Source organism: Myotis yumanensis, unplaced genomic scaffold (assembly GCF_028538775.1).
Source record: "Myotis yumanensis isolate MYYU_CA2020_CCGP unplaced genomic scaffold, mMyoYum1.0.hap1 SCAF_2, whole genome shotgun sequence".
In the NCBI taxonomy this organism is placed as follows: domain Eukaryota; kingdom Metazoa; phylum Chordata; class Mammalia; order Chiroptera; family Vespertilionidae; genus Myotis; species Myotis yumanensis.
The window spans coordinates 20,093,713-20,232,384 of NW_027223753.1; the positions used below are offsets into that span (position 1 = coordinate 20,093,713).

The 138,672-nt window shown below is 56.1% G+C and overlaps 3 protein-coding genes across 15 annotated transcripts; all 3 read right to left on the bottom strand.

Moving 5' to 3' along the window:
* Positions 1–1,137: 1,137 nt before the first annotated feature.
* PEF1 (penta-EF-hand domain containing 1) lies at positions 1,138–24,402 on the bottom strand. 3 transcript variants are annotated; one of them, XM_070404594.1, is made up of 6 exons: positions 17,705–18,774; positions 11,738–12,172; positions 7,856–8,132; positions 4,463–4,618; positions 3,851–3,994; positions 1,138–2,108 (listed from the first exon to the last, which is right to left on the bottom strand). In XM_070404594.1, exons 2-6 carry the CDS (start codon positions 12,119–12,121, stop codon positions 1,879–1,881), a joined length of 1,191 nt encoding a protein of 396 aa, XP_070260695.1. In that variant the 5' UTR covers positions 12,122–12,172; positions 17,705–18,774; the 3' UTR covers positions 1,138–1,878. The 3 variants fall into 3 exon arrangements, with proteins under 3 accessions (XP_070260695.1, XP_070260696.1, XP_070260694.1); XM_070404595.1 differs by lacking the exons at positions 11,738–12,172; positions 17,705–18,774 and adding an exon at positions 24,362–24,402; XM_070404593.1 differs by lacking the exon at positions 17,705–18,774 and having other exon boundaries at positions 11,738–13,003.
* Positions 24,403–32,322: 7,920 nt separating this feature from the next.
* COL16A1 (collagen type XVI alpha 1 chain) lies at positions 32,323–80,755 on the bottom strand. 6 transcript variants are annotated; one of them, XM_070404597.1, is made up of 72 exons: positions 80,452–80,755; positions 78,751–78,857; positions 77,342–77,416; positions 77,133–77,250; positions 76,100–76,223; positions 75,585–75,851; positions 74,875–74,955; positions 74,576–74,701; positions 73,761–73,814; positions 73,439–73,465; positions 72,860–72,895; positions 71,835–71,861; positions 70,714–70,776; positions 70,389–70,430; positions 70,221–70,265; positions 70,092–70,127; positions 69,660–69,722; positions 69,315–69,359; positions 69,136–69,231; positions 68,952–68,990; positions 67,844–67,888; positions 67,667–67,702; positions 67,091–67,201; positions 66,658–66,693; positions 66,409–66,444; positions 66,223–66,333; positions 65,808–65,852; positions 65,061–65,096; positions 64,839–64,883; positions 64,423–64,554; positions 63,390–63,425; positions 63,078–63,185; positions 62,664–62,786; positions 62,523–62,576; positions 62,303–62,344; positions 61,941–61,976; positions 61,808–61,861; positions 61,571–61,639; positions 59,659–59,712; positions 59,544–59,570; positions 58,730–58,789; positions 58,521–58,568; positions 58,337–58,390; positions 55,080–55,133; positions 54,828–54,860; positions 52,626–52,742; positions 52,501–52,542; positions 52,318–52,404; positions 51,420–51,464; positions 50,465–50,509; positions 48,736–48,789; positions 48,159–48,212; positions 47,614–47,667; positions 46,093–46,137; positions 45,914–45,967; positions 45,553–45,588; positions 45,149–45,211; positions 42,536–42,607; positions 42,331–42,384; positions 41,480–41,524; positions 41,282–41,326; positions 40,981–41,034; positions 40,504–40,557; positions 38,204–38,254; positions 37,797–37,886; positions 36,592–36,627; positions 35,962–36,006; positions 34,903–35,091; positions 34,490–34,556; positions 33,629–33,805; positions 33,375–33,452; positions 32,323–32,676 (listed from the first exon to the last, which is right to left on the bottom strand). In XM_070404597.1, the coding sequence occupies exons 2-72, from the start codon at positions 78,821–78,823 to the stop codon at positions 32,474–32,476; spliced, it is 4,878 nt and encodes a 1,625-aa protein (XP_070260698.1). In that variant the 5' UTR covers positions 78,824–78,857; positions 80,452–80,755; the 3' UTR covers positions 32,323–32,473. The 6 variants fall into 6 exon arrangements, with proteins under 6 accessions (XP_070260698.1, XP_070260697.1, XP_070260699.1 ...); XM_070404596.1 differs by having other exon boundaries at positions 80,431–80,755; XM_070404598.1 differs by lacking the exon at positions 73,439–73,465 and having other exon boundaries at positions 80,431–80,755.
* Positions 80,756–102,232: 21,477 nt separating this feature from the next.
* Positions 102,233–138,103, bottom strand: ADGRB2 (adhesion G protein-coupled receptor B2). 6 transcript variants are annotated; one of them, XM_070404603.1, is made up of 31 exons: positions 137,974–138,103; positions 130,506–131,316; positions 119,459–119,542; positions 119,040–119,204; positions 117,718–117,882; positions 116,937–117,101; positions 116,685–116,852; positions 116,509–116,610; positions 116,251–116,357; positions 115,181–115,375; positions 114,937–115,005; positions 114,751–114,859; positions 114,085–114,415; positions 113,624–113,729; positions 113,392–113,435; positions 113,067–113,193; positions 112,515–112,618; positions 112,314–112,416; positions 111,433–111,583; positions 111,186–111,255; positions 110,688–110,754; positions 110,454–110,539; positions 110,055–110,153; positions 107,926–108,097; positions 107,498–107,593; positions 107,118–107,157; positions 105,880–106,499; positions 103,639–103,674; positions 103,252–103,347; positions 103,097–103,153; positions 102,233–102,727 (listed from the first exon to the last, which is right to left on the bottom strand). In XM_070404603.1, exons 2-31 carry the CDS (start codon positions 131,299–131,301, stop codon positions 102,542–102,544), a joined length of 4,716 nt encoding a protein of 1,571 aa, XP_070260704.1. In that variant the 5' UTR covers positions 131,302–131,316; positions 137,974–138,103; the 3' UTR covers positions 102,233–102,541. The 6 variants fall into 6 exon arrangements, with proteins under 6 accessions (XP_070260704.1, XP_070260703.1, XP_070260707.1 ...); XM_070404602.1 differs by having other exon boundaries at positions 103,252–103,350; XM_070404606.1 differs by lacking the exon at positions 117,718–117,882 and having other exon boundaries at positions 103,252–103,350.
* Between the last annotated feature and the right edge of the window lie 569 nt (positions 138,104–138,672).

Genomic DNA, 138,672 nt, shown 5'->3' on the forward strand with positions numbered 1-138,672 from the left:
GAAGTGCAGCGTGCAGAATGAGGTGTGAGGGCTGGCCCCACACTCAGAACCAACTGTGTCCACAAGGACCAAGCTGGGTCCTGGGCTCCTCAGGCCCAGCTGAGCACAAGGCAGATATGACTGGCATCGTTCTAAAGGTAGGTTTCAGTAGACACTTGGCTCAGTGGGAACAAAGAAACAACAGAAGCTTCCCCTACTCTCTGCTGGTTGAACCCAGTGCCATGTGAGCCTTATGATGAACTGGAGAAAATTCAGGGACATGACCAGGATGACAAGGCAAGAGATGCTCAGTGAAAAGCTGAGGAGCCCAGGACTTGGGGGGAATGTGTGGCAGGTTCCAGGCATCTAGAGGGTTGGCATGCACTGAACTGTCACTGGAGGTTGGCAAGCAGAGGCTGGACTCAAATGGGGGCCATGAGGGGCTCGAGCTCTGGATGGTGGCTGGCCTCTGGGAATGCATCTATTTCTACGACTCTAACCTACAGAGAATGGGACTGAACTGCCCAGGCCGACATACCTGCTGGGCCTCACTGAGCTGCCAAACAGCTGTATCTTTCCCCAACCATCCACTGCAGAGGAGAGCCCCGCCGAGGGCTTGGGAGTTCTTACCTTCACCCCCCAAAGCAAAAGGATTCTCACACCAACACCCATGATAAGGTCCCCCGGGCAAACCAGGTGTCTGGTGTTTGGGCTTTGGACTGAAATTCTGTCAGCTCACTATGGACATTCAGTGTAGACTGGTTATCGTGCTGATCGGAAGAGCCAGCAGACCAGTACAGCTGTCTGTGCTTAATAAACACGGGGGAAACATGACTTAATAAATGCAGTTTGTCTGGAGGATAAAACCAGGGCTTGAGATAATAAAAAGGCCAGGCTGTAAAGTTTGGAGTGGCTGTGTCCAGCCCAGAATGCCAGCCCTAAAACAGTTATAAAACACATAATTGGCCTCTTGAGCTGAGCCCAGCCCCCTATCCTTCAACTTCACCCTGGTAAGTGACAGCAGCCTCATGTAGACGATGCCCCCTCAGCTGCTGCTTTCTGCGTGGCGTGATACACAGTAGATACTTAAATCTTTGTTGAATGAAAGGATTAATGAGTGACAGAACAGATGAGCACATAAACCTGTAGCTGGGAAGGCATGGTGGCAAATGTGGAACAGAGTTCATCCTTTTATTGAAGCTTACAGTTTCACTGAACTTTTGGCTCTGAATGAAAAGGGCATTGGCAGAGGAAGGTGGCAACTGTCCCCTGGGGACTGAAGCCAGGCAGAGTGGTGGGCAAGGGAGGGGTCCGAGCTGAGGAGTGCAGCAGCCTGGCCCAACATGCCGAGAGCAGACTGCCCAAACTCCCCGAGCCGGGACAGCCCCAGGTGGCTAGGAGTTGACACACACGACTGTGGGCCTGGGGGAGGGGTGGGGGGGATGGGAGGGGGATGCAAGCCCCTGGTCCCTTGGGCACATCTTTTTCACGCTTGGTCAGATTCCACTTTGGAGAAACTGGCTTCATTTGATATGACTGAGCGGGTTCGGGGACACAGGTGCTCATGGTAAAACGCTGATGAACACTTATGTCGGGGCACAGAAGGGAAAGATAGAGGCTGGAGCTCAGCCGATCACAATGACTGGCATCTCCGGCTCCTGCTGCAAGGCTGTGCCACTTACATGCTCAGGGCTGAAAGGATATGTAACTTCCAGTCCTCTCCTACGTCAAGCCCAGGACCCCTCTCTTTGGTGGCTATGACACAGGGGTCCCGGCCCTCTCGGCGAACAGCGCTGTATCAGGAGGAGCAGGAAAAGGAGAGCAGCCCACATGCTTCTCCCACTCCAAAGAGCCAGGAGAGGTGCCCCAGTGCACGCCACTCTTTACGGATGGGCTGGGTCAGAGCATCCGAGAAGCGGTCATGGTGACGAAGTCCTCGAAGCTGAGCCGAACGTTGCCCTGCATAGCTGTGTCCTTCTCCCGGAAGGCCTCGGTCAGCACCTGCAGCTGGGTGCACACCTGGATGAAGCGGTCTAGCTGCATGGCGGGGTTGGCGGAGCGCGGGCAGTAGCGGGAGACCAGGAGCTGGCTGAACTGGGGGCTCAAGTTGTAGCCCATTTGGGACAGAGCTGGAGAGGAGGGGCACACAGAGCAGACACAAAAATCCATCGTGAGCACTGCCATCGGCCAGCTCCACAGAGCACAGCACTTCAGGGGACTTTGAGGGATCAAGCACAGAAGGAGGAAGAGGACAGAAGTCCCAAGGGTCTGTCCAGGATGGCAGCAGCACAGCAGGGGCTCTGCCTGGATGCTCCCTTAGCTGGAAGGCCTCGTCCCTTTCTCTAAATCTCCATTACGATCTGTCAGTCAGGGGCTCCTGGGGCCCCAGAATGACACCAGGCCACCCACGCTCAGCTCTGACTCGTCCGCATTACAGAAGGAAGTCTGAGCCCCTAGGACCACTTGGCCGGTGCGACCAGCAGAGGCAGCACAGCACAGGGGTCCCGAGGACCTGCTCGGGCGTCAAAACAGCCCCTTGGCAAGTTACTTAACCTTGCTAGTCCTCTGACTTGCCATCTCTAAATGGGAACAATACTTACCTGTCAGTTCCAGTAAGGATGAAAGGAGATCATGTAAAGCACCTGGCACAGTGCCCGACACATAACAGACGCTCAGTAAGTGTTGTGACAAATAATAAGAACATCATCATCCACCCAGGCAAGGCTGTGGGCAGTCCCAAGGTCACAGCCTATGTGCTGCTGCCCATGTCCCTCCGCCTGGGAGGCTTCCTTCCTTCCTTCCTCTCTGCATAACCTACTGCCCTAGGCTAGTCTCACCTCTCCTTTGGCTATGCGGCCCGAGTATGCTGCCTACACCATGCCTCAGTTTTCTCATCCATAAAAGGATAATCAAAAGGGACCCTTCATCTAAGGGGTGGTGGTGGGGGGTGGGGTGGGGAAGAGAGAGATAATAAACAGTACCTAGCACATGAGGAGAATGAATAATGTAACATGTTGAAAGTACATATTACAGTGCTTAGCCAATATTCATTCAATAACTACTAGTTTGGTTGTGATAACATCACCCTTACCAATATTTACTCTGCAAAAGAGTAGGTGATCAGTACAGGCCATCTCCTCTCCCTTCTGCCAGGGTGCAGATATGGTGAGCTCCTCCCCTCCCGGCCACAGAAGTCCTTAGTAGGACTGAAATCCACAGCCAGGGCAAGGGGCTGGGTTCTCTGAGGATCCCTTTCCCCATCTCAGGTGGCAAAGCTGCCTGTCAGATTCTCATCAGACCACTAACACCCTTCCTCTACAGCAGCGGTCGCCAACCTTTCAGACCTCACGGACCACCAGCTGGCGACCGCTGCTCTAGAGTCAGAACTGGAACCAGACCTGGAACTGTGGCGGCTGGTCATCTCACCCAACTGCAGCATTTAGAGTGGTCTGGGCCCGAGTGGGGAAGGTAACTGCCTTCTGGCAGAGCCAGCAACAGAAGCCAACTTTCTGAGGCCCCATACAGGGCTCTTCCCAATCTGCATACTAGAGACGAGAGCAGAGAGAGCCACACACACCACACATCCTGGTTTCACAGGACCCTGGGCTACTACATTTCCATCCCCAAGGCTCTGTAGGCTGGGCCTGTCTCACCTGGCACTGCCGGGAGTGCCATCATCAGGAGTCCAGCCCTGACCCCAGACCCAGCTGTTCCCTTGCCCTGGGTCTTGGCTCAAAGCCGCAGCCAGGCCACAGAAGGGGAGGAGTAAGTCTGCTGAGGGCTACATTTAGCAGGGCAGTGGACATTGGCAGTCAGAGGCTAGAGAAAAGGCCCTGCTCTGCTTAGGGAGTGAAGAGAACACGGCACTCACCTTGCTGCAGCTCTGTGTAGCTGATGGAGCCCGAGTGGTCTCGGTCGTACTGCTGGAAGAGGTTCTTCCAGTGCTGGATGAACTTCCACAGGGCTGAGAAGCCGTGGACGTCAATGCGGCCTGCCTTGGTCTTATCAAACATGTCTTGGGGAGACGGGGAAAGAGGGAAGGAAGGCTTCAGGGCTGAGGGCCAGGGGTCCTCAGGCAGCCCTTCTCCTCAGGCTGGATGGAGCAGGAGACTCCACAGAACCACAGGCCCAAGGCCCAGATGCCTCTACCCACGACTTACCTTCATCAGGTGCCACAGCAGCCCCCGCCCTGGCCACCCTTCCAGAACTGCATTCTCTCTGCAGGCAGATGACCCTTCCCTGCCATCTCCTACCAGGGCATGGATCCCATTCTGAAGAATGGGAAATGGAGTGAGCCTGTGACTCAGCAGGGCCTAGGACTCGAGAAAAGATCTCAGGGGAAGAGCTCTCAGTCTAGGAGATCGCTCCTTGAACCCAGTTTCCTGTCTGAAATCCCCCCTGGCTAAACGATTTTTCTGAGAATGGTCGGACATCGGGTGGCTCTGCCCCGAGCCTGAGCCCACAGGGAAGGGCTGGTACTCACTTATCATCATGAGGCATGTCTCGTCATTGAACGTGGACCAGTTGGAGTTGACCAGGGCCTGCTTCAGCTCCTTGACAGAGATGTAGCCACTGTGATCGGAGTCCACTGACTGGAACCAGGAGTAGGCCTCAGGATCCACATTGGGAGGGGCGCCACCTGCAGGAAGGGGTGCAATCCAGGGAGTCAAACGAAGGTCTCGAGGCCAATCCGCAGAAATGCGGGTGAGAGCCAGTCTAAGTGCCTCCCTGTCTAGGGGTTCTCTTATCCACAAAGATCTAAGGGGACCTACTGCTTCTCTTTTATGGCCCTGCTCACTCCACTGTGCACATGTTTTTAAACCACCTTCCTGGTTAGACTTGGAGCAACCTCTGGGCAGGAGCCTAACTCATCTGAATCCCCAGGGGCTAGCACAGAGGCAGGCACAGAAAGGTGAAGTGCTCAATTCATGCCGAGTTGGCCTCAGTGTAACAGCACTCCAGACCCAAAGGCCCTTCCAACCTCCTCACCTGAATTGCTTCTTCCTTCCGTCAACCCAAGACCCCTCAGAGTCTCAGCCCCCAGCCCCCATTTTATAGCCCCTGGTTATTTAAATTCTCTGTGTAGCAGTTTTCTTATCTGTAAAATGAGGCCACAATAGCATTTACTTCATAAATTATGAAGATATGATTATATGAAAACCCTTAAATCAGCGCCTGCTACAAGCTAAGCACTATGTGACTGCAGCTTATTAGTGTGGCTGTGTCTGCTGGGAGTATGTACCGTAAGCAGCTTGGTGTGTCTGTCAGTAGATGGAGGAAAGGCTCACTCACTTGAAGAGACATGTGGAGTGAGCTGGAGAGTAGGGGAAAGGATGACAGATGAAAGTGGAGAAGCACAGAAGACTATCTTAGGAAAGGCCAGAGTGACACAGTACTGCTAAACCTAATGACTTAACTGGCCACAAAAAGGGCCCCTTCGCACAGGCGGTATCAGAGACAGCCACGGGCCCCACTGGAGCACAGAAACCACCACCCAGTCCCAAAGATGAGGCCAGGAGGTTTGCCTGACGGAGGGACTATCTAGCTTCCTTGAATGGGAAACTAGGCAGCCTCACCATCCTTCCTAAAACAGCAGCTTTGCCGTGGGGAGTGAGGGCCACAGCCCCCAGAGGGACAGTCTCTGTAACAGGTGGTCCCTGCAGTTTGCATAGACGAGCCCGGGCTCTGAAAGCGAAGAGCTCTGACCCTTTTTTTTTTTTACTAGTGTGTGCGACTTCAGGCTAATTGTTTCCTTTTTTCAGACCTACTTCCCGAGGTGGCTGTGATGATAAAACCAGATAACAGCAACAGAAAGTTGTAGCAAAAGGCCTGGAATGTGTGCAGTCCCATTTCCACGGAGGAAGGAATACTCAGTAAACTGGATCTGAAAGGATGACAGAGCTGAAAAGACACAGAGGCACAGAGCACGTTCAGAGTACTCCGAGGGGTCCTGGGTTGATGGGAGGGAGAAGCAATTCAGGTGAGGAGGCTGGAAAGGCCCTTTGGGTTTGGAGTGGCATCCGGGTATTTCCAGTGGGCGGTGGGGCACCTTTACTGGCCAACCCTGTCTTACAGAGCAGTGGTGCTCCAACCTTAGATCCCGGACTCAGTGGGGCTGAGGTGGGGCTTTCGGTGGAGTCCCATTCTTTTTGCAGGTGATATATGGATCACACTTTAGAGCACTGCTCCAGGAGCCACCAGCCGCACTGCAGAGGAGGCAATGGTGGGTGGCCAGATGGGTGAAGAGTTGCAGAGAGAGCAGCTAAGAGCCTAAGGCACATCTTTCCTTTCTTCTGCAGCCCCAGAGATTATCTCTGGTCTCAGGCCCTGGAGGGATAAGCCTCCAATATAAGGGTTCCCTACAATGACCTCATGTAGGCTCAGAGACAAGATTTTGAAAGGATGAGGAAATCCACCATGAAGCTGCTGAGCTAAAAGCAAATGGCCAGAAGCTCTGGGCTCTGCCAAGATAAACGCCACAGCTCAGTGTTTAGAACCCCATGGTTTGAACATCGCCCTCAGAGGCTCCTGCCTGGGTACATCTGCTAAGATGCTGCAGCTTCCCCGCAATGCCATTCCCAGGAGGCCCTTCAGGTGCACTAGACGGGTTCCATGCTGCCCTGCTGCTGGCTTGGTCTCCTGGGAACAGCATATGGTGAAGAGGCTATGAGTGTGGGAGGAAACCAGGGACCGGGAATTCACCTCCCCTGGCCCCTGAGACCACTCAGAAACCTTCACTGAGCCTGAAACCCTCACCCAAGATTCTCTGCCTCCACTGAATAGCCAAGGCCCCTTTCCCTCCCCATGTTGTCCAGTACCTCAAGGCCCCTTTCCCTCCCCATGTTGTCCAGTACCTCACCTTTAGTATCTCTGCTCTTTATCCTTCCCCTAACTCATCCCACCATCTGCCTGCCTCAGCATCTGTTAGTGGTAAGGCCCTTGCCATATCTGCTATCACACTAAATGCTGACACCTCTTTGCTAAGAATGTCTCCGTACAAGTTCTCTCAGAGAATATTGCTTATTAAGCCCTTCCCATATGTCAGACACTGTGCTCATGTTTACCTGCACATTCTTATTTTATCCTTATTAACAATGTTGTGAGGGACACTTGCCCATTTTACAGATGTCAACACTAACACTTAAAGAGGTAAAATAATCTGGTCAGGTCAGTAGGTTGTCTGATCTCAAAAGCCCAAGCGTTCAACAGCTACACTCCTTGCCTTTCTACATACAGCAGTCAGTCTCCCACAGAAATGGGGCTTCTCCCCATGATAGGCTGTATTATCTCCAATTATTTGCTCACCTATGCCCTGCCCCCACCGCCTCCCCTGTAAGAGCGTTGTCCATCCTCGCCACTGCCTGGTGGCTTGCAGAGCCCCTCCATAAGGAGTATCCACTCCCATCTTATTGGTAAGAGGCTGGAACAGGAGGTGTGGTTTGGCCAAGAGAACAGGAGTGGGAGATATAAAGTACTTGAAAGCAGAGACTTTAAGAGGTATTACGCATTCCTGCTGACTCTCCTGCTCTTTTTTATCTGCAACAAGAACAAATCTCAAATAACGGCTGTTCCTCCAGCCTGGAGCCTGGAAAGAAAAGACACGTGGGGCAGAATCTCAGCAGCCAAACCCATAGCTGCTGACATGTAAGCAAGAGTAAATGAGTGTGAGCAAGCAACAGAAAGCAATGTTTGATGTTGTAGCCAGAGAGTTGTTGTTCCACAGCAAAGCTGACTAAAACACTTCTATTCCGCTGATGCATGCTGAAGCTAGAAGCAAGATGCTGGGCTGCCTGCACATCCACAGGAAGGACAAGGATGGGCCCTGGGTAACTGAGAACAAGGTCAGAGGCATCTAGAGCCCCAAATCCCTACTTACCTGGAGGAGGTCCCTGTCCATAAGGCGCAGGAGGCGGGGCACCGTAGGGATTTGGAGGTGGCTGACCATAGGGGGTCCCTGAGGCTGCACCACCATAGGGTCCTCCTGGAGCTCCAGAGGGGAGGCCCCCAGGGTTGGGGTATCCATAAGGCCCTCCAGGGGCAGGAGCTCCTCCATAACCACCACCAGGGGGTACCCCGCTGCCATATTGCCCTCCACCAGGGTAGCAGCTACTTGGAAGGGCTCCAGGCGCTTGTTCTCCAGTTTCTGAGGAGGCCTGTAAGAAGAGCAAGGTACCAGTCTGAAAACCATTAACATAAGAAAAAAAAGTTCTAACAACAGTGTTGGGCATAAAGAAAATGATCAATAAATCATTATTAAATTATTATCATCATCAGAAAAGCCCTGTGCAGTAAACTCAGGCGGAGATATAAAGGAGAGTGACAAGTTCTGAAGGAGCTCACAGTTAACAGGAGAGGCATTGAAATCCTCTCCGTAACACCTAACAACCTAATGAACCCGCATAAGGAAATAGGTGTTTAAAATGGACGCATAAGTCATGTGCCATGGATCACAAATGAGATGGTGAAATCAAGGAGGGTTTCCCTAAGAAAGCAGCATTTGAGCTGAGACTTCAAAATGAAAATGATTCCCAAGAGAGTTGGAGAGGCATGGTCACCCAATTTACTAGTAACCTCTTCACCCAAAACTGGGGAAGGGACTTGTTCATATCACACTACTAGGGGCCCGGTGCACGAAATTGTGCACAGGTAGGTTCCCTAGGCCTGGCCGGTGATCAGGGCCAATCTGTAGGGCAACCAGCAGGGCGATGGGGGGGGGAGGCCCGTTGGCACTGACCTTGGCCAGTCTGGCGCCACCTGCTCACCAGCCCCACCCCCCACCGCTGCCACAGGTCGCCTTCCTCTGCAGGATTACCAGCGGGGTGATGGGGGGGGGGGGGGCGCCACTGGCACCTGCCTTAGCTGGCCTGGGGCCTGCGGGCTGGGCAGCTCCTTCGTCGAGCGTCTGTCCCCTGGTGGTCAGCACGCATCATAGCAACTGATAGCTCCACCATTCAGTCGATTTGCATATTAGGCTTTTATTATATACGATGAGTTGAAGGTAGAGGCGGAGCTAGATCACTCCCCACCCACACCCAAACCCAAAGACTCCCACTGCTCCTGCTACAGCATTCTTTCCTTAAGCAATAGGGAACAAGATTCCAGGGTACGATAGAAAAGGGGGTGGGGACTGTGCAAAGTCTAGGCACACCCAAAGAACAGGCTGGACACCAAGCCAGGAAGTAGCTGCTCCACAATAAGCCCTGTGAACAAAGCCATAAACTGCATCTGGCATAGGGCACCTTCAGAAATGCCCTGAGGCCAACAAAGCAGGGGCTGCCAGACAGGTCTTCTGGCCTTCCCTATCACATTCTGGCAGCAACTGAACCCTTTCCTTCCCGCCCTGCATTAAAGCCCTCACGTGTACAGTTTTCAAAGCACTTTCACATACACACAAATGCTACTGGCAGAATCCTGTCAACAATCCTTGCCACAGTCTGCACTGCGCGTTCAGGAGGGACTGCAGGAGGGCCAATGCACAATGAAGACACTATTCAAGAAATAAGTTTTAAGCATGGGGGCCAGGTGGAACTTCTTTTGGGAGAGGAACGACGAGTCCTAGTCTTGCCTGTTTTTATTCAGCTTGGTCATACAACTGCTTTTAGTAAAGCATGTAGGCAGAGCACATAGTAAGCAGATAGTATCGAAGGTCGGTAGAGGCCAGTAAACATTTACTCAAAGATTATCAGGTCAGGGAATGCTTCCAGACCCCGCAATCTCAGCAAGAGCAATCTGTGCTGGCATCAGCCCTGCTGATGCCCAAGGTTCATGGGCTTCCAAGTTCCTTGTTGCACTTTCATGCCAGTGCTGCTATGCGGTCGTCTCTAGCATCTCCCTTTGTTTTCTTAATAAACCTTGAAAAGTGTATGCCGTCTGTAGGGCTTAAGTCTTTTTGAGACTTTTCATTCACATTTGCAGCCTAAAAATAAACACAAAAACCCAAGAATAAGAAAGACAATAGTGGTTATGCTAAAAGGTACATGTAGGGAGATCCAATGAAAAGGATTGTATTTTTCCATGTCCATTTTAAATTGTTGCCAGGCATCTAAGAAACTAGTTTGTAAGTTTGCCGGGGATAATTGTGCAATTTGTTGTTGTAATTCTAAAATATCAAGGGTTGTGTTAGCTTTACCCTAAGTACCAAGAAGGTGATTTTTTACTGATTCCCAAGGGTGTAAGGTGCTGTTATAAGGAACGGGGATCACACAAATCTGGGAAAAATTATGATGATACTATAGGGACATTCTTTGCTCTTAGCTGTGGATTTTATCACTCATTCATAGAACTGTAGATTTTAGTGCTGATAATTCTATTTCAAATTGACTGTCAATTCTTTTTTGTATGGACATGGTCTTGGTTACATTTTTCTTAACTTGTTGTACGAACTGAAAAGTTTGAACAGTTTGTACCATGGATGAAGCAGCAATTCCCACAGAAGTAAGTAAGTAATACTAGAGCAAAGAGTCCTGCAATTAACCTGCCAAGGAATTTTTTTTGTCATTTTAAGATTTTTACTAGGTCATGTAACCGTTGGTAGGTTTGATGAGATTCCCAAGGCTCGGTTAGGTTAGTAGGAACCCAAGTGAAAGCAAGTTGTCTTAATATCATGAGGGAATCCTTTTGATAGGTGGAATTAACACAATGGGATAGTGTGCAGCCTGTGCATGATACCTTTTACCAGTGGTCGGCAAACTGCGGCTCGGCAAACCACAGCTCGCGAGCCACATGTGGCTCTTTGGCCCCTTCAGTGTGGCTCTTCCACAAAATACTGACTTGGTGCATGGGCCACAAAGTTTCAATCGCACTGTACATGCGCACCTGCACGTGGTATTTTGTGGAAGAGCCACACTGAAGGGGCCAAAGAGCCGCATGTGGCTCGCGAGCCACGGTTTGCCGACCACGGCCTTATGCAATTAACTTGCATTAAGGCACACCTGGATGGGGCCCGAGAGGAGTACAAGATCAGATACACAGGTGATGGCAAATACTGTCTTATTTGGAGTTCCCCATAAGATGTAAGTATGAGTAGAGTTATTTAAGCTAGAGTGATAACTGTACCATTCTATAGGTGCAAGTGCAGCAGCTAATTTCCATTACGTGTTTTGTAGGGGCCAATGATCATGTTGTAATTGAGATCCAACAAATCCTCCTCCATGCCACGAGGTGGAGTGATTAGATTCAACATACAGGCAGGACACAGTCCCTTTCCATTTTAAGGTGTGATTGCTACTATATGCAGACCCATGGGGACACCAATTCACAAAGGAAAAACTATTATTAAGATTGCTGTTGGTGGGGTAGGCACTATAACAGTCCTGCCAATTAATTTCTTCCCCTGTGGGGTATCATTTATAAAAATTTTTACATAATGGCTTAGCGGGGGGGATATCTTAATAATGTTACATCTTCTGTACCTCTTCTGGGGCAACCAGGGATAGTAGATGTATGTGGGCTTTTGCCCCCCCTCCCCCACTTCCTTTGGTGTCTATGCTAACCAAAGACCTCTCTTTAATTCTACACACAAAGGTGCAGTAGTTTGATTCTTTGTCATACAAAAGGGAAGCTGTGTGGTGACACCCGTATAATTATAGTTTGCCCAGATACTTCCTTGTCCTATCTGTGGTCCCCTGGGATGAACAAGGTGCTTGATATTATTGGTGACTATACTAGGCGGGAGATCAGCCCAAGTAAGGGGTCTCATCCATGGAGGGTCAGGAACATAAGTCTAATACAATTCCCCATGTGCCCCTAGTAGTATTACCGCACAACTGATGACTGCTAGCGTGGCAAGGAAAACATTCTCAGGTGTTCTCGGGATTCTTGTATCCTCACAAACTTGCTCAGCTTTCTGAATTGTCTTCTTCACCATCCCCCATGTCATTTCCAAACTGTTTCTTGTCTGCTTCGTTCGCCTCGTATTCCTTAGCCTCTGCACGAGGCTTGGGGTTAGTACTACCTTGGGGTAGGGTGTTTGATTGTCTGCGGCCACAGGTACAGACTGAGGTGGTACAGATTGAGGTGGTGCAGGTTGAGGTGGTACAGGTTGAGGTGGTACAGGTTGAGGAGGTACAGGTTGAGGAGGTACAGGTTGAGGTTCCGAGTGCAAGGTCTTCAATATTTTGGTCAGTTCCTCCCGTGGATCCATGTTGAAGTTTGATGTTCCTTGCAGGAATCCACACAGGCTTGGAGGAGTTTCCTGGAAATACACAAGCATATTCTCGACCAAATGTTAACAAAGGGTCGGGACCCTTCCATAAATCAGACTCAGGATTCTTCCACCTGACCAAGCCTTTTTCCTTTGGCTCATCACACACCAGTGTAGCTTCATTGGAGTCTTACCATCAACATTACAAGTGAAAAAATTTAAGGTAATTAAGGTTTGGAGTAGTCTACCTACAGGAGATTTCTCTAGTATTTCCCCTATTTGTTTTTCAAGTTGGGATTTTAGCCACTGATGTTGGTGTTCTATAATTGCCTGTTCTTGGGAGTTGTATGGTATTTCTGTAATGCGTTGAATTTTTCATTTTGTATAAAATTGCAAGAAATGACAGCTTGTGTATGCAGGTCCATTGTCAGTTTTAATAATTTTTGGAATTCCCATGACAGCAAAAGAAGTTAGGCAATGATTAATTATTTGTTTTGCCATTTTCCCTGTAGATGTGGTGGCCCAAAGGACCTTTGAAAAGGTTTCTACAGAGACATGCAATGCCCCAAGACATCCAAAAGGAGTATAATGCATTACATTCATGTGCCAGATATGTTCCCTTTTCAATTCTTGAGGGTTAATTTCTGTATTGGGCCCTTGAGGCAGATGTAACATACAAGTGGGACATTCCTTGATAATTTGTTTATCCTGCGTCGAGTGATTGAGAATTATTTAGATAATATTTTGGCAGGCTGATGTAAAAGCTGATGAGATTCTGTGGCTTGCTGTAATGAAATGACTAACTGATTGGCATATGCATTTTCTTTTGTTAATTGACCAGGCAGGGTGATATGAGCCCTGATATAATGTTTAATAAGAGGGCAATATGCAAATTGACCCTACCGGCAGAACGACCGGTCACTGTGATGCGCACTGACCACCAGGGGGCAGATGCTCAACACAGGAGCTGCCCCCTGGTGGTCAGTGCACTCCCACAGGGGGAGTGCTGCTCAGGCAGAAGCCAGCTCATGACTGGCCAGCGCAGCATCTCCTGCCTCCTCGGCAGCCCTAAGGATGTCCAACTAACAGCTTAGGCCCGCTCCCTAAGCCGTTAGTCAGACATCCCCCAAGGGCTCCTGGGCTGCCAGAGGGATGTCTGACTGCCAGCTTAGGCCCAATCCCCCCAGGGAGCAGGTCTAAGCCAGCAGGTGGACATCCCCCGAAGGGTCGTGAACTGCAAGAGGGCGCAGGCCGGACTAAGGGACCCGCCCTCCCCCAAGTGCACGAATTTTCATGCACCAGGCCTCTAGTGAGTAATATAAAAGGGATATTGTCTTTGCTGTACAATTTGCTGTACTGTTTAAATAGTATAGACTTTAATCGAGTATTTTCAATTTTGTTTACTAGGCCAATAGCATAGGCAGAATTAGAAATATTGAGAGGCTTCTGGAAATTTTGCAATGCAGCCTTGATAGCCTTTAATTCAATTCTTTGTACAGAACTGTGACTAGTGTGGATGACTTGGTCTGACTTTTTTGTATGATAAGCAGCCTTACCATTAGAGGAACCATCAGTAAAAATAGTTAATGCTTCAGGAATAGGTTCCTGTCTAGTATTTTTTGGTATAATAATAGGGATGTAATATAAAAATTGTAGTAATTTGTCTTTTAGTAGATGACAACTAAGTTCCCCCAAATATTCACTTATTCCAATTTGCCAATTTAAATCAGTCTGAAATAAGGTTTCTAACTGCTTCCCGGTAAGGGGAGGATAAATGTACTGGGGCTTTTCTTCTTTAAGCTGCCTGCAGTGCTTTTTGAGTTGAGGTCTTAATTGAGCCATGAGTTCTATATATGTAACCACAGTTTTAGAGGTTTGATGCCCTAGGTCCGTGGTCGGCAAACCACGGCTCACGAGGCACATGCGGCTCTTTGGCCCTTTCAGTGTGGCTCTTCCAAAAAATACCACATACAGTGTGATTGAAACTTCGTGGCCCATGCGCAGAAGTCGGTATTTTGTGGAATAGCCATTAATTTGTGGAAGAGCCACACTGAAGGGGCCAAAGAGCCACATGTGGCTCGCGAGCCGCAGTTTGCTGAGCCGCAGTTTGCCGACCACTGCCCTAGGTGAATTTACTTAATAATAGCAGGAGAGTCTTTATTTTGGAAGCTGACCCAAGTGGGACTGTTTATAGTAGGATTAATCTGTCCTAACACAGGCAACTTAGGCTGTACCTGTGCTCCTTGGGCTGAGGATATTGCCTGTTTAATTTTTAGTAACTACTCCCTAGTTTTATCTGTCAACGTTTGGGGCGAGGAAAGATCACAGTCACCCCTAAGTATATTGAGTAAATTTGTCATTGTTTCTGTAGAGATTTTTAGATAAGGTCTTAACCAATTAATGTCCTTTAATAATTTCTGAAAGTCATTCAGGGTGTTAAGGCAATTTTTTTGTATTTCTACCTTTTGAGGCTTAACACATTGGTTTTTAATTATGGTTCCTAAGTATTTGAAGGGCGTTTCTCTTTGTACCTTTTCTGGAGCAACTTTTAAGCCCTATTTAGAGAGTCTTTTTCTTTAATTCAGTGGCTGCCAACCTTTCGGACCTCACGAACCACCGGTTGGTGACTGCTGCTTTAATTGGGTAAATGTTGCTAAAGTCTGCTTTTCCTGTGGGCTTGCCAAGAGCAAGTCGTCCATGTAATGGATAATGTAATGCTGGGGATATTTGCCTTTTAATGGTTGAATAGCTTGACCAACTATTTTTGACACAAGGTGGGGCTATTGGCCATGCCTTGAGACAAAACTTTCCATTGATATTTTTTCATAGGCTTTACATTGTTAATGCATGGTACTGAAAAGGCATATTTTTGTTTATCTTGAGGTGCCAAGGGAATGGTGAAAAAATAATTCTTGAGATTTACTACTATATAAGAGACCAATTTAGAGGTATTTGTGAAGGCGCTGGGAGTCCAGGCTGTAAAGCTCCTATGGAGTGTATAGTAGTGTTAACTGCTTTAAGAACATGGAACAACCACCACTTTCCCGTCGCCTTCTTAGATATTGTCACTATAGGAGTATTCCAAGGACTATTGGTTGGCTCTATGTGGCCAGCCTTCAGTTGTTCCTGTATTAATTCATGAACACACCCTGATTTTTTCTTGGTTATTGGCCATTGATCTATTCATATAGGTTTATTATCTTTTCATTGTATAGGATTAGCATGAGGGTGAGGAGATTGATTAATGGCCATTCCTAAAAAGGTTGATATTCTACTTCTTGTCTTCCTGGGTTCCCTTTGGCTTGAATAGGTTTTCTAATCCCCTGATTATTTTTCCCTAAACCTTGACCAGCTTGATATTCCATCTGAGTTATTAACTGCTATCCCTTGCCGGTAACAATACACGCTTATAAACCCTCCAAAACATCCGGCCCCATAAGTTGACTGAAATTCCAGAGACTACATAGGGCTGAAACCATTCTGTTTATCCTTTCTTATTTTGCCATTTTAACACTGCAGTACTACGTTGAGTATTATCAGGAACTATGACCCCTGTAATAGATCCCATAGTTTCTACTATAGACCAATTTGGAAGCCAGAATTCTTTACTAATAACACTGACATTAGCTTCAGGGTCTACTAAACCCTTAGTTTTCCCTTTATTTTTAAATTAATTATAGGATGGGTTTTACTAATTTCATGTATTTAATAGATATTTGAGCTTCCAAATTTTGTGTTCCACTTTTTCTATTTATAGCTTTACCTTGCTGAATATAAGGTATGAGTAGGAGCTGAGCAATTCTTTGTCCTGGGGTAACTTGCATAATCTGTTTGCATTCTAGTATTACCTTGATTTTTCCCTTATAATATGAATTTATGACTCCAGGCAAAACAGTCCTTTCAGTGTTTCCATTTCTTCCTAAGACTAGTCCTAACGTACCTGGTGGTAAAGGCCCCCAATTCCCATAGGAACAGCTTGCCGAGCTATGTCAGGGATCCGAGTGACTGCTACTGTGTGGGTGAGATTAAGGTCTGCATTCCCTGGAGTGGCTTGGATGAGGGAATTCACTGTGGGCCTTGCAGGGCGTAAGCCACCTGTTGTTGACGGGGCTGCAGAAAGCCCCTTTGGCCATTTCCCTGCGCTGGCCACGCCCTTTGCCTTGATTTAAGGGCTGCCCATTTCTATGAAAATCAGATCTACATTGATTAGCCCAGTGATTTTCTTTCTGACATTAGGACACAAGGAGGGTGTGGGAGGTGGAATGCTCACGCCTTTCCTCTGTTGTCTGCCACCCTGAGTCCTTTCTGGCTGCCTACGTTCCTTTTGGAAGAGTCCTGGCTTCCCACGATTAAAACATTTTTTACTCCCCACTGTTACAGCGGCAGCTAGTAAGTTTGCATGAAAAGTGCTTGATTCTACATCCTGACATGCTTGAATCATTTCTGTAATGGTACCACTTTTTCTTAGAGGTGTCAGACATTTTTTACAATCAGCACTGGCATTTTCACATGCTAACTGCTGAATCAAGATGTCTCTTGTTATTACATGCTGTATTTGCCATCTCACTACTCGAGTAAGGTGAGCCACAAAATCAGAAAATGATTCTGTAGGTCCCTGCATACACTTAATAAAAGCTCCCTCAGGATCCCCTTTAGCTGGTAAAGCCCACCAGGCCTTTCTTCCACAAAGTTTAATCTGCTCATTAGCTTGTTGCACATACCCTCGCTGATTTTGCAAGTCACTGTATTGTCCTGGTCCTGCTAACATTTCAGAAGTTATTTGGACATTCTGTCCTCAATTGGTATGAGCCTGCTCTTGACATCTCTCTAAAAATTCTCCCTTCCATAGCAAGTAGTCCCCTCCATCTTGGGCTGCATGAGCCAAAGCGTACCAATCGAAAGGAGGCAGGAATGCATCAGGAATGTTAGTCATGATTTCTCCAGTAAAGGGAGCTGTAGGACCATTTTGTACTATGCTTTCACGCAAAGCCTTTATCATTTTAAAGTCAAATTTGTCATGCTGTCTTAGTATTTAATTTGAATTATGTGGGTTAGCTCCCTCTATAACAGGTAAAGCAAGTCTCTCCTCCACTGTCTCTCCTCTCGGATAGCTTTTTGAACAGCTGATTCTATTAGCGGTGAATCAATATTTCAGGATCAGGACACAGACGTGGAGGAGGACATGAAAGCCATTCCTCCAATTTTTCTTTCTGCTCCTCTGTAGGAGCGGAGGGTGTAAGGGAAGAGGTCCAGCCTCCTTTGCCTCTCTAAAAGGCTCCAGCAAGTGCAATACCATGCTCCACAAGGAGAAACAATTTGGGGGCAAGTTTTCCCCCTGCTGATGAGCTCTCTTCAAGTTCTGTCCTACTCTTTGCCAACACTCTACATCTAACGTGCCCTCATCAGGAAACCGGGGATTATGTTCTATGATGATATGCAAAAACTAAGAGAGTACCTTCTGACACCTTAATTCCCTTTTCCTTGAGCATGCAAGCCAACAGTCTACAATAATGTTTTTCCCCTTTACTCGAATTTTGCCCCATAATGGCCTGGCTAATTTCAGAAAAGTCCCCGTTCACTTACGGTTGCGACTCCACAGCTGGCACAGGCTTGTGCGTTCAGTGAACTTCCACTTCACTTCGTTCCCCTCAGGCGAACCTTCTCAAGTACCTGTTCAGGCGCCACTTGCCATGACCTGCACAGTGGGTTTAGGAGGGACTGCAGGAGGGCCAATGCACAATGAAGACACTATTCAAGAAATAAGTTTTAAGCATGGGGGCCAGGTGGAACTTCTTTTGGGAGAGGAACGACGAGTCCTAGTCTTGCCTGTTTTTATTCAGCTTGGTCATACAATTGCTTTTAGTAAAGCATGTAGGCAGAGCACATAGTAAGCAGATAGAATCGAAAGTCGGTAGAGACCAGTAGACATTTACTCAAAGATTATCAGGTCAGGGAATGCTTCCAGACCCCGCAATCTCAGCAAGAGCAATCTGTGCTGGCATCAGCCCTGCTGACGCCCAAGGTTTATGGGCTTCCAAACTCCTTGTTGCACTTTCATGCCAGTGCTGCTATGCGGTGGTCTTCGGCAAATCCTCTAACAGAAAGAAGGAAGAAACTAGTAGGATCATTTTTAGATGAAGAAACTCAGGTGCACAACTGTTGAAAGACTTCATTTAGCAAGCATTTACAGGGTGATGACATTATGCTAGGCCTGGGGGCACAAAACTATATAGGGTCTGTCCTCAAGGAGCCCACAGATAATTATGATAGTCTGATCAATACCACCAGAAAAATCTACTTAAACGCTACCAAGGAGGCATGAGCTGAGGAATTCCGTTCTGTTTGTCAAATGATAAATGGGCAATCAGATGAAAAACTCATGAAGTGTGTCAAGGAAGGCTTCCTGGAGGAGGCAGGTGTATCATTGAAGCTGGCAGTGAAGGACGCATAGGCCTTCTCCAAAAGGAAGGCAGAAAAGGACATTCCAGACAGAAGGGAGAAGAGAGACAAAGGCGCAGGTACAGATCTAGGAGCAAGCATGGAGTGGTCAAGGAATAGGCTAAAAAGCAGGGGGCAGAGGCAAGAACTGAGCGGTAGGCTCTTTATACACCTCTCCTGCAGCACTTCAGTTAGCTGGTGAGTTATTGGTATCTTAAGAGTAGTTTCTGTTTCTGTCTCCATGCACCAGTGAGCTCCCCAGGGGCAGACAGTGGGACTCATTCATCACGGTACCTCAGGATCCAGCACAGTGCCTGGCACCTGCAAGTCTCCATAATAATCTAAACAAGTGACTACCACTCTGAAGAGTTTGGGCTTTATGCTGGAGGAAACAGAGCACCATAGAAGGGTTTCCAGTGGGAAGGAACAAGATCAGAGCCTGTTTAGAGAATTAACCAGCGGCGGTGTGGAGGATGAGCTAGTGGGGAGGGCAGTAGCTACGAGAGGGGGAGGCGGTAGGCTAAGCCCCAGGCTGGCAGGGCTTGAGCCAGATAGCAGGCTTGGAGACTGAGAGCACAGGATGAATTCTGAAGCTATTTCAGAGACAGACTAGACATGACTTGGCAACTAATTAGGTTAGGGAAGAGCTGGAGGGAGGAAAGGAAAATGCTTGGAATGACAGATTTCTAGCTGCACAAAAATATGAAGTGGAGCCACCGACTGAGGCAGAATCCAGGCTGGAAAAGAGGTTCCAGGGTCATCAAGTTGTCAGTAAAGGTCTGAACCAGAAATGAAAACCAGAATCCCGACTCCAGGTTCTTTTATACTACTCCATGCCGTCAACCTTTTTAAGAGTTTTCCCAAGAGCATTTCATGTTGATAAACACAAGATCGTGAAAGGGGCGGGGAGGGGGGTGACGACGACAGGAGACAGTTCAGTAACCATGGTTTCCAAAGCATCACAGAAATGGGTGGAAGAGGGGCAATTAACATTTTATTGAGGCTTTAGTCTGCTAAATGCTTCCAGTTCAATTGGCTCTCACTGATCCTCAGTCCTGTAAGAGTAGTTTTATTCCCTAAGAAAGCAGCATTATCTCCATTTTACAGATGAGAAAATTAAGGTGCAGAGAGTTTAATATTGTGCCTGTGATGATGCAGCTAAAACAGGTGAATTGGGATTCTAATCAGGATCTGCATGACTCCACTACACTACTCTCTTCAATAAATGTGTGGGCATCTACCATGTGCCGACGCCAGGGATTGTCCTAAATGCATCTGTCAAATATGATGGACTTCTACTGTAGAAGGGGTGTAGGGGGAAGGGTTGGATTAGTGCTCTTTCAGAGGTTTCAAGCGCAGGAATCAGGGAGATGCAGAAGAATCTTATTCTTTTTGCACCCCAGTTCCTAGACCTAATTTGAGAGCCACCGTATTGTAAGAAATCCCAAAGACCCTACAGTCCAACCTTTCAGTCAATCTTGGAATCTTGGAATCTGTCTGTATTCCTGCAAGTGATGGGAGCTCACACCCCAAATAACCCACTCAGAAAGTCCTCTATTTTCTTTTGGCTCTGAAGGCTCATGCTTCTACATCCAAGACTCTTGTGAAGCTTGGAAGGGTCAAAGGTTGACCCATGCTGAGTCCTGATGGGGAACCAGAGCTATCCTTCAAGTGCCTGCTGGAGGAGGCTAGAGCCTATTCTAAGGGGTTAAACCAAGTATGTCAAACTCAAAGGCTAATATGGACCAAATAAACAAGGCTTAAGTTTATGTGGGCCACAAAAAAAAGCTTCAATTTTCATAGAAACGTAGGTTTATTTCGATAGAGATATGCTGTATACAAAAGCCTAAAATAAGTGAGTAATCATTAACATAAAATAATAAAATATTTTAATAAAAATTAATATTTTTTCTTGAACATTAACTTACCAGACACTGAATAACTGCACAAATTAATAAGCAAATAAACCTATTTTTCTTGTTCTCCAAAAGCAAAATATTTCCTGTTGCACACACCAAACAACTCAGTACAAGACTAATGACATGTCAATCTTCTGCTAAAATATTCACTGCTAGTATCAGTGGAGAGAAATGGTGCGCCTGCGCGTAAGGGAAATGAATGCAATACAATTATAGTAATCTGTCATTAGCGAATGTTGTAATCCGTTATTAATAATTATGTATAACAGGATACTGTAAAAATTAAGTTACAAAACTTCTATTAAAATGTTTCTTACATACCATTATATTGGTATTGACATACCAATATTTGTTGTGGGCTGCATGCGGCCTGCAGGCAGAGAGTTTGACATGCTTGGGTAAAACAATCGTGAGACAGGAGTGGCTCGGACATTCACCAGCAGAACCTCCTAAAATATTTAAAGTCCAGAAATCTGCAGCCAATAAACAGTGAGCCAGGAAGTGTCCCAAGATTTCAATTACCATGTCTGAGCTGACACTCCAAAGGTTCCACCTTTCCCTCCAGCTTCATTTCACCTGAGCTGCAGACCCAGGTATCCAACACCCTCCTGGACCTTCCCCCCAAATCTATTCCTCTGTGTTCCCATCTCAGTGAGTGGGAGACCCTAGTGCCTTCCTGGGCACCTCCTCTTTCCTCCCCTCCGACACCAAGTTTCCTCAACTCTACCTTCCAAATGCTTCTCAAACCATTTTCACCAGGTCACTGTTTTCTCTGACCCAGATTAGTTCAACAGCTTTGAAACTGGTCTCCCTGCCTCCAGTCCCTCCTGCTTCAACCCATTCCCACAGTGCTCCATGGTAACAGCTCCAAAGCACAAATGGGAGAAAACGCGTCAGCAGTTCCCTCACTTCTCTTAGGACCAAGTCCACGCTCCTCAAAAGGTATCTGATCCTTGCTTACCTTTCTCATTTCATTTCTTACCCATTTCTCCCTCTTCACAGCACATGGACTAATCTCCTTAAATTCCTCCAAAATACTGGGCTCTCACTTGCTTCCTGGCCTTGGAGCATATATTCCCTCTACTGGAATACCATGCATTTCTTCACCTAGCTAACTCCTACTGGGGATTCAATGTGGGGCTTAAATGCCACCTCCTTTAGGAAATCATTCTTCCTGGAGACTGAGTTTAGGTATCCCAGCTGTGCTGTCCTAGCACATTACACTTACTCCCATTTAATACTTAGTACACTGTCTGTACCATTCATATATCTGTATCCCTTTTCCACGTGGAGTAATTACTATACCAAAACACCGTATCAGGCACTTTACATGGATTAGCTCATTGCAACCCCCTTTTAAAGAAGGGGAACCAAGCCTCAGACTTTTCCAAGAACTTTCTGCAAGCAACAGGCAGAGCAAGGATTTGAAGCCAAATCTCTCTGGCCTCAGAGACCAAGCTCTAAGCATTGAAACCCATCAGGCTGGCTCCTCCACAGGACCAAAGGGTACTTGAGTTTTACTACTCGAACACATAGCCATGCTTGAGGACCCTGGGCTAGAGGAAGTGGAAAATTAGTTTTGACTCCTAATAATAAGCTGGAATCCTCCAGGGCTATGTACCAGGTGGAAGGGAAGTGGCGCTATGCGTTTGGATGCTTTAAAATAACCCATTTCCTTTTCTGGGATACCATGGACCAGGAGCTGAAGAGGTAGACAAGGGTATGATGGGGAAACAAAAGCACTTCTTCTTCTATTCCAGACATGTTTCTCTGTACTCCTTTTCAATATTTCACTGAGCATAGGCCCAGGCAGCATGACATGATAACAACAATCGCAGCAGCAAGAACTATGCCACCATGCGCTGGCACACACTACGTGTTAGCAATGTGCCAAGCTTCCTGTAGGTTTTATCATACTTCATCCTCATTTCAGTCCTATGACGTATCAGTCCTCTTTTTACAAGTAGGAAACGGAGGCTCCAAGCCCTTAGATAAACTTGTCCAAGGGCATATAACTATTAAGTAGTAGAATTAGAATTCTAGCCTCGTTCCGTCCAACCTGGAAGTTCAGGCTCTTAAATTCTATGTCACTTCCTCTAGGACGCATACAAATTACCTCCAAAAGCTTATTAAAACGTAAGGCACTTCCTAGTTGCACAACAGGTCTATGGCGGAACCCCAAAGTGTGCTTTTTTTAACAAGCTCCCAGGTGATTCGGATGCAGACCATCCACTGAAAAACAATGCACGGTGACAATGTTTACCCAAACCAGGTTTCTCAGAATACTAGTATTAAAAAAAAAAAAGACTACACATTAAGAAAAGTGGTGGTGGGGGGGGGGGGGGGTCCCCATGGTTAAGTAAGCTTAAGAAATACTGAGATGCCCTGTGGTGAAACTGTTCAGCTCTATTTAACAGAGTATTCTGTGGACTTATTTAACCGCAGAATCTTCCTCCATTAGCAATACCTATTAACATTTCACAAGACTCAGAAAATAGAATGGAGAAACACTGCTAGGTTATAGTACTTCCTCCTAATTGCGGCCCATGCTGGCCTCTCTCTTTCCTACCTCGGCTAAGTATGCAATGAAAGGAGTTTAAGTTCTAGCCCTGGCCTCATCCCCTCGCTTGCTTGCTATGTATGACCTTGGACAAGCCACTTAACCTCTTTGGGCTGGTTCCTCAGCTATAAACTGGGGATGAGACTCCCTGCTAGTATGCCTCCCAGGTCGTCATGATTGAGAGAACGGAGATCCAAATAGCGTGTGCAAAAACTGCACGGGCTGCACTCCCTGCGGGGGTTCTTGGCCCATCTTTTGGCATGTTAACTGGACCCCACTGAGCACTCTGTAATACCCCGTATGACCTAGTTTCACCATTTTTTTCCTGCATGGGTTTTATCTCCTAAATGAGTGTGATCTTGGGTAACTCAGGAGCCCTCTCCGGGCTGTTTTCTCCTTTTAAATGAAGGGACTATTTTGAGGGCCCTCCCAGCACTGGCCTTCGAGGAGTCTAGTAAAAATTAAACACGAAAAGGTAACACCCGTTACACTCTTGGTGGTGCCAAACGGCTTACAAGCATCCCTTCGTTCCTCTTCGGAATGGCTCTACCAGTACCGGGTAGAGCCTGTTGCTTGGCCCTATTTTACCGAGTAGGAAGCTTCGGCTCCGGCAGGCACAACACCGCGCTCGGGGGAACCTTCCCGCCTCCCAACCGTACTTCCTCCCTCAGCCCTTCTCCCCGCCAACGAAGGGCTGCGGCCACAGCATCGCCTGGCTGGGTGCTCGTGGCTGGATCAAGAAGGGCTGGCAGGCGGAGAAGCAGCATTTGCTGACAGCTCCAGGGTCTGCTGCCTCACTGCCTGGCGACTTCGGGGAAGTGTGTGTCTTCTCTGCGTTTCATTTTTCCTGGGTCTGAAACGGAGGCGCTGGACCAGGTACCAAGCAGTCAAACAAGCTCACGTGTGGAGTCAACCAAAACCAAAGATTCTCCTGATTATTCGGATGCAATACGTCCGGGGTGTGCTTTTATCCGACGCCCCAAATGATACCGACGACGGACCAGTGCTCTAAACGCGGTGCTGGCGCCCACGACCCCGCCCGGCACCCTGCGGGAGCTCCGGGAACGCGCGCGGCCCGGGCCAAGCCCAGCCTGAGTCTGGGCGGGGGGGTCCCAGGTCCCCGGTCCCCAAAGCCTCGCGAGCGCGACGTGCAGTTCTGCGTAACGTGAGACCGGCGCAACCGACCATCGCTTTTCCCTTCTCATCCACGCGAGACCTCGCTGAAGTCAACCTCAGCATAGGAAGGGCACGGAGAAACAGGAGAGAAGGCACAGCTGGGGTTTGGGGCCCCTGCCTGGACTCGTCTGCCCCTCACAAACTCACCTGCCCGTAGGGATAGCCGGCCATGTCGATTCTGACGTAACCAGTCGGAGAAGGGTCGGACTTCCGGTGTCAAACCGCTCCCTGGGGACATACCCACACTTTTGATTGGATGGTGCGCCTGTCCATCCTGGGCGCAGAGGTCGACGGAAGTGACGCCATTGGGCGGTGGTCGGATGCCTCCCAGAGAGGCGGGAGGAGTGAAAGGTCGGATGGGGGTTTCCGGAACGTTGTTCGCTCGCTGTTGTGGCGTTGTTCCTCTCTCTCCTGCGGTAGAGTAGGCTCCAGGGTAGTCAGACCGGGGTATTTAGTGAGAAGCTTAAGTTAGGTGTTGCGGCGGTGGCCATGTTTTAACCTGGCAAACCGGAGACATCACAGTAACTAGTTCCTGTGTCACTCCAAGTTTCCGCCCGAGGTGTGGTTAGGCGGTTACCATGACAACAGGGAACAGAAGCCACTTGGGAAGAATAAAGGCAATGGCCGCAGTACTTCGCTCTAATGTCAAGACGCCACGAGTCAATTAGTAGCATTGGAGTGGGGCGTGTGGTCTTTGTGGAGAGGAAAATCCCCCAAAATGGGAGAGGAAAATTAGATGAATAGTCTCTTCTTTCATAAGTGGGGAAACAGGTCCGAAGAGGCAGTGAGTTAGGGGCAGAGTATGGCCTAGAACTGGGGTCAGTGTGTCAACAGATGACCATTGGCTCCAATTCAACACCAACAAGAATCTCAGTTTGGGGTGCAGTGAAGAAGGAAACTTTATTCAGTGCAAAACAGCTGAGCTGCAATACAGCATGGCTGTGAAAACTGTAGAGCTGTAGAGCTGTAGAACAGTCCTGGGGCTAGGCCCTCCTCTGGCTGGAAGGCTCTGTTCTGCTCCTTGACTCCAGTCACCCCAATCTACTCAGTTTAGTGGGTATTCTAGCTCAGCCAGGGAAACATTCACATTCTTCATTTCTGAGGGGAGAAACTGAGCTCCTAGAGCCAGAGGGGAGCCGGCTTGTATAGACAGAAGTCCCTGCCCCTGGTTCCTGATTGGTCCATCCTCATGCAAATGAGGGCTCCAAATTTTCACATTTGAATGGTCTAAAAGGCACTGTCCTGATTGATCAGAATAAAGTTACTCTGATTCAGGGCAGCCACACAGCTCTGGAAACCCTCAATGCTTTTGGTTGAAATAGGACTCTAGGAAACCTTTATGAGGGCTGGCTTTCTAACTGTATGACCTTGGGATGGCAGAAATGCAGTACAGGCAGGCAGCTCAGTGCAGGCCTCTCTCTGAAGTGCAGTTTGCATAAGAGGCCCCTGTGCAGAAATGGCTACTAGGCTCTGCTTTTTAAAATGAGTCCAGTTAGCCTCCGGGAGCCCTTATCTTAGTAGGTGTCTTTTTTTTTTTCTTTTTTTTAGCAGAGTTCACAAATGGATACCTAATTCTCAGCAGGGAAGTCTTGACTGGTCCCTAAAGCAGGTCAAATCCTGGTTACAAAGTGACTTTATAGTCCTATACTTACTTACCACTTGGTGGTTCAGGCTCTACACTTCTTAGCACACTTATCTGATTAATTTGTTAAATTCTTCCATGTGGGCACAGATTGTGTCTGGGTTTGCTTCTCATTATATCCCCAGTACCTAACACAGTACCTGACACTATATTTTTAAAACAATAAACAAGTGAATATATTATCAGATGTTATCCATTCCAGCCCATCTATCTAGCCAGGCACTTTCTAAAATCACAGTGCTGATTATGTTGCTTGCCCACTGGACAGTCTACAATGGCTCCTCTTCATCCCAGGGGTGGGGAACTTTTTTTTCTGCCAAGGGCCAGTTGGATACTAATATAATTTGTGGGCCATACAAAATTATCAACTTAAAAATTGGCCTGCTATATTTGGTCAAACACATAATTAACTCACCCCTAATGCCTTGGCAGGGCAATACCAAATGATTTCTCAGGCTTTATACAGCCCTTGGGCCAGACGTTCCCTACTGCTGATCTACACCAACATAAGCCATAACCTCTTCATTCTGGCACTCCAAGTCCTTCACAGTTTGGCCCAACCTCACCTTTCCTATCTTATGTTTTACAGCCCTCGTCTTTCTTTCATTCTTGTACTATGCTCAGTTTCACCATTTAGCACTCTTGCTTGGAGTGAGAATCTTGATTTTACCACTTTCTAACTGTATGACCATTGGGAAAGTTATTTAACCTCTCTGAATCTCAGTTTCCTCCACTGCCAGAAATAAATATGTAGAGATTTGAAAAATGAGTTATTGTACCTGCCTTTGTCCAGACTTGGGTTCAAACCATTCCTTTTGCCAGAACAACATTCCCCCCATTGCCAGCACTTCAGAGCTCACTCTCTCTCACATTCCCTCCAGCGTCAGTGTTAGCCTCTCTCTTGCCTGCCTCTCTTTGCAAGTGGTACTGTCACTGTGCTGTATTCCAGCCTGCCTTATAGGACTTCTCTCTGATATTTTTCTTAAAACCCATTCCTCTCCATCTAAGAAAATCCATCCCTTCTCTCAGGCCCAAAAACCTAGGAGCATTCTTGTGGGGCCTCTGTTTCTCCACATACTACCCCATCTCCATTTGCTTGAGTTCAAAAATAGACCCACATCTCCTCTTTTCTCCTTGTTTGCACTATCACTCTAACCCAAGATACCATCATCTGTGGCTGGATCATTACAATAGCCTCCTGACCAAAGTCCCTGCTTTCACTCTTTACTCCACACTCTATTCTTCATAGAGCAGCCCGAGTAATTGTCTTAAATGTAAATCAGATAATGTTATTCCTTGGATTAAACTCCCCCAGAGACTTCCTGTAACTCTTATGATAACATTTAAACACATCCTTATGACCTTCATGGCCTTCTATGACCAAGACCCTGCCTGTATCTCCAGCCTCACTTCCTGCCACTGCTGTCCTAGTTCACTCCAGCCGTGCCGTCCTGGTCTCCATTTCTGGAACATACTCACATCATCCCCACCTCCTGAGTTTCGGATTAGCTCTTCTCCCTGTCTGGAATGCTCTTCCCTTGGCTCTTCACTGGCTGGCTCCTTGCCATCCAGGTCTCAGTTCAGAGATCACCTCCTTGGGGGGACATTCCTTGACACCACATCTAAAGTAGCTTTGCCTGCCTCCCTCATTGTTATCATCTATCACAGCATCATATCTCACTTTTTCATAATACTTGTCACTATTTGAATTGTCCTCTTTAGAGTTTACATGTATATATATATATTTTTAAGTAAATTACAGAGGTAGAAGAAGTAATTCCTAGAAGAAAGGGGCTTAGGAAACACGTTATAGACATAAAGGAGGGGCCATTGGAGTTTGGGGATGAGGAAGCTAATGATAATGTGCCTGGAGAGTGAGGGGGGTTGGGGGGTGGGGAGGGCAGGAAGAGGGTGAGGGGAGGGAAAGGCAATGGGCGTGCTCCAGGGAGGGAGAGCACCGAGTTGTCCTTTTCTTATTCCTCCTCTATCCCATGAGAACTTCACGTCCCAGCTCCCTCTGCTCAGCAAAGGGCCTTAGGAGAACGGCCTGTTGGATGACTGCTATTTGGGGGCAAGGCATCCACGTCATCTCTCGAGCTGTCAGAAACCAGCCAAAGCCAAGCCCAGGGCTCTGCCTCTGGACCTGCAGCAGGCCCAGGTGTGTGTATCTTGGAGAGGGTTGGATAGAAGGCAGATCAGGACCTTCCAAAGACTGAAACACCATCACTCGGTTCCAGAACCTCAACTACCGGAAGCAGACGGAGGTGGGTGGGGAGGCTCCTGTGGTTGTTTCAGCTCCAGCCAAAGAAGAACACTTGGATTCCAGCCCTTTGAGAGCACAGGGCAGTTTCCCAAATTCACGGAAGCCCTGCGCTGACCTGTTAGAGGTGAGGCAGAGCTTGGCGCTGGAAGGCCCGTCCACTGGAAAATATGCCCCCCCCCCCCCCCCCCCCCCCCCGAGACATCCTTCCCCGCAGGCATCCTGGCTCAGCGCCAAGCTCCAGGATTGCTCATGAGGAGGCAGCCTGACACTCGCCTAATGATTATGGAATGAATTCTCTTTGATTCCAACGAGAGCCAGTTTGAAATTTAGATTCCAAGTGGATGCTGTGGATCAGAGGATGACTTGTAGCTTTCCACAGAACCAACAGAAACATGGGGACAGCAGACATGGCAGTTTGGCCACACTCCCCTTTCATTGTGGAACTCTATAATGGAATGTATCATTGCACACATTCCATTCCCGTAAACTATTCAGGACGACAACCGAAAGATCTAGTCAGGTAAGAGGCTCACAGGCCGAACGTGAAGAGTCTAAATAGACCAGTGATGGCAAACCTATGACACGCGTGTCAGAGGTGACACTCAAACTCATTTTTTTGGTTGATTTTTCTTTGTTAAAAGGCATTTAAATATATAAAATAAATATCAAAAATATAAGTCTTTGTTTTACTATGGTTGCAAATATCAAAAAATTTCTATATGTGACACGGCACCAGAGTTAAGTTAGGGTTTTTCAAAATGCTGACATGCTGAGCTCAAAAGGTTCGCCATCACTGAAATAGACTCTGTTGATGGGCAGATATGACCACAAGGGAGATTTCAATTCCAGAAGGCATCACGTTTGGGGATTTTCCTCTGCAGCGTAAACATGCAGCAGCCTTTCTTCATCTCACAAAGCAGAGGGTTTCTCAATCTGTCCTTCACACGGCCGTCAGTGAACCCCACATTAGGCAAATCTGACATGACACATGCGCACAGAAAACCCTTGCTTCCTACGGCCTCCCTGCTCACGGTCCGCACTCCACCCACACACTGCACTGCCTCTCACCACTCAGCGTCCTGTCCTCCATCATCTCTGGACCTCGGCACGTGCCGCTCCCTCTGCCTACATCCCTCTCTGTCCAGACACAGTTAGGTCCCTCGGCTCCGCCCTTCCCTCGTGCCTGGTGCTGCCCCAGCATCCCACTCCATTGTAATTGCTTGTTTAACTGTCTGCTCTCCCCATAGACATTGCGGGGGCAGGGACCATATCCGCCGCTGAATCCCCAGACAGTTCCTGGCACGAAGTAGAAAGAGGAAATGGACTCATCAAGTCAGACTTTGCCAATCTGAAGGATCTGTGTGTTGCCTTAAAAGCCCGGAATACCCTAATTTAGGGCCTAAGACATGAAGACTGCAGACGAGGGTGGGGCGGGGGGGGGGGGGGGCGGCGGGGGGGGGGGGCCGGGTTGAGAAAGCTGCCTCTGAGGCTGGGAAGGCCTGTGCCCCTCCTTCCTTTCTCTTCAGCTGACCCGGTTCCTGGACTTACGAGCAAAATCCACGGACTGTTTTTTTGCTGACCACAGTAACAGAAGACGCTATAAATTCCACCTTCCATCTGGTTCTTCATGGTCCAAGAAAATACAGCCATTTCAAACTCCAGGGAGATGAGCACTCAGATCACGAAAGCGTAAACCTAACCGTCATGGAATTTGACTCAAGAACCAAAGTGAAGAAAGCATCACTTATTCTGTCAGGATCGATGCCCGGGTGGCCCTCCAAGGGGCTGAGCTGGATGTTTTCCCACGGCGACGTCCCCCTCCGGTCTTCAAAGCCGTCCTGCCCGATGCAACAGCTGGTCCTTGCTTCTTTTTCTTTCTTTCTAGTGGTGCCAACGTGCTCCTTGTCATCAGCACTTCTCTGTGTGGGCTGAGGGGGAAGCTGGCCTTCCAATGGGAGCACTTTCACATCTGTCCTCATCCGCTGTCCAAAACTGGCTGCTACTTCAAGGCAAGGGTGATGCATTTGCTTTTTCATGGCTTATGTTAGAACCGGGGTTGACTGAGACTTGCTGGTGAGAGATAAAATAAGACTGGACTCCTCCTAAACCTAAAAATGTCAGGCACGCTCAGGAGTCGGCCAGATTTCATTCCCCCGGTCATGGCACTCCTCTGCTCCTGGCAGGAAAAGAATGGGGCAACGGTTCTGAAAAGCCACCCCTAAGCTGGTCTCCTGGTATTTGGAGTCCAACCAGAGAAGGGAATTTTCAGAACTGCTGGCAACACCAGCTCTGGAGAGATTTGACAGCCAGTTTGAAGGCTTCAGCCAATTTGGACCAGCATCTGGACCCTCAGTACGTTTCTGAATCTGCTCTGAGATCCTTTTGAAGTTTACCCAACTTGGATAAACCTGGGAAGCTGGGGCCAGCAGCAAGACTTCTTTGGAAGTCCCTCTGGATGTGCCTTGTTGCTTTCTCACAGGGCCGCCCACCCAGGACGAGAGGTCTGAACAGTAGAGAATGAGAAGCTTGAGATGGAATCCTATATAATAAAAGTCTAATATGCTAAGTGTCCAGTTGTCCAGTGACAGGTCATCCTTTCAACCAATCAAAGCGTGATATACTAATGATATGCTAAGGCCGCTCAACCGCTTGCTATGATGTGCACTGACCACCAGGGGGCAGACGCTCTGACTGGTAGGTTAGGGGGACTGAGCAAGATAGGCCAGACACTCGCTGGAGCCCTCCTGTGGTCCCTCCCTGGCCCTGATCATACACTGGTGGGGTCCCTCGGCCTGGCCTGTACCCTCTCTCAGTCTGGGACCCCTGGAGGGATGTTGGAGAGCTGGTTTCAGCCTGATCCCACAGGCCACTCCCCTCAGGAGGGCACCAGATGCAGGGCTCACAGCTGGCAAGCACTGCTGTGGCGTGAGCCTCTTCTGAACAGGATTGATTTTGGGTGCGAGCCTGTGGCAGGCACAGTGGGGCCGGGATGAGTGGGAGGGGAAGGTAGGAGCTGCAGGTGGTGTTGGACTGCGGGTTTCGGCTGATCCCCGCAGGCCACCCAGAGGGACCCCATTAGTGCACAAATTCATGCACCAGGCCTCTAGTGTTTCTACAATATTCAACTTGCTATCTTTCTTTTTCTCTCTAGCCTTTTTACATATGGAGGAGACAGGAGATAGATCACCAGACTCCCAGCAGACTTTGAGGACCATAAGCTTAGATATGATCGTGGCCTGCCCATGACCACTTTATACTGATGCAGCCTGTTTCTGAAGGCCTAGGCTAAGCTGCCTGGGAAAGCATCACGTTAGGTTAACCAAGGATGCCGTTTGCAGTCCAGGAGAGCTGGTGACAGGGCCATACATCAGTACAGGCAGGAGGTTTCACCTCATTTCCCAGAGAAGCATTCCCTGGTTGCCTAGGCCAGGGGCTGGAGCCAATCTTCCCTCCTGTTTCACAGGCTTTCAAATCACAGAATTACTGGAGCAGCAAGAAGAAACTGTACTTGGAGGTGCTGCCAGGCAGACGAACAGCCTTCAGCATTGGGTGGCATTTCCCAAGGTGCAACCTGCCTTAGCTTTGGGTCACACTCAAGAAATGAAAAGGGCCCTAACCGGTTTGGCTCAGTGGATAGAGCGTCGGCCTGCGGACTCAAGGGTCCCAGGTTCGATTCCGGTCAAGGGCATGTACCTTGGCTGCGGGCACATCCCTGGTGGGGAGTGTGCAGGAGGCAGCTGATCGATGTTTCTCGCTCATCGATGTTTCTCTCTATCCCTCTCCCTTCCTCTCTGTAGAAAGTCAATAAAATATATTTAAAAAAAAAAAAAGAAATGAAAAGGGTAGGTGAGGTACCAAACACTGTTTTCTTTAGAAAACAACTAGGGAGGGGCCTTTCTGAGCTGGGGTCGGGGTCTTCAATCCTGCTTTTGGCTCACTAGTAGGGAGAGGCCGAGTGATGCCCCTTTTCTGACTCTGAGAAGTGTGCTGTGAGGGACAGGACACAAGTCCAGAGGACCAACGGGCGGTTCACAAGCAGCTGGAGAGGAGAGCTGAGCTGGGGCTCCGTGGACAGCAGCATCTCACAGCTCCACTGGGTTGGCCACAGACGATGAGGGAAATGCCCTTTTTGACTCTGGAACCAAATGACCGAGGAGGATGACGGGGAGACCAGCTGCAGCACCAGAGAAACCCCACTGAAAGTTAGACTACAAATCGTTTTTATTTTTTATTTATTGATAAAAAAATATCAATAGCAATTAAAAACTCAGAACATTCACAACCCATCACAGAGTCTTATAAGTTTTAGCCATTTGTTCCCCATGGAGTCCTTCATCTAACGGAGGCGGTGATGTCAGCCAAAAGGCCCCTTCATGCTTTTCATGGGTGGGTACTGCTGCTCCATGGGCATGGCCCCGAAGCAGTCCGAGGGGTTACAGTGGCCAGTCTTGCCCGGCTGGCCCATGGGGCCTGGCGGGCCAGGGATGCCGGGAATGCCTTGCTGGCCCATCGGTCCAGTTGCACCCATCTTGCCATACCCTGGAGGACCTTGAGGACCTAGAGAGGGAAGTCAGGAAAGGAAAATCAGGAAGTCCAGACTACAGGAGAGAAGAATGGCTGTGCTCAAAAACACCTTACATTTGAAGAATACTTCTCAGGTTATAACACGTTCTCATGAGACCCGACCGGACCCTTACATTAATCTAACCACAACAATACTATTGGCTAGTTTTACTGGAAGTTTCCATGCGTCAGGCCCAAGGCCGAGTGCTTTTTATGCATTAGTCATTGAATCGTCACAGCAGTTCCGTGAAAAAGGAACTGTTATCTCGTCTTGTGGACGCGGACACAGGCGCAGAGAGGTTGCACATGTGGCAAGCGATGAAGCTGGGTCTTGGTGCCAGGTCGTCAGGCTGTAGTCATTCTCTTTTAGGCTGTACTGCCCGGCTTACGTGACCCTGTCAAGGGCATGCAGCCCAGCAGGACTTGAGCTAGCACTCCCTGGCCCCACCGCATCTGACCCTCTTCCTCTGCGTCGTGCTAGCCCAATTTAGGACTTGAGGGCAGGCACTGGCCCTTCACTCCCCCGCACACAGGCCCTAGCAGAGTGCCTTACACACAGTCACATGAGGCAAATGTTGGTGGATAAGCCTGTAGTTATCTGAGGGGCCACCCAGCTGTGTTATAGAAGGAGCGTGAAGAAAGGAGAGCTCAGATGCTTATGATTCCTGGTCTGAAAGGCTGGCTTTTCCTACCTGGGGGACCAGGGAGACCATTTTCTCCTGCGATGCCAACACCAATGTCCCCCTTTTCACCTTTGGTGCCGGGCAATCCTGGGACAAGAGAAATAAAATCAGAAGTCCTATCCCTGAGCAGAAAAATGACACACCCAGTCAGATTATTAGAAATACGCACATACAGGTGAATACATTCCCAACAGGCCTCATACAACGCTCATGTGTGCCCCAGAGAACCGCGTGGGCACTCTGGAACCAGAGGGCAGCTCTACCTCTCATTCCTGGCAGGCCCTGCCGTCCTTCTCTGCCGATTTGACCGGGGAGCCCAGGTGCTCCTGGAGAGCCTGGCCGGCCGGGAGCACCATCCTTCCCCGGGGGCCCTGGCCGGCCGGGAGCTGCCGCCACCTCCATGGGGAACTGAATCCTGGAGGTGTAGTAAGCCATCCTCTCTGTAAGAAAGGACAGGGACAGGTCGCAGGGCGCCCCGGGGACTCCGGCTGGCCGCAGATGCTGCAGACAGGCCCTGGGCATGGCGTCCAGAGAAGCCTTTCTTCAGAGGGACGTCAGAGCGAGGGGCCTGGGGTTGATCTCTGGTCTCCCGTGTCCGGGCCTCCACACTGCTTTCCACCATGCTCCTTCTGAAGCACAGATCCAATGACAACGTCTCTTTTCCAACACCTTTCACTGGTTCATCACTGGCCTCAGACTGAAGCCCGGCTCCCTGATCACAATGCCCAGCCCCTGGAGGGCAGGGTCCCTAGCATATCAGCGCTGGATGAGCAAATGAACAGGAAACAAAGGCTTGGAGTGAAGCCACCCAGCCATCTTACAGTTGCTGCTCGCCCCACTATTTTGAGCTCCCTGCAGGCAGACTCGTTTGATGTCAATTTTCTTGTCTGTCTCCTTGCCCCAGTGGGGGCTTGGGGAAGGCGGGAGGGAGGGAATCGTGTTGTCTCTGAACAGAGCAGGTGACAAGGAAAGCCTGAAGTCTCACTGAACACAACCCTGTAAGTGGGGGGTGGGGTAAGTGGGGGGCAGGATATTGAGCTTTAGGAAGAGGAGGCCCGGGCAGGGCGGAGAAGCAGGTTGGAAGGGCCAGCGGCACCCACTGCCACCCAGCGGCTGCCAATTACCATCAAACATTTTAATGATCTCTTGTCTGATGAATCGCTTGATTTCATCGTAATTCACCATGTCTCCCTGAGAAAAGAGAAGAAAACCTGCCTCAATTATACTTCCAAGTGCTGCTCTCTCCATGGAGGTAGATTTTATGGAAATAAGAAATGGGGGGGCGGAGCAAAGGTCCCAGGAGCCACCCACAGATACTTAATCCTAAACCCCCCTGAAATGGTCCAAAACATTGTGTGCATCAGTGCATTTTTCTGGGGAGAGGGTCCCCAACCCCCCACCCTCCCACACACAGTTAAGAGCCACTCGTATGGGAGTCATGCTCTTTTCCTGCAGGATGTCAGCAGGAGGTTCTAAAACGGTCCATGCTCTACCCTGAATGCCCAGAGAGTGTCCGCGGCTGCCAGCCTCTCCTTACCATGGAGCCAGGCACCCCGGGCAATCCGGGGCTCCCCACAGGCCCTGGAGATCCAGGGTGGCCTCTCTCTCCTGCAGGACCCGGTGGCCCCACAGGCCCCATGGAGCCACTCTTGCCGGGCCCACCAGGCATGCCAGCTCTTCCCTTCTCTCCTGCCTGGCCCTTCTGTCCGGAAGGTCCGGGGTCACCCTGCAAGGACAGGAAGTCCCAGTCCAGCACTGCCAAGTAGTCCCAAGTCTACCTCACGATGGCCCACTCTCCATCCTTCAGCCAGGCCCCCGGCATCTGCCTCTGGACTGTGGCCACAGCGTCCTGACAGATTGCTCACTTCACTGCCCCAGGACAGTCCTTCTAGAAGACGGTTCTCATGGTGCGACTCCCTGCTTGAACCTTCTGCCAGTTCCCAGCTGCCCTCCGAATAAAGGCCTCATTCCGTGGCCAGGCTTTCGGGACCCTTCATGGTGTGGTTCTGATCTCTTCTGCAGCCTCATCTCCCTGCCCTCGCACCTCCCTCCAGACCTCAGCCGTTATCATTCTCTGATGGCCACACTGTCTGAGTCCTCCCCGCCTGAAGGCCCTTCCCCTCCTTTCTCCCCAGTGCCCTCCCCAACCCAGCGGATGTTCCTGTTTTCCTGTGCAGCCTCCCTGACTCCCAAGCTGAGCTGGTGCTCTCTCCCTCTGATCCCACAGTGCGGGGTCTAATTATCAGTAAAACCTGCCATGCTCTAGAGTGTGACAGGACTGAGTGAGCACCTGGCCAGGAATGGAAGCAAGATCAAGCAGATGCTTGCAGGATGAATGAATGAATGAATCACTCAATCAATCAATCAAATCAATGAGTGAATGAATTTGAAATTTCCATTCCCCCAACCATAGCTAAGGACTTCGAAACAGCCCCATCTTGGAAGTTTTCAGAGATGAGGTTGCTCCAAGTTCCGTCCACGATGTTTTCCTGTCCACTGGCCTTCCTGTCTCTCCCCTCCATGGCTGAAGCCACAGCTGGGAGTCAGGCTTCACCAACTCATGAGCTTCTCTCAAACCCAGCCTGTGTCCACTCACCTTTGGGCCAGGGGGTCCATAGAGTCCCTGTTTTCCAGGGGGTCCCTAGAGGAAATCAAAAGTCAAAGGTCAAGTCTCTGCAGCATCTCCAAGCCACCCAGGGGAAGCAATGCTGTGAAAGGACCCTCCCACTGCCTCGGGCCCCTGCGCTGTCGGGCTGGGCTCTGTGTGAGAGATGACGACAGCCTCCCTGATAACAGAAGGGCTGACAGCTGGAGAGGAGACCAGTGTCCCCCAGAGCATGGCCTGAGATGATTATGTTGGCTGGGTCCCTTGTCACAGACAAAAAGAGGTGAGAAGTCAGCATGAAAGGGCCAATCTGTGGCATATTGGAGGGCCTGGCAGGGACTGGTGCCCAGGAGATGTTTGTTGGAGTTTATTATTCTTATTGCCTCTTTTTGACCAGGTTCACAGTTAAAAAAAAAAATAGTGAAAAACAAGTCTCGCTCTCATCCTCATCACCTAGTCCCCTACTCCTCTGCCCAGAGCAACAAGGGCACGTTTCCTACACATCTGTCCAGAGAACACTTGCATGAAGAATGGTTACTGAACGCACAAAGAGGCCAGGGTAAGGCGAGGAGCAAGCAGCAGCATTCCCACGGGGACAGGACAAGCCCAGGACAACAGTACCTCTTTGCCAGCTGCACCATCCGCACCAGGCTCACCCTGGGAAGTGAGAGCAATAAAGAGGTGATGAGTGCCAACTTCCCTTGATGTCACATGCCTCATCTTGCCCACTGGGCATGTCCAACCCCCATTCCACCAAGGGGTCCTGCTCCTACCCCTTCCCCTCGGACATGCGGGGCACAGGCCGGGAAACTTAGACCTCACCCCGCACTCGGGCCTTGTCCCCGAGCCCCACACTGACAGCTCCAGGCTGCCCCCTGACTGAGCCCAATGAAGGAGGAGCCGGCTGCAGCCCCCTGATCTTTGCTTGCGATCCCGCATCTCTCACACTCTCTGGCTCGGAGTGTAAGTTCGATGTTTGCTGAATGAAGGTGTGAGCCAGAGATCTGGTCAGGTGAGCCTGCTCCCTCCCTGGGACAGGAGAGGCTGCCTCCTGGGCCCCGCCCACCGCTTCTGGAGGATGCTGGGGAAGAGCAGTTTGTGCTTGCAAGGCAACCAGGCAGACTCATCCCGGATCTTGGAGGCTCCTGGGCCTGCGGGCAGGGGAGGTGGAGGGCTGGCAGGAATCAGAGTGAGTGGGAGGTGAGACTTGGGCTGACCGATCACCTCTGCTGGAGTCAGACACCCCGTCCCAGGCCGCCAGTCCCAGGGTCACTGCTATGCTCCCCACGCTGGTGGAAAGTGCCCTGACCTGGGTTCCTGTCTCAGCTCCACCCACTGACTTTTCATCCCTGAGACTGACAACCAGTCCCACCTGATGGGGTTCACCGGCCTGGAACCTTTGAAAGAGGGAGTATTGTTGCCCTGGCCAGTGTTGCTAGGTGGTTAGAGTGTCGGCCTATGAACCGAAGGGTTGTGGGTTCGACTCCGGTTACCAAGTTTTCTGTGGTTACCAAAAGCTCCCCCGGAGAGGGGCAGGGCGGATCAGGGGCCAAGGGTCCCCTGCCGGACATCTGGCCGAGGGATCTCTACAGGCGGTATTGTGCACGGTCAGGGCAGCGGCCTGGTGTGCAGTGGGCACAGCGCTGGCTGCTGAGCTTGTCCCTTCTTCCCAATATGATGTGATCCTCAGGCACCAGCTTCCGCTGCCTTTTTCCATGCAAACAGCCTCCCCTTCCCCGGAGACCCCAGGCGTGCAGTGCTGTGCTCAACCAGCCAGGCCAGCTGGCCCTTTCCCTGGGGCTGTGCGTGAAGAGGGGGGGTCTTACCGGGGGGCCAGGGTGTCCAGGTGGGCCAGGCTCGCCCGGAAAGCCTGCAAGGCCTCTTTCTCCAGTGGCTCCCTGGTCTCCTTTTTGGCCCTGGAGAAAAGGAAGGAGGGTGGTGAGAGGGGAGGAGAGAGGGAAAGATGAACTCCACAGAGCCGGGGGCAGGTGCTGTGTGCCAGGGACCATGCCTGAACTTGAGACAGGGCCTGGGGTGGCTCCAGCCCTCTCCAAAGGCCTTCACTTCCACCGATGCCGTTTGGGAGGTCTCAAGGCAAGAGAGGCTGACCAAGAAAGGAGAGGGTTGGGGCAAACTGTTCTCCCCTCCCCCAGCTCCCCTGAAAGGAGCCCACAGCAGAGCAGGGCCCAGTTCCTGGGAGGCGGAGGGAGGGATGAGGGCGCCTGTCACTCACCACTGCAGAGATCCCCGCTGGGCCGGGCTGGCCCGGAGGCCCCGGTGGTCCCTGAAGAGAGACAAAGGCAGTGGGTTGGAAAGAGCCTCCAGTAACAAGGGCCCCCGGGAGGTGTGGAGGGACCGATGGCAGAGCCAAGCCCTAAACCTCGCCCTAAGCCCTCCTTCCCTTCAGTCTTGCACTTGAGCTTCTGCCAGAAGATTTGTGCCAGAGCTGAGGCCTGAGGGTCCCCAAGCTCACAGGACCCTCATGCCTGCCGCACAGGGAGTGCTGAGGGGATGAGCTGGCACCCAGAACCAGTGCAGACGGCAGGCCTGGGGGCCTGGGTGTCTTCAGAGCCCCCCCTCCCCGCCCCCCCCACCCCTGCCCCTTGTGTACTGCGGGAGGAGCAAAGAGCAGGAGCTGGGTGTCTGGTCTTCGCAGCAGGGAGTGAAGGGCAGGGGCTCAGCACAGCCCCAGCCTCCCTGGTCTCCTAGGAGACTCAGACACCGAGGAGCACTCCTGCCCTGCCTGGGCTGGCCCCTGTCCCAGTGCCCTCCCCCATCTCCTGCACCTTCCGCGGAGGCACAGCTCCAAGGCCACCTCAGAGCCACCCAGGGCTCCCAGGGCTCCCAGGGCTCCCAGGGCACACGTGTCTCTCAGAGCACGTCCCTCCACACTCCAGATGGAACGTTCCGGAGGCCTGGTCTGCCCTATTCATCTGAATGCTCCAGGAATGTCCTGGGCCCGGCACACAGCCGGGGCAGGTGGACAGGTGAGAAGAGGAACCCTGCGCCCCTCTTGTCCCAGCCCCTGAACCAGTCTCCAGTGGGGACACATCCAGAGGGCGTGACTCCTTCTTTCATCTGTAACATGAGGGGGGACTGAGCTAGACCTGAGGCCCCCAATTGGGGGCTCGGGACCCCTTGCGACCTATACAAATAGTGCGGAAGACCTGAGGGTTCTGTTTTTTGGTCATGAGCTATTTTTAACATTTCCCCAAGCCTGTAACCACGCAGCCAGCCACAGCAGGGCTGCGATAAGATGCCAGCGTGTTGATTCGCTTTTCTCTGGAACCCCACCAGCTTGCGCCCTCACACTGATCAAAGGCGCCCATTGGCAGTCCTCTGTGTTACCGATGAGTAGACGGAAAATCCATTATTACTTAATATTCTCTCCAGGTCGCCTATCTCAGTACATGCACCGCCCACTCACCCGGCTACCAGACACAGGAGTGCCCTTGATGGCTGTCTTTCTGCTGCTCCCGCCTCCCACCCCATGTAGGTCGTCAGCAAGTCCTGGGCCCCTAGACACACACCAGGTCTGTGCACTGCTACCCCGCCTCCCTCCTCCCCCACCTTCCCCCACCCCCTCCAGGGCCACCAGCCACGTCTCCAAAGCCTCCCAGGGATCTCCGCTTCCATTTGCGCCTCCCCCCTCCCCCACCCCAAGCCCGCCCCTCCCAGGTCCTCCACCATCCATCTGTGTCACGTCTTCTCCAAACTCAGCTTCCCGTTCCCACTCACACCCCCTGAACTCCACTCCAGCCATGGTGATGTTGGGCTCCCCAAATATACCCAGCTCACCTCTGCCTCAAGCTCTGCATCACCTGCTCCCCTCTCCTCCCCTCCCCTCCCCTGACCTGGATGCTCTTCCCCAAACTGCTGGACAACTGGCTCCTTCTCCTCAAAAATTCCTCTAAAGTCACCTCCCAGTCCCTCCCCGGCACATCACACGCTTCCGCATTAACCTGTGTGCTGTGCCTGCTTCCTCACTACCTTAGTTCAAGGCCTGGAACAGTGCCTAGCGTGCAGCAGATGCTCAATAATTATTTGTTGAATAACTGAATGATCTTTGTTTGATAAGTAGATTCGGCCCTAGCTGGTTTGGCTCAGTGGATAGAGCATCGGACTGCGGACTGAAGGGTCCTGGGTTTGATTCCGGTCAAGGGCACATGCCCGCGTTGTGGGCTCAATCCCCAATAGGAGGTGTGCAGGAGGCAGCCAATCAATGATGCTCTCTAATCATTGATGTTTCTATCTCTCTCTCCCTCTCCCTTCCTCTCTAAAATCAATAAAAACATATTTTTAAAAAAAGATAAGTAGATTCGAATGTACCCAGAAAACAAGAAAATGGCAAAAGGCCTGGGAACCACAGGACTGCGTGAGCCCAAAGCCCCTCACGGCTCCAGGCGCTGGGGCTGCTCCTGTGCTCAGTACTTTGGGGTCATCGCCAGCTCGTGCACACACCCCCCACCCCACCCCTTCCAGCTCCAACAGAATCCCAATTCTCAAGAGGCAGAGACAACCCAGTTAACTCACAGCATGGCCAGGGGGGCCGGGTCTTCCCTGGGGTCCCATGGCACCAGGCTCACCCTGCAGGAGCCAGAAAAAAGAAGAAACGACACAGAAACAGAATTACACACACGAGGCTGGTAGGGGGAGAGGACTGAGCAGAGCAGGTGGAACACCGGTGCTCCCAGGAGCCCAGCTGAGCCCTGGCCTCCAGGCCTAAGCCTTCCAGGGCCGAGGCCCCAGTCCTGCCCGCGAGGATGGTGGAGAGAGAAAGCAGAGTCCCAGCCGGAGAAGGCCAAGCCCTGCCCTTTTAGGCTAATGACCCAACAGCCTATAGAAGGGGAACCAGGCACAATCCTTCAGAGGAGGGAGAAAGTCAAGATGTGCCGTGTTGGGCCAAACCTGCCCCAGAAAGGGGAGGGGAGAAGGCAGCCATGTTGCTAGTCAGCGAAGTGGCCGCCCAGAAGCTGTCCGAAGGCAGCGTGCATCGATCCCAGCCCTCACCTCAGCTCCGGGCCGGCCACTGCTGCCGGGGGGACCGGGCTTTCCACAGTCGCCCTGAAAGAGAGAGAGGAGCTCACCAGACCGCCACTTGGCTCCCCCCACATGAGAGGGATCCACCACAGGCCCCGCTCTGGCCCGAGGCCCTCTGACACCCTCAGGCTGGTGGGTGGGAGAAGCCCGGACCCCGTCGGCCAGGCACCAGCGGCCTCAGGAGGCTTGGATGCCGGGATGGCATCTCGGGCAAGGGTCAGGCGGTATGTCCACTCTGGCTGGAGCCAGGCTTTACCTGCTCGGCCCTTACCTTTGGTCCCGGGAGGCCAGGATGTCCTGTTTTCCCCTTGAAACCCTAGAAGAAAAGCAGGGAGCTGCACATCCCTGCCTCCACCAGAGGCCTGGTCCCCTCCTCTTTCCTCAGGTTAACACTCCCCCCACCCACCAACGCAGAGCTGCACCGGGTCAGCGGTGCCACCTCCCCGCTCCTCCCTGAAGCTCCACTTACCGGGGGTCCCATGAGTCCAGGTGGGCCAGCGGGACCGGGTTCTCCCTAGGGAGAGAGATGGGGGCATTGAGGCGGGAGCGTTGTCCAGCTTGTACCCAACTCACTCGCCAAGTCTTCCCCCTTCTCCAGCCCCTCCCCCACCCGCCCCAGGATGGAGGGAAGTCCTATGCGCAGAGGGAAGACTAAGCCAGGCTCAGCCTCTGACTGGCCATGGCCCCTGCATGAACCCTGCCCCCTCTCGGGACCTCAGTTTTCCGTCTTTTGGGTACAGACGGGGATCGACCTGGAGGCTCTGCTCATTGCCATGGCTCCAGCCCTTTCCGATTCCCCAGCAAAATCAAAGACCTTGCTCAAGTCCTTCCATGCAACCTGGTTCTTCCGTGGGCTAACCCATCCACTCACAGGCTGGGAACCTTGGTGCCAGCCCGTAGGAGCTGCTGACCGGGCCAGAGTCCAGGTCCCTTCCGCCATTGTGGCCACTCAGGCCACCCTGCCTGTGCAGGCTCCGAGCTAGACCTGGGGTCCCAGCCGGGGGGCTCTGGACCCCTTGCGACCTATAAAAATAGTGCTGAGGACCCGAGGGTTCTGTGTCTTTAGTTGTCTGAGTTTCTGGAAAGGAATTTACTACCTTCCCTGTCCTGACTTCAGGGAGGCCTAGCTCAGCCACGCTGGCCACGGCTACCAGGATAAGTGAGACCCAGGGAGGCGGGGTGCAGTGAGAGGCAGACCAAGGTAAGGCATGGGCTCCCCCTGACAGAGGTGGGGGGGGCCACTTCAGTCCCTTCCTCAGGGTTCCCTGGACTTTGGCTCTTGGAGAAGGAAGAGGTGCCCTCCCCGGCGCATCATCTCACCCTGAAGCCGGGCTTGCCGTCCTTCCCGTCCAGACCATCCAGGCCGGCAGGGCCCTGGAAACAGGAAACGGGCATTTCTACAGCCTGCCCGGACCCTCCAGCCTCGCCGCCCTCGCCCAGCTCCCAGCCCTACCAAACACACGCGCACACCCCCGTGCACACGCACACAACCCACACCTGTCAGGCTAAGGGGGCACGCACTCACCTGGATCCCAGGAGGCCCTGGTGGCCCAGGGGGACCAGGCATGCCTGATGGGCCTCGCATCCCTTCGCTGCCCTGGAAACGAAGTCAGCAGAGCCTCATCCCAGGCTGGAGACAAGGCCCTGGGCCACATGCTCGGGGACTACCGGAGGCCAGGACAGCTGGCTTCTAAGCCAGCTCTGCTCTGGACCAAGTAGATACACTCCACACACCACTCCCCCAGGAGGATCTTTCTCCTCTGCAGAGCATTCCTCGCTGCTCCACGGAAGGGACAGAGCCTGCGAAGTCTAGCGTCTTCTCCAAGGTTGACCAGGGGCTGGCATGGTGGGTGCTCAGTAGCATGTGCTGACTGAGGCACTCAGTTCGCATCAGTCCCAACGAGGCACCAAACACTACTTAGCCTCTGATTCTCCCCGGTGAGCAAGGGGTGGCCCCCGTCCTCCAGGAGCTCACAGTCCAGTGAGAGTCACAGGCTCACAATCAGAGCAACGCAACAGTCCACGCGCTCTGTGGGGAAAGGGGCCATAGGAGCTCAGAATAGGGAGGGGCTCACTCCGGCCCCGGTCAGGGGAAGAGTCACAGAAGTGTCACCAGATGCTGACTCTGCCTGGTGTCTGAGGCCTGGCAGGCGGCGGAGGAGGAAAGGGCACGCCCATGGGAGCTTCAGAGAAGGAGAAGGAAGGATTTGGAAGTGGTTGCAAGCCTGGCCTAGCCAAGGGTGTCTGGGGAGCCCATGTGATGGGTGGAGGAGGAGGCTGGGGAAGTTAGAGCCTGGTGGCTGTGGGCCCTGAGCGCCGTGCTCCACATTATTAAAAAGACCTGTGATTTTCAAACGGCACTTCTCAGAGTCCTGGGGGTTCCTGGAGGGCCTCGGGGCTAATGGCACAAAGTGGGGGGCCCAGAGGGTGGGATTCCAGGACCCCCTTCCCTTGCCTTAGCCAGAGAAGCTCCACTTGAATCTGTTTTATAGATCAAGGGTCCACATGAGCTTCTATGTAATGACACGGCTCTAGACAGAGGTTCTCAACCTGTGGGTCACGACCCCTTTGGCGGTCGAACGACCCTTTCACAGGGGTCGCCTAAGACCATCCTGCATATCAGATATTTACATTATGATTCATAACAGTAGCAACATTACAGTTATGAAGTATCAACGAAAATAATTTTATGGTTGGGTCACAACATGAGGAACTGTATTTAAAGGGCCAGAGGTTGAGAACCACTGCACTAGGACTACAAAATAAAGTGAAACCCGCTGCTACAGGCCCTGGGGAGCCATTGAAGTTTCAAAATAGGGGAGTGATGACAACAGACCATTTGAATTACAGTGTTTACAGGAGAAGAGGCCAGACAGGCATCTTGGTGAGGAGGGCTGCTGCACCCCCAGCGGGGAGAGGGTGGCTGCCCTGGAGCAGTGGCTATGGGGGTGGCCAAAGGGAAGGAATGCAGTTAGAAACCCCTGGGGTGGGGTGGGTGAGGTGGAGGGAGAAGAGCTCTGGGTGGCAGTGCAATGCCACCACCCACCAGGAGGGGTCAGCACAGCCCCAGAAAAAATGTCTGCTCCACAGGGAATCGGGAATGGAACCCCTGGCCAGAGGTCTGGGATTGTCTGCAATGACCATCCGAAGGCTAGCAGGCAGCCCTGGAACAGAGGCAGCACAGAGGGCTCCGGGAGCAGCTGCCAATCAGGTCCCTCAGGAGGAAGGGAGGTGGCCCCACCGCTGCCTTGCCCGTGCTGGTGGGCACTGGTTCTGGGAAGCAGCCCGGGGGCTCTCCGGGCCAGGAGGGAAGCCTCAGCTTTGCCTCTAATTTGCTGCGTGCCCCCCGGGATGCCCTGGCCTCTCCAAGGCCTCATTTCTTTACCCGGACAGCGGACAGCGAGTAGAGCCAGGGAGCCCGCTGTATGTCATCCCCGCTGTGCTGTGTGGGCTCCCCCTGCCCCAAGCGCTCAGCCAATGCGGGGCCTTACACCTCCAGCTGTCACATCTGAGAAGCCCAGAAATGGGGCCGAGACAGGAGTGTCAGCCTCCCAGACCAGGGCAGTTTAGTCAGCCAAACCCGGGGGCAGCCACCGTGGGGCTCCCCCGATGGCTGCCCCTTCCCACCCTTGTCACCAAGTCACACTGCGCCTTTGGCAACAACACCTCCAGGGGAGTTGGTGTCAGACCCAGAAGGAAAGTGCCCGGAGCTCCCCCTGCTGTGGGCGCTGGGGCTCCCAGTGCCAGCACACTTCCTCCTTCCCCCAACTCCCCCCCCCCCCCCCCCCCACTCGCAGGAGAGGAAACTGGCCTAGGCCACCCAGTCACACCCTAGTCACCCCCCTCTCACTGTACCTCTCCCATCAGGCAGAGACCTCCTGCAGAGGCTGGCGGGGGGGGGGGAGGGGGGAGCAGGGGGAGGCGGGTGTACTGGCCCACCCTAGGAGCCCACTGGTTTGCCCGGGGCCTTGTTGCTAGTATGGCCCTGTTGCTAGGGCCATCCTGGAGGTCCTTTCCCCACTCTGGATGTAATGGAGGCGGTTCTTGAATTCCCAAAGGCTTGATGCTGGGGGTGAAACGGGGGTGTGGGAGCCGAACGACTCAGATCTGTGACTGGCCAACTTGGAGTCCAGCTCACCTTTTCAGCTTGGGGGCCGGGTGGGCCAGGCGCTCCTGCTTTGCCTGGGAATCCAGGGGGACCCTATATCAACACAGGAGCAGATCGGAATGAACGTGGGCTGGAGGGGGAGCTCCCTCCTCCTTCCTGCTGCGTGTGCCCCACTGTTGTAGATGCTTTCTAGAAACACCACCCAGGAGCTTTGGGTCCAGCTGGCCTGCTGGGCTAGGGCCCACCCAGGAGGCCCTGATCTCCAGGTCCTGGCTCCTGGAATCAGGCCTGGCCACCCAGGCTGCCTCCCCCCGCCCCCCCACCCCCGTGCCTCTTCCCTCCCCTCCACAGGCCCATCCAGCCGAGCCTGGCCGGTCAGCCTGCCCTTCCAGATGGAATCACATCAGACAGAGCTGCTTCGCGTCTTCACTCACCGGTGGCCCGGGAAAGCCCGGCTGGCCTTGAAACCCCTGCGGGAAGAAGCAAGGGACAGTTTGCTGGGCTGCCCTTCTCTCCCACCTGGCCACTAGGTGGAAAGAGTGACAGGGAGATGTTGCTTCTAAACATGGGCCTTGCCCTCCACTCTGCCCAAGATGCCAGGCAAGGCTCTGGGCATGAGGTGGGAGGTGACAGCTCCAGATGGATGGGGGCTGGGAGGCTACAGCTGGTCACCCCTCCACACGTGAAGGTGACCACCAAGGAGAGGACCCAGCCTCTGCCCTGCCCACCCCCCCACTCCCACCCCAGCCCTCCACTAGGGTCAGAATGGCTAGCCGGGCCCTAGTTGCCACTCACCTGGTCGCCCTTCTCACCGGAGCTCCCTTGGGGTCCTCGCTCTCCTCGGGGACCCTGTCACCACAGAGAACAATGCAGATGGAACTCAATCTTCCTGCCCCCAGACCCCAGGGCAGGACCAGGACCAGGCCTAGGCCCTGATCCCCAGGTCCACATCTCCCCGCCCCTCCCTTACTCACCGCTGGGCCTGGGGGACCTGGGAGGCCTTCAGATCCTGGCGGGCCCTGGGGACACAAAGGAGCAAAATCAGTCCCTCTGACCCAAGGAGGTGGGCAATCAGGGGACGGGCAGGGGATGTGGTGGGAGGCCCTCTGAGCCGACAGGATGCCCCCACCCCTACCCCCCACCCCCACCCCACCCCCGGTCTGTTCAGGCTTCCCCTCTTGCCTGAGCTACTGGACTAGCTCTTAACCAGCCCTGCCCCCCACTTGGCTCACAGCCAGCAGCTGGCTGCCATCTCCTCCAGCCCGGCTGGGGTTATAACACTCTCTTGCTTCAAAGCCTTGCATGGCTCCCCTCTGCCAGCTGGAGGAGGAGCACGCTTTCCACCAATGCCGTTTGAGGCCGTCTGTGACCTGGTACCCACCACCCTCTCCCTTTCTTATCTCCTGCCCTGCTTGGTCAGCCCGCTGTTCCCTGAACACACTGCCCATCTACACCCCAGGCCTTTGCACACGGTACCCACTACCCACAATGCCCTCTGTTCCCGGACCCCTTCCAGGCCTCTCAAATCATTAGATCATTAAATGGCTCAAAGCTGTTCCTTCAGTGCTCCTGGCCCAGCCTCTCCCTCTGGGATTCCCCAGCACAGAAACCTCGTGACCCTCCTCCACTTCATTCAGGGCTGAGCTCAGAGGCCACCTCCTCAGAGAGGCCTCCCTGACCATCCCTGTTAACAGCGCCCTGCACGCTACTCCAGCCCTCACTCATTTTCTCCAGCAGATCTCTCATGATGCGTATGTTTGTCTAACCCTCTATTATCTGCCTCCCCCCAACCCCCGGAATGTGAGCCCTATGAAGTCAGGGGACAAAACTGGCTGTTTTATTCACCACAGCATCTTCAGAGCCTGGCGCCCAGCAGGCCCACAAGTTCTTGAATAAATGCACAGCGCGGTGGGTGGCTGCACCCACGGGGGCCTCACTGACGTGTGTGAGGTTCGAACGCAGGCTGCACCCTAACTCACTAACTAGCTGCGGGACCCTGGTGAGCCACACCGCCTCACCAGCCTGAGCGTCCTCATCTGACAGCAGCCCGGCTCCTGCACTCGGCCAGGGCCTGGCTCTGCAGAGGGTGGCTCCGGGCTGTGGGGGGAGGACCGACTAGGGGGCTGAGCTGGGTCTGGACCCCAGGCCTGGGACTCCCAGGCCGCCCGGTAAGCCTGCCTCTGCTGGATGGGGTGGGAGGCGTCTCCTGTCAGCTGACTCCCGGTGCCCCTCCCCTTGGCAGGCAGCCATTGGTTCCCTGAACCCTGCTGGCATTCTCCTCCCAGCTCTGGCCTCCGCAGCCACCAGCCTGTGCTGACTGCTTGAGATGCAGCTGGAGTGACTCAGGGGACAGGGAAGCAGGGGTCAGCCCTCCCCCTCAGGCTTCTGGGAAAGTCTCTGGTGGCGGTGGTGGAGGCAGGGGCAGGGGCAGGGGCAGGCCCGGCTCTCGCTGAAGCCCTGCTCCCGCCCCGCGCTGAGCTGCGACTCAGACTCACCGATTCTCCCTTCTCTCCCGAGGGTCCAGCGTAGCCCCGCTCTCCCTTGATGCCCTGACAAGCGAGCAGAGAGAGAGGAATGAGCCCCGCGGCTAATGCGAGGGGCGGAGACCGCAGCTGGTACACAGACGCGGGGAGGAGAGGGGGGCTGCGCCTCATCTGCGGCGGTGGCCCTCGGTGGAAAGGGGGGACGTGCCCACCCAGTGGGCTCCGGTATGGGGTGGCGGCTCCGTGCTGACCCTCTGATTATCTCAACACCCCACCCCAGGAGCAGATCTGTCTGGCCGGGTCTCGGCCTCTCGGGGTCCTCGGAGGGCCTGGATGTGCAGTGACTGCAGTGGGTCCCCAAAGGGAAGGGACGGGAAGGGACAAGCCGTACACCCCAGGGGCTTTCAGCAGTGGCTGTGCCTGGATGGCCCGGCAGAGCACGGGCTGCAGTGCTGGGGAAGGAAGGAGCCTGCTCTGCGGAGGGAGATCCCGCGGGTCCTGTCCTGACCACCCCTCCCAGGCCCCGGTACCCCCAGAGCCAGGGCCCCCTTACTCACAGGCAGCCCCGGCGGGCCCATGGCACCTGGGTAGCCAGGTTGCCCTGGAGGACCCTGCAAAGAAAGGTCGACATGATCAGCCCCTGACGTGTCTGCTCCCCTTTCCTGGGCCAAAGGGTGGCCAGAGCCAGAAGCCCCGGAGCTGCCACCCAGCGGGCACCCCCCCCAACACAGCAGCAACAGGGGCCTGGTCCCCCCCTGGGTCCCCCCTTCCCTCCCCCCCCCCCCCCCCCGACGCAGGTGCTCTAGGTCTCGGCCCCTTCCACTGAGACCCTGAGAGGGGCCCAGGGCAGGGGCTGATGAGGACCCGGGAGGGGGAGCAGAGGGACCTGCTGTAGGAAGAGGTGGGGAGAAGAGCCCCCAGAGACGTTGGTAGGGGACAGGGGTGTTTGCCCCTTACAGGGAGCTGGGCGCCTGCAGATGGGCCTCCTTTCATCCTGAGGGGGTGTGAAGACCCCCACCCCGAGGGGATCGGGGCTGAGGGGCAGAGAACTTCAAAAGTAGGGCCCCCCCCCCTCCCACCTCCTGCACGGCAGCCACCCTGGGGCCTGAGCTGTCTTCCCGGGGCTCCTCTTACCAGTTCCCCCTTCTCTCCCGTCAGGCCCCTGAGGCCTCGCTCTCCTTGGAGACCCTTGGAGAGAAAAATCATGAGAAACTGCAGGGGAGGGCATTCCCGCCCAGCCCCTAACTCCTGCCCCCACCCCACATCCTCTGTCTCTGTTCCAGGCAAAAGGGGGGGGGCTGCTGGTGGCCCCTAGGGTCCCAGCAAGGTTTCCATAGGGTGTGTGCCCCAGAGGGTAACTGTCAGAGATATAAACTCCCATAGATGGGTGCCTCTCAGAAGCATACCCCCCAAAGACAGGTAACTACAGTGATATGTCCCCCAAGTTGGCTGATCCCACAGGGTGCCTCCCGGGCAGGTGACTGTCATTGGTGTGCCCTATTGTAGTAACTGTCTGGGGTGTACCTTTAGGAGGGTGACATGTGTGTTCTTTCCCTGTGACAACTGTCTGGAGAGGTGTCCCTCGCGTGATGTCCCACCGGGTACCCAACACTTACCTGTCCAAGTCCCCCTGCCCCCAGTCAAAATCACCCTCTTTTAGGGACTCGGGGAGAAACATGGGAAGGCTCCCGCCAGAGCATTCCCTGTCACTTTTCAGGGTGGAAAGGGATCTCCATGCCCACCAAAGCCAGAGCGCCCCTCCCCCACTCCTCGCTCTGCCCTGCATACGTTCACCTCACCATTCAGGGGCCATGTCGGCCCCTTCTCCCTCGTGCCCACAAGAGACGGCGCCCAAACCTTTCCACAACACAAGACAGATGGCTAGACGGACAGATGGCCCCTTCACCCAAGCAAGCAGAAACAGACAAGGCCCGGCCGGGATGAGGGCGCGGGGACAGATGGAACTGCGGCCAGGGGGGCCCCCGCTCCCCGGGCCCTCGTCACCAGGCCTGGGAGGAGAGGAGCCAGACCCCGGGAACACGCAATCTGACAAACAAAAGGTTAGTGTCCACGACCCAGGAGGGAGCAACAGCGAGGATGGGGATGACGGAAACACACCGTGATGATGATGAAGGCAGAGCAATTAACGACACCTGGCAGAAGGCGCCGGCCAGGAGGCCGGGAACAGAGGGGCAGGGCCCCCCGACACTCAGAAACCCAACTGGCTGGCATCACGTGTCCAGCCTCGGAGCAGGCTGGCACTGGAGCCAAGAAAGAGGAAAGGAAGGGAAGGAAGCTGAGCGTTTCCTCCGGGACGATGGGGAAGATGCAGGCATCCTCGCCTTCCGGTTCCCGGGGGCCGCTGGCCAGCCCGGCCAAGCAGCAGGGCAGCAAACCTAGGCCAGCCTGCAATGTGAAGCCCTAAAGCTTTGGCATCTCTGCCGGGCGCAGTGCCAGGTGCCTGGCAGGGCCCCAAGAACGACTTTCAGCAAATCTTTAGTCAACACCAAAGGTGGGAGAAGCAGGAGGCAGAAATGAGAAGGGAGGGATGAAGAGGCCCTCAGAGGCACCAGCTTAAGCTAAGAAGGTGAAATAGCTCCGGAGGACTTATGGGGAGCGATGTGCGGTTGTGGGAGAGAAAGCACGAGAGGTGGGAGAAGGGAAAATGAGAAGAAGGCAGAGGCTTCGAGGATGTCCAAGCTGCCGGGGGCCTTAGGAACCTGTGTCGTTAGCTACCATGCCTGCAGGCGGACAACGCAAACACGGAGGATGGAGGTGAGGGTGTGACGGCAAAGGAGACAGCAAAAGCCACAGAGACCTGGTTGGCGGGGGGAAGGGAGGTCGAGCAGCGCTAGGTTCTTACAGGCAATCCGGGGGAGCCAACGGCACCAGGAAAACCTGGGGGGCCCTGGTGGGAGAAACAGCAGGTCACATCTCACAAGCACAGCCTCCCCGGGGCAGTCTGGGGCTGAGGGGTCGTGGGAGAGGTCACGGGAATATTGCAAGGCAGCTGGAAGAGAGGCTCCCTGGAAGGCTTGGCCCAGAGACACGTGCTCCTCCCCTTGGCTCCAGGAGGAATGGCTCTGTCATCAGCAGAGACACGAAACAGTCCCCAACATCAGCAGCCCTTCCCGAGTCTCCCTGCGTCTAACTGAGCCCCCTTGCTGGAGTGGGAGCCCTCACGCCTGCTACCTGACCTCCACAGGCTCCCCAGATGGAAGGCTCCTGGTCCTAACATAGCTCCCACCAGCCATTTTTTATTTTCTCCAAAGAAAGCATTTTCAGTTCTTCCAGTCTTTTCTGGTCACTTCTATGTTCCTGCCATATCAACACCACAGAGGACTCCAAGGAGGAGGCCCCCTGCCTGGCCTTTCTTTGTAGACTGGTCCTTGCGATGGTCCTACAGAGCAGTGGAGGGCAGCTCCATCGCAGCCCCTGGCCCCTGGGGGCCTGGTGTCACAGGGGCACAGAGATCTAGGCTGGTCGCCACGTGCTTTCCTGGCCGCCGAGACCACGAGCCAGAAGCCGAGGCCCCCTGCCCCGTGCAGCCTGGGTCCCTGGTGCAAGACACAGCGGGTCAGGGGCGGGGAAACACGGATGCGCCCCGAGGGCCTCCTCTAAGCAGGACCACAGGCACAGCCGGCCCATTCCCAGGGGTTCGGTGGTGGGAGTCCTCAGTGCCCACAGATGCTCCGACAGAGAAAGGAGCAGGCAGTGGAGGTTTCCTCAGTCTGCCCTGCCCAGCTTCCTGGAGACCAGGCAGCACTAGGACCCCTCTGAGAGAGCATCAATCAAGCCAGGAAACCACAGATACTCACAACGGGGCCTGGAGGACCTGGGGAGCCCCTCACGCCGGGTGGACCCTGCAAAGGAAGCCAAGAGAAATGGATAGAGAGGCTCAGGCCCCATAGGGTCTCAGTGCCTTCGTCCTGGCTCACCACAGCCAGAGTCTCCAGGCAGCTGATGTTAAAGGTGATGCTAAACTTCTCATTCAGTTCATTCAATCATCCAACAAACATTTATTGAGCAGCTACTATGTACCAGGCATTAGTCCAGGTGCTGGGGGCACGGCAATAAACAAAATACCAAAATCTGAGCCTCGTGGCGCTTACACCCTAGGGGAGCGGTGGACGGTGATAAATACGGTAGGACAGGGGCTGTCACGTAGTTGGTGCTCAGTAGATACCTGTGGGATGTTCTTACATGAAATAAATACACAGTATGTCAGACAGGGATGAGTGTGGTGAGACGGAAGCAGCTAGGGCCCTGGCCACTGTGGCTAAATGGTTAGAGCATTGACCAGAGCACCGCAGGGTCACAGGTTCAATTCCGGCCCTCGTCGGGGCATGTGCGGAAGTAACCAATCGATGTGTCTCTCGCATCGTGTTTCTCTAACTCCCTCCCTCCCTTCCACTCGCTCTAAAAAATCAAAGAAAAAAAAATATCCTCCAGTGAGGATTAACAACCACAACAAAAGCAGCAGCCAGGCCAGGGAGGGAGGGTGTCGCATGGATCAAGAGCAGAGAGGAGGCCAGTGTGTGAGGAGAGCAGATGAGATGGGGCAATAGGGCGCCAGCTGACTGAAGGCCCCGGAGCCCTGGAAGGACTCGCGGGAGACAGGGAGCCACTGAGGGCCCAAGAAGACATCTGGCCCGAGTGAGACTGCACTCGGGAACGAAGGGCCACTGCGCAGGAGGGCCCAGGCCCTGGCCTTACCTCTTCTCCTCTCTGGCCCGGCAGCCCCGGAGGACCGGGCAGGCCAGGGCTCCCAGCACAGCCCGGGTCTCCCTCGCTGTTGTCTCCCTGGAGTGGATGGAGTTGGTGGGAGTGAGCAGTCGGCTGCTTCGCTCCCCGTCGGGGCTCAGGGCAGGGGGTGAAGGAAAGGCGAGGGCCACTCACCCGGGCCTCCTCCGCTCTGGGGCGCTCCCGCTCCGTGAAGCACTGGGGGGCACAGAGGAGCTCTATCAGGTGAGGCCACTGGAATCCCTCCCTACACCAAGGCCGCCCCGAGCCCAGCCTCCTACCCGGGCACAGTTGTCAAAACCTGGCACACCAGGGATGCCCTGGTCTCCCTTCTCGCCTTTCTGCAGGAGGGCCGCTGGGCGGGCCTTCTGCCCCTGGACACAGTCCCCACAGATGCTCTAGGAGGGAAAGGAGAGGGCAGGGGGCAGGGGTCTGAGTGGCCGGGAAGGGCCAGATGGAGAGCCCCTGTCACCTGCCTGGCAGGCAGTCCTCCACCCACACTCCTCCCAGCCACACCCCTGCGGCAGCTTTGCTCCATCCTCAGGGCACCCAATCCCAACACCGGCTTTGCGTTTCCTGCAGGAAGAAGCTCTGGTGGGGGCCCCGCCAAAGCCACTTTCCAGACAGGCGTGTGGGGGGAGGCAGAGGGGCCCACAGAGGCACCATCTGCCCCGCTGTTCCGGCATCCTGCGCCCGCTGTGAGGACACGCCACGAGGACTCGGGCTGCAAAGGCCGGTTCCGAACAGCTTCTCCAGGAGCAAGGGGAGCAGCTGCAGGAGCAGCCAGGCCTTTGCAGACGCCTGGGAGGGAGCCCGCCCTCCGTCCCCGCCGATCCCAGCTGTCGGACGTCCAGTTCGCTGGGCCTGCCAGTCTTCCTGACCAGCAGGTGCTCCTCTCACCTGGCCTTTAACCTCTTTGGGTCACAAAGCCCTCTGGGAGTTTGATGGAAGCTGTGAGTCCTCGTCCCAGAAAAAGAAAACCCACGAGTGGAAAGTGGACTACAGCCTCAGAGGACTAGGGGCCCGGCGTCCGTGCATGGCCTGGTGGGGTGTCCGTGGACCCCCAGCGGGGCCCCTGCTCCACCTTCACTGCACTGCGAAGCCCCGTGGTAACGGTTGTGTTTACTCAGCACCCAGGCGCCAGTCATCGTAATGGGCCTGTGCACTTATCACGCTCTGTCCTGGCAGCACCAGGAGGCAGGTCATCTTATAAGCACGTGGAGATAAGGGAGTCGACACCCGGAGAGACAGTGTGACATGTCCACGGCGGGGGGAGCCTGGATGAAGCCCTGGTCTGTCTGAGGCCAGAGCTGGTGCTCAGGCCACACAGGCCCAGGCTTCCTCTGGGCTGTGCGTGCGTGTGGTGGGGGCTCCTGGTCAGCACCCTGGGTGCCATCTGACACCTCTCCAGACAGCTGCTTAGCGCCCCCTGCAGAGCACTTGGCTGAGAAACCATCGGATGAAATGTTACACAGAGAAATGCTAAATCCTGCTTGAGTTGCACAGTCACGTGCCCAGGGCAGGACTTGGGGGGACCCAACTGCCGGAAGCCTGGGGGAGAAGCTGCAGTTTCACCGCCACCACCCCGCTCTGATCCACGGCATAACTGTGCCAGGAGGTTACCCTGGCCTCAGGCTGCTTCCGGAGACATCTCTGTTAGAGCCGGGTGGGGCAGTCTCTCCCCACACTGTCCTGGTTAGGACCCAGGGTTGTCCAGGGCACCGACTAGCCAGTGCTGGAAGGGGGTGGCCAGGACAGCGCACTCTGCTGGCCAAAGCTTGGGAGGGACCCCTGAGGATGCCAAGCTGGAGGAGAGAAGAGCCCAGATCTCGTCTCCAGAGGTGACTGAGCAAGGAAGGGCTGTGCCACCCTTGGCTCCCAAGGGAATCGCTGCCCAGCTTGAGAGGCCAGACCAAGCCACAGCCCACGGGTGTGATCTTGACCGTGTCTGCAGGCCCTGGCACAGGCCGACTCTCCTTCCAGGCCCAAGTCCCCTTGCGCCACTAGACTTGCTTCTCAAATCCCATCTCCTCCCTGGATTCTTTCTGGATTGACCAGAGAGAGGGTGCCGAAGCCTTCTTCCAGGCCCCACCCCGTCTGACCATAGAACGTAACCTTGGCGGGCAGGCCTGAGGGTCTCACCAGTATCCTATCACCCCCCCGCCCCACCCCCTGCCCGCATTATGCTCTGCATGCTGCTGGGGCCCTGCCCTGGAGTAACCAGGGGGGTACAGGGCCTCACTGGCAGCAGCTCTGTGGTTGGAACTGCCAACAGCATCCGCAAGATGGGTACCTTCTCAGGGTTCCTTCAAACAGTCATTCGGCAGGTACTGACTTAGGGGCTGTGAGGAGCCAGGCACTGCGCTGAGCCCTTTTAGACATGCTGGGAGCCCCCCTCCCCCCCACACTGCCCACAAACAGCCCATCTGCAGCGCCCTCTGCCACCCCCTCAAGTCCCTACTCCCTCCCGCTTATCCTCTTACCTGCAGGAGGTGCTGTTCAATGGGTAAGGATCCCTGCAGGAGACAGACAGCGGGGCTCAGGCGGGGAGGGGAAGGGGAAGGAGACTTAAGGCATCAGGTAGAGCCTCGGCCTCGGGAAGCCACGTGCCAACCAGGCTTCTCCCAGAGGGAGAGAAGAGGGCCCCCCACTGCAGCTCAGGGAGCCGGCCTGGCAAGCTCGGCCCTGGCAAGGGCAGGGAGGCGGCTGGACAGCGAGTCCTGGCCGGTACCTACCAGCTCCGCAGTCAGCCCCGGCTGCCCTGGCAAACCGTTGTTTCCAGGGATGCCCTGCAGCCAAGGAGAGACACGAGTGAGTGGGCTCCGCTCCCTGCGTCATTCCCACCATCCCCCCTGCCTCTGCCCTCTCCCTGCAGAGCTGAGCCCATAGTCTTAGCTCAAAACCCCCAGACCAGTGTGTAGGGAAAGCTGAGGAGGCCCAGCGGGGTGACCCCCAAACCAGTCCGACAGTCTGCTTTTCCGCGCACGTTACAGGAAGTCAGAATTGAGGCAGAGGGTCGTCTATATAGCAAGTAGCTACTGGTTCTTTCTGTGCTAAGTCCTTCCCTACATCCTTCTCATTGAATCATCACAATTCTATTGAACTAGGTGTTGTCACCATCTTAAAGCCAGAAAAGGGAATTCAGAGAGGAACTGCCAAGGCCACAGGACAAGCGAGGCACGGAGGTGAGACTCCGAGGAGGACGCCGGCCTAGCTCCTCTCTCCACCACTATTTCGGCACATTCCCCAAAGGACACTCCCCAGAACATGCACCCCCAGGTGAGGCTGGGGAGCAGACCCAGCCGGGCACCAGTCCCCACCACCTGGGTAACTTTGGCAGGTTACTTGGGGGGAGGGGGGCGCGGAGATCTCTGTGCCTCAGTTTCCTTATCTGTAAAACCGGGTTCGTTTACGGTGAGGCTTGAAGGAGGCCACAGCTGTAAGGAGTTTAGTACAGGGCCGGGCACGCAGGATGCTCATGTGAAATGTTTGCCAAGCAAACCCTGTTCCCCTCACAGACTCACAATGCGCATCTGCATGTTAAACACTCCTTGGAGGCAGGGAGTACGTTCCCCTTTAAATCCCCAGTGCCCGCCACGGAGGAGGCGTGCATTAAATACCCATCGCAGGAACGCACTGCTGCTCCCCCTGCTCCCCCGAAACAGGATTTCCTTGGCCGCCTGAGAGTTGGCCTCCCTCAAGTCCCAGCTCCCAGCGAGAGAACATGCCACCTTCTCCCACCAGCCGCCGTATTTCAGGCCAGGTTCCCCTTCTTGCACCACCACACGCCATGGCCCTGCCCTTCTCATTCTGTCTCCTTAATGAATGAATAGGGCAAAGTGCTTAGAACAGCGCCCTGGGAGAGGGAAGACACCTTGCACGTGTTCATTATAATCATGCCCTGAATTATTACTCACCCCATGCTCCTCTCTCCATTGCCCAGGTATTAGCTCAAGCCTGATTTTTTTGTGATTTTCTCTTCCTGCCCTCCCAGAATTTAAACGCCCACCTGTCGATGTGAGCAGCTCTCCCCTAGCTGTCTAGCCTTGGGCACATCTCCTAACCCCGGTGCCTCAGCTTCCTCTTCTGTGAAATGGACGCAGATGACATGATAGAACCACGCATGGGCCCTGGACAGTAAGTGCCATATATTTCTGAGCCTGTTTCTGCGCCTGAGGAGAAGCTGTAGGAGACGACCTGGTAAGCAGGACCTGCGCCCTGCCTGGCACAGGGCAGGTGCCCATCGGGGGCTCAGCGTGGCCTCCAGCACTGGCGCTGGAGGAGGACCCGGTGCCTGGAACCAGGCTCGGCAGTCCCTCTTTTCTGTCTTGGCAGGGTTGACACTGCAGCAGCGTGAGCTTGTTAACAGATCACTTTGAAATGACTGCACTTCCCCAAGCCCCCTGCAAGCCCTCTGCAGGCAGATTCCCGCTCCCTGGCAGGGGTGAAGCAGGAAGCCGGGCACTTGGTAAATGTGTGGCTGCCCCCGAGGGAGGACCAGAGGTGGCTCTACTTCGGCCTCTGGGAGAGAACTGTGATCCCAGTGGAGACTCCCACCCGCAATGTGTGTGTGTGCGTGTGTGTGTGTGTATGTGTGTGCGTGTGTATGTGCGCGTGTGTGCGTGCGTGTGCGTGCGTGTGTGTATGTGTGCGTGTGTGCGTGTGTGTATGTGTGCGTGTGTGTGTGTGTAAAATCTCAAAATCGCCAGGGCATGGGGAGTACATAGTTTATAAAACGTTCCATGTGATTCTGCTCTGCTTCAGGCGAGAATCGCTTTCTTTTTTTTTTTTTTCAGGAGCTGAGAGCCAGGCATGCAGCAGCCACTGTCTGTGCCTCCTAGGAGCTCCCCCAATGCGGCCTGGTGTGCAAACCATTGGGGACCTGTCCTGGAGGGCAGCACAGGGGGAGGAAAGTGCTCCGCGCCGGGAAGCTCAGGCCAGGCCGCCCACGCCAGCCGGTGGCCTCAGCCAAGATGCCTCACTGCTCAGGGTCTCACGCGCCCAGCGGTGACATAGGGATAACACCACTTCCTACTGGGGCTGATGTAAGGCTCCAATGAGGGAGAGAATGGATGCAAAATAGTAGTAGTTGTTGGTGTGATGATGGTGAATGCCTTCTAAGCATCTACTATGTGCCGGGCATGGTTCTATACATTTTGCATGCATATTGTTTAACATTCACAATAGCCCATGAGGTGCATGCTGTCATTATCTCCGCTTAACAGGAGGAGGACTGGAGACACAGAGAGGGGCATCACACAGCTAGCACATGGCAGAGCTGGGATTCAAAGTCAGGCTGCCAGGCTCTGGAATGAACACTCTCATCTCAGCTGGGCGGGGATCTCCACTCCAACTACACTGCCCTTACGATCCCTGGCCTCCTCGCCAGAGGAGGCCCATCCCACCTGGGGCTTCTGCACCTGCTGCTTTCTCTGTCAGGAATACTGTCCCTTCAGAGGCTCATTCCTCGTTTCCTTTACCTCTCTGTTCAAATGTCACCTTCTTTTCCGCTTTTCCCCAAGACCTCTTCCCTGCTCGCCTCCCGTTTTCTATCCCCACTCCGTGTTCATTTTCCTCCTAGCACGGGTCCCCTTCTCACACACTGTATTTTATTTATTTATCTTGCTCATCGCCTGAGCCTCCTACTAGAATGCAGGCTCCAAGAGGACAGGGCTTTTCATTTTTGTTCACTGTTCTATCGCCAACCTAACAACAAACGAACGCAGTCCCTGGAGAAGAGCAGGTGTGCAAGACACAGGTGCAGCCCTGCACCAGGGTAAACTTTTTATCTGTCCCAGATTCTGGGTTCCTGGCAGCTGGCCAAGGCCTGAGCCTGGCACGGGTGTCAGTAGGGTGCCTGGGCTAGCTCACAGCAGGACATGCCCTCCATGCCACTCTGGGAGCAGAAGCACAGAGGAGGGAGAAATGGCAGGTGTGTGTGCAGGTCAGGGAGCCTCCCAAACTCATTCATTCTCTTCTCCCCCCCATTTACCTGCAGCCCAGGCATTCCAGGGGGGCCTGGTGGTCCGGGAACACCTGGGGGACCCTGAGGGAGAGAAGACATAATCAGACCGAGAAGAAAGCCCTGCCCCATTGCTGGGGGGCAGTGAGGCGAAGGTGGGCAAGCCGAGGGGCGCTGGCGGACAAGAGAAACAGAGGAGACAAGCGACACACACCTGCGGGCCCGGCTGCCAGGAGCTGCCCATCCAAAGTCCCGGAGCACCCTGGGTGGGAGTGGGGGGTCGCAAAAGAAGGGGAGAGGTTACAGGCAACGTCCACACCAAGCGCAGGGCTGCGTGGGGAGGCAGCTGGCGGGGCACAAAGCCCTGTGGGGCCCTTGCGTGTTGGGGGGGGGGGGGGAAGCAGGGCTCTCAGCACCACTCACCGGCATGCCCGAGAAGATGGGGTCTCCCCGAGAGGGACAGGAGCACTCCCCGGGCTCACCCTGGAAAGACAAGGAGCCTTTGTCAGAGGAGGGCCAGGATGGAGGGCTTCCTGGAAACTGCCATCTGGGAGGCGGCACAGGCTCTCGGGATGGAGAGGCCAGGGTTTCAATCTGGAATCTGTCTCTTGAGCACTGGACAGTCTGTTCGACCACTCGGAACCTCAGTCTCCTCATCTGTGAGGTGGGACGATAATACCAACTGCATAGGCTGCCCTGAGGATGGGGGGGATTCGAGGATGCAGAGGTCCTGCCCCATGGCCAGCTCAGCAAACACGGGCTGCTGCCATTCCTGCGTTTTCCGTTTCACCGTTGTCTGCCACAGCCCCGGTATTCTCGCCTCCCACGGTCGCAGCTTGACCCGGCTGCAGCCCCACTCGCTCCCGCTGGCCCAGCCTGGCTCCTGTGCCCTTCTCTCCTGCTCCCTGACATCTCTGCTCTGACCATGCCCATTTGAAAATGCAGCTGCCCCCTGCTGGGGAGGTTGGGCCGGGCGGGGGGGGGGGGGGGGGGGGCGGGGGGGGCGGGGAGGTCTTGGAGCTCTCTGGGTCTCCTGGGATCCTGGTTGAGGCCTGAATCAGCAACCAGGTAAAGTGGGGAGCGCTTGGGGCCTCGGCTCCCTGGGACCAGGGAGCTGGTGGAAGGCAAGGAGACCAGGGTGGCTGCCGTTCTGCAGGCCAGGGCCACTGGCATGTACGCAGGTTCGCTTCCTGGCCGGACCGGAGGGGCTGCATTTCCCCAGAGCGATGGGACTCACCTTCTCCCCCTGAGGCCCTTTTTCACCCTGCAGGGAAGAAGCACAGAACGATGAGTAGATCAGGGTGGGAGGCGGGGCCAGCCGCGGCTTCCTGCTGCCTCCGGACACTACTCACCGGAGTCCCTCTGGCTCCTGGAAGTCCAGTCTGTCCTTGCTGTCCATCACGTCCCTGACGGGAGAGAGCGCAGGGTCAGTGGTTAGTGCTGGGCAGCAGCCAGCCATCGGCCTGCCTGCAGGGCGGGCGACAGGACAGACACAGGCAGCACCAGGCTCCCAGTGCCCGGGTCCTGGAGGACAAGGCGGAGGCACAGGAGACAAGGAGAGCAGGAAGGAGGGAGAAGCCTGGCGTCTCCTCCTCGCCTGTGAGTGTCAGACGCCAGGCCAAGCGCCTACCAGAGAACACTGCATGGGTCCTCACCCCCAGCCCCGCAGGACGGCACTGCTCTGCGTCACAACTAAGGAAACTGAGGCTGAAAGAAATGTTGTAAGAGGCCCAACAGCAGGAGCGCACCCAGGTCTGTGTGGCCCGGAGTCCCTGCTCTCTCCTCCCCCTGCTCAGTGCGGGCACACATCCTCTCTATCACAAAGGTCATCTCGGTTGATTTATGGCAGCCCCTATTTCATCCACAAGGAGTCGGAAACTCCGAGAGGCTGTCACTTGCCTCTGGTCACAGCTAGTGAGTGTGGGGTGGGGACTGGGGAGCCTCCTGGGATGAGATTCAGCTCCAGGGAAGCAGGCCTGGAGAGGTCAGCCTGCACACGGGCCTTCGACGGCTGCCTTCCTGTGGGGCCTGCCACCTTCACACATGGACCAAAGACTCCCCAAGGACCGGGACCACCTTCCCCTTCACCTCAGCTTTACACAGGGAGTCCCTGGGACAGGCAGGGAGGGACCCTGACCGCCAGTCCTGCTGGGCAATGCAGACTGGCTGCGCGGACGTGGGCAAGGCCCCGGGCCCCGTGGGCTCCAGAGCACCCTGGAAGGAATCCACCCGTGATTCCCAAACCGGATGTGGAATGTCTCTAGGGATCCATAAAGACGGAAAAGGTTCTGTTCACTGGGCCATTTTCAACGTTACTAAAAGCCCAAGACAGGTTCTACCATTTGCCCATAACCCGGCACGGCCCAGGCTGGCTGAGCAGTAGCATTTCTTTGATTTAGGCTAGAATTATATCCGCTCACAAAATTCTAGTGGGTTCATGAGAAGTAGAAGCTGGCTGTTATACAGGACTTTGATGAATGAAAATGAGGAAACACATTTATTGTAACTTAATCAATGCAATTTGTTCAATAGATACATCTTTTAGGACATGGGACCCTGGTGGGACAGAAATAAAGGGAGGCCTCTGAGGGTTGGAGGTATTGCTGGTCCAGATAGATCTTTGCTGTCCAGTATGGTAGCCAATAGGCACATGTGTCTATTCCAATTTAAAGGAGTTAAAATGAAATGGAATTTAAAATTCAGTTCCCCAGGCACACTAGCTACATTTCCAGTGCTCAGCAGCCGCGTGGCTACAGTCTCTGGCGGTGTGGAGCAAAGTGTTTCCATCGTCCTAGGTAGTTCTGGGTAGCACTGGTTTGGATGATCCCTAATGCCTCCAAGGCTTAAAGTAGGGGTGGGGGAGCTAACGTATGGGCTTTGAGTCAGACAGAATTGTGTCCAAGTCCTGGCTCTGCCTCTTCACTCTCTGGTCTTCAGTTTCCTCATCTGTGAAGTGGGGACCATAACAGCCGTTCCCTTACAGAGCTGTGGGGAGGGCTGAGGGCATCACTGCTTGTCTAGAGCTTAGCACAGGGCCTCAGCACAGTCACTGCTCCCAAACTGGGGGTGATCAGTATTGTCGTTATTCAGGTGCTGCCCCCAAACTGTGTGGTCTTCCTTCTCCGAGGCTGGGCTGAGCTGAGCCTCTCTGCTCCCATCCCCCCTGCTGCTGGATGGCCAGGGTCAGGCCTGTGCCCTCTTCCCAGAAGCAATGCCCTGGGTCCCAGCAACACCCCCAGCACGGAGCACAGAGAGGACGCTTACCGGAGGCCCAGAGACACTGGCACCAGGGAGTCCCATGGGTCCAATGGCTCCTTTTACCCCCGGAGATCCCTGCAGAAGAGAGGGTACAAAGGTTGCCGAGCAATCCAGCAGGTGAGACACACCAGACCAGGTCTCGGGCTGCTCTCATGGGCATCACCCAGTTCCCATGTCCCCTGTGCCCACGGCCAGGGCACCCGAAGCAGTGCAGGCCGAGTGCCCAAGGAGGCAGAAGCTCACCTTGGGTCCCTTCTCTCCAGCAGGGCCAGGTGGTCCTCGAGGCCCCGGAAACCCCTGCAGGTGGAATCACAGCTAGTTACCCCTTATCCCGGAGCGGCCCCTGCCCCTGCCAGCCTCCTCCAGACAGACGTACCTGAACGCCAGGCAAGCCCGGGGCTCCAGGTTCCCCCTGCAAGTCAGAAAAGGCAGACTGGGCCACACCTGCGCAAGCCAACCTGCCCCACTGGCAGACCTGGTCTGGGGTGGGCTGTCTGCCAGCCCTCAGAAGAGCACCCCAAGGAGACCCTGAGGGTCAGAGAGGTGGGGGTCAGAACCAAGAGCCTGGACAGAAGCACGGCTAAGGCTGCGGCACAACTCTATCCCAGAGCGGTGCCCGTGAGCGTTCAGGGGCGGGCAGAGCTCCGTGGTTTTCAAGGCAGATGGGAGTGGACAGCTGGCTAGTAGGAGTGTTGGGGGAGGGGTGGCAGGCAGGCATAGGTAGGGCTGGAGACTTACCTCGGGCCCCTGGACTCCCATTCCTGGAGGCCCAGGCTCTCCCTGAAGAGGAAGGACACCCTTGGCTTGAGATTCCCACTCACCCTTGACCTCCTTAACCTCCTCCACCTTCTCCCCACTCTAAAGCTGATCTCCATCCCCCACTCCAGCCCCCACGTATCTCCCACCCCCACTCTCACCCACACATACCTGCAGCTCAGGCCCCCCTAGCCACACCTACCTGCATGCCCTTCAGTCCTGGGGGCCCTTGAACTCCTGGTAAACCAGGCTGGCCCTAAAAGACACAGGTGGCCCATGGGTCCCAGGGGGGAACGGGCAGCCCAGGTGAGAAAGGACCAGAGGGCAGGCAGCCCCAACTCACCGGTTTCCCAGGCTGGCCCACGCCTTCTGGGCCCGGCTCTCCTTTGGGGCCTGGCTTCCCAGGCAGTCCTGCCGCTTGAGTCAACGCCCCCTGCAGGCTGGGGCAGGCAGTGCAGCCATCGCCCTAGTCAGAGACGGGCATAGCCAGGAGTGAGCCAGGGCTGGCAGCTGGGCCAGCAGGAGGCATGGGAAAGGGGGGACCTTGCGTCCCTCTGAGAGCTCCCTCCCTCCCCTGCCCCCACCTCAGCCTGGGGAATCACAACAGGCGCCCGACACTCCTGCCCCAGGGAAGAGCTGAGGCGCCCCCACCCAGCGCTCCGGCAGCAGAGGAGGCTCACAGCCCGACCCCAGTCTTCCCCTCAGAACCCTTAGCTTCTTTGTGTTCATGCAGCAAACTGCCCACCGCCTGCCTGACCTTTTCTCCTTTTGGCCCCATGGGGCCCCGAACCCCTGGCTCTCCCGACAGTCCCGGCTGCCCCGAGGTGCCTGGCGTTCCGGGATCTCCAGGATTCCCTGCGTCACCCTGTAAGGAGTGGGGATCAAGGAGGGCAGAGGTGACCCGGTGGGGGCAGGTTGCCCTCTTGGGACCTGCAGGTACTCAGAGCCCTTCGCTGGGCCTGGGGCTGGGCAGAGAGTAGAGAGTAGGCACAGGGCAATCAGGAAAAGGAGGAGGAGAGGGCATCTGAGAAGAGGGGGTGCCCACCCATGCCCACCAAGGCTTTCTCACCTTCTGCCCCTTCAATCCACGCTCTCCAGCCTTGCCCTGAGGAGAAAGCATTTCCATGCACTCATGCTGGACCCCCCACACCCCCACTCCATTGGCTGTCACTGCGCTAGACCCGGGAAATACAACCCACATCTCTGCTCTCAGGCACTGTAGAGATTAAGGGCAAAGACTGGAGCCAGACTCCTGCCGAGGTGACCCTGGGCAAGTTACGTCACCTCTCTGTGCCTCGGTTTCCTCATCCGTCAAATGGGGATGATAAAATAGCATGGGCTCCTATGGGCTTCTACACTGTAGGGTTCTTGTGAGGTTAGATGAGCTAATATGGGTGAAGCAGTGCATGGCTCCTTGTGCACACTGCCAGTGTTTACTGTTATTGGTGAAAGCAGTGACAATAATCATCACCACAGTGGCAACTGTCATTTCCCGAACGCCTAGTGCAGGGGTGGGCAAACTTTTTGACTCGAGGGCCACAATGGGTTCTTAAACCGGACCGGAGGGCCGGAACAAAAGCATGGATGGAGTGTTTGTGTGAACTAATATAAATTCAAAGTAAACATCATTACATAAAAGGGTACGGTCTTTTTTTTTTTTTTTTTTTTTAGTTTTATTCATTTCAAATGGGCAGGATCCAGCCCGCGGGCCATAGTTTGCCCACGGCTGGCCTAGTGTGTGCTAAGTGCTTCACGCACATCCTAGGCTTCCACCACCAGGCACAGGAAACAAGCACAGAGCAAAAGGGACTTGCTCAAGTCTAAAGGCTAGGAAACAGCAGACCTGGACTCTGGACCCAGGTCTGTCTGGTCCCAGGTTGGTGCTCTTTCTGCACATCCCATCATGCTATGTCCTGGGACCCAAGTCTCTGCTCTCGGATACTGTATCGATTAAGAGAAAAGACCTGAGCCAGACTCCTGCCTGGGGGACCCACCTACTCCCCACTGCCCAGGGAGCCAAGAGACCCGGGGAGGCGGGGGGGGGGGTGTCCCCGCCTCTCTCCAGCCCTGTCTGCATCCCCCCGTGAGGCCCTGGCGCTCACCTGTTTTCCTGGCAGGCCGAAGCCCGGAGGTCCAGGCTCGCCCTTCTCTCCAGGAGGGCCAGGCAAGGCCGCCACGCGGCTGTTCCCATTCTGAGGCTCAGACAGAGCTGAACATGGCTCACACGGCTCCCCCTGCCGAGCAAGGACACAGGGTTGGGGGCCCCAGGCCAGGCTTGGAATCTGGGGAATGTAGCCAGGCCTGACATGGCACCTCTCATGGGCAAGGCATATCTCAGGAGAGGCTGTGGAAGAGCAGGTAAGAAAGGAAGGTGGGGCCAAGTCATCAGGGGTCATGCTAAGGGGTCAGCTGGGACCCTCAGACGTGAGGGAGCCTCGGAGAGCTTGAAGGAGAGCGATATGAGATGTGTTTGGGAAGTTTACCCAGGCTGTTGGGTGGGGAATGTCCCCATACTCACCTTTTCCCCTTTGGTTCCTGTGGGTCCCACTGGTCCTGGGGGCCCCTATGTGATACAAACAACAACAACAAAACAACACAAAACACGTGTGATGCCCAGCATCTGCCTGAGCCAGGAGGAGGCACCACCCAGGCCTGTCATCTCCCCGGAAGTGGGCAGCACCTCCCACCCTGTCCTTTCCCAGAGCTGCTGCCGCCCGCCGCCCACCTGGAGTGCACTTACCGAACTGCCAGCTGGCCCTGACTCCCCGAAATCACCCTGAGATCAAAGGAGAGAACAGCAGGTCACATGGGAGTGCAAAGCTCTAGCTGAGAAACGACAGGTTTGCTTGGGAGAGCCGAGTCTGGACATATATTCCAGTGTTTCTAACACTCGTACACCCACAGAACCCCTCATCTGAGTCACGCTGCACTGTAAGTTCAATGCTCTAATTCAACCATGAACACAAATGTTAACACGGGCACTGAAATCGAGGACCCAGCCGAGGTGACGATTACAGACTTCCTGAGCTCAGTCCCACTTCTGCACACCCACGTGACTTTGGGCAATTTACTTGGCCTTTCTGTGCCTCCATCTTCTCCTCTGTAAAATGGGAATAATGGGCTCTTTACCCGATAAGGTTTTGGGAAGAGGAAACAATATATGTGCAAGCACGTAGCACAGTGCCCTGCACATAATAAGTAGTAAAGAGGTGTTTATTTTATTATATTATTAGAAGGCCATCTTGAATGTACTTTATTACTTTCTATTATCACTAAATTAAAAATACAACATTAAGGAATTCTCTTGGAGAACACAAGGGCTTTCAGGAATACGTTCTTCAACTCCAGTTTGCAAAACGTTGATGAATTTATTTCACTGCAAATGTACAGTTTGGTGTCTTGTCTGTCTTGTCTCTACTCCCCTCCCAGGGCCCCTGTCTCCCTGCTAAGCAGCCCAGGTGTCCCTAACTTCTAATCCAGGCCTCACCTTTTCTCCTTTCAGCCCTGTTGGCCCTGGAGCCCCAACTTTTCCCTGAAAAACAATCAAGTTATAGTCACAGCATCTCCCCCTTCCCACCCCTCTGAGACCCCATGGGCCCCAGTGTCCTCGGAGGAAAAGAAGCCGGCTCAGAATTACACACCCCACAGCCCTGCAGGCAGCTGGACAGTTATTTCAGTTATACAACTGGGGACTCAGGTTCTAAGAGGGAGTTCCGGGGGCGAGTAACCTGGGGCAGTGCAGGAAGAAGGGAGGGACAGGCTGCAGGCTGGGGACACCTGCCCCAGGGCCTCCCCCTGGGCTCTGCCTTGAGCTGTGGGGGCCTAAGGAGCCAGGGAGGACACTGTAGAGCAAGGCCGGGCTGGGCTGGGCTGGGCTGGGCTGACAGGAAGCAGCCACTCACCGGAAGGCCAGGAAACCCGAAGCCAGGGGGCCCCACGTCTCCTTTGATCCCTGCCAAAGGCCCAAGCTGCTGGGCCCCCACAGCTGGGCTGCAGGACAAGCAGGACTCCCCCTGAAGAAGGAAGAGAAGGTATCAAAAAGGCTCCCAGTAGTCAGAGGGGGCAGCCAGGTGACTGGGTTCCCTCACCTTCTCTCCTTTGAGGCCTTGGATGCCAGGGTCTCCCTGTGGGGAGAAAAGGTTTATGGGCTGAGACTGGGCATGTAGGGATGCGCCCAAACATCCTAGCCACGTATGAGGACGGCCATGTCACACACCACAAGCACTTCAAACACCCAAGCACCCTAGGGGGCCCCAGGTCAGCAGCACCCCAGAGCCAGTGCTCATCAACCCGTGAAGCCAGGCGGAGCTCTCCCACCAGAAAGTCCCTATACGTACCCGATCGCCTTTCTGTCCTACAGCTCCCAGGTCCTCCTGATAAAAAGAGTCTGTGAGGGAGTGGGGTGGGGAGGCCAGGCCCGGACCCTAACCCAGCCCTGCCCACTCCTTCCCACCATCCCCACCAACAGCCACTCCCAGGAGGAGAGCACAGCCTCACTCACTATCAGGGCTGGCTCCACACCAGCTTGCCCAAAAGGCATTTTAGCAGTTCCTTAGGAACGCTGCAGGGTTGCCACGGAGACCTGAGGTGGCCTTCTAGCCCAGCACTAAACTCTATGGTTCAGCCGCTACCGAGGAGCTAAGCACCTAGACCCTCTGCCCACAATCTCTCTATGGCCATGAGAAGTACCCAGTCTCTGCCCAACTCCACTCTGTGGTGATACCCTCAAGTTCTTTGTGGGGTCCCTCCATGGCCACCCTAGGTGCTCACCCTGGCTGGTGCAGGATCACCCGGTTCCCCCTTGGGCCCTGGCTTTCCAGGGAGCCCCACGATGTTCTGGAACCCTTCAGGCAGCGTTGGGCACACTTCACAGGGGTCACCCTAGGAGAGACCATAAGTGGACAAGGTGGGGCTGAGACCCAGGATAAAACAAGGAGCTCTAGACATTGCGGGGGGCGGGGGGGGGGGGCAGCGCCCTAGCCCCAACATCAGCAGGAACACTGGAGGGGCTTTCTGTTCAGCTGACTCATGCATTCAACTGATTCCTGGACATCACAAAACTGCGTCCTCACAGCGGCCATCAGAAAGCCTCGTGTCCTGTTTACAGAAGTGGGAACTGGCCACGGTCATAACTCATGAGTGGCTGAGGCGGGCCTTGAGCCCAGCGGTGAAACCCCCCAGCCTGGCTCTGTGTTTGGCAGTCATTCGCACACTGTAGCTACAAAGAAGGGGCGGGGGTCCACTGAGGAAGGTCAGCACCCTGGGTCACAGGGCCCTGATGCTCAGTGTCACCTCCAGAGAGGGGCTCCCACTCCCGCTCCAACCTGGGCAACGCGGAGGACTCACCTTCTCTCCCTTCAGCCCCGGCACCCCTGGCTTCCCCTGTAGGAGAAGCAGGGGCATTAGGGCTGGTGCATCACGACAGGGCCCGAGGACCAGCCCCACCTCTGGAAGCCTTGGTGGGGCAGGCTTGGACATGGTGGGCAGTGCTCCCCCCGCCCCCACCGAATTGGGGTCACTCACAGGCTTCCCGCCAGGACCTTCCTTGCCCGGCACCCCGGAGCTGCCCTGTGGTCAGAAGAAGGTTAGGGGAAGGCTCCTGGCTGTGACCTCAGACCATTCACCCCTCCCCATGCAGTCCCCTCTCTGGGTGGCAGCATAATCTCTGCCAAATCTCCGGTCGCCTCCTGGTCTATTTGGTCAGCGGAGACTTCCCTCTGCTGCCTGTCCTCATGTCTGTCTAATGCAAGCCCTCTGGTTGCAAAGGAAGGGCGTCCTGAGGCCTCTAGGTACCCCTTCCCCAGGGTAGCAGGTTGGAACATGATCTGGGTGACCCCAGAACAGGGGTGGGCAAACTTTTTGACTCAAGGGCCACAATGGGTTCTTAAACTGGACCGGAGGGCCGGAACAAAAGCATGGATGGAGTGTTTGTGTGAACTAATATAAATTCAAAGTAAACATCATTACCTAAAAGGGTACGGTCTTTTTTTTTTTTTAGTTTTATTTATTTCAAACGGGCCGGATCCGGCCCGCGGGCGGTAGTTTGCCCACGGCTGCCCCAGAGGAACCGCAGCAGACAGACAGACCAACATTTCGGGGCTTTTTGCTCACTGAGGCACAAGGCCCTAAAACAGTGGTTCTCAACCTGTGGGTTGCGACCCCTTTGGCGGTCGAACGACCCTTTCACAGGGGTCGCCTAAGACCATCCTGCATATCAGATATTTACATTACGATTCATAACAGTAGCAACATTACAGTTATGAAGTAGCAACGAAAATAATTTTATGGTTGGGTCACAACACGAGGAACTGTATTTAAAGGGTCAGAAAGTTGAGAACCACTGCCCTAAAATGAGCGTGGGCCCTCCAATCAAGGCCACTCTGGTCATCACTAGACTTAGGACTGCCCTTCCCGATGTCTGGAACCCAGGCTCCCACGTCGGCGAGCACTGGGAGGGGGACACTCCCCACCGAGGGGCCTGGCTGAGCAGAGAGCCCAGCCTCCTCAGATGGATGCCTGGCCCCACTCCCCTCACATGTCCATCACCCCAGCTGCCCCCCCCAGCCCCATTCTCTCTCCTCCTGCCAAGCAGGGGGCCCCCCCATGCGCCCATGCTCTAGCCTGTGCTTACCTTGTCTCCTTTAGGACCAGCTGGGCCACCCGGGTCCCCCTGAGGGCAGAAGCAGTGCCAGGGGCCTCACATTACAGAGAGATCTACTCTAGCCCCTCCCCCAGCAGGACCCTGGGTCTGGCCCCCCACCACTGGCCAGGCAGGAGAAGGGTCTCGGAAGAAAGGAGGGGCAAGGAGTACTCACCGGGATCCCAGGAAGTCCTATACCAGGGGGCCCAGGTCGGCCAGGTGGCCCGGGCTCTCCTGCCAGCCCCTCAGGCCCGACAAAGCCAGGGTCTCCCTGGTCAGGTGTTTTGTGGGTGTGAGAGAGCTGCCGCCTCGGCTCAGCACCCACTCTCCACCCCACAGACACCCACAGCTCACCTTCTGTCCTTTGGGCCCCATGACACAGATCTCTCCCGGCCGGCCCTGTGGGTGGGTGTAAGAACGGCCAAGGCTTGGCCCAGACCCACTGCCCACCCCACTGTCCCTCACCAAGCCAGACTCCACCCAGCGCCCCAAGGTCATCAGACATCAGCCTCAGGGTATTGGAGGTCAAGGGCTCTTAGGCCAGGAGTCAGGAGGCCCCCTCCTGGCTGTGACTCCTCAGGCCTGTTCTGTCTGAGTGAGGGTATCAGGGTGGATTCCGATGGTTAAATTCTAGCATTCCAGACCCCCAGGCTGAGGGACATGGGGCTGTGGTGGGGAGGGGCTGGGAGCCATACATACATCTCGGCCTGGCTTTCCCATAGAGCCCTTGATGCCTCCGTCTCCCTTCTCTCCTTTCTGGCCCTGGAAAAGGTAGAGACAAAGTGACTGGGGTTGAGGGAAGAGAGTGACTAAGGTTGAGGGAAGGAAGAACAAGGGCAGCTCCATCCAGGGGAGAGACAATTCCCTTTGAGACCCAGGTCTCTGCTGCCCCTGAGATTAAAGGGCCTCGTCCCCACAGGAGGGTAGACAAGAACTCCCAAACCAGCCAGACCACTCACTCTGGGGCCGGTGGCATTTCCCTCGAGGTCTTGGTGGGAATTTGGACATGGTGGGATGACTGGGAGTATTGGCGGGTACTGCCCACTCTGTGCCTGATGTCACCTCCCTCCTCATGTCTGCAGAGCCCACAGATCTCCCTGCCACCCACCCCTTCAAACCCAGACCCGTTACCTTCTGGCCTGTGGAGCCCGGGAGTCCTGAGGGTCCCTGAGATGAGTTGGGGACACAAAAGAAGGTGTGATAAAGGAGAGGAAGGCTAGGGCCCCACTGCCCCTGCCCTACCCCTGGTCCCACACTCACCAAGGCTCCTGACTCCCCCTTCTCTCCCTTCGGGCCTTCTGAACACTGAGCAGGGAGACAAGGTGTTGAGAGGGGCCCAGGGTCCCCCCATGGACTGCCAAGGGCACAGCCCCTTCCCCAAGGCTAACCCCATAGGGCGATAGAGCAGGCCAAACCTCCAGCTCTTACCTGAAGCGGGGCATCCGGGGAGATTCGGACACAGTCATTGCCCTGGGGGTAGGGAGCAAGGGATCAGGGGTGGGGCCCCCTAGGAGAGTCTCCCCAGACCTGTTTTGAAGAGGATGGGCCCAGGAATCCCACAGTCCTAGGTGCCCCTAGAAAATAGAGATTTCCACACTAACCCCTAGATAGCTCCTGGCCCTCATCCCTCATGTGGGCCAGGCTGCAGGCTTCCAGCTGAGATGACGGGGATGATGGCTCACATCCCAGCCCACCCCCACCCCTCGGGCACAGCTGGGAAGGGTGCTGCAGCAGGCACGGCTGGGGCACTTACCCGGGCTCCCTTCTCTCCCTTGAGGCCTGATGGGCCAGGCGGGCCCTGCTCACCTTTCCCTCCCTGTGGATGAGACCAAAACGGGTGCTGGGACCAGAGGGGGCACAGGGAGCCTCCCTAATCTGGTCTTCTCCACCGTCCACCCCACAAGGGTGTGTAAATGAGCACAGCCCCACCACACCCCCACCACACACACAACACATGGATTCCATATGCATTCAACCACACGCCCTCCCAGGCCAAGAGGCTCTAGCTGTCAAATCTATAGTCTCACGCAGAGGGTATCCCTCCCCCACACCCCTGCCCAAGCACACTAGCTCACACGCAGCACCCTGGGACACAGGGACACGTGCATGGATGCAAACGTGGAGCAGCAGAAACCCACGGAGATGAGCGTCAGGCTGCCTGAGTTCAATTCCTGCTCCTACTGCTTTAGTACGTGACTCAAGTCCTATGACCGCTCTGAGCCTCAGTTTCTTCATCAATAAAATGGGCCCATGTCAGCAACTATCTCAACGTGTGGTGCCAGGTGTTTATGCTGCAGCTAGAGTGCTTGGCACAAGGCCTAGCACTCAGTCAGTATTACATACTCACAGGTACGCACAAGCTCACAAGCTCACATGCACACGCATGCGGCCTACCCCATTGCTCACAAGCTCTGCAGTCCTGTCAGGCCCACAGGTATATGGATTCAGCCCTCAACACCACTACTGTGGGCTACACACATGCAAACATGTGACCAGAGGTGCATGTAGCCACACACACACACACAATCACTGACACACACGTCACACACGTGGGCATGGTGGGGTTTCGGTTTACCCATAAGTGAAATGACAATACCCACCCCACAGGATGCTCAAGGGGATTCGGGAAGGTCATGGATGTGCACATGTGTGGCCCACGGCCCGATGTGCAGCGGGGCCTCTGAAAAGGGCAGTTCTTAACACCCTTATACACACCCAACCTTCACTCCTTCCAACACGCACATGTCTAGTCCCCACACACACGTCCAGGCTCAGGTAGCCCTGACAGAAACGCAGCCCCGGGGTGCCATGCTGTGGGATGGGCTGGGATCTCCGAAGGGGGCAGGAGTGTCCTGCTCTCCATCTGGGACTCACCTGGAGGCCAGAGGGACCCGTTGTGACCTGAGGGGACAGAGGAGAGAGCATTACACCTCAGAGAGGGAGAAGAAACCGGGCCCAGAGAGGACAACCCATTTAGCCAGGGTCACACAGCGTGGTGACAGGAACAACACGCTGAATCCCAGTCCCTGATCTGTCTCCCAGGCAACCAGCCGGCTGACCTGGTATCCTAAGGCTGTCGAACTTGCACAGGGGTCCAACCCACCCTCTCCAAACCTGCCTGGCTTTGGCTAGCTCCGACCCGCGGTTGCTAGGATAACATGGCTGCGTGGTTGCCATGGTAACCCTGTATATCTGTGGACTGCAGCCTTACCAGATTTGGTTGGGGACTAGATGGAAAAAGGGGCACTTCCAAGGGCAGGGGGTTTGGAGCTGAGGGGAGCAGGAGTTGTAGCCTTTGTGGACCAATGTGACTTGTCACCTCAGAAGATCAGGCCTTGGGGAAGTGTGACGCATGCTGCTCATGGAAGAGGCACAGTTGGGTACCAGCTGGGCTTGCACTGAGTCCCTCTCCCTTGTCCTTCTGGACCCCAGAGGGAGGGTGGGCAGGGCCAGCTAGAGAGGGTGAGGAGGGGAGGCCTTGAGCCAGCATGTGTTTTGGGGGGCCAGTGCTGGGCTGTGTCACTCTGAGTCCTTCCCCTTCTCTCATCCTCCAAGACCATGTGGGGGCCCTCGAGCAAAGCAGGCCTGAGTCCTGGTGGGGAGTGCAAAGCTGGGATCTGCAGCCAAGGCCCTGATCCTCCCGGCCAGCACCCCGTCCCCATTGCACCCTGGATCCCAATACATGGCCCAGATCACAGGGAGCGAGGCTGCCTTCCATGCAGCCTGGCTGGTGAGGATGGGGGTGGGGTCAAGCCCGGCTTGGGGAGATGGGCAGAGAGGGAGTGTGAAAGTGCACAAAGACCCCTTGTCCTTAAGCAAGAAGCTACCAAGTAAACCTCTGAGCAACGCTCACTCCCGGCCAGTGCCCACCCCACGCTGCACATCTCCTGCTCACTCACGTTGCTTTCCCGGGCACCATGGACACAGGGTGGGCACTGAAAGGGAAGAACAGGCCAGGAGTTCAGCTCTGAGGGCTCAGGACCACCCATGCATCCCCACACACGCACCAAGCACACAGAACATCATGTATGTTCTGGGCGAAGTCTGAGGGAGCATGAAGATAGGAATCATATCCAACAAGTCTTGCCCCTTAATTCCTACCCACCCAGAGCCAGGCATTTCTCAGATGACGAAACTGAAGCCCAGAGAGGGATAGCAGTGGACTCTGGGTCACACAGCTTGTCAGAGCAGAATGAGGCCTATAATCTGGGGTCCCATGGCCAAGGCCTGGGCTCTCCCCATGATGCCCATGGCCACTTGCTGCCAACTCAGCAGGAGTGTCCAGGACTAAACCCCACCCCCAAGGAAAGGCAGCAGACAGACATGACCCAGTACTGATCCCACAAGGAATGCTGGGAGCTGTGTAGTCATCCCACACCCCCATGCCCAGGCTGCAGTGCCCCAAAGCCTTGTCCAAAGGGTTCATGCTGGCACCTCTTCAACCGAGCTCTTTTTGCCAGTCTAGATGGGAGGCTTACCTCATCGGGGGCTGTCTCCTGATGGGCCTGGGAAGAGGGAGGGCATGGGGGTGGGCAGAGATTGGAGGGGATGAGGCACTGCTTCTAGCACCCCTGCCCAAGAACCACCAGGAGCAGGTGCCCTCAGTAGTGCCAGGTACTGTGTCTGCCTCACTCCCATTCATCCCTCCTTCTCAGAGCTGGCACCTATGTGTCTTAGCTCTGTCCAAAGGGGGCAGGTGGGAAGCGTGTGGGAGCAGAGTCTCTTATGCAAGAGGGCACGGAGGGCATGGAGGGCAGACTGAGGGTAGCATGGGCTCCTCCCCCCGCCCACCATCTCTACCTTTGTTCCCCTTTCTGCCTTCTGGCTGATTCTTCCCGTCAGCTGGGCATCCACCTGGGCAGACAGAGTGAAGGGGAGCTGTTGAGGAGGGGCAAGTCTGGGGCCCATGCTGGAAAGGGGTACTCAGACAGGTGACATCTGGCACCTCCCAGGGCATCAAGAGCCTGTTCAGGCCCCTGACACCCCACTGACCCCTTCCTTTCCCCCCACCCACGTGATGTCGGAGAAAACGAGACCGTGAATCAATGAGATCCTGTGTTCCTGCAGCCAAAGGCTGGGCATGATGCCCAGTGGGCAGGGAGGTTGCCCAGTCGGTGGGTGGGGCTAAGAGAGGAACTGGGCTTCCAGGCTACCCCTAGAGAACCTGCGAATGAGCAGGACAGCTGGCCAGGATGCTGGGTGCAGAACCAGCCTGGCCTTGACCGTGGCTGGGCCCAGGAGAGTGAGAAAACCCCAAGGGAAGCAGTGTGGTCTGGCCTCTGGCCTCAGGTATCCCTGTCCTGGAAACTGCCTTTGGTTACAAACCTCAATCTTGCCCTCACCAGGAGGGCCTGGGGTGGCATCAATGAGGGTCTGGGTAGTGCCAGAGAAAATGGGCACAACCCAATGCCAATAGGCAGGCAGGCACAGGGTCACCCCACGGGCTGTCTCTCTGCCTCCCTGAATCCTATAGGAACGGTACACACACAGGCAGACCTCCAGGGCCCCTCCCCACCCCAGGTACAACTGACCCTGGGGCAGACCTCAGTCAGGTTGGCTGAGGAGTGGTCTCCCTATGTCTGCTGGGCCCATGTCTGCCTGCCCTGCCCACCCACCTTCCTACTTTGAGGTTCCTCCAGGCAGAAGCAGCGAGTGTAGACCTTGCCCTCCGTCTGCGGGTTGATCTCGATGAGCTCATTGCTCTGGGTGTCCCGGCGGGCCTTGGAGGCCTCTGGAGGGCACTGCCCAGTGTGAGGGAAGGGCTGGGTTCAGGACAGAAGGCTGACACCGCCCTTCACCCACTCATCTTAAGATCTCTAGGCATCCCCTCCCGGTCGCCCACCTCCAGCACACTGTGCCCCTGCGCGGTGCCCCATCACCCCCTCCCCCCGCTGTGCCGGGCCGGGCCACTCACCCCGCCTGGTAAGATCTCACAGCATCCCTCCTCCAGCACCAGCTCGGGGTCGCAGTAGATGTGTGCCTGCTGAAGGTCAAACTGCAGGGGACACACAGTCAGCTTCACGCCATTTTAACAGCTAGTCCTGGTCCCCAGTGAGGCACGGAGAAGCCTCCGCCCTAGGATTTGGCCTCAGAGGGTTTCTAGTCTGGCCTGGGAGACCATCAGGAATATCGCTGTCACCAAAAGGGAACAACACTGCGTGTGCAGGGAAGGGGGAGAGGAGGGAGAGGAGGGAGAGGAGGGAGAAATGTTCACGTTGGCCCAGAGAAACGGGGAGGAGGAGGCTCCATTCCAGCTGGGCACGCAGGACCAGTAGACGGTCAGCAGATGGGCATGCAAGGAAAAGCATTGCAGGTGGAGCTAACAGCACAGGCAAAGGCATGGAGGTGTGAAAGTCTAGCTGGCGTGGACGGCCAGGATGGAATCGAGAAGAACAGAGCTGCAAGGAGAGAGGTCAAGGAAGCCGCCGCTGCGCACATCTGTAAGGACCAGATCGGAAGGGCCTTGAATGCCAGGTGACTGTGTTTAGGCTGCATCCGGGGGGCAGTGGGGAGCCAAGCCAGGATTCTGAGCAAGGGAAGGACCTGGTGAGAAACAGATTCCAGGGAGCTCGCTCAGGCTCCCAGAAAGCGGGAGCAGAGGCCAGAGCCCCACCTCGCACTCACCGAGACGGGTTTGGCCTGCTCAGAATCCAAGCCCAGAAAGACATGACCTACAGGCCGAATGGGTCGCCGGGGCCCCAGAGGCTGGGAGGAGGCTGAGGTGCAGTCCACATGCACGGAGGCCACGCGTTCTGCCACGCTCAGCTGCAGCTTGTGCCAACGCAGGTCAAAGAGCTGGGGCACCGAGAAGATGCAGGACACAAAGTCGCCGTCGTGGCCCAGGGCCCGCAGTTCCAGGCTCTGCTCCTGGCTGTTCACTTCCAGGGAAATCTGGGTGGAATTGGGAAAGATGCAGGACAGAGGATCAGAGCCCCGGGAACACAGCATGGCACAGTTCATTTCACAGGAGGGGAAACTGAGGCCCAGAAAGGGAAGAACACTGGCCGGGGTCACAGAATGAGAGAGGTGCTGGCGGGGTGGGGGTGGCCTTGAGGGTGGGCACTGGGGCGTAGACAGAGCTGGGCTGGACTAGTGCTGCTCTCAGCCCCAAGAGCAACAGGTGGAGGAGTGGGGCTCACCTGCGGGTACCCCTCTCCATCGGTCACTTGAAACAAATACCACGTGTTCTGGTGGGTGTGTTTCTTCAGCAATAGCGTCAGCACCAGGGTGAACTCATCGGGGAGGCCCCGAGGGAATACTCGGCTGGGGACAGAGGAGGGAGGGTGCCCAAGGCTCAGGGGAGAGACCGCCTGCTGCCCACCCTGGGCCCTGGGGACTGTTGAACCTACACAAGATACCCGCAGGCCCACACTTTCAAGTACACACACCCATTCATTTACAGACATTCCTTGAGTGCCTACTATGTGCCAGGTGTGGGTCTGGCTGCTAGAAATGACAGTAGTGGGAACACAGAGGAGGTGTCTACCCTCATGGACCTTTCAAGCCTGACAGGGCGGGAGGTGATGGGGGGAGCAGACCATAAACAAAGAATCCCCAGAATGACTATTTCACCATCTCATGACAATAGTGGCAAGTGCTTCCAAGGAATTCAGGATGTGCTAGGGAGAATAACTGGGTGTGTGTGGAGCGGTGGGGGGGGGGGGGGGGGAGTGGCGGGGAGCAGGGAAGAGAGACACTAAAAAAAGATGAAAAGCGTTCAGTAGGACTAGAGAAGCAAGAAAGAAAGAGGACCATTTTGGGAGATGAGGTTGGAGAGGTAAGCAGAGGCCAGACTATCCAGGGATTTGTGGGAGTTTGGATCTCTCTCTCTCTCTCTCTCTCTCTCTCTCTCTCTCTCTCACACACACACACACACACACACACACACACACACACTCTTGCCAGGTTCCACCCCCATCCTGGGGTCTTCATGATACCCACAGGATGCAGACCTGTCCCCAACCACTGCTAACCAGAGACAGGAGAGGGACAGAGTGTAGGCCTGGCAGGCACCCCATCTTTGCCCACCCTGCAAGCCCTAGGAGTGGAGACCAGGGGGTGGGATAAAATGACCCATTGGTGCTGCTAGGCTTAGCACCTTCACATCCAGCATTGCTGGTGAGTGTGGCTGAGATCAGTATGGACTCCCAGCGGTCACTCTGGGGCCTTTACCGTGTGGGCTGGGTGAGCGGGGTCGCCCCCAGTCGCAGGATGAGAGGCCCATTGGGGTTGCGGATCTTCTTGATGGCAGATATCTTCATGAAGTTGAGTCGGCGGATGAGGTTGAAGCCTTCAGGGGAGACGCCAAGTGTGGGCAGATGAGTGCAGGCCACTCCAGAAAAAGGCTGAGGCAGCGACAGCAGGATGAGAGGGGCACTCACCAGTCACATTGGTCGATAAGTCACTCCTGTGTTCCAACTTGAGTCCTTCTTGCTGCGAAGGTGGGCACTTCTCACCTGGAAGGAAAATTGATGTGCACAGGTTAAGGTAGCTGCACAGCCAGGCTCTTGGGGATCCAGGAAGGAGTTTATAGTCCCCATTCCGGACCTTTAGCCAGGCTGTGCCTTGGATCAGCTATCAAGGAGGTAAAGGCTCCTGGAGAGGGGACAGCTTACTTCAGGTCTCTAAAACCCTGAGGGGACAGGCGGGGTACCATGGGCCTGCCTCCTCCCTAGGCCTGATTGAGCAGCAGTGTGGGGAGAGGCATCACAACAGGAGAGACGGGGGCTAGAATCACAAAGGCCTTCCCATCAATACAGATGTGGTAGCTGGGGCAGGACTGTGAACACAGCTCCTGGAAGCTGCACATTGGACTCCCTGGCTGCCTGGCCGGAAGAAGACATCTGGATCCCTAAGCCCGAGGACTCCACTGGGGCCTCCCTCCCCCAGGTCTGACCAGAAAGATTATCACTGTATTCAACAGCAGCAGCAATGGGTGAGTCACCCCATGGCAATGGGCCCAGATTCCTTACAGATGTTGAAATTCTCTGCCCCATCCCCCAGGGGACCCGGTGAGACAGAGGAGAGCAACGCACATGTGCACACATGCAGAAACACACATGTACACACACAATTCACAGGCCGTCACGTGCCCCCAGATGCGCACCTCTCCCGCATCAGCCTCCTTCGGCTGGATTTGGGTCCTAGTAGTTCAATTTCTACTCGGTCAGGAGGCTGAACTGCTGAGCCCAGAGGGCACCCGGCAGGGCAGGGCAAGTTGCCCGGTCAACTTCCTCTGGCTTTGGGCCTTGGAAAGCTGCACCCTCTGTCTCATCCAGCGTCTGGGCCCCAAGGCGGGCCCTTTATCTGAGATCCAGGGCCAGCCGTGGAGGAGGAGCACTTGGCTGGAGGATGGCGTCTCCACCTTGAAAAGGATCCGAGGGGCCTGGGTCTCTTTCAGGATGCAGCTTCCTTTAGTAGGAGAGCCCCCTGCCTGCTCCTCTCTACCCCACAGCCCGACCAGCACTCTGTGCACAGGAGAGGTTTATGTATCAGGGAGGACGGGGTTGTCTCACACACAGACACAGGAATAGGCACAGATGCATAGAGCGACCCTGGGATGCAAACACAGAGAGGCCCAGAGACACACAATATGCAGGCAGACACACACACACACACACACACACACACACACACTAGCTCACCTGGCACAGGCTCACATGCACAAACACCCAGGCCACCCTGCGCCCAGCCTCCAGACTCTCCTATACATGCCCACACGGCCTAGGACATAGGTACATAGGACCTGGCACCTCAGGGAGCCAGTCACAGGCCTCATGTGTCATCTCACCTGTATTTGCCCCATGGCTGCAGGTGGCCCAGAGACCAAGCAGCCACAGGCCAGGAGCCCAACATGCCCACATCCTGGCTCAGAGAGGCCGGCCACAGCCGCAGCACCTGAAAATCACAGAAACCAGGGAAGTGGATTGCTGAGCTCACGCGGCACAATTCCACATGTGGGCAAGTAGCAGACAGCCCCTGGGGCCCAAGCCCTGGTCTGGGGTGGCAGGAGGTCTGGCCAGGCATCAGTCCCTCTCAGAGGCCCAGCCACAGGCTTTGGGCTACGATTTGGGCCAGGGTGATATTCAAAATATTTAACCACCGGTATGGCATGGGCAGCAACCAGCCAGAGCAGAGTGCTGGCAGGAGCACAGCGTCCAGGCGGCATCTGGCTGTGCCGGTGGAGAGTCGCTGGGCTGAGGAGACATGTAGGGGATCCTAGAAGGCCAGGCCGATTGGGAGAGTGAGGGACCTGGAGGCAGAGGCTAGTCACCAATACACTTAGAAGTATCTCAATATTTTGTCAATATTTTACCTGTGCGCTGTATTTGTATATACTAGCCTGGTACCTGGCGAGCTGCACCCAGCTCAGCCAGGAGGCCCTGCTAGTCACCCACAAGGCCAGGGGCTGACAACTGGGCTGCTTCCTGGCAGGCATCACAGGGTTGTATGTGCGCCAAGGAAGCCTCCCCCATGGGTACAGTGAGCGGGTACAGAGAGCAGGTCACCGGGGCGCAGGTTGTTGCCAATCTTCAGTGCTGATGGATGTTCATCTTTTAGTTTTATTAAACGCTGGATGGATGGACCCAGATAAATCAATGCAGGCGCAGCCAGCAGCCAGCAGAGCCATACATCAGTCAGCCTCCCCCAAGACTCACACACACGTGCGTGCGCAGAGTCATGCATGTGTCAGCATGGCACACAGATATACACAGGATATACACACAGACACACGTATGCCCATATATGCATACAAGCCTACCTGTACACAGGCATGCTCACAGAGATCTATGTTCACCAACATACCCAGACACAACAGCTTGCACATACACACGTGTACACAGCTAGCCTATGAATGGCCTTCCTATTGGGAAGTTCTTATGCAAGTCTGACCTCATTCCCTCCGGCTGTAATGAATTCTATTTCTCCTCCCTCAGCCCTGGATAGGGAATGAGAACAGAAAGGACTCCCTCACCTCAATATATTTGAAGATAGGACCCCAACCCCCTTCTTCCTGGGGCAGAACTGTTCTCCCACTTTATTCATCATCCCCCATTCTAGGGGTGTTCACATCCCATCTCTCAAACCCAATCCTGGCCTCCCCCTCCTTCCAGTCAATGGAGGGGCTGCCAACTGTTTGAGACGTGTGAATGCATGTGGAGGCGTGAACATTGATGTATTTGTGTCCCCTTCCCACTCCTGTCTCTGGCCTCCACTCCCCTGGCCCCAGCCAGAGCCAGGGGCTACAGGGACAGAACCTGCCAAGAGATGATCCCACCCCAATACAAAGGCACAGATCTGAGGGTAGGGAGAGGCAGAACTGGGACTCAGTTCAGAGCTCATCCCCTATAGACAAGGCAATTGAGACCCAGAGAGGGAAAGCCACTTGCCCCAGGTCACACAGCAAGTCAGGGCAGAAGGGACCCTTCAGCCCAGAGCCAGGAAGCAGCCCACTCCACCCCCTACTTACCGTGGCTGGAGATCCCCCTACCTCACTGAGAATCCAGTGCAGCCCGGGGCAGCCAGCCAGGGGGAGCAGGGCCTGGGTTCCTCAGGCCCACGGGGTGTCCTCGGTCGCTTCTGGCTGTCCTCGGGTCCCCAGCGGCCCAGGTCCTGAGCTCTTGGGGCTGAATGCTGCCCAGGCTCTCGGCCTGCCCGCCGGGACTGGCGGGACTGCTGGCCACTCCGGGTGGGGGAAGAAGGGGAGGTTCTAGGGGGCTGGGGATCAGCCAGGGCTGCTAATGGAACACAGCTGGACCCGCCCCGCCAGGCAGGAGGAGGGCGGGAGGGCCAGGAGGGGGCTCGGCAGCGGCAGAGGCTGCAGACGCACAGCCCGGTTCCTGGCCTGGCTGTCCTCCTAGGCCCGCCCTCCCAGTTCCCGCCAGGTGAGCCAGCCAGCCAGCCAGCCAGCCAGCAAGGCGGGACCCTGCGTGCCCAGAACTGCCCTGCAAGGGGGCTCTGGGGGCAGGTGGGTGGGTGGGGAGGCCGGCCCTTTAAGAGCCAGGCCTGAGCTGGAAGGGCCTCCCTGTGCCACCCCCTTCTCCTTTCCTGGCTGGGCCTCTTGATGGCTGGGGTATCTGGGTGGAGACCCTCCCCCCACCACTTCCATGGCACCCGTGACGTGGCTGCTGCCCAAGCCTCCTTGGTCAGCTTTTCCCAGTTTCTCGTCCTAGCATTTCCCGTTAGTCTGTTTCTAGGTCTGTCTGAATTGGGGGGAGGGTGCTGTCCGCCCCAGCCCCCACCCAGGAAGGGGAGCTTGAATTAACCCCTTCTGCTCTGGCCTCTTTCCGTTATTCTTCCTTCCTCCAGGCGGTTAGCAGGGCTCCAGCCCCTGTCCTCCGCTCTGTGGCTTCAAACACACCGTTTACCTCTGGCTGCATTTCTCCTCTGGAACATAGAATAATGGCCTATATGCCTTACCAGGTTGTTGTGAGCAGGAAACGAGCTAACAGCTGTAAAAATGCTTACTACTGGGTTTGGCACAAAAGAGGAGCTCAATAAATATTCACTGTTGGGATCATTATTATTGCGAACCAGGCGGGAGGTGGGGGTGGGGTGAGGGGTGAGGCTGGGATTCAAGCTTATACCCAGAGATGGAGAGGCGTTGCTTTATATCCAGGATCTGGGGAAGCAAGAGGAATTGAGGCTGGATGAGAGACTGGACTTCTGAGGAGAAGGGAGCAGGCCATGTGTCCAGTTCTGCCCAGAGGCAGGGGAATTGTCAAGGGTCTTCCAAGGGTCTCCCCCAGAGGCAGCAAATTTCTGGACACCAAGGCTGAGCAGCCACAGAGACGTGGGTTCAAGAGGCCCATGAGTGGTAGGAGTGGTATGAGGGTGAGGGGGACCAACTGGTTTGGGGGGGCTTCTGTAGAAACGACATGGCGTAGCCCTGTGGCCCCATCTAACCCAGGATTTCCCGCCTCCAGAACCAGAGGCGCTGAGTCAGCGGAAACCACAACCACGGCCACGGAGGCGCCCCGGCTGTGGTCCCTGCACGGAGCCGGCCCAGATGTGGCTACGACAGTGGTGGAGCCTGGGAATCGCTGAGCTCAGCAGGCGGGAAGTGGAGGGGGTGCAGCCTTCTGGGTGCTCCGGCCTGAGGGGTGGGTAGGCACAGGCCAGCCTGGCCAGAGGGAGCTGCCCCAGTGGTGGGCAGTGGGGAAATATTAGGCAACACAGCTGGGTGAGGCTCTGTGTCGAGAACTTCACGTAAGCTAGCTCCTTTATTCCTTACAACCACCCAGCAGGGAGAATTCTATTCTTATCCCCATTTTACAGATGGGGAAACCTGGAACATAGGCACACAACTTGAGCCTGGGTAGTGGGTAGTTGGGCAGGGACCCATGCCCAGCGAACCTGGACTCATAGCATAAGTTCCTAACCACTGTGCCACTCTGGGAAATTCCTACCTTTCATTCCCCAGATCTCCCAGGCAGCAGGGGATGGCTGGACCCAGACCTGGAGGGACACAAGAAGGGGGAGGGCAGATACCTTCCCACAGCACCCAAAGGTGCTCACCATATAGCCAAGCCTGGGGCGCGTGCTATACCTAGATACACTGTCACAGACACAGTCTAGAAATGAGCCCATGCCCCCTCCTCCCTCCAACACATATGTACATACATCCAGAAGCATGCAGTCAGATATGCTCTATCATGACATGTGTGTGTAGACTCCACATGCACATGTAGGCACTCATGTTCATACGCAGACATATGTACATACATAATACTCCTCCATATAAACAGACACACACAGAGAGACACCAACTCAAACCCAGGTGCACAATTCTCAGAATGCATGCACACCGCACTGCAGGCACTTGGACATACACACATGCATGCACCCACAGACATGTGCACACACAGACATACACACAGAAACACACACATGTGCTCACAGGTGTAATTACTCATATATGCAAGCAGAGGAACCTGCAGACCTACAGCACATACACAGGTGGCCACAGACACAAATGGCTCTCACAGAAACTCCCACTCAAACATGCACACATGTACATACATGTATGCCTGTAGTGAGGCTGACACATGACATGCATTCAGCCCCAGAAATCCCTGCACGCCAGCAAGCGGGGTATCCGTGGGTCTGGGCTCAGTGCCCTCACCCCAGATGGCATTGCCACAAGGTAATCAGCACTACTAATCGCCACCAGCTGCCCTAGAGCCTGCTGCCACTGCCGGGTGGGGCTACCAAGGCCTCCTGGGCCGGGAGTAGTCTGCCCAGATGTCAGCAGTGCCCGAGGGCCAAGCCACCAGACCATCCCCGCTGGCCAGTGGGGAATCCCTGCCTGGCAGCGGCAGCACCTGGGGCGGGGTGGAGGGGGAGTGAAGAGCCAAGACAGGGCCTGATCCCAGACAGGCCCAGGAGCCCCCATATAGCCAAGCAGAGGCGGTCTGAAGCCCCACATGCACACATACACACCTGGGCCCTACCGTATGTGCACACACACAAGTGCACAAGCGTATCACACGTTCAAAACAGACCTCTTGGTTATTTCTCCATAGGTCTGTTTCTCCCTGTCTACCTCATTCTAGTAAATGCCACCATAATTCATTTGGATGTTCAGTCTAAAAACCTAGTCATCATTGGCTCCTTCCTTTCTTTCAACCGCCCCCCCACACACACACACAACCACCACCATCCTATCAATTCTACCCCAAAATACAGCCCGTATCCACCCACTTCTCCCCACCCTCACCCAAGCCACCACCCTCTCTTGCCCGGATTGTTGTAGGAGCTTCCCAACCTCCACTTCCCACCCAGCAGCCAGCAAGGCCTTTCCAATCTGCAGCTGTTGATTTCAGTCTTCTGCTTCCATCTTCCCGGTCTCATTTCACCCACAATACAAGCCAAAATCTTTCCCTGGCCTTACCAAGTCCTTCATGATCTGGCCTCTACCTTCCTGTCCAACACCTCACCCCAGAAGCTGCAGAAGCTGCAGAAGCTGCGGCCCCACCGGCTTCTTTCTCGTCCTGAATTTGCCAACCTGGTTTTCTCCACGGGCCTTTTGCACCAACGCTCCCCTCCTCCTGGGAGGATTTGTCCCTGAGCTTTGCTAGGCTGGCTCTCCAACAGGTTTCACCTCGTAAGCACCTTCCCAGAGTGGCCTTTCCTGACCACCAGACCAAGAGGAGCCCCAAGTCGCTTCCTATCACAGGATTCTGTTTTAATTTTTTTATTTCTTTTATTGATTTCAGGCAGGACGGGAGAGGGAGAAAGAGACAGAGACATCAGTGATGAGAGAGAATCATTGATCGGCTGCCTCCTGCAGGCCCCCTCCTGGGGATCGAGCCCGCAACCCAGACATGTGCCCTTGACCGGAATCGAACCTGGGACCCTTCAGTCCGCAGGCCGACGCTCTATCCACTGAGCCAAACCGGCTAGGGCCACATGACTCTGTTTTAAATCTCTGCCTGGCTCTGGTATGTATTTGTTTGTGCATTGTCCTCTACTAATAAACACGAGGCTCCATGAGGGGCCCTGTCCGCGGGTACTCTCTGCCTTACAGCCGAGCCTGGCACCCCTGGCACCCACTGGGGAGCTAGTGGGCAAATGTACATGAGCACCGTGCGCTGTCTGAACTCAGACCCAGACATGCACCCATAGGCGGTGTGGCATACGGTAAAGCACAAACATGAATGTGCACGCCCTGGCTGGCGAAGCTCAAAGTGTCAGCCCACGCACCAAAGGGTCTCGGTTCCATTCCCAATCAAGGACACATACTTGGGTTGCACATTTGATCCCCAGCCCCAGTTCATTCCCCAGCCCCAGTGGGAGGCAACCAATCAATGTTTCTCTCTCTCTCTCTCTCTCTCTCTCTCTCTCTCTCTCCCTCCTTCCCCCTCCCTCTCTCTTCCTCTCTCCTTTCCAATCTCTCTAAGAATCAATGGAAAAAATATCCTCGGGTGATGACTAGCAAAAAACAAACAAACATGAATGTACACGTGTGCGGAGATACACACGCAGTGTCTGGGTCACAGCGGAGACTGCGAGCAGAGGACAAGGTGTGTCCACCGCCTCTGGTTTCTCTGGGTGTCTCTGGCCTGGCTCCTGCCTACACCGCCTCTCTTGCCACCCCTGCCCTCTTTTCCCTGTGTCTGTGTCCCATCTCTGGTTCTCCAGCTCTCTCCTCCCTCTCTGTGACTCGCTCCTCTCCAGCACTCTCTCACCTTCGTCTCTGTCTCCACTCCTGCTTTCCTCTGCTCTTGGATCTGTGTCTCTAACTCTGCGTCTCTGGCCTTTGTCTTTTGCTCGCACTCCCTGTGTCTTTATGTCCCTGTCTCCTGTCTCCGCTTATCTCAGAGCTGCCCTGCTCTTTGCTTCTCTCCACCCTGACTCATCTGCCTGCCCGCGTCCCTGTTTCTGGCTCTGGCTCTCTGTCTCTCTGACTCCGTCTCTCGTGCTCCCTCCCGCCCTCTCCTGGCCCTACATCAGCCCTGCCACCATGTCTCATGGCTGTCTGCATCCCTGTGGCAGGAAGACCCATCATTCAGCTCTGATGGCAGCTTTATGGTCTCAACGGGCAAACTGGTGCACCACTCCGCCGATGCCCGCCCTCCCTGCAGGGCCCCGGTGAGCTCCACACCCTGGACCCTGGCAGCTTTGGCCTTGGCAACAGTTTCCGATGCCTGACCAGGGCGTCCTCCTTCAGTAGCTCATGGCACCAGGCACCTGCTTGGTTTGATAACCTGGGTGCTTCTGGAGAGGTCAGCCCAGACTCTGGTGGATGTGGCCGTGGTCAGGCAGGAAGAAGGCAGAACACTGCAGGCCCCAGCTTGGCTGTCCCCTGGCTCTGCCCACCTGCCCTGAGGGACCCCTGGCGAGGTGACAGGCACAGGAGCCCTGGATTCCCATCCTCACTCCACCCACTGTGTGTCCCTGGCCCCCCATACCATGAGGTACACTGTAGGACCCCCTGTTAATCCACCTGGTGTATGAAAGCACCAAAAAGCACCGTAAGGGCCTGATTGCTTCAGTAGTTCTCAACCCGGGCAACTTTGCTCCCCAGGGGACTTGGGGCAATGTCCACAGACAATGCCTGGAGGGTAGCGGCCAGGGATGCTGCTAAACACTGGCCCTGCCCAGGACGGCCCCACAAGGCAGAATTATCCGACCCAAAATGTCTCAGTGCCAAGGCGGAGAAAGCCTGCTTCTCAGAACTCCCACACTCCCTGACCCCCTTTCAACTCTTAATCATTCTCTGACCAGGGGAGGGGGCCGTGAGTAGGCACCAGAGTTTGATCCCGGCTCTGCCTTTAATAACAGCAGCTAACAGCTATTGAGCCCTTCAGAAGAGCTGGCCGGCACCACGCACAGAGAAACTCATTTTAGTCTCACAGTAACCGCGGGCGGCCGGGCACTCTCTCCATCCCCTCCTGAGCATGAGGAGGCAGGCGGAGAGCAGGTGAGTAATGGCTCTGGGTCACACAGCTGGCAAGGACGGAGCTGGATTTGAACTGGACATTTTGGGACCGACCCACGGGGCAGAGTCCTCCCCGGGAAAGAGCCCACACAGAAGAGGTCTGGGCAAGTCCTTTCCCCTCTCTGAGCCTTTATTTTGTCGTCTGCCAAACAGGATTCAAGATTTAAGTCTCGAGGTCAAAGGGCTGGGAAGTGGTGGAGCAGAGCTTTGGACCTGACCCAAGGGTCGTGGTCTCAAACAGGTTCCCCGGAGCCCTCCGAGGGCCATTGAGCAGCGGAGCATACGTTCTCGGGCTCGGAGGACTTACACAGCTTGTTGGGCCTCACCCTGGAGTTTCTGATTCAGTGGTTTGCTTTTTGAACAAGTTCCCGAGCGATGCTGATGCTGCTGGCCCAGGGGCCACGTTGGAGAACCCTCGCGGACAGCATGGTGTTAGAGCGCCTGTACCTGGGTTCGAATCCTGCCTCCGGCTCTCGCCGGCTTGACGCCTTGGAGGTATTGCTTAGCCTCTTCCTCTGAAAAGCAGAAATAACAGCCGTATCTGCCACGTAGGGTTTGCTGACAGGATTAAAGAGATAATGGCAAGGGAACGCCGCTCTCAGGGTGCCGGCACCTGGTGAAAGCTCAGACATGCTCGCTGCTGAATGATCCCCAGCACAGGCAGTCCCCCTTTCTCCAGGCGGACTCACAGCTCCCAGAGGATGAAGGGCTAAAACTTCCCTTCCCGCCTCCCGGCCACCTCCCCGGGTCTGCAGAGATGGCACAGAGGTGACAGCTCAGAACAGCAGAGGACGGACAGTGGGGTGTAGCTAAGGCATCCAAGAAGCCTCAGCGCCACAGCACAGGACCTGCGGAGCAGGGGTGAGGGTAGAGCCAGGCAGCACTGAGGACACCCAGGCTGACCTTGACCCCAACCTTCCTCAAGACCCTGCCCACCCCCAATGGTCCCTTTGGGGCAAGAGTTGCTTCCCAAGGCCCTGATGGGCTGGTTTGTACACCCTCACCCAGCCATCCCTTTGGCTACCAATCATCAACTCAAGTCAGTCCTACTGTGCTGTGGGGCCTTTAGCCAACCCCAAGGCCCCTCTGGATCTTAGTTTGTTCGCCTGAAAATCAGATAAGAACTCAGCATAGTGGCTAAGGGTGGGGGCTCCAGCCCCAGAATAACTGGGTTCAAACCCCACCTCAACCACTTACTAGCTGTGTGAATTTTGGCAAATCACTTCCCCTCTTGGAGTGGGTTTCGTTTTCCTCGTTGGTAAAACAGAATTGTCCACAGCTCACAAGGACGCTGTGACGGTGGCCTGAGATGATACGAACAAAGTAGTGAGCACAGTTCCTGGAACTCAGCAGATGCCAGCTATTCCGCACGTACGATGAGAAAGCGTAACCTCCCCACAACACCCGCAATCTGCTGGCAGGCTTCCCTCCCCTCCTGCCCCCACCCCAAAGCTTAGCTTACAGACTGTCTTCACCTTCCTTCCCACTAGGGGGTGAGGAAGGCAGCTGGGAGGGTAAGTCTGAATAGAAGCTTGGGAGAGGGAGGGGTGTAATCAATTATCAGCCACTGATTCATTTGAGTGCCTTTGCCCTGCTAGACTGCATGCCACAGAAAGAGCCGCTTTGGCTACTGTTTTATCCCCAGAGCCTATGACAGAGACTAGGCACTTTATAAAGATTTGCTAGATGAATGAAAGAGGGGGCTAAGCTCCTTTCAGGAGAAACTCCCTCCACGGAGTGTCCTAGGTGACGTGTGGTGAGGAAGGGAGCATTCGGGGACTCCCAGATTCTTTCCTTGCATGTAAGAGACTGAGACGGTTGGACTCGTAATTTCTTCGAATCCTGGAATCTCTGGGTGGAGAGAAGCTTTTGCGGTTGCCCAGTCCCAGTGCCTGCTCCAGCTCCTCCAAATAGTGCCCCAGGCTGGGCTGGGAGGCCTGACAACCTAGCCCAGAAGAGAGACTGAAGGAGAGAAAGTTCAGAGTGAAAACCCAACTTTTTCATCAAGGCAGAAAATAAAACCAAAGATCTGAGAGGGTTTGGTTCTGGGTCTGCTACTTCTGCTTCCTGGCTTTATTTTCTTAGGCAAATCCCTTCACTTCTCTTGAGCCCTTAGTTTCCATACCTGTAAAATGGGGTGATAAGAACACCTAACCACGTGGAATTTGGGGGAGGATTAAATGAGATAATATGAAACTAAGCCAAACCCATAGTAGACAATCAAACGTGTCATTAATAACATTATTCTTACTGGAGGAAGGAGAGTAATTCACTAGGTACTTTTGCCCTGCCCCTCACACCCATATTCATTTCTGAGTCTCCCTGCCCCTTAAATATTTACATAGCTGATCTCATGTAGCTTTAAGAGGTAAATGATATTTCTGATAAATATAAGAGGGTTTGGTTTTTTTTTCCACAAAGTGACCTAAGTAGCAAATAATATGTAAAGAAATAAAACCACTTGGAGTATTGTCAGCCTTGACCATTCAGAAAGCCTGACCCTGGTACGAGGACCGGTGGCTGAAGACAGGAGGAAAGAGCTTGGACTGAACGTGGGTTCAAGAACAAGGTCTGCCTTGGTGCATTATTTGCCCTGAGGAGGGTCTATGCCCTTTGACAACAAGGGAAAGCTGAACCTGGGGACTCGTGAGCTCCTTCCATTCCCCAAGTTTGATGGTAACTAACTTGCCAAGCTGGGCTTGAAGCCAGGCACACCGTAACTCCTAACATGCCTATGCTGTTTTTAAAAAAATAATTTTAACCATCAGGACAATCCTAAGTATCTGTCATTATTCCCATCTTACAGATTCCTGGGTGTCACCCTCAGTGTGAGCACTTTACAGTAAGACCACAGGCCCTGAGAAGGGTTTTGCTAAGAGGCAGAGCTGGGATTTGAGTCTCTGCTGTGTGATATGCCCCTTCCTCTCTTCGGGACTCAGTTTCCTCATCTGTAGAATGGGCATGTTAGCTCCAGAATCTCTAAGATCCAAGTTGGGACTTTCTGTTCCTTCAAGCCCAGGTCCCCACCCAGAGAACAGTCCCTTGGGCCTGGGCGGGAGAGAAAGGCAGGTGTAGACATGACTGTCCCGCCAAAGAAGGGGGGGGGGGGGTGTGAGGTTTGCTTTACGCAGCCGCCAGACACACAAAAACAACTAAATAAATCAGGGCCAGGAACTCCTAATCCTTCCCGGCTGTGGCTGCTACTGCGCAGCTCACCGGCCTGGGCCCCCATTGCCTGGCCCGCTCCCTGGCGACATGGCCCGGCCAAGAGCCCTGAGTTGGGCCAAGAGAATGATGCCTGGCCGTCAAGGCGGCCTGGGCTCCAGAGAAGGGCGGGATGCCCTCCCTGCAGGGTGACTCAGGCCTCCCAGAACCCCTCCTGGGTGGGCAGGTCCCCAGCCCTGGTCTATTTTTAGAGCCGGCCCCAGGCCTGAGCGGTGAGGGGCAGGGAAGCGGGGCCTCGTGGGGGCGCAGGCGCCTGACCAAGTCCTCCGCTCGGCTGGGCTCGGGAGCTCAGTCCTCAGGCGCTCCAGCCGACAACTAGAAAAGGAGGGGAGCACTTGGGTGGGAGTGGGGAGTGCGGGGTGAGGCTCAGGCCCGAGACTGCGTCCCTGACCCCTTTTCCCGGCCTCCCCTCAAGGCCTGGCAGCTCTAGGGAGCCGGGCGCCGCCTCCCAAGAATCGACCTCTGTTAAGTGGGGCCAGACGGTCGGTCTGTCCGGCTATTGAACTGGGGGCCAGAGTGGGCGGGTGACTGTGGGTGGAAACTCAGGGAGGCTTCCAGGTTGGGGGATCCGACCCCGCCCTGCCGCTGGCCACGCCCCGGCCCACTCTGGCCACGCCCCTGACGTGCATCGGGCCACACCCATGGCTCCACCCAGGCCCCGCCTCCTAACTGGCCCCGCCCAGCTCTGGTCAACCTCGTATCTTGCTCCCAAGATCCAGAACGGCCTGGATGCTGGACATCTGACAGCCTGGGCCTGGGGCTGGGCCTGCCTCTGGGGCAGAAGTGAAAGGAAAGGGGCCTCCTCGCCCAGCGTGGGGTCAGGGAGAAGGAGAGCGTGGGGGCGAAGGGCAACAATGGCGCCGCTGACGTGGCCTGGCCCGGGAGGCCTCTAGGCTGAGGACGCGTCTGTGGAAGATCTAACAGGCTGGGTGGCTGAGGCCTCCCCGAGCACGGAGACACCCCTATATACACAGAGGTCTCTGGGCTGATGCCCCTATTACTGGACCCCCATTGGCTGAGGTCACTCTGGGGTGTGGGGGCAGCTGACGGCCCCCAATACATGCGCTTGCCTGGCGAATTCAGGGACACGGGGTTTGAGGAGTCCTAAGTGGAGGCCCATCCCACTGGGGGCTGAGGGGCGGAGGATGGAAAGAGGAGCCGGTCTCCCAGCACCAGCCCTCCATCTAGTGGAAAGTTTGGGAATCTCGGGATGCAGAGGTGGGGTGGTGGGAGGGATCCATTGCACCAGAATCCCTCCGCTCCCTGGTTGTCCCACTGGCATCTACACACCACCATCCTGCTCAGTCTGCTCCATCTCAGGCATTCACCCACACATAGCCACTTGAAGATCTGTCCTCCCACTCCCCCCCCCCACCACCACCAAGTCCTGTCCTTTCTTCCTTATACTTAACTATGGATAATGCCCTCTCTCTCCATCACCACCACCACCACCACCGATCCAGGCAGCCACCATCCTTTGCCTGGATCCCTGCAGCTCCTGCCAGTGGCTCCCCCTTCCTCCAATCTTACCCTCTCTCCAACTACTAGCCAACTAGTGTTTCTAAACCAGAAATCTGGTAATGCCACTTCTTGATTAAAATCTTTCAATGGCTTCTCATAGTCAAGATGAACCCTAAACCTTGGCTTGGGACTTAGGAGGCTACACCACCCAGCCCCTTCTCCTTCAGTCCTAACTATTCTCACAGAGCAGCTGTTGGTCACACCCACCTGTAGGCTCTTACCTTGAGACCCTTCACACCTGCTGTTCCCTCTTCCTAAAACTTTTCCTTGCTGTCCTCAGGGCTCAGTTTGGCAAAAACAAACAAACAACTCCCCTCCTTGGGAGGCCTTTCTTGACCCCCAGGTGTGAGTTAGATATCCCCTGTCTGCGCTCCCAGGTGCCTCTCTGCCCTCTCGGAGTATCACCGGCTAGGTCTCTCCTATCCATCCACTCTGGAAGCAGGATAATTTGTTGCAATGTTAATTTTCTTGCTTTCCTCCCAGTTCCAAGCTGGTAGCCAAGCCCTTTGATGTTCCTGGCCTCGGGGAACTGTGCGGGGCTGAACACCAAAGCTGCTTGAAGTCTGATGGCTCATCCTGACTTTTAAAAAAGCTAACCTCCTGGAAGTGACTGTGCTCGGTGTTCCCAAGGGACGGGGAGCAGAGGGCAGCCTGTGTGGGCAGAGAGAGGAGAGAGAGCAGCTAGCCGGAGAGGGAGCAGGAGTGGGGGTTCCGTTGAGCAGTGGGGACCTGTGTCCAGCAGCACCACCCCTGGCAGATGGCCGGAGCTGTGGGAGACAGGTGGCCATGTATCTGGGGAGGCTGGAGCCCAAGCACTGGGGTACTAGCCTCAGTGCCTCCAAGTGGCAGAGGAGCAGGTGAGTTGCTGAATCTCAAGAGACCATGTAGACCACGACAATCGCCATCTCTGTGTGACCAAGGCAGACCCAAGACAAGGCCCTCCTCCCTGCGTAGGCCCAGGTGGGACAGCAGGTCCTCGCACAAGCCAGGGGACACCAGTGACGGCTGAGGTAGAATTTTCTGCCAACTCATAGGAAAGGGCTTAGACTCTAAGCCTTAGAGTGAGTCATATTGGAGCTGATTTAACAAAAAAAGGGAGATTTCTTGAGTTTGTGCGCCAAGCGTCCTACCTGCTGCACCTTTCTGTTGTATTCGCACTGCTGGGCTGGGATGTGTGTGCCTCATGCAGGACTCAGTCCTCAGGACCCACACGGTGCCTGGCACAGAGTAAGCGCTCAAAACGTTACTTGTTGAATTTACTTTCCCTTGGTAACTACACAAATCTTTCTAAAACCCACGTTGGTTTCAGTGATTCCCGGGAAGTCCTCAAAACAAAATCCAGACCCCTATCACGGCCCACCAGGCCCACTCTGATCAGAACCTATTCCCTCGCAGCCTCAGATCAGCAGCCCAGCATCCTCCCAGCATTCTCCTCTGCAGCCAAACCACACGATTTGCAATTCCCCAAACTTGCCAGGTAGTTTCATGCCTCGTGCCTTGGCTTACGTGGCACCCTCCACCTGGGGTGCCCTTTCCCCTTTCTCTACCTGCTGAGCTTTCCATTCGTTTTCAAAGCTCAGCGCAAGTGTTTCCTTCTTTTAGCCTCTCCCTGAAGGCTAAACGAGGAGACCCCCTACTCATGTCCATGTCCATCTCCCTCTTCCTTCAGCCCCTTATCCTGGACTACGGGCTTCTCTAGTGTGGCAAGTCCCCAGTGCCCAGCACAGTGCCAGGTACCCATTTGGTTCTCCATAAATGCTCACTGCCCACTAAGCACTAGCCCTGACCCTCCATGGACTCTCTAAGGGCCCTTCCTTCCCTCCGTTGGGTTTAGAAGTGATGGCATGTGAAAGAGAAGTCACCTAGTGCACTGCAGGCCAGTTAAAGGCCCAGCGCACTCAGACATGCGCTGCACGTGTAGCATCCATGCATGGCCACCTAGGAGCAGGTTCCCCCTAAATGGCTGCAAATGATACTGACACAAAGAGTGTACATGGCCTTCCTTCTGAACTTGGATTCTCTGTCCTCCCAACCCCCACCCTCAAGCAACCATTTGCCCTGATACTGAAAAATTCAGCAGCAGTGGGAGCTGCCGGTCCAGCAGCAAGTTAATATGCAGGGAATGAGCCTCCTGCAATATGCATGCCCTGAGGCTGGAATCCTATGGGGCTCTCCCCTTCCCAGGCCGACACAGGCAACACCATCCCCCCTACGCACTCCCCAGGACTAGATACAGACACAGGTGGCCTGTGGCAGGGAACTGACGGCCAGAGCTTTAGCTCTGCTTCCAGGATACCCACCCTCTTGATGTCCTGTGGGAACCTTAAGCACTACATTCATTCATCATTCATTCAACAATATCTTTTAAGCTCCACTCATGTACCAGGCAATGGTGTATATACATGTCAGTGAATCTCACTCTGTTCTGCCCTCAGGCTCAGTCTAGTGAGGGAGACAGACGATAAAGAGGAAACAGGTGCTATCATTTCAGATTGGGAGAAGCGGGTACTATGGATTAGGGCAGTGGTTCTCAACCTTCTGGCCCTTTAAATACAGTTCCTCATGTTGTGACCCAACCATAAAATTATTTTCGTTGCTACTTCATAACTGTGATGTTGCTACTGTTATGAATCGTCATGTAAATATCTGAAATGCAGGATGGTCTTAGGCGACCCCCGTGAAAGGGTCGTTCGACCGCCAAAGGGGTCGCGACCCACAGGTTGAGAACCACTGGATTAGGGTGATGTGATCAAAAATGACTCAGTGGGACAAAGGGTATGCAAGGAAGGCCTTTCTGAGGAGGTGACATTAGAGCTTCAATCAAAAGATGAGGCTCCAAAGGAGACTTTTAAGTGGCGGGTACAGCACATGCAGAGGCCCTGGGGTGGGAGAAACCATGAAATGTGTTGGAGGAGCCGAAAGACGGCCACAAGACTAGAGCTCCATCAGTGAGGAGAGTGGTAAGAGACTCAGTCAGTGCTGTGGGAGGGGCCAGACCAGGCCACACCTCTTGGGCTGCAGTGTGGGGCCTTGACTTTATTCTAAGAGCAATGGGAGGTTTGGGGCAGAGAAAACAAAATCCATCCCTTCCCCCTGCTTCCCTCCTCCTTGGTATCCTTCCTAGAGATCATGTCTTCCTCATCTTTACTGTGTCAGTGTCCAGCTCAGAGCCTGGCAAGATGACTTGGCATCAGACACTGTTTACTGAGTAAATGAATGACTAAGTCAGGCTCTTCTGGTTCAAGGCTAGACAGAGTGGCTCAGAGAAGGTCAGCTGGGTAGTCCTAGGGCAGCTCAGGACGGGAGTCATCTGGGTCAGATTAAGGCATTTAGATGCCCTACTTATTGAAAAGAGTTTGGTGTTCCCCATACATAATTCATAATAGAAATGATATTAGTCCATGAAGCATAATACATACACGTGTGCTGAAATGAAAACAACTTCTTTTTGGGTTTTCAGTTGCCCAATTCTGGATATGATCATCAAAGCAGAATTTCTTCCACTTATGTGTGTGTGCACATGTGTTGTTGCCACCTTGCTGGTGCCCCAAGCTGGACTGTCTGCCCAGTCAGTCGCCCAGTGCTAGATGGCAGGCCTGGCCCAACTGTCCCCTCGGTGGCATGGTCTTGGCTTGTGAGCTGGGATAATGAGGAGCACCAGGGTCCCATGGTGGCCAGGACTGACAGTGGACAGCCCCCAGTATTGTTGGCAGCTTCTCAAGGCCACACCAGATTTGGCAGCTACTCGGTGTCAGGGCTCTGGGGAACATCCCTTTGGTCCATGAAGGCTTGTCCCTGCCCATCTCTGACCCTCTGAAACAGTGCAAAATGACAAAGATCCTAAGAGACATCTCAGAAGAGGAATCAGAGAGGTTTCTTAACTAGCCCAAAGTCACTCAACATGTTGGGGATACAGTTGCTACTTGAGCACAAGTCTGGCCCCCAAAGCAGATGCCATTCCTTCCTGAGGGCGAATGGGCTGGGCTGGGAAGAATGCCAAGGGTCCCAGCTCACCTGCTCATATCCGGATCCATAGAACTGACGAGAACAAACAGTGGAGCTGGACGCAGCCCAGCCTTGACATGGGTCCTGCCCCTCCCCCAGCCTCTTTCACCACCCGGGTAGGCTCGAAGCCTCTAAGCTCAATGCACCCAAAGGTACTGCCTGGGACCCAGATGTGGTCCTTTGCCTCAAGGTCCCCATGTGGGTTCCACAGCATCCCACAGGCTCAGCACTGGGCACCCAGGAGAGGTTTCAGGAGCCTGAGCCAGCACAGCCCTTGGCCTCTCACCTTGCTTGCATGGTGGTGGCGTACTCCACGGGTCCTATCCTTCCCTCAGTCATTCAACCCCCCACCACACCTGCTCTGGTTCCGGACCCTGCAGGGAATTAGACTCGGCCTACCTGGGAGGAAAGTGGACCTTCCCCCAACACTCCACCACACACCACTGCCACCCCCTTCCCGGAGACAAGGCTCAGGAAACTCAAACACAGCAGATCAGTGATTCTTAGGGAGAAAGAAAGCTGGGCAGCAGAACCCTCACACACAGGCCAGTTTCCCCAAGCCACCCCCAGGCTGAGTTCTGCCTCGACTGAGTCCAGGCCCTGCCCCTCTCCCCAGTGGGAAGTGACAAATGAGCCTGAGGAAGTGGAGGGGGGAGTCAGTAATCGAAGGCATTAACATGGTGCCCAAATTAAATATTGACTTTCTTGGTGGACTCCAGGGACTCCTGGATTGATGGCTGGGGCTGAGCCATACCACCACAGGGGATGGGGACATTCCCGCCTGGAGCAGGCCCCGTGGCAGCTGGGACTTGCGGGGGGGCTTGCCTCTGCTCCTGTCTGGTCAGGGGGAGCAGGGGCAAGGGCTGCAGAGAGCCAGGGCACCTTGTCTCTGTCTCCACCTTGTGCCCTGGGTGCGCCCCATGGAGCCCAGCGTCCCCTCCTCCCAGCAGGTCTGAGGTTTTGTGGAGCGCCCACCTCATCACCTCGCCCCCACCTTCAGGAACATGGCTGGCCTGCAGCCCCCAAAATGAGCAGAATCGATCTCTGCGATGATGTCTATTATCAGGTCTCAGGACCCTGCCACCCAGGACCGCGGGGCTGGTTATTTTTGGTCTGTCATTATGTAGGATCTCGGGGAGGGGTTAAGGGCCTCTCCATTCCTGGAAACATCCCATCACCCTCTCCAGCTAATGCACCTTCAGAGCCTACAGAGGGCCTGCGCTTTATCTCCCTCTTCTCACAGCCCCACTTCGAGAACTGTCTACACCGTCTTCATTTCCTCCCACTCACTCTACGGCCGGCTCCCATCCGGCTTCCTGCCATGCCAGTGATTCCAGCCCAGCCCTTCTGAGTTCCAGTCCTGTCCTACCACCCACTTCACACTCAAAACTCCCCCTTGACCATCTCTAAGGTATTTCAAGGCCAAAGTCAAGATTGTCTCCCCCAAATCTGTACCCCAAATCCATTGGCAAGGTCATCCATCCAGGTGTATAAGACACAAGCCGACAGGTCATCCTTGGGTCCTCCCATAACATCCACACCAGGGCTGACAATTCCACCTACTACATACATACAGATCCCATGCCTCCTGCATGGCACCCCACTAGTTAAGTTTCCTTCACGTGAATGGTCTCCTCACTGGTCTCCCCACATCCACTCTCACTCCTCAGTAACCCCCCACCCCAGTCCACTCCCCATCCACCCAGAGCAATCCTGTTAATATATAAATCTGATCATGCCAGTGCCCTGCTCAACACCCTGTTGTACATCCCACTAGTCTGAAGTCCCTTATTAGAGTCTCCACTGGACACTTAGCACACCTTGGGACCTGAGAGGGTAGGGGTCTTCCTGGGATTGGTAGCCTTGGAGGAATACAGGGGAAATAATGGGGATACTGGGGGATGGCCCTAAAAAGCCCAACTGTGGACCCATGAGCTGCTGTGGTGGGCAAGAGAATGCCTCAAGGGGAATGAGTCCAGAGAAGCAGGAGTTGGCAGCATGCCACAACCAGGCTTTCCCCCAGGCCACCTAGGCCACTTAAGTTCCTTTTATTTGGTATCTAATGGAAGGAAATTAAATCCAAGTGAGTTTTAATGTGTCTGTTCAAGTGCCCGTCCCACCTGCCCCCGTTCCCCCAGGGTCTGGGGCAGTAGGTGGGAAGAGGGAAGGCAGGCTCCAGGAGTACTTGTTGGGGGAGGGGGAGTATAGCCTCCCCCAGCTCTGCTAAGGTAGGCCCGATACCAGTCCATGGGTTTCAAGACCTCCTTCTGTTTCCCCTCCCTTCTGCTTCCCCTCCTTGCCCACCTGTAGGTTCCAGGAACGCTGGCTCAGGGCCGGGATCCTTCCCTCCCTCACCTCTTGAGCCCTCACCAGGATCCAGGGATGCAAGGTAGGACTCATACCTCCTTTTCGCAGAGGACACACCATTGACTTGTCCAAGGTCACTGCCTTTTCTCTGCCTGGAGCTGTGCTGTCCAATATGGTAGCCACTAGCCCAGGGGTGTGCAAACTTTTTGACTTGAGGGCCACAATGGGTTCTTAAACTGGACCGGAGGGCCGGAACAAAAGCATGGATGGAGTGTTTGTGTGAACTAATATAAATTCAAAGTAAACATCATTACATAAAAGGGTATGGTCTTTTTTTTTTTTTAGTTTTATTCATTTCAAACAGGCCGGATCCGGCCCGCAGGCCGTAGTTTGCCCACGGCTGCACTAGCCACATGTGGTTATGGAGCACTCAAAACGTGGCCAGATTGAATTGAGATGTGCTGCACACGTAAGGCACACTAGCTTTCAAAGATGTAGTACAGGAGAGGAACCAAGATGGCCGCACAGGCAAATGCCTATACTTGCCGCCTCCCCTAAAATACAGAAACACCGTCATCCAGAACCACCGGAAAGCAGGCTGAATGCAAGTCCTACAACTAGAGATGTAAAAAAGAAAGCACACCGAGACTGGTAGGAGGTACAGAGGCGTGGAACGGGCTGGTCCTGCACCCATGTGAGCCACTTCTCCAATCAAGAGGGAGATGGTCTCTTTGGAGACCGTCTGGAGAAGCAAGGGGTCCCAGCCCCACACCAGACCCCCAGCCCAGAGTCCCAGAGCTGGGAAAAGAAGTCCCTGTAACTGCGGACTGTAAAAACCAGCGTGGGTTAGAGCTCAGTGACACTGAGGCTGCTGGAGGCCCAGCTGTTCCTCTTAAAAGGCCGGCACCATGAACTGAACTTACAAGGTCCTGCTTCCTCTGAGCTCCAGCACCAGGGCGAGGCTCTGGGGGACACATTTGTCTGGCATCAGGGCAGGAACTTGGGGGTGGCTTTCTCCCAGACAGAGGCACTCACAGGGATCATTGTTCCTTGCTGGGTCCTGCCTGGTTGCAGGACTGACTGGCAGCCATTTCTGTTTGCTCCACCCTGGTGATTCTCTAAGACCCAGACTCATCCAATTTACAACCCCACCCCAGCTGCCTGCAGCAGCTTTTGCATATGAATGGCCTGTCCTTGAAAATCTCAAACAAGCTGCAGCTGGGTCAGGGAGTCCCAAACCTATCAATAAAAGGCCCAAAACCTGGCACTAGCACCAGCCTTCCTTGCTTCACAGCTGGGCCTCATGTGGGCACTTCCAAACTGTATATAAAGAGGTGGAATCTGCAGATCTCTCTGAAGCTCCTGCTGGGTGGCCCCTGGCAATGGCTGACTTTGCACCTCCCCGGAGACCCAAGAGCCAGTGTACCCAGTGGTCAGTGTCAGGCCATACCAGATTACAACTCTACACATCCATAAGTGACACACTTAAGGGGAAGACTCAGAGAGCACCAAAGCCCCACTGAAGCAAGTCCTGCTCCATAGGGGGTCTCCTGCACAGCAGCTCTCCCACTGTAGTTGCAGCTGGTCCCCACAACCAATTGGCCTGGAGGTCAATTCCTCCCAGTGACACCAACAGCAATCAAGTCTCAACTTCAACAAGACTGTGTACACAGCCCACATAGGGGTGCATCTAGAGTTCCCAGCTCAGGTGACTGGGGAGGCTGAGCCATGGGCCCTATAGGACACCTACTACACAAGGCCACTCTACCAACTCAAGGAGACATAGCAGCTCTACCCAATACATAGAAACAAACACAGGGAAGCAGACACAATGCAGAGACAAAGAAACATGTCACAAATGAAAGGTATGGAAGAAAGCAAACTACTGGGTATAGAGGTCAAAACCACAGTTATAAGGTTACTCAAGAATCTTCTAGAAACATCCAAGGGACTTAGTGAAACTTTCAAGGATCTTACTGAGGCCAACACATGGAAAAGGACCAGTCAGACATTAAGCATACACTAATTGAAATAAATAATAACATATAGGGATTCAACAGTAGACTAGAGGATTCTGATAATCAAAGCAATGATGTGAAATAGAAAGCAAAAAGAAATAAGAATCCAAAAATATGAAGATAGTGTAAGGAGCCTCTGGGACAAGTTCAAGAGTACCAACATTCATATTATGGGGGTTCCAGAAGAAGAGAGAGCAAGATATTGAAAACCTATTTGAAGAAATAATGCCAAAAATCTTCCCCTACCTGGTGAAAGAAATAGACTTACAAGTCCAGGAAGCACAGAGAATCCCATACAAGAGGAACCCAAAGAGGACCACACCAAGACACAACACAATTAAAATGCCAAGGGCTAAAGACAAAAAATCTTAAAAGCAGCAAGAGAAAAGCAGTTAGTTACCTACAACTGAATGCCCATACGACTGACTGTCAGCTGATTTCTCAACAGAAACTATGTAGGCCAGAGGGAGTGGCAAGAAATATTCAAAGTGATAAATAGCAAGGACCTAAAACCAAGATTACTCTACCCAGCAAAGCTATCATTTAGAATTGAAGGTCAGATAAAGAGCTTCACAGACAAGAAAAAGCTAAAGGAGTTCATCACCACCAAACCAGTATTATATGAAATGTTGAAGGGTATTCTTTAAGAAGAGGAAGAAGAAAAAGATAAAAAATATGAACAACAAATAAATACCTATCAACAATTGAATCTAAAAATCAAAAGAAATGAATAAGAAATCTAATGAACAGAATAAACTGGTGAATAAAATAGAATCAGAGGCATGGAAATGGAACAGACTGACAATTCTCAGAGAGAAGGGGGGTGGGGTGGGAAGAGATTAAACAAAGATCTTATATGTATATATGTATTACCTATGGACACAGACAATAGGGTGGTGAAGGCCTGGGGCGGGGCTGGAGCCAGGTGGAGGGAGACAGTGGGCGGGGCGGGGGAAGAGGGACATCTGTAATAATCTCAACAATAAAGATTTAAAAAAATATAAAATAAATTTTTAAAAAAGATGTAGTACAAAAATAGAATGTTGAGCCCTAGCTGGTTTGGCTCAGTGAATAGAGTGTCGGCCTGCGGAATGAAGGATCCCGGATTCAATTCTGGTCAAGGGCATATGCCCAGGTTGTGGGCTCAGTCCCCAGTGTGGGGCATGCACGAGGTAGCCGATCAATGATTCTCTCTCATCATTGATGTTTCTCTCTCTCCCTCTTCCTTCCTCTCTGAGATCAATAAAAATAAATATTTTTTAAAAAAGTATCTTGCTGATAATTTGATTATGAGTTAGGCTGTCTGCTCACCTATGACCCTGCCACAGTCTGGAAGGCAAGGAGAGGCTGCAGCTGAGCTTGGGTGAGCCTCTCAGGCGGTCTCCTTATCTCTTTGGGAGGGCAGTGGGTCACTTTCAGAACCCTGGACAGCACCCAGGACTGGCTTCCCACTTGGGGTCCTAGAATAGCACGGAGGCCTAGGAAGGAATAACCAGGGAGGGGTAGATATCACTTGCAAAATGCACCCCATGAATAAGCTCACATTGATTTCTGGATAACTCAGTGAGGAAGGCTGGGTTCACTCAGGCATGTAGAGAACATGCCCCAGCAATGAGCCTCCTGTCCTTGTCCTCTGACACCAAGCCAGCCTGTCCCTTCCCCCCCAATACCCACCCTGAGCCCTGGAACCTGAGGCTCCACCACACCCAGCTCCCTGCAGCCATGAAGATCAGGCACCGAGAAGCTGAGCTCAAGCTCCCTGTCCTACCAGGGGATATTAATAACGGTGAAGTCCCAGCCCTGCCTCTGACTGTGGCCTTGAGCAAGTCACACCCATCTCTGGCCTCGCTGTCCCATCCACAAAATGGGCAACCTAAAACCTTCCAGCGAGGTTGTGGTGAGGGGACAGGGGTTGTGTGTGTGAAGCTCCTAACACGAGACCAAGTGCCACGGACTAACAGCTGATACTTACAGAGCTTATTCGGCGCCAGGCACTCACTATGCCTTTTACATAGTAATTTGTTTTACCCTCATAACAACCTGAAGAGGTAAGTGAAAGAGTTAAGGAGGATAAAACGGGGCAAAGAAAAACTTATTGTGCTTAGCAGATACCTTGCAGAAAGCTTGCAGCCTTGGGCACAGCATAGCTCAGATAACCAGGAGACACCTGGCACGGGAGGAACCAAGGACGGACCAGACCCTGCATCAGCACAGCGGCTTGCAGCCAGCAAAAATTAATAAAAACCTATCTCTCCCTGCTCTCTCCGCTGATGCCTTTCTCGGTCTCAGCCCACCCGCGCCCAGGTGTCGGGAATAAAATCTCTTTTGATACATTATGGCCTCATGTCATAGGTGCGCCACCCCGGCCCACTCCGGACCTTTCAGTGAGGATTAGTACCATCGCCATTTCACGGATGGGGAAACAGAGGTCACTAAAGTCTGGCCTTTGGGCCCCAGGGAAAGGCAGCCACAACCATCACAGCCACTGGGGAAGGCCAGCTACAAGGGGCCCCACCCACATTCCCAACCTGCTTCCCCAGGGTCCCAACAGGGAAAGGGGTGTGCCCCAGGTCACCCAGGGATTCAAGGGCAAGGACAGGGTCAGAGCCCAGGCGCCCCTCACTCCAAGTCAGGGCTGGACTGACCCATCTCACACTCTGATGAGACCAAGCGAGGTGAACCGAGGAGATAAACAAAGCTGTTGGGATCCCAGGGCTGGGCCCTCCCCTGAGGGAAGCGAACCGCTCAGCAGCAAAATCCACAGAGTGAAGTTTATTCCCAACAAAGTTCCCCTCCCCCCTCCCCAGCCCAGGACAGAGACAGACAGGCTGGGGCCAAGATGGGGCTCCAGTGCCTGAGGGGCCCCTAAGAAACAGGGAAGGGCCCTGGCCCCCCCAGGCGACACCGAGTCTGGCTCCCCCAGACCAGCTGAGTCCACCGAGAGTCCTGCCCAGCCCTCGGGAGAGGGGAGGGGGCGCTGGCTCCCGGGTAGTTCCAAAGTGGAGTGTGAAAATAGAGAGATATATGTATTTTTATCCGCAGAGGGCAGTCTGGCGTGGCACTCACACCTCTGTCTGGAAGTCACCATCCGGTGGTTCTGCGGGCTCCCAGGCCGCTGCCCGGTGCAGGGCCAGCCGTTCTCGGGGCTTGGGGGGCAGTGAGCCCAGCGTCATAGACTTGAAGGTGCTCCAACTCTGATGTCGCCGATGTTGGGACAAGCTAGGACGCTCCCCCGGACTGGGCTTCTCCTGTGGAGGGAGCAGGGGGGGCCCATGGAGATGGAGCGACACCTTCTCACCCGCTGCACAGAAGAACAAACTGAGGAGGCCCAGAGAAAGCCAGTGATGCTAGTGATGCACAAAGTTACGAAGCAACCAGGTGCCAAAATAGGGTTCCAACCCTCATCTGCCTGGCTCCAGAGTTGGGGTCCTGACCCCTGTGCTCTGCCCAACCTCCTCAAGACCCCGGAGGAGCCCCCATCAATGCTCCCTATCCCCGTGCAACCCCAGAACTGTTGCTTATGGTGTGGGTAGGCCCTTGGCGGGGGAGGCTGAGTTTGCCCAGGCAGGGGCGGTGGACAGAGCACACTCACCCCCACCCAGCCCAGGGGGACTTACGCTGGACAGAGTCCGTTCAGTCGCCCCACCCGAGGACACACTCCAGCGCTTCTCCCTCTGTAACGGGGGCCATGGGTCAGGGTCTGACCCCCGGGGCCACTGCACCAGATTGGACCCTGAGCTTCGGGCAGGGCAGCCACAGGAAGAACCCTCACCTTGGCCGTGGACTGGCTGCGGTAGCGGTCGAAGGTGTGGAACTTCTGGTTAAGCTCGTGGTAGAGTTCCGAGTGCCGTTTCCGGGTGTGCATCACCTTCTGGGAGCCACAGGGTGTCAGAGGCGGTGCCCCCCTGGGGCAGCACCGTGAGCCAGCCCCGCACTCAGGGCACTCGGCACCCTGGGCCCCCACTTCCCTGCCTGTTGCTGGCCCCTCTGGGACAAGGCCCAGCTCTCTCTTCACCCAGAGCTACGGCATAGGGCGGGGAGGGGATGTTGGGAGGACCCCACAGGTCAGGCTCTGCAGTGGGGCTTGGGCTAACTTCAGGAGTGGACCCTCCAGGGACAGCCCCCACCCCCTCACCACACACATACACACAGCACTGACCTCAAAGTCCAGGTCTGAATACCGCAGCTTCTTCCTCTGGAAGGAGCAGCAAGGAGGCCGTGAAGGAGAAGAAAGTTTATTACCACACGCAGGGGCTGCCCACTGCCTGGGCCTAGGAGCTCAGAATCCTTAAAAGGCAGCCCCTGGGGTTGTGGGGAGAGGGGCCGAGGAGATGAGGAGCTGAGGCACTACCCTGCTACAGGGCTGCAGCTCTGCCCCCAGGCCACCCTGCAATGCACACATGCAGGCAGACGCTCACAGGAGGCACACACTGGCACACTCGCAGACACGCAACCGCACATGGGGCCAATGTCCCAGTACAGACTCCAAGGGGGCAGGGACACGATCCCCACACGGGGCCACAGAGCAGACGCTCCTGCCTCCGTGCCCTGGATTCTACCCCTCTGCCCATCTTGCCCCTTTCTCGTTGCCAGCCCCGGGCTCCCCTCCCCTCAGAACCCTCCATTTGTCCAGCAAACACAGGGCGAGGGTTTTTAGTCCTTTTAACCCTGCATTGTCCCTTTTTCTCAAAAACCAGGCCCCGCCTCCCTGGCCTCCCCACCTCATTTGCCCAAGACCTACCGCCAAGGCCCTAACAACCCTCTCAGTGTCCAGTGCCACCCAAGGAGGAGGCCTTCGAGTCTTAGAATGTTGGCACAGAGCACTCACGAAACCAAGGCCAACTTTCCCCGGTTACATTGGGAAAACTGAGGTCCGGAGAGGAGAAGGGACTTGCCCCAAGGCCCTCAAAGACGCCGCTAAAACACCATCTAGCTCTCCCAAGTCCCAGGCCCGCAGACATGTCCCCCACCACTGGCCTTCAGGGCACCACTCCTCTGGCTGCCTGCTTTCCTCCACCGGCTTCCCCAGCACTAGGCCCTGCACATCTGCCCTGGACCTCCTCCTGCCCTTCACCACGCACGTGTTCTCCCTGCTCCCAGCCACGCCTCTATTTCTGGAGGCAGCACACCTCTCCCTTCCCAATGCCCACAGCTGTGCCCAACGGAATGAATTCGGAACCCCCCCCACCGCAAATCCACTCCTCCACTCTGCCCCCCTGAAGTTACGCACACCAGAACTTGGGATGCCATCCTTGACCCCTAAAGATGCTGCCACATTTATTGCCGCCTCCCACACAAGGAGCCCAATGCTGGCCCCTCCTGTGTGGTCCAACCATAGGCAGGTGTCCACAGACGGAAACCATGATGCTGAGCTCACCCCCATGCCCAATGCCGGTATTGGGCTTTGTCTTTGTTACGCCTTCCTGTTTTGCCATCTGTAACAGGAGCAGGCACCAAATGTTCAAGAAACATTTTGGGAAAAAAATCTAAACTTGTGAAGCTCCTCGATGCTAACTTAACTTCCTTCGTGCGGAGGATGGGGAGCAGGATTCTGAGGCCGAGCATGAGCACCCAACCGTGTCTGAGCCCTGACTCCTGCCCCCTTCCTTACCCACAGCCCCCTCATCCCTCCAACTAGAGTTCTAGAATGTTCCAGAGTTCTATATCACTACCGTCTGCCTGTTCCCAGTGACTCTGTGCAGGGAGCAGGTCTAAGGAGGCCAGAGGGAAAGTGGGGCATCCACAGAAACCACACAGGTGGGCAGAGAGCGGGGCTTACATTTTCTCAGAAAGGGGAGGATCAATTGCCACAGGCCGATAGGCTCTGCTGAGGCTGATTTCAGGGATGATGATCGCAGCGGTCCCCAATCGTCTAGCACTTTCTACCCGCCCCACAGAGATAAATGTTTTATATCACTCAGTCCTCGCAACAACTCCATCCACAAAGAAGCTGCTCTGTTATCTCCACTTTACAAATGAGGAAACTGAGGCTCAGAGATATGAATGCTAAGCGAGATCTACTGAGGCTCAGAGGGAGATTTTGCTCAAGATCTCACTGCTGACCAGAGCACTCTGATCTGAACCCAGATCTGTGTGACCAGGAGGCCCAGGCTCTCAGGCCTGAGCCACAGGCCCCTTAAAGGAAGACCCATTCTAACCGTTCACCCCCAAGCAGGCACTAAAGCAAGTGAGAATGCCTCGAACAGGGCACCCTCAGAGCGTGAAGTCCAAGCCCGCTTGAGGAGTTCAGAGGAGCCAGGATTCCCATGGATTTGCCGTGGGCACTAACAGAGGAAGAGATGCTGCTCTGGGGCGGTTGCTGGCTGTCCCTTCCCGCTGCTGCCTGGGACTTAGTCTCAGGCACCTGGTGGCAGGCCTCCCAGGCCCTATAGCCCCTCACCTCCAAGGAACCCAGCTTCATGGTGGAGCCGGGCACAGTGCGGGGCATGGTCCGGCTGCGCTCTCCTGGCTCGGGCACTTGGCGGGCGCTGGGCGTCGGTGGTGGCGGTTGGAAGGTCATCCCGTAGGGGTTCTGTAGAGACCCATAGGCAGGGCCCAGCCCCAGGCCCGAGTGGTCCACGGATAAGAAGCTGGGGTAGCCTTCGGTATGGGCCAACGCCTTGGCAGAGCGTCGGGGGGTGCCCTCGGGCCGGGTCCTTGGGGGATCCTCACCCCCTCCACCCCCACCGCCAGGCTGCAGGCTCAGAGTCCTTCGGGGCAGCACCATGTAGTCCCCCTCGGAGCCTGGCTCGCCCGGCCGGAGCCACGTGAGGTCCAGCTGCCGCAGGCTGCCCTCCCCACACATGTACACGGGGTTGGGCTCCTGGGGGGGCGGCGGCTCCCCCAGCCCCGGCGAGGCTGCCATGGGCATCAGGATGTTCCCGGGCAGCGTGGAGAAGCTGAGGCCACCCTCCGGACCCACAAGGCAGGACTTGGGCTCCTCGTCCTCATCCAGGGACAGGCGGGACAGGGTGCCCGTGATGGTGGACGGGTTGCAAGTGTTCACCTCCTTGAACAGAACTGGGGGCAGGAGTGGGAGGGAGGTGAGTTCTGGGGAGGAGGAATCCCAAGATGCCCCTGCCCAGACTGGTCAGGTACCAAGCCCCCGAGCTCAGATAGAGAAGGAAACTGGTGAGATGGCCAGATGATTGATACTCTCTCCCACACCAGAGGAATTAAGAAAACTACAGGCCCACAGACCCACAGCAAGGCAGCGCAAGGAACAAAGCCAAGGCCCAACTCCTACAGGTCAGCTCCTGACCTCTGACCCCACAGCCCTGAGGCTGTCACAGGGCCTTGCTCCTCCCCCTCCCTGGGCAGCTCCTCTCCAGGAGACAGAACTGGAAAGGGAACCTGGTAAGAAGGCTGGACATAATACTACACTGTAACAGCTACTATGTGCCAAGCACCCTGGGCACTTGATGTCGCCTAACCCATTTAAGGCTCAGAGAGGAAAACTGTCTGCCCAAAGTTACACAGTAGGTGTGTTCACAGCCTTGAATCCACTAAGGGCTGCCTGGCTCTAAAGCTAAACTCTACAGTCAGACCCCTATCGGGGCCTCCCACAGTGGGGCTGGGGGCCCTACCTTCTCTGGCCTTCCCCGGGGATCATGCTCAGCTCTGTGCCAGCAGACTCACCTGTCTGACAAGCCAGATCCACATCCTTTTCAAAGTCTGACTATAGGCAGAGAGGGACAGAGCAGGTGGGCAGAGAGAGAATCAATGTATCAGGGTGGGGGGGGCTCATTCCCCTCCCTACCCACCCAGAGGTGCTACCCAGGGCACACCCAACAGAGCCCCCGGGACCCCAGACATGTCCACTCCAACCCCACTTGACAGGTTTAAAAATTGAACGAGAGAAAGACTTGCCCATTGCCACCCAGTGGTCAGTGGCTGAGTCTGAACCAAACCTGGCCTCTGTCCCCTCCCTGCCATGGATGGAGAAGGTGAGGGGCCTGGAGCAGGGAAATGGGGGTGGGGCGTGCTCAGAACCCACCCTGCCAGGCCTCGTCACTCACCAGGATCTGCAGCTGCCCGTTCTTACATGAGTCAGGGGAGTCCTCGCTCTCATCGGCCCGGCACACGCCCATCTGGCACTTCACCACGTCCTGGACCTGGGGGCAGTGGGTGCCTGCTGGCCTGAGGCCGCCACAGGGCCCCTGGCCACAGCTGGCTATGCCTCCCACCCAGCCACCCAGGCACCCAGGCACCCAGCCACCCAGGCGGTTTGGAAGGACAGAAGCACATCCAGCCTAGGGGAAGGCTGAGGGGAGCAGGAGGCCAGGAGGCCAGGGGCAAGGCTGCCCTGGGCTCTCAGCTTCCACACCCAGGGTTGCCCAGCCGGAGGCCTGGCCGGGGCCTCCATCCTGTCTGTGTGCACATGGGGAGAAGCGGGCGCACTGGCCTGGCGAGGAGGGTGCGAAAGGGCAGGAGGGGCCCAGCCCACCTCTCGGCGCAGGAAGCAGTGCACGGCCGTGATGACGAAGCCCTGCGCAGAGTTGAAGACAGCAAAGAGGGCCTGGAAGAGCACGGAGCGGCGGTCTGTCATGGCCAGGACGGCGGACATCCAGGTGAGCGCCAGCAGGGGTAGCACCACGCAGGAGCTCCAGAGTGAGGCCCTGAGGACACAGCAGAGGGTCCGTCAGGGTGACACCAGGAAACGGTGAGCTGCGCCAGGCCTGCACTGAGCCCGGGGCCCTGGAGCTGCGCAGGATGGACAGGGCCCCACACGCCAAGGCCTCAGTAATGTCCCAAAGCAGAGACGGGCTGAGGAGCTGGGGCCGGAGGAACAGAACAGAGACAGAAAGGAAGAGCTATGGGGCCAGAGCAGGGACCCGGAGACGTGGGAGGGGCAGACACACAGACACGATGGGACTGAGCCACAGCCAGAGGCAGCATCAGGGGACAGAGACAGAGAAGGTGGAACTGGACGGGGGGAGAGGAGGAGATGGGAGACATTGCTGTGACTTTCAGCTCCAATATGTACAAAATCACAGCCTGGGCCACCTCCCCAGAGATTCTGGGAGAGGAAGACGAGGACAGGGACAGAGAGAGATGGCAGACACCGTGAGAGACTGAGGCAGGGTGAGACACACAGTCAGAAAGATTAAACAGGCAAAGCCACAGAGGGTGTCACAGAGCACAAATCTTTGGGGAGAAGATGGGGGCCAGGGCCGGTGCAACAAGAGGCTCCCCTCCCTTTCAGTTTCCCAAGGAGGGGGCCCCAGGCCCCCAGTGCCTGCTCAGAGGCCTGGGGATAAAAGCTGGGATCAGGGCCAAACCCACACATCCCTCGCCTCCTTGACCGGGAGGGCAGAGGGGAAAAAAGGCAGATGGGCCCTGCATCCAGCCACCAGTGCCAACCGCCCTCCTGGGTGCAGGAGGGCAGTGTTGCCCTACTGGGCCAGGTGCCATACCCAGCCCCCTCTGCCTCATGAACACCCCAGGTGGGAGAGTCAGGCAAGGGGGGGACACAGCTTTGGTCAAGGCAGAAAGAGGGGCAGGGGGCCAAGATCTGTCCTTCGAAGAGCAGTGGGGAGCTGCTCAGCCTGGCGTGGGGGCAGGCGCCGTGGTCTCCACAGCCCCCGAGGGCAGAGCCAAGACCAAGAGAGGCCTAATCACAGTCATAAGAGCTGCCATTGATTAGCCACCTATTCTCTGCCAGGCCCTACACGGAACACTTTACATACATTAGTTCACACTGTGATCAAAACAACTCCAATAAATAGCCATGGGGATTATTATCCCAATTTACAGATGAAGAAACTGGAGTGTGCCCAGCTGGGCAGAGAGACCAAGCTGGGATGCAAACCCAGTTTGGCTGCCTCCAAAGCCCAGGCTTCTAACTGCTAGTTCTGACAGCCGGGGTCAGAGAGGCAGCTGGCAGCCCAAGTGACAGCGAGCTTCCTACTCCACGGAGCTTCCCAGAAATGGTGCCAGCCGCCTCCAGAGGCAGTGAGCTCCTGACCCTGGAAATGTGCGAGATAAAGCTGGACCCCGCCGGTCAGGGAGGACGAGATGGGTTCCTGGCCCTGGGCGGGAGGTTGGCCCTGAGGCCCTTGTGGATTTGTGCATGGTTGACATTTTAAGATTCTCAGCTACCAGGGGCAGGGGTATCTCAATGACAGAATTCTCTACCTCCAAGATTGTCTATCTCCCAACTGGTTGAGATTCAATACCTCTAAAATTCTAACTTTCAGATTCCATGACAGACGATAAGGTTCTGATTCACATTCTAACATTCTTAGCTTCCGACTGTCTTATTCTAAGACTCTATCATTCTAATTCTAAGGTTCTATGGCCTCAAAAGTTCTAAGGACTATGAGCTTCTGCAGGTGGAGGTGTAAGGGGGTCTCCAGCTGGGCCTGCATGAAACCTAAGCTGGCAGTAAGCACAGGGGTGGGAGCAAAGGGTAGGCACAGGAACCCAGCATTTTCCAGGAAGCACAGACATTCACTCCCGATACCCTCTGCCATCTGGACACCAAGCTTTCCAGGGCACTGGGCTGATATCCCTCCTCCCCCCACCAAGGTCACTGCCCACCCACCTCCCCGCCCCCCGTGGGGCACAACTAACATGGCGTTCCTGGCCGAGGCTGAGCTGAGCAGGGGGCTGGGGACCACTCCACACGCTGAGCAGGGGAGGAGCAGGCTGGCCCAGGGGCACCGCTCCAACCTCGGGGGCAGCACAGACACGGGAGAAGGGGGGAAACACATGGGAAGTGGGAGGAGAGGGGCAGCGTGAGCCCCAGAGCAGGGTGGGAGGGGAGGGCAGGTGAGAGAGAGAGAGGTGGGTTAGGGTGGGCGAGGGGCTGCAGCTGAGCACTCCGAGCGCCCACCTGGCCTGCACCCTTGACGCGCCAAGGTTAGGGAGCCCCGGTCAGTCGCATGGTCAAGCCCTGACTCCAAGAGTGGCCAGAGCCCTCCCTCCCTATCCCACTGCCCACAAGGCCGGGTCACAGAGACGCCCCCTTACCCGGCCCTCTGCTTCTTGGACTTGTCTGAGATGCCATCTCGAGCCATGAGCTTGTTGAAGACGATGATTCCGATGAGCATGTTCACCTGGGGGCCCCGTGGAGTGGGGTGAGGGAGACAGGATCACCAGGTGCCCTCCTGGCAGGGAAAGCCCCAGGTGGGAGCTGGAGTGCAAAGAGGAGTCGACCCCCGGGGCCACCCCCCTCCCCTCCCGGGACACTGAAGGGGCACATACCAGGACAATGACGGCTGCAGGGCCCACAAAGGCATAGAGCAGGCCACCCTCGAGGGAGAGCCAGCAGCTGGGGGTCGGGGGGAGGAGAGAGTATCAGTCACCTGAGCAGGCTCCTCCCCACCCTCAAATGCCATCCCTCAGAGCCTGCTGAGCTGCCAGGCCCACATCAGCAATGAGGCCGAGCCCCAGACAGCGTCAGAGGAGCCACTGGCTCTTGCCAAGCCTAAGTTTCCCCTCTAACAAAAGTGAAGACCATCAAGCCCAGCCCCCTGGGGATCAAACAAGGCAGACCCCTGAACTAGATAGTTCTTAGAGATTAGCCAATCCCAGCACATCCGTTTACAACCAGGGAAACTGAGGCTCTGAGATGGGGAAGGATTTGCCCAAAGCCCCACAGCAGGTGTGGGCCAGAGGTATAGCCTGAAAAGGCCGGAGGCCCAGTCTGGGGCCCTAACAGGTTCAATAACGCCCACTGCCCACGATGGGAGGCCCACGTACTAGCTGGATGTACCGTATCCTTTGGTGCGGGTAAAGCCGACAGACACGGCCACCACCAGGGCAGGCAGACCTGGGGGAGAAGAGGAGCCAGATTGAGCCGGCTAGTCCTCAGGGACCTCTCGTGCTCCCAGACCCCAGACCAGGTGCCTCTTGTGCCCACAGAAAGGGGCCGTGGCCGAAGCCGAACCTATCTTGCCGCCCCTGCCCCCAACGCCCATCGGCAGAGTCCAGCACGGGCCCTGCTCACCCCAGCCCAGGCAGAGAAAGCGCTTGCGAACAAGGCGGGTACGCATCCGTCCAATGACGGCCAAGTAGGACTGCCAAGCCTCAGTGAGCACCCAGCAAAAGGAGGAGAGGAAGAAGAAGTGCAGGAAGGCGGCTGTCATAGTGCACACACCCTACAAGGAGAGGAAAAGGAGGGAGTGGCCCTGAGCAGCAGCCAGGGTGGGAGGCGCCAGGCTTCCCACGCCCCGCGCTGGGCTGCCATAGCTGCCCACCCGAGCTCCGCCCCCCACAGAGCCCTGCCAGGCACCCCCGTCTTCCTGCACCCACACACAGCACGACACAGGCCTGGTGACATGCACACAGCATTCAGCATCTGAGAGGTGGTCGGGCAGGCTGCCCACACACAGATGGGGCTGGCAGGGAGGGGGACAGACAGGAGCACCTGCCCCGTCACGGCCGGGCGGGCCCCACACCTGGCACGCACAGTGCTGGCCCTGTGCAGAGAAGGCTGAGGGGGGCATAAGGGACAGCCAGCCCAGGTCATCCACAGGCAGATGGCACAAAAGGCCTTGCTGAGGCTCTTCCATGTCCAGAGACAAGAGAAGGCTCAGGCTCCACAAATGCCACCCGCCCACACATGTGCACACAGGCGCCTGACTCACGTAGACATTCACAGATGTACACAGACATCACTCGAGTACACACCCCCCTCCTCTCCAACGCCGGCACGTATGCTCACACACAATTTCCCACACCCTCACCCAACACGCAGCTGGAGTGTATAACAACATCCATCACTGCGGTGCATACACACAAACGCACGCGCCATCACCTGCAAACACTCCCTACCCTCGCCCCCTTCATCCCGCGCGCACTCCCTGATACCCCTGAGCCTGCACCTGCCTTGCTCAGCACCCGCGACTGGCCCACCAGGATCAGGATGTTAGACGCCAGGATGGACAGGCAGAAATTGAGCAAGATGATAGAGCGTTCAGATTTTATAAACCTGAGGGGACAGCAGGCAGAGACAGAGGAGCTGGCTGTCCCAGCCCAGCCTGGGATGACTGGTCACCTCCCACGCCATCTTCCCAGCATCCCACCTACCTCCAGAAGGCAGCGTAGATGGCAAGCAGGGTGAGCAGCGCCATGCAGGACACAGCACAGCCAATCACCAGGGGGACCGAGGGGGAGCCCGCCAGCTCCAGGGTCTGGGGAAGATGATCAGAGGTTCAGATGGGTCACCGGCAGTGGCAGGGCTGCCCTCCACCTCCCCACTCCCTGTCTGGTAGAGACTGGCTCCTGTGCCGTTGTCACAGCCACACACAGAAGGGGACTCACCATTGTCCTCACAGGTACACAGAGCAGACCCAGTCACATACGTGGAGGCATGTTTATGCTCAGTCACCCACACTCTTGCGCATTCAACCAGATACGCACATGTGTGTAACACTCACAAATGCCCACCGCCACACATCCCCAGGCACATCTCATCACTGTGAGCACCATCCCAAGGGCACAGACTTCCATGGGCAGTCCCAGAAGTACAGCTGCTCAGACACACATGGGGGGTCACCAGGTCCCTTTCGACACTGTCACAGGTGGCCACTGGCAGCCCAGGCGCCTCCTCCCGGCCCAGCCCAGGCACCCCCGACTCACCAGGTCCTTGGGCGGCTGGGCCAGCACGGCAAAGGTGGACAGGTGCTGGCACTGGCAGCGGGTGTGGGCTGCCTGGGTCTCCAGGGTCTGGCAGCTCTCGGTGTCCCAGTCCCCTGAGCTGGCATCTCTTAGGTGGGGGGAGAGGTGGAATGAGCCCCAGCCCAGCTTCATGGCCCCACCCCCAGCACTGGCCTCTGCCCAAAGAGGTGACTCCAGGGCAAGGCCACATCCGAGAGGCAGGCCGTGGAGAGCCCTTCACCCCTTAGGCCAAGGATGGCACCAAGGAGCCCTCTGGCCTTCCACACAGAGCCCCTGCCCAACTCACGCTCTGGAGTAATCCCAGCTGGCGCAGTGGGGATCTGTGGTGCCCTGGGGAGCAGAAGACATGAGTGCAGGGTGGGCCGGGGGGCTCACCACCCTGACCACCACCCGCCCTGCCACGCCAGCCCCACAGGCCAGAGGGTCAGCCTGCCATTGTGCACACCAGCTCCCCATCAGACGGGCCTTTGGCCGCCCACCTTGGGGTCTTCCCAGGGTCCTGCCGAGCCCCCACTCACATTAATGATGTAGGAGAGCTCCACTGTGATGAGGGGCTCAGCTGGGGGCTGTGTAGGGGGCCGTACAGTCACTGTCATCACCCGGGATGTGACGGCCAGTGGGGGCCTGGGGACAGGTTCTGAGGTCAGCTCCTGCCAGCGGGTGCCCAGGCCCAGTCAGGAACCCCGAAGGTGCTTTGGATAGGGGGAGGGGGCTACCAGGGGTCAAGTCCAGGGAGAGGCCTAGAGCTCAGGGGGGCCCAGGATTTTGGGTCCAACACCCCCTGAACCGCAGGGAAGCCTCTGGGAGCCTCGTAGACATCTTTGAGAAGCACCTGTGTGCAGAGCCAGGCGAGGGGGCCCTGAGGCTGCAGGAGGGTGCAGCTGGATCTCTCTGTAGCCGGCACAGGCTCGGCCCGCCTCCTCTCTCCTGGAACTGCCTGGTCCCTCGGGAGCCCCCTCCACCCTTCCCCGGGACTCACCTGGGGGGCGGCAGGATGAGGCCCAGGGTGCGGTAGAGCACAGCACCAATCACAAAGTAGGAGGAGGAATCCTCGGGGTCTGCCGGGAGGAGGCGCTGATGGGAGTAGCCTGGACCAGGGGGCACTGTTCCTGGGCCCCTGCCCCTGGCAGGGCTGCTGGAAGCTGTGGAGGCAGCTGGCTTCCCTGGGGAGGAGAGGCTGAGCACCTCCTTGGGCAGGAAGAGGCGGTCCTCCGAGTGCCGCACCCAGTCCTTCATGCCCCTGCGGCCCCGCATGGGGAATGTGATGTCGCTGGACACTGCCGAGACGGGCTCTCGCTGAATGCTGATCACTGCAGGGGGACGGGGCGGGGGACAGCAGAGACAGACAGACACATAGAGGACAGACACAAAGGAGAGAGACATGTGGGGGACACACACCAGGAAAGCAGATGCAGACACCAAGATCGGTACCAACCCAGAGGTGCAGAGACCCACACACAGGGAAACACAACACAGAGACGAAGGAGGGGAAGGGATATGGAGAGAAAGATACAAAGAAGGAGTTAAATACGGAAAAGACAGGGCCCCAAGAGAGGGAGGGACAGGAGCAGCCTCAGAAACCATCCCCCCTCCATGGGGGCCTGGGTTCCACAGCCAGCACCCTCCCCCGACCAGCCTCCTGTACCCAAGTTGTCCGTGACAATCAAGGAGCTCTGAAAGGCCTTGAGCGCATCGCCCACCAGGTGAATGAAGTCCTCCACCACCCGGAGCAGGTGCACAGAGCCAGGGGACACCTGGGGACAGGAGGTAGGTAAGGGTCCAAGACGGAGGTGAGCCATGGGGCAGGAAACCTAGAAGCCTAGCCCCTCACCTGCTGAGCATCATCCCACTTGTCCTTGTTTTCCGCATCCACCATGAAGCTCACCACCTGGAAGAAGCGCTGGGGGGCGAGCAGTGAGTGTCAGGAAGCCCCAGGGCCAAGTCACATCTCCCAGCCACACTTCCACGCCCCCCCCCCCCGCCCCCCGCAGACTCTGCCATTGGGACCCAGACTCGTTTAGTCCGGCGGTCCCGCTCCCTCAGTCCCCCTTCCCTCCGGCCAGGCAGGGGGGTACCTGCACGTCATCAGCTGAGGGCACGTAGGTGGCCCTCTTGAAGGTGTCAGTGACGTTCCTCAGAATGTCCACCGAGAAGAGCAGGTCTCCGCTGTAGTAGGTGCGCCGGGCCAGCAGCTCCTGCAGGCTGCGCACCACCTGCGACATGCCCTCCCCCGCCAGCATGCGCTGCCCCTTGGCCAGGTGCTCCCGAAGCTGCAGGTGACAGGTGGGCTGCTGGCATCGGAGTGTCGGGAGCTGGGACCACCCCGGGCCCATCCCACTCCAGGCCGCCCACTGTCTGCATTGGGAGGAAAGAGACGTGGGGGGCGGGGGGGGGGGGGCAGAGATGCTCAAAGGAACTCATGGAGAGACAGAGTTGGAGAAAGAGACCCATAGAGAGAATCTCTGAAGATACTTTTAAAAGGCCAAAAGACAAATAGCTAGTGAAGGAAGGTGCTCAGATGTACATACAAAGATGATAAGCGTGATACAGGAATAGGGTATCCCCCATCCCAAAAAGGGTCAGGCGCACTCTGGACTGTAGCTCATTCTATTCATATTCTCTCTCTCTCTCTCTCTCTCTCTCTCTCTCTCTCTGTCTCTCTCTCTCTCTCCTTCTCTCTCTAATACAAGTTCCAAACGCGAGCGCACAACTAATACCAATTATACTCAGACAAGCAAGTACACACAGGCCACATTCACTGACAACATTCTTACCCCAAGACAGGCCCTAAGTTGGGCACTAGGGACACAAAAATGAATTCAACTTTGTCCCTTGGCCATCAAGGAGCTCCCAGTCTAGCAGGACAGCACTCATTACACTTAATGACTGAAGAGCATTCAGTACACTTAATGACTGAAAAGCTGAAGGAACAGAGGTAGGCACCAGGGATAAGGGAACACCCTTGAGTTAGGCCTTGAGATATGAGTAGGAGTTTGCCAGACGAGCAGAGGCAGAGCCAGGCAGAAGTGAGCACAGCGTACATATGCCAAGGCACATGGGCATGTGTGAGAATGAAACTCCCTCCGCCCCCTACCAGCGTCTAGGGTAGATCTCGTGCGGCCCCAGCCCAGCAGGGAACACTCACTGACAGATACAGGTAGCGGTACTCGTGGGAGATGCAGCGGGCAAAGCTGGGCAGCCCCCAGTATGCCACGCCCTGGGCACTGAGGAGACAGCGGCGGCTGGCAGACCCTGCAGGGGACAGGACAGAGGGCTGGGTGTGGGAGCTGAGCTCTCACCCACTTCATTCTGCACCTCAGGATGATCCCAGAAGCTGGAAACCCAGAAGGGCGCAGCAAGAGTGACAGGGGTGGGGGCCTGAGGGGGAGCCCCTGCCCCTCACCTGAGGCATTGGGGGGACACTTGTTGTAGATGATCTCGCCAGCAGCCGCCTTCTTCCACGTCATCAGCATCACATACTCGTCCCTGCACATCTCATGGAAAGCTGTGGGTACAGGGACGGGGCTCAGCCAGGCCCACAGGCGTGTTCCCCAGCCCCCAGGGTCCTGCGAGCAATACCTGGGCACCTCTTCTCACTGCAGGGCTTCACCTCCTCTCCGGTGCCCTCGCAGGGATAGCCCTGCGCACCCGTGGCCTGGCACATGCGGAAGCGACGCTGCCAGCCTGTGTCACACGTCTTGGAGCACAGGCTCCACGAGTTCCATGGCCCCCACTTGCCATCTGTGGCTATAGGAGAGGGGGGGGGGCATTGAACGGCCTCGGGTGCCCCCAGGGCCGGAATGGCCACCTGCCGCCCTTGCAAGCACTCACCGGGACACTCGAGGTTGCCGCACTCACGGGTGTCAGTGAGGGCCCCCGGACATGTGGCCCAGGCTGGACCCGCCACACTGCACTTCCGGCTGCGCTGCTGGGTCCCGTTGGCACAGGACGTGGAGCACGGGCTCCAGGGACCCCATTCTAGCCACTGACCTTCCACTGCATGGGGAGACACAAGCAGGGGTGGCCGTTGAGTGAGGGGTGTGGGCACTGGTGGGGGCCGAGCGCCGCAGGGAGATGGCAGGGCCTGCTAAGCCTTGGTACTAGAGTCAGGCCAAACCCACCAGAGAGGGAGGATGAAGAGGGGGGAGCAGAGGTGAAAGGGGGCTGGAGTGAGCAGGTGGTGCCTGGGCCGGGTACCGCCTGCTTGTCACCAGCTCCAGGGACTCAAGGCACCTCTCCACTCAGCATGAGGCACACATTCTTTTGGCTGGGGAAACGGGTCGCCTTCTGATCGATCTTTCTCTAACTTAGGCCCAGCTTTGTGTCCTTTCACAGCCCAGGAGGCCATGAGCACCAAAGCGCTATGAACAGCAAGGGTAGCCCAGGGCTTGGGGGAAGGGCACTGGCAAGCAGACCCCCTTGGATGGGATCACCATATGCCAATTCCAACTGGGTTGGGCCAGGTCACCTCCCCCGCTGACAGTCTCCCCATGCTTGGTCATGGGGCCCCCAGAGGCAGGGCACGGGATGTGACTGCCTCCTCTGAGCCTCCCGACCCCAACCCCCACCCGGCTGGGCAGCGCCCGCCTGGAAGCCCCTGGGCGCTACTGACCCGGGCAGGCAGCCATACTGCAGAGCTTAGTCTGCAGCTCAGGACCCTCGCAGGCCTTGCCGCCGTGCTGGGGGGGCACGCAGGTCCGCATCCGGCTCCGGGACCCCCGCCCGCAGCTGCGGGAGCACAGGCTCCAGGACCCCCACTCCTCCCACACGCCGTGCACTGCAAGGAAGCACGTGGCTGGGGGCTAGGCTGCACCTTGGCCCCGCCCACTGCCCATCCACCCACCAATCAGGAGCTCCGACAGTTCTGCGACCACTCCTCATTGGCTCTGTCCTGGGCCCCACCCTTTGGGGGGGGCGGGAGGTGTGGATGACAGCAGTTTATAGTCCCAACTCACACAGGACACCCAGACAGGAGCCTAGGATCAGCCCAGAAGGGGAGGAGGGGGTCCTCTCCTGGGAGCACAGGGAAGACCAGGAAAAGACTCAAGATCTACACGTACCCTACCCTACTGTATCCCTCCCCACCCCTCCCCACCCCCAGACCCAGAGCAAGAAGCCAACACAGCAGGCCTGGAGCAGAAGTGCCCCTCTGGCCCCAAGCGCATGGACACACAAATAGACGTGAACCTCTACGTGGACACGGACACAAGAGCTCACTCCAGAACACAGCTTCACCCCAGCCCTTTGCAAGCTCTGCCACACCCCCAGGTAACAAAACCCCCTTCCCAGGTAGCCCTACTTTAATTCCACAGCCAGGAGCTAGCCAGGCCGAGGCACCACGGCACTCCCTCAGGGCGTGAGGAGCAGGACTGCGGCAGTGGCCCCAGCCCAGGCCTCCCCCTCCCCCCAGGCACATGCACACTCTCAGCTCCATGCTGAACTGGGGGAGGCTTCGGGGGCCACAGGAGGCTCCCTGGGGAGCAGGGTGGGGAATCAGAGGAGGGAAGGGATGATCAGGGAAGGTTTCTTTCTTTCTTTCTTTTTTTTAAGGTCATTTGTCTTAGATCATGAATGACAGGCTGAATTTTAATAGTCCTGGTGGGAAGGGTGGGGAGTAGGACAAGAATAAGGAAATACAGGGCAGTGGGAAAGTGCAGGGTGCTGGTGTGGTCAGAGCATAGGGAACACGAAGGGCAAGGAGGGTAAAAAGATAAGCTGATTACCAGGCCCCAGGCATCTGAGGAGTGATGTGCCCAGAACGCAGCCCACGGGTGTGGGCCTTGGTCTGATGCATCTGTGTCCCCAGTGCCCTGGGTGGGGCTGGGCACAGCGTGGGGGACAGTCAGATTTGCTGAATGAAAGGAAGAGTAACCTGCCCAAGTCCCAGGGGGGCCCTCACCCTGCGGGCAGACCGGGCGGGGAGGATGGGCGTACCTGGACAAGTGGCTGAATTGTTGCAGGGCCGGGTCTCCCGCAGAGGCCCGCTGCACAGGGTCCCATAGGGGGAGGACACACAGGAGCGGGTCCGCACCTGCAGACCCTGCCCACACGTCAGGGAACACACGCTCCACGGGGACCACTCCTCAGCCGCTGGGTCACCTACAAGAGAGGGGCAGCGTCGGCGGCAGGGGGCACCTTCCAAGCATCCGGTCTCATAGGAATCCTCCTACCCTGACCCCAAGTGGCAAGCCCTTCAGGAGGCAACCCAGCCCTGCCCACGGGCCTCACGTGGCAGTAAGATGCGACTGAGCTCTGGAACACAGACACAGACGGGCACATGCCAAGCACACATGCCACCAGATGCCACACAGTCGGGCCCCCGCCGCAGAGGAAGGGAGGCGGGCCCGAGTTACCTGTCTGTGCCAGGTATACCCCAGGCTCATCTGCAGACCTTGGCCACTGGGTTTTCACCTTGGGTTCCTCTTCCGGCTCCTCACCTGGAACACGGAGGTGGTGGCAGGGGCTTAGCCAAGGCCAGCTCCGTCCTGCCGGAGTGGCACAGAGAGGGCAGCCTCGCTCGCCCTCAGCCTGAGGGTCTGGAACCAACTGCAGACGATGCTGAGAGAGCATCAAGTCCTGCCCCCTGCCCCACCACCACCATTTTACAGATAAGGAAACTGAGGCTCAGAAGGCCACACAGGACTCGCCCTCAACCTCACAACTTCCTTTTCCTCCTCTTGCCTCAGGCAGACTGGGGAGCATGGAGGGGAGTGGCCACTCCTTAGTGAGCTCTGGGAGACTTCTGTGCCCTGTGCTGGCCACACCCACCTCTAATCCTCCCCTGGGAAGTAGGGACCCCCTCTCCGTTTAGAGATGAGGAAACTGAGGGCTAGAGAGGGGGTGACTTGTCCAAGACCACACAACTTGGTGAGCCGGAAACCCACGCTCTTTCCCCTCACAGGGCTGACTCCAAGGGCTGACAAACACCCCAGCCGGGCAGCTGTGACCACCCCCCGAGCCTGCCCCTGGGGCACGGTTCACGCCAAGCCAGGGCTGGGTCTGGGGCCTGGATGTGGCTCCCCAGGCAGCAGTGGACTGTGACCTGAAGGCCCAGGTCAGAAGGCAGTTCCCCTGAGACTCAAGGGCTTAGGGCAGGTGCCCACATCCAGTTGACCCTCCTTCCCACTGCCCCTTCGGCCAGGAGCAATGCTGCCTCAGCCCCAACCTCTCGGGGCTCTCAGCCTTGGCAGCACCACCAGCGCTGGAGGAGGGGCTGGGAGCTCCCGTTCTCCAAAGCTGGCTCCTCCTGCTCAGACCCGAGAGCTCATCCAGGCCCTGCCCCACAGGCTGGTAGCAGGGATGGGCAGACACGAGTGCAGAGGGCGAAGACCCAGCTCATGTAGAGGCTGCTGGGCAAGTGGGACTGGAACAGCATCTGGGGACTGGGCTCAGCCCACGCTGTCCCCAGACCCGAAGGCACTCCTTTCCCCAAACCCCAGGCCCTCTCCTGTTTCTAAAAGCCTCGCCAGCACACAACAGGCACTGCGTCTAAGGCAGCAGTTCTCAACCTGTGGGTCGCGACCCCTTTGGCGGTCGAACGACCCTTTCACAGGGTTCGCCTAAGACCATCCTGCATATCCGATATTTACATTATGATTCATAACAGTAGCAACATTACAGTTATGAAGTAGAAACGAAAATAATTTTATGGCTGGGTCACAACATGAGGAACTGTATTTAAAGGGCCAGAAGGTTGAGAACCACTGGTTTAAGGGAACCCAAGAGGGCTGTGCTCTTCCTGGCCCCTGGCGCCCAGTCCAGGCTCTGCGTCCGAGAGCAGCTCTTCCTGACGGGCATGAAGAGTGGCCACTCTGAGGAAACTGCTGTCCAGGGGGCCTTCAACTGCCACTCAGCCCAGCTTCTAGTCTCATCAGCGCCAGGCCCTTCGCTCCACTTCAGCCTCCAGTCCTAAGACCGGCTCTGCATCATCCCCAGAACTTCACCATCTCTGCCTCCGGACCCACAAACATCTTTGGAGTCAGGAAAGCCTGGATCCCGACTGGGGCGTGGACACTGCCCAGCTGTGTGACCCGGGGCAAGTGTCGCTGCCTCTCTGACCTCCTTTTGACACAATATGACACAATATTCGAATACTCCCTGACAGCAGGCCATGAAGCCCTCAGCACACAGCTCGCACATGGCGGATGCTCAGGAGGCAGGAACTGTCGGGTTCATTTTTATCACCTCCCCTCCCCTCCCGACGTCCACCCCTCCTTCACCCACACACGCCACCCTTCAGCCCCCGGGCCTCCCCCCTTTGAACAGTATCTGAGGGGCCTCCTGGCCTCACTTTGGGCCCTACCTCCATCGGGACCACTGAGAAGGTGTTGGTGTCACGCCTGCCAGCTTCTGAATCTGCTCACCGGCCCTCCCACCACACCCGCTCAGCCAGTCCCCCACCCCGGAGCCGTGTGACAAGCCGCCTTCTCCACACCCACCCCCGGGCTGCTGAAGAAATCTACAGCTGTGCCAACTGGCACCACCACAGATTCAGGCTGCACATCCGCTGGGCACCCAGGCTTCTCAGCAGCCCTTCTCGGCTCCCTGCCTTCCCCATTCCCCACCTCGCTGGCTGTGTCAGACCTTGACCTCTCTCCTCAAGCCCATCTCTATCCACTCCCTCCGTGACAAGCTCGCTACAGAAAAAGCAGAAGCTATAATACAGGAGGACCCCACACACACACTTCCTGTCCCACCCCTCCACCTCCCAACTTTCCTGCAGCTCTTCTCCTCACAAAGGCCAGCCCCTCAGCTGGTCCCGCATCCCACTCCTCCCTTCTTCCCAGGAGGGCTCCGTCCACTCCCCCTCTCCCATCAGCATTCCGTCAGCATTGTCAGCATTTTCGCCTCATCCCAGGCCGCCTCCATTCCGGGGGGAGCCCTCCTTTGACCCTCCAGCCTCCTCCGGCCACTGCCCTCCGGCTCCTCTTCGCCATCAAGGAGTGGTTCGCAGCTGGCACTCCAGTTTCTCACCTGCCACTCACGTCCTGGCTCAACTGTCACCTCGCCTGCTAATCCACTGCAGTCTGGCTTCTGACCGCATCTTTCTGCTGAAACCGATCTTGACAAAGTCACCCAGGCCTCCTTGCTGCTAAATCCTATGGACACTTTGCAGGCCTCGTCTCACTTGAACCCTGGGCAGCATTTGTCCCCGGTGATTCTTCCTGCCTTGAAACACTCCCTTCCCTGGCCCTCCTGCTCTCCTCCTGCCTCTCTGGCTCCTCGGGCCCAGTCTGCCCACTGGTCCATCTTCCTGCTGCTTCAGGCCTCCACACTGTCCTGTTTTCACTGCACACTCGGCATCCCTCCTGCAGGCTTCATTAATGGCTCTGAATGGCTGCTGCCAAGCCATTATCCCAGACCACCCCCCCCCCCCGCCCCCTTCACTCCTATCTAGTCTGCTGCCTCCTGAACAAGTCTCCCGTTGTGGGGGGAGGGCTCACACTCAGCATGTTCAAAGCAGGATCATCGTCTCCTCTCAAACCTCCACTGCTTGTTCCCCACCTTCTTTGCCTGGAAAACTCCTACTTGACCTTCAAAGCCCACCTCAAATGATCCCTCATCTGTGAAGTCTTCTTTGTCCCCCACTTCTCAGGCAGAATTGGCTGCCCCCTCTTCTGTGTGCCCTCTCCTCACAGATGACTCCATCTTCTGACTGTCTGAACTTCCTCCCACCCATGAGCCGTTTGAAGGAAGGCTGTGGGTGAGCCATCTCCCTGGCCGCAGTGAACGCCCACACAGAATCCGGTCCAGGGAAATATCAATCAACACACTGCTCCTAGGCTTCCTCCCCCCACCTCATGGCAGGGTCACTGGAAACAGTCATTTATAATCTTGAACATCAGCTTTGCCCAGCAGCCATCCACCTACTTATTAATGAACCTGACACCCATTTATGAATAAACATTCTAGAGAAGCCTTCAATCTGTTGCAAATCAAGCCAAGAATCCCCTTATCCAGCTCCTGTTTTGGTGTCTTGACCATCATCGTGTCTGTGACAAACCCCCCACCAGCCTGGCGTCCAGGGAGACCGTCAAGCAGGAAGCAGTGACAGAGCAGCCTGGCCTGCTTGTCGGGGACTCACTGCTTCCTGTGGCCTCCAGTCCTCTGCTCGGCACTCGCCAGCCCGGTGGAGGCCGGCCCCACAGCACAACCAGACATGATGGTGGTGTTTGCTAGAATCCACCCTCATTGAAAATCAGAACCTGTCCCAGGTCCAGCTGGAGTCCCTCTCCTAGGCTCCTGGGCGGCCAGGGCGGGGAAGGAGTAGTCCAAGGCCACACAGCAGGGGCTCGCACCACTGCCCTCCCTCCACCCCATCCCACCTCCCTCAGAGGAGTGGCCAGCTATTTATTTCCCCACATGTGAGAGCCAGCTCTCGCCCAAGGGGGAAGAAGACAGATAGGGCTAGAGGTGTCACCTACTGAAACAAACGTTTATTCAGCATCTACCCCGTGCAGGCCCCAGCCAGCTTGGCTCTGGGCCCAGAACAGGGGGAGTCTGAGAGGAAGCTGAGCCAAGAGGACAAGGAGGGGCCCAGGAAAGGATGTGAGCACCCCTAAAACTCCCAAGTGTCGCACCCAGTGAGCTTGAGGCCTTACTGGACGGGGGACTCAGATGCTCACAGGCCTGCCGTCTATCGGTTTTCCCACCTGGCTGCCTAACGGGGGCCCAGACAGACCTGCTGCCTGGGACAGGCTTCCCGGATCAACCTCTGACCGGTTCTGCTTTGAAGAACGGAACCCTTACTCCACCACTGCTGCGTGCCAGTCGCCGGGCACTCTCCATCCTCACTTCCTCCTCATTAGGACGGGTTCGCCCATTCCCTAGTGAGGAGCGAGCCTCCGTCTCTCACGGAGGAGAGGCCGATGGGGATTCGAACCCAGGCCTGTCTGACTCTGGAGGCCATGCTCTTTCCGCTGAACTGTGCTGGCTCTGACAAAATGCAACTCAACTTGGACCTCCTCAGAGGCACCTTTCCTAATTCCCAGGGGACCCCAAGGCACTCCCTCGCCCCACCAGAGCCCCTCAGACTTGCCTGCTACCCTGTTTCACGCCACTAACTAGTCCTTTGCACATCTAACTCCCTCCCCGTCCCCCTCCCCCAAGGTGAGCCTAATTCTCCTCTGCAGGCTCCAAAGTGATTGTCTAGGAACCTGGCTCCAGACACACTCCCCTGCTGAGGAACCTTCAGTGGCTCCCAGTGCTACAGCCACAGTGTCAACCTCTGAGCCCAGTCCTGTTCTCCCCTCCCCATGAGGCAGCCAAACACACTGGCGGGCCATGTGGAGAGAGGGAAGAACACAGATGTAGGGGCAAGGCCAATGTAGGTCTGATTCCCAACTCTGCCACAGTCTTGCTGTGTGCCCTTGGGCAAGTCACCTCACCTCTCTGAGCTTAAAAATCTTCAACTGAAAATAAAGATGACACTTTCTATCACAGGTTCATTGTGAGAATAAAAGGAAACAAGAGATACAGCCCACGTGGAGTACAATAACCTCTCCATGAAAGGGAGCTGCCACCCCTTCTTGTTTTCCCTTGAATATACAAGTGCTTCCCTCCCTCTACGTGCATCTGCTAACGGTGCTTCCAACGTTTTCTACATGGCAAGTGCCTCCTCCTCCAGGAAGCCTTCCTAGGCTGTCCACACAGGGGTTTGGGTATGCTGGTCCCTTCTCCATGGCTTAGACCCCAGGCTGCCTCTTGCTGCAGCTGTGAGTATCCTGGATTTATCCCTCTTGTGAGCCCTGAGGTAGGGTCTCAGTCTCCCTTGCCCCTCTTATACAGGGGACCTAGCTCTGAGCAGCCAGACACACGAAAGGCATTCAGCAAACATGGGTCAGATATCTCTGAGGGCTCCTCCACCCGTCCATACAGGAGCCATGCTTGTCTCACCGCGGGCACTGGCAGGCAGGGTGGGCACAGGCTCACTGTCATTTGAGCAGGACTGCAGACTCTGCCCCCCACAAACTCCACACAGTCCAGCCTCCTCAGCTTCTTTTGTCAGGAACTTGTTAAAAATAACCACGATAATAATCACTTCCACAGAGAGCGGTGCAATTCACAAAGCAGCCCCCAGGCTCTCTGCGTCCTCCCTGAGGCTGACCCCGCAGCCCTGAGGAGGCACCAACTGATCCGGATAACACGCGGTTCCCCAGCCCCAGCAGTGCTTCTTGTACCCCATAGTGCGTCAGAATCCCAGGGGTGCAGGGGCAGAGGGCGGTGGCTTCTGAAACCTCTAGGCTCTGCCTCCACAGTCCAGACTGGGTGTCCCTCTGAGACCAGAAACCCAGCCACAATGCCACCCCCCCTCCAATGACTTCCGCCCCGAGCTGCGGGCCTATCTGTCCAGCCTCCCAGCAGAGCTAGCTGGCTGGGTCCCTGCCACCAACCCCACGTGTCCAGGAGCTCCTCGAGAGCAGAGACCACAGCTGACTCACGCTGTCTCCCTCATGACACCCAGCTTCTCGCTGCCTCGCTTACAGCCCTCATCTAATAGGGTGAGGCCCCAGTGTTTGCAGATGGCTGTCAGAGGCCTGGCCCCATTCCCCACCACCGTGGGGGAGGTAGTACTGTCCAGTAACATCAGTCTGTGTATCTCCCCCTACCTCCACACCTCCACACCCTCGCACAGGCTGTTTCCTCTACCTCGAAAGTCCTTGCTCCTAAGGGTTTCACAAAGCACGCAACAGGAAATGACTTGGGGTGGTTCATAAAAGGGCCATGAAATAGCACCAGATCACGGACGGAGGAACGTATCCCCTCTCCATGTCTCTTTTAATTAGGGTGACTTCTGCCAATCTGCCTGGCATAGTCCAGGTTGCACCTGTTGCCCTGATGTAATTAACAGCACCTCTTCCCCCTTTATCACCTCAAAAAGGTCCCGGTTTAGATGATGACTTATATGGTCGCCTTACTTTTAATCCTTCCTAGTGCATGAAAGATGAAGACTTTAACACCTCCCCTGCACATGCTGATTTCTCTCGAAAATTGAGAGGAGGGACGAGCATTTTGCTAGAATTTGATAACGAACGTCGTTTTGTTTACACTGCGGTTGTTTTTTGGTTATCTTCTATTTCAAAGGAGTAATACACTTTTTTCATTTATGATTTAAAGTTTCTTTTTAATAAAAAGAATTTTAAAAGCCTGTCAATTTGAGGGAAAATGTCACAAGCTAGTGAATTCTTATTCACTCCTCAAAACCCAACTCAGAATCACCTTCTTTAAACTGCCTTCTCATCCCTTTGTGGTTTAACCCCTTACTCTTCCTCTCCCTTGACATCAGCACATGTACATCATACCTATTACACTAAATTATGGCAACAGTCAACTATTCAGTAAGGACGAGCCACGTGCCAGGCACTGTGCTCAGCACTTACCCACATTCTCTTGGTTAATCCCATTATTCTGTGGAATAGCTCTACAGATGGTGGTGTTTGCTAGAACCCACCCCCTTTCATTCCCCCCTTTTACGGGGGTGAAGAAACTGGCCCGAGGTCACACAGCTCATCAGTGGTGGGGTCAGGACTGAAGCTGGGCTAGGCGACTTCAGCCTGTGGCCTTGTCCACACTGTACACTAGTGGTCACTATCCCCCACCAAAGGGCAGAAGGGGTGTCTGGTCTACCTTGGATCTCATTCCGTCTGAGGCAGCCCGAGGCCTGGCACAAACTGCACTCTGATAAAGACATGAAGACGTGTGTGACGGATGGGCTGGGGCTCGGCCCCTGCTGAGATGCGGGGGGGCGGGGGGGCCTGTGCCCCACGCTCCATCCCACAATGGCGCACAACAGAGCTCCAGCAGCACAGGTCGGGGCTGAAAGGATCTCCCAGGAAATGCACTGCATGTGCTAGGTCTCCTCCACCCCACCCAGAGAGAGGCTCTGCCTCCCCCATGCCTGAGCCCCAAACAGGCAGGTCGGCCCCACTCCCTGCCACCAGACCAGGCTGGCCAAAAGCTGGGCCTGAGTGCTGAGAGGAGAAAGGCCAATGCAGGACTGGGCAGGCCAGGTCAGAGGAGACAGGGCTGGAGCTGTGCTTAGAAGGATTCGGAAGTTCTGGATAAACAAGGGCAAAGGGCATTCCAGGTGAGGGAAACAGCCCAAGGAAAGGCAGGGAGGCCAGAAAGCAGGGAGTTCGGGGGCCAGTGAGGAGCCTTGGTTGAAAGAGTAGGAGAGAATTAGAGGGCAGGCTGAAAAGCAGGTGGCAGCTGGGTCTGGTGTGGGGCTAGCAGGCCAGGCTGAGGAGTTTGGGCCACAATGGACAGTGACTGGGGGCTGGATCAGGGAGGTCACACGCAGCAGCAGAGGCAAAAAGGGGATTTGAACCCGATCTTGCCTCTCTGGCCGGACGCTCAGGAGACCCCAGACCCACCCTGTAGCCATGACTTAGGAATGGAACCCCGATGATGGGGAGACAAGGGTGGGACAGGGCTCCTGGGGGGAGGCAGCGAGTGTGGCCGAGGAGGGAGGGGGTTGTAAGAGCGAAAGAACTCTCTTTCAGGTGTCACTTTGCACAGCTATCCATCGGCGGATGCCTCCTCCGGACGGGAGGGTCGGGGGCAGGAACTGCAGGATGGTGCCGGCCCCCAGGAACTGGGCTCTGCAGCTGGCACCCCCTCTGAAACCCACCTTCCTGCCCCGGCCTCTACCAGCCTCCATTCCAACCCTCTACCAAGCTCCTTCCTGCCTGCCTTCCCTTTCTTCCTTTCCCCCCACTTAACAGATTGCAGCGGCAAGATGGCACAAATTTATGGCTCAACTCACCAAAAATAACAAGAGATCTATCAAAGGCAGTTTGCGTGAAATTAACAGGCGCCTGTACCTTCTTGTCAAAAGCACTCAGCTCTGAGGCGAGCCCTGGCACTCCACTCCGCCACTGCCTACCCGTTCCAGGCCTCATCGCTCTTCCAGTACCAACAGCCCCACCCCACCCGGCCTTGCCATTGACCCGACTCGGGGTGTCCCAGAGGAGGTGAGCACAGCTCCCTGCCCCAGTCCCTGGCAAAGGGGCCAGGAGGAGGGTCCTGGCCTTCACCGCCATCCCCACCAATCCTGTTCTCAATCTGGCAGCTCTATGTGCCAGCCGGTCCTCCTACAGTTGGTACATGTGTCCAGCTGGCCAGTGGGGAGGAGGTGAAGAGAAGCGTGGCGATGAGGCCAAGGGCTTGGCAAAGGTTGTGCTGCCCCCAGGCACAGAGCGCCCTGGGCCCTGATGACGCCACTGGCCCTCAGACACTCCCTGCCACACGGAATAAACTGAGTCTTGCCCCAGAGTGGCAAAAGGGAGGAGGTGGCAGAGAGGAAGAGCCTCTTGTTTACCAGGGGAGAGAAGGAGGCTATGCCAGCCCAGCCGTGAGCGCCAGCATGCTGTGTGAGCCCACTTATGACGGCTGATGCCCATCACTCCCTGCAACTCCCCACAGGGCCTTCCTGCAGGCAAGCCCACGGAGCAGCCTGGAAACATGCCAAGCAGGACAAGGGGCATAAACAGAGTCAGGCTTGGGAACAGCTGGGAGCCCAGCGCTCCCTGCTCAGAAAGGATACCAGGCCTCGCGTCCAAGGATAATCAGCATCCGACCTCCGCCCATCCTCAGTCACAGAGGCTGCAGCAGAGGCTGGGATGATGGTGGGGATGCTGGTGCCCTTCCTAGAACCAGTCCTCTCTGATCCCCAAAGACACCCTAGCTACCAACCAACCCTGCTTCCGGCTTCAACCAAGCCCAGCTGGCTGCTCCTGGCTCCATGCTTCACGTGGCAGCCGGCCCAGATGGTGCCTGCCCAGGAGGGCAGAGCCGTGCTCCCTCCACTACAGACCACTGGGCCGATGGACCACAGGGAAAGCCAGACAAAAGAACTCACCCTCTGCTGAGCAGGATGGAGGCCCCCACAGAGTGACAGGCAGCGGCGGCCGGGCAGGAAGAGCCATAAACCTCCTGATATATGCCTGGCGCTCTCCACAGATGTTCGACAAAGAGGGGAAATTCAATTTCTTCCTGCAGGCACTAAATCCCAGGCCAGCCTCGGGGGCCTGCAACCTGCCCACGGCCTAGCTGTCACCGGGACAGCTTCATTGACCACTGCTAAGAGGCCAAGCTGGCCTGGGAGAGAGGCCGGAGCAAGGCCCGGGGGCACTTGCCAAGGTTGGGCACGGTGCCAGATGTCTCAGGGGGTTCTGAGAAGCCCCTGCCCAAAAGGATTGTCATGATAAACACGCCTTCTTACTACTTCAGGGATATCTCCCCATTTCACAGACAAGAAATTGGTGCCAAAAGGGGAGGGGGGGGCCCACTTTAGGTAACAGACAAAGGCAGTGCCCAACTCCATGACTCTGGCCTCCAAAGCAGGGATGGGGACAGATCATACTCCTCCCATACTCCTAGCAACCCTCCTGCGAGCCCCACCGCCTCCCTGTGGTCCTCTCTCAGGCTGATCCAGATGGCCCTTCTGACTTATATCCCTGCTGACAGCCTCATGATAGTCGGCCAACACCTGTTATCCCAAATGGGGAAACTGAGGCCCAGAGAGGGGAGGGAACTTCCATTAGTACCAGAGCTAAGAATCAGATCCCAGATCTGCCTCCTCCCACCCAACTCCCTGCCAGGCCCCTGGCCAGTCCCTGGCCCAGCACTGGTCAGCAGGCACGCAGGGTCCAGCTGAGGAGTTTGGAGCCTTGAAGCAGCGGGAAGGGTTGGCAGAAGGAGCTGGAGTGGAAGCAGGAGCAGGCAGGACTCAAGGGCTCAGAAAGCTTTTGCCCAGTCAGCAGGAAGCCCTAGCAGCTGGCGGCCTCAGTCCCAGAAGACCTGGGCCCAGAGTGGGGAGACAGTGGATGCTGGGAGCTGAGCCAGCCCAGGCCTCCAAGGCAGCCTAGAAGCTCGGGCCTCTCCACCCAGGCACATTCTTCTGCATCTCCCTCTGCCCCGACCCTGAAGCCACTGCCAAAAATCAGAAACCCATGTGGGCAGGAACACAGCCCCGCTCCCTGCCTACTCCAGCCTCCAGGCAAACTTGTCAACTTGCAATGCCAGGGCCTTCCACAGTCACTCCCAGCTTTGGGCCTTGGTACACACTGCTCACTCGGCCTGGAATGCCCTCACCACTCCTCTGGCTTGGCTCAATTCCACCTGTCCTTCAGATCTCTGCTCCTTTTCACTTCCTCCAGGAAGCCTTCCCTGACTGCCCATTTAGGCAGTCCACTCCCCGGGTTTATCATAATCACTGTCTGATCTGTGCCCCCATTCATACACCCAGATTACAAACTCTTTAAGCGGGAGGTGTAACCCTAATCCATTTTGATGACCCCAACATCTAGACAAGGCTGGGCACAGAGGGGACATGGGCACCGGCAGGCACCATCAGTCCCCTGGACCCAGGCACCCCACCCAGGCCCTGCTCAGACTCACCATATCTCATCTCGGTTGTGAACAGGTCATTGCTGCTCCCCGAGTGCAAATCGGTCTCAGCAGATGGGGGTGGGCCCCCGGGCACCAGGGCATTGGACAGGGTGTGGGCAGCAGGGGGACCTGGAGGTGTGGTGGTGGCAGGGCTGGCCCCAGCCTCACCAGGGCAACTGCAGCCCGGCTGGGCAAAGCCACAGGCCCTGCCGGCGGCACGGCCACACTCCTCACTCCAGCGGCAGAGCACACCGCAGGTGAACTGGCTGGAGTTGTTGTTGTTGATGAGCAAGACCTCGACAAAACGGAAGGCCAGGGCTGTAGGTGCCAGCAGGCGCCGGGCCTCCGAGGGCTCAGCCGACAGGCAGAGCTGCACGAAGTTCTTGTCGAAGTGCAGGAAGGTGAAGGGGCCTGAGCCACCGCAAAGCTCCAACCCCGCTGCTTCCGCCTCCTCCGGCCGCCCCACCTCCGACTCCACCTGGGCCACCGCCGCCTCCTCCGAGCGAGGCCGCAGGCAGGTAAAGTTGACCAGGTAGTGGTCCAGGGGCAGCAGGCGGGGTGCAAAGTGGGTGCACACCTCCTCCTGGCGGTTGAAGCGCAGGTAGAGGGAGTACTTGGTGGGGTCGGGGTTCTCCAGCGTCCAGGAGCAGCCCGAGGCGATGGTCGGAAAGAGGTCCTGCAGTGAGAAGGCCCCGTAGAGCACGCCGGAGGCCAGGGCGGAGCAGGCGCTGGGGTCGGGATCGAAGGCGGCGGCCAGGCGCAGGGACAGAATCACAGATAGTAAGAGGGGACAGGCTGGGGTCATCCTATGTCCCTTGCCCTGTGGAGAGAGACAGTGTCAGTGGCTCGAGGCACAGCCAGCATGAGCTCTGAATCTCCTGTGGCTGAGCTGCAGGTCGTGGGCCTCGTGGCTAAGACCACCTGCATGATCTCAGACAAGGGACTCGGCCTCCCCAGCCTCCGTTTCCTCACCTATAGAATGAAGACAGGGGAGAGTGCCTGAACCTCGTACGCGCTTAAGACACATTCGTTGTCATTGTTACTATTATGCTATCGTCCTCGGTCAGTCCCATCAACCACAAGCATCTCAGCTTGACAACAGGGTCCAGCCCCACCCCCACCACCCAGCTTGTATTCTCCAGAACTGTTGCTCCCAGTCACAGTGTGTCATGCGTAATCCAGCAGTAATTGTCAAAGTAGCAATGTTGGATGATTTGCTTTTTTATAAATCAAAGCGATTCAAGGTTATTCCCGGAACAATGTCATTCTCACTTGCTTTACTGAGTGGGAGAAAAAAGGGGGGCATGACCACCAGTGTGCCAGAGACTGCGTACAACCTGAGCCATGCCCATGGGAAGACAGCGCACGTATGAACATCAACAGGATTGCTGCTGTGGATTTCCTGGTGGAAACGAGCAGGAGTGGCATCTGCGAAATGGGTGCAATAATTCCCCACGAACCCATCTTCCCCTCCCATCTTGGGTTAACCTCCAACGCCGGCTCGGGGCCTACCACCCCCAGTGAGGCCACCACGCCGTCTCCCTGCTCTTAGCTCCCACAGCCCTGGCCTGAAAGTCCACACCACCCAATCATGACCTCTGTCCCTTGCTATTTCCCCAGGGCTGGCTCAAATCTCATGAGTCTTCAGGGTCCTAAGAATGGAAACCAGAGTTCATTGATTTCCACATTCACACCCCCGCCCCCAATCCGGCAAAATGCTGCCCTAAGCTGAGCTCCCAGCAAGTGTGAATATCCTCCAGGTGTGGGAGGGCAACAGGACCCAAGTCCAACCCTGAGAGACCCACCAGGCAGTCAGGCCAGAGTGGACGAGAGCTGGTGGCCGGACACCTGCCAGTGGCCCGCTCACTAGCCAGGACACAGTCACTGCCCACAGCCTGCTCAGGCCCGCTTCCAGCCCTGCCCCCAAATCGATCCACACCGCCGCCTCCTCCGTGTCCACAGCATAGCTCACAGCACTGGATGGGCCCCGAGAGCCTGCTTGTTCCACATTAGAGGAAAAAAGATGAGGCTCTGAGAGGGGAGGCAGCCTGCTCAAGATCACACAAGAGTGGCCAAGCTGGAACTGGAGGTCAGGACCCGAGGCCCCAGCGCGGTTTCTCTCTCATCCACCAGCAGCCTCCTGCTCAGTCCCCTTCCTTGCTCAGGCTCCAGGCCTGATGGACAAGCCATTATCTCGGAACTGAGACACAAACATAGGAATATTCACAGGTATGGCTAGATTTTCCCAAGACAAAGCTGCTCCCCAGGGACGGATCTCCCCTCAGCTGTTCGGGAGTCTAAATCATGGCCGGAGGTTGGGGCAGGGGGCAGGAATTAGAGCCTCAGAATTCCAATCCCTGTGTAGAAGGGAGCTCCTTGCTGCCCAGATCCCACATGCTACAGTTCTGAGCCAGGCCCAAGCCCTAGTCACAAATTCGGGGAGTGGGGGCAGGCAAGCACTAGGCAGCCCATTTACTGGGGAGGAGCTACCCCACCCTCCTCCAAAGACCCTCCTGGAGTTTTTCAGCAGAAGTCAGACAGGCTATGTCTCCACGGTCCCCCCAGAAAAAGGAACCAGACTCTTGGTCTCCCCCACCCTGCATCATCCCTGTCCCAAACTGTTCAGCCCGCCCAGCCTGCTGCAGCACCAGCAAAGCCAGCAGCTGATAATGATTGACATCCAATCCCCCCGCTGCCCCCAATTATTTTTAAGCAGGCTGCAAAATTCAGGCCATGGCTGGGGCTCAGCAGAGGGGAGGTGGGAGCTCATTTTAATTGGCCTCGCCTCCCGCACTTAGAGCAGGCGGGGAATCTCCCCACACAGACACCAACACACATGGGCTGGAACATCCCTGGACCCTACAGGCATGCACACAAAACCATGGATGCATATCTAGACAGGTGATAACAGGTGTTCTGCGTGTAAAAAGATTCACATGCACATAGATGAGTGTAGACCACTGATGTGGGAACTCACATGCACACAGGACTGTGCACATTCACATATATGAGGGTATAAAGAGCCAAACGTTTGTGCACAGAGGCTGAGATGCAAATGTACTCTCCAGCGTGAACACACACAGGTATTGGGTTCTCTGAGGCTCAGGATATGACAGCTAAGTGTCAGGCAGGAGCTGACCTGCTGCTCCTTCCTGTTCCTGCAGCCTCTTGGGTCCCTGCTGCTCCCTACTCCATAGTCCCAACTCCCCCACCTCCAGGGCCTCCACTGCTCCCTACTCCATAGTCCAGACCCACCAAAAAGCACTAGGTCCACACCCTTCAGAGCCACAGCGAGGCTTCTCCAGCATTGAGCCACCTCTTAACCTGCCCAAACCCCTCCTCTGCTCAGTCCCCTTCAGACACCCCTTCACACCCATTCCAGAATTTCCCCCGAGTATGCATGAGCCTCACTGTTCCTGCTGTGACATAGGACTTTTTAGGGGCCCTCTTTATATCACTCTCCACACACAAAATAATGCAAGGAGCCCAATTCCAGGCGAGGTCAGAGAGCGCCTTCCCTGGGAGGGGACCTAGAGGAATGCTTGCCTCACAGGCAGCTACCTAGGTATTAGCCAGACTAACCTCCCTGAGCATGGATCCCTGCCCTCAGGACCGTATGTACCTTCTGCTTCGGCCTCACAGAGGCCAGCATGGGGAGAGGGCTCACAAGCTCCCTCCCCCTCCTGCCCTCCCTCTTCTCAGAACCTCACAAACTCTCCCCTCTTTCCTGCTGAGGTCAACTGCTGCCGCTGGGAAGGTGCTTTGGGTTGAACCACAATTTGCCACCTGTAAGCCCACAACCCTCCATGCACAAGAACTGACTGCACAGGAAAGGCAAGGAGGTCAGCTCTGAGCAAGCACTTCCTGGGTCTGCAAGTTAAAGGAGGGAATAATCCAAAGGCCTCCTCCTCGCTCAGGAGCTCAATGGGCGGAGATGGGTGAGTGGTTGGAGGGAGTACTCACGGTCTCAGGGACCCCCACCCTCCTCAGGCTAACTTCACCGCACGTCTGTCTGCCGCCCCGCAAACCCGGGAACCCCATCCTCTGCCCAGGCCCACTCAGGCCCCTGCCTCCCAGATCCCACAGGCCTGCCCAGCCTCGGGGTCCGTCTGCACCACAGAGGGAATCAGAGGGTTTCGCAGCAGCTGGAAGGACCAAGGCAGGACTCGGGGAGGGTGGGCAGCAGAGCGGCGGGGTGGGGCACCTCAAGTCTAGGACTGGATCTCTGGGGCTCCCCAGGATCGACCCTTCTCCGCCCGGCCGGCTAGGAACAGGGGAAGCTGGGCGACCGGGCCCGGGAGCCCTGGCCGCGCTGGGGGCGGGGCGCGGCGGGGCGCTAGACGGGCGAATCTATCCACCCGGCGGCTCCAATCCGCCCGCCTGTCACTCACCCTCCGCCTCCCCCGCGCTCGCTGCGGGCCGAACCCAGGCCGACGCGCGGGCACGGACCCCAGTCCCGGCCTCTGGGTCCCCTGCCCACGCACCTGCGGGGGAGGGGGGAGGGGAGACCCGGAGGGGCGGGGTCCTCAAGGGCCCCCTCTCCTTGAGCTCTGGCATCCAGGCGGGGGCACACCCTCCATCCAGCCTCGGGAGCTGGTGGGCAGAACCGGAGGGAGGGGGCGAGCCGCCCCCCAGGCGGCCCCTCCCTCCAGACTGGCCGAGAGCCGCCCCCCTCCCTCGCGAGGGTCTCTCGGTCCCGGAGGGGGGCTCCGGAGCCTCCTGCACGCCGCAGGGAGGGGGGTGAGGGACGGCCCCCGGTCCCCCGGGGCGGAGCCGCGTGGGCGGCGGGGGAGGGGGCGGTGACTCAGCCGCCCTCCGCCCGCCTCCCCGGAACTTTGCAGCAGCTGGAGCCGCCGTTGCTACAGGAACCGAAAGCTTTTGTTCCCCCATGTCAGGGCTGCCAGGGCCAGAGGGAGGCCGCCGCTCCCAGGTGGGACCCGGGCCTGGCCACACTGCCGACAGGACTTCAGCCAAACAGAGCATCGGAGCCCTTCGCTCACGCCAAAGCCAGGGTTCTTCAAACTCTTGGGGCCCTCAGGTCAGGTGGCCCCCTAACTCCGATCTGGAGTGCTAACTGCCCTGGAAAGTTACTGATGACATCTGACCTGGGGGGGGGGGGGGGGGCGCGTCTCTGTGCCCCATGTGCTCCTCTGTGACTGATTTCCCACGTGGGCCCCGCTAACGGGCAGCCTATCACTGGGGGACTTGGGTTTCTTTGTATTAATCTCACCTGCCAGCCTCTACCAGGTACACCTGAACAAGGACCTGAACAAGGACCTCGGCAACCCTGAGCAGAGCTGACCCCCGAGTGGCCGACTCGGGTGCTAAAGGGTGGCTGAGGACGGAGAAACAACAGTCACAGGCTCCCTGGACCCACTGGGGTGGCTGAGGCATTTTCTGGCTTCATTACCCTGGGGGTTGTCATGAAGTCACTAGGACCTAGTCTGCATTTCTCCTCTGGGATTAGGAGTGGAGTAGAGAGGGACCTGACCTTGGCCTTGAAGAGAAACAGCCCAACACACCTATCATCATTGAGCATTATTAGATGCCAGACACTCTATACAAACAATCTAACTTCATTCTCTCAGCAACTACAGGAGGCAGTCATCACTGACCCATTTTATAGAAGGCTCAGAAAGGTTATGTCGCTTGCCCAGGTCACACACCTTGAACCCAGGTCCTCTGACCAAAAGCTGAGTTCCTAACTACTTACTCAGCTCCCTTACCTGGGGGTTCGAAGGGAGGAAAGAGGGTAGAGACCAGTCAGGACCTCACTTTGTTGCCTACCTGGACCTATTCCTTCCTAAAGAGGGGGGGGGGAGAAACGGGGTGCAGAAGAGGGGAAGACAAAAAGAGAAGGCAGAGAAGGGAAGAAGAGGGAGAAATCTCTGTCAATCGTGGTCCAGGGGAGACCTTTCTCATGCTTCCACCACCACCTGGGCATACCCTATACAGAGTCCACACTGACCCCCACCCACCCGTGTGGCAGCGTGGGGGACACTCCCCAAGAGGCTGCTGGCCCAGGGCCAGGTGGACTCCCCCACTGCCTACCCCATGCCCAAGCAAGACAGAGTCCACCTATGCCCCCACCTCCCACCCAGTAGGGACTGCCCTCGGGTAGACAGAGGCTCCCTGGGGACAACTGCCAAGCCCAGACAAGCCCATCTCAAATCCAGGGGCCAGTCCTGCTGGTCCGTGCTCAAGGGACTCCTGAATTGCTGCTAGGATGAGCCTTCTCCTCCACCCCACCCCACCCCCACCCCACCCCCAAAGTAAACGGCCCGAAGACCAGAGCAGTTCCGCAGGGGTAGCACAAGGGAGCCCCCGGCCTCGCCCAACCGCCTCTCCACAGGGACCTCCCAGCGCTGGTCCCGCAGCCACCGCTGCTGCTCGGGCTGCGGGAATCTGGGGTTGCCGGCTAATGGAAAAGGGGGTGGTGGGTCCAGGGCGGCGGGCAGGGGGCGCCAGAGGACGTCCCGGGGCCCCGGCCGGCAGCTGGCAAGACGGGCTGGCGGGCCCTGTCTCTCGGCCCGGAGCCCCTCCCCCCGCCAGCACCAGACCCTTCGCCCGCTCTACCCCCGCCGCGGGGACGACTTCCCCGGGACCCCGCCGACTGCGGGAGTGGCCGCCAACTTCAAAGCCTACAGCCCCCTCCCGCGCCCATCACGCCAGCCCCCGGGTCTGCGGGAGAGTGCGTTTGGTCCCTGGCTCTATGCCCCGGGGGTGGGAGGAGAGGCATGGAGGGTGGACAGATAGACTCCAGCCAAAGATGGACACGGGAGCCAGGGATGCAGGGCCAGTCGAGATCCTGGCTGGAGAGGAGGGGGCTCTGAGCAGACGTGGGGGACACGGCCCCAAGTCAGGCTGAGGGGGGAGGGGACTTGCAGCAGAGATTGGCGAGGGATGGCGGGACACCGGACAGATAGATATGGGGGGAAGGGGCAGTCGGACAGAAATAAGAGGGGAAGCATGGTCGGCTACCGATGCGGGGCAGATGGGGACAGGAAGGACTCCGGGCAGAGATGAAATGGAGGAGACGAGCAGGGTCCGGCGTCCAAGCGAGGAAGGGGATTGAAGGGAGTGACATAATCGAGCTGTAGGTTGGACGGGGGGTTCTAACGAGGGTGGGGGCGCACCGCCCGGATCCACGCTGAGATAGGGAGAGACTGGAGACAGCGATAGGGTAAGGTCTGGGTCAGGAATGGGGGCGGGGGGGGGGCGCTTTAGCAAAGATGGGTAAGGGGGAGGGGACGGGAAAGGGACTCGGCAGAGATCGAGGGGACCTCGGCCCAGGCTTGTAAGTTCTCAAAGAGAGGGGAGTGGGTAGGTAGGTGCCGAGTGAAGTCAGTTCGGGCAGGGGAGAAATCAGCAGCGATGGGTAGGGGAGCGCCCCGAGTCCGGGCTAGTGCGGAAACTCCGGACCCCGCGGGGAGGGCTCGGGGAGGGGCCGCATCGGGGTCTGGGGCCGAGCACTCACCTGGGCGCCGTCAGCAGCAGGAGCGGGGGCCGGCGCTGGCGGAGGCGACCAAGGGGCGCAAGTTTGCCATCCCTAAGGCGGGGGCCTGGCCGAGCGCGGGGCGGCTCGCAGCAGCCGCGCGGAGGGCCGAGGCTCCGGATCCGCGGAGCGGCGGGTGCAGAAAAGGCGCCGCGGAGCAGCGCGGGGCGGGCGGGCGGGCGGGCGCCCGGCCAGGCGCCGGCTCCTGCCGCCGCCCCCCACCCCCGGCCCCCGCTCCCCGGCCCGGATCACCGTCCGCGTCTCGCACCGCCTCCTATTTGCGGGCGGCGGTCGCAGCCCCGGACTCTGGAAGCCGGCGCCGCATCCTCCTCTGTCTCCAAGAGCCGCCGCAGCTGTCTGTGCCGCCGCCTCCGCCGCCGCTGCCGAACCCGGTTCCTCCGGCTGCTCCGGCCGCTGCCCGCAGCGCGCGCCAGGCCGAGTGACGGCCGAGGCGGGACGCGGCGCCTGCGCGGGCCGGACCCGGGAGGGGGCGCGCGCCGGGCCGGGCGCTAGGAGCCGCGGGAAAAGGGGCGGGGGGCGGGGGCGACGCGCGCCGCCTCCTGTTACAGGGGGAGCAGCGTCAGTCGAGCCGAGCGCGCCCTCCCCTCCCCGCCCTGGGCCCCAGGCGCCGGCGCGGGAGAAGCCCAGGGTAAGCCCCCGCCCCGCCCAGGGCCTCCCCGA

Bases quoted from the DNA above. Each gene is read 5' to 3' on its own strand.
- PEF1 (XM_070404593.1), bottom strand. From the start codon at position 12,190: ATGCTTGTGTATTTCCAGGAAACTCCTCCAAGCCTGTGTGGATTCCTG. The intron at 4,619-7,855 runs GTAAGTAGGGAT...CCCTTCCTGCAG, and splicing joins TGGACAGGGACCTCCTCCAG to GTGGCGCCCCTCCCAATGTG. The intron at 2,109-3,850 runs GTGAGTGCCGTG...CCTCCTCTCCAG, and splicing joins CTACACAGAGCTGCAGCAAG to CTCTGTCCCAAATGGGCTAC.
- COL16A1 (XM_070404597.1), bottom strand. From the start codon at position 78,823: ATGTGGGCATGTTGGGCTCCTGGCCTGTGGCTGCTTGGTCTCTGGGCC. The intron at 48,213-48,735 runs GTAAGAGGAGCC...CTTTCTTTGCAG, and splicing joins CGGGAGAGAAGGGGGAACTG to GGTCCTCCAGGGCAACCTGG. The intron at 42,385-42,535 runs GTGAGTGCGTGC...TCCTGTTTCCAG, and splicing joins CAGGGCCTCCTGGGATCCAG to GGCCCTGCCGGCCTGGATGG.
- ADGRB2 (XM_070404602.1), bottom strand. From the start codon at position 131,301: ATGACCCCAGCCTGTCCCCTCTTACTATCTGTGATTCTGTCCCTGCGC. The intron at 114,860-114,936 runs GTGAGGGGCTAG...TCCTGTCCCCAG, and splicing joins AGTGGGATGATGCTCAGCAG to GTGTCCCCTGGCTCTGTGCA. The intron at 112,619-113,066 runs GTGAGTCGGGGG...CATCTTCCCCAG, and splicing joins CCCAGCCGCCCAAGGACCTG to ACCCTGGAGCTGGCGGGCTC.